Here is a 140,173-nt window from a genome sequence, read left to right as displayed (position 1 = left end):
TACGGCCGCACAATGCTCACTACGTATGAGCCTACGGCCGGATCGTATACGGCGCCGTGAAAAATGAACAAGACCATTGTTTGAGGCCGGAACTGTTCCAACTCACGGCGTGGATTTACATTTGGTCCCGTACGGAGTACTTATTTCAGCCAAATTGAACATAATTTTTAGATCCAAAAGGTTCTGTGTGTTTTATTGGGCTGGGCGAAGATTTCCAAGTAAATTACCTGTTTCAGATCGCTTCGAAACAAGCTAGGGAAGCATAACTGTACTACGGGCGTATGTTCGCGGTTCGCCCGCATGTTTGCAATCCGGCCACATGTCTATTTTTCCCACGGCCGTAGTTTCTGCCGCACATGTCCGGCTGCGTACGAACTACGGCTGGTCATATACGTAGTGTGAACATAGCCTTTAAGCGTATCTGTCATTAGGGAAATGTTTAGATTGGTTGGGGTCTCACTGCTGAGTCACCATCTGTCAGGAGAACAAGAAGAGGAATGCACACCGTAGCGCGCTTCATTTCCCCACTGTCAGTGATCTCTTTCCAGTGGTCCCATAGACTAATAATGGAGCCACCAGAGATCGCTGTGAGCTGGAGAGTGAAATGCTACCGCACACTTCTACGGGCTTCTTCAACAACAGAAGTCTTTTTTAGATCTAATAACCATAATTTTGATCCTCTTTTTGGGTTTGTAATCATCTCACACAGGGGCGTAGCTAAAGTCTCTTGGGCCCTGGTGCAAGAGGTCAACTTGGGGCCCCCCCCCCTTCCTTCCGACCAATTGATGCTATTGGTGTGTGTGTATAATATATATATATATATATATATATACTGTATATATAATATTAAGGTCCATATTACCAATAATACCAGTATTTAGGAAATATTATCACCATAATAATTACCGCCATACTGTTACTAACCAAATCCTGTATACTGAGACCAATATTTCCAATAATACCAGTATACAAGGGGCAAATATTACCACCACAACCACTACCATTACCACCATATTGTTACTGACTAAATCCGGTATACTAAATCCATTAAAACACAGTACCAGATAACAAGTAACAAATGTTACCACCACATACTGACTACCACCACCACATAATGACTAATACCATTACATACTGACTAATACCACTGCATACTGCCTAACACTGCCACATACTGACTAACACCACTGTTGCTACTGACTAGCACCACCACATAATGACTAACACCACCGCTGCTAGTGAATAATCCACTGTACACAAATCACTATCCCCTCATCCAGTCATATAGAGGGAAACCCAGCTCTACACAGGTTCTGTACACCATATCAATTACAGTGCAGATATATTTAGTGACTCACAGGAGATGTCTTCTCTGATCAGAGTTCTTCCCTTTTCATTTTCTTCTCCATCTGCCCTGGGCCGTTATGAGAACTTCTCCGAGCCACAAATCCACAGAATCTGCCAGACGTATTAGGCTCCTCACTCTGGCAAAACACTGCTTGCGGTCACAAGAGGGAGTGGAAGGGGGGCAGAGCAGTGGCAAGGGGGGGCCACGTGGGTCCCCCTTGGTAGCGGCCCAGTCACGGCGGTGGCCGCTGCGACCACGGTTGCTACGCCACTGTTTATATAGTATTGTAATGTATGAGATACAGCTTTAAAAATCTTGGCTTTACTATTTGCAGCTTTCATTCAGCAAGGTCTTGCTGTACTGGTGAGGATTTTCGGCATCACGTTGCCTAGTGACAGCTATCACAGGAGCCATGTTGTACGTGGCAATGCCTTGTGTACATACAAATGTCAATGTTACTCTGAGCCTTGCGCATGAATCCCATAGTAATGAGAAGTAGGGGACAATTATTCCAAGGCTAATCAGAATCTCAAAAGCATCGCAATGAAATATCAGATTATGTCTGATGGTGACCCCTGTAACCTCTGACCCCGCTGGTTGCTGATTATAACAGCATCTCATCTCCTGATCTGCATTCTGCTCACATATTACAAGGCTATCATATACCAAGAGTATCACGCAGAAGTAGATTACATTTAATGGTGTAAGGGAAGGTTTCATTGCATAGCTAGTTACATCCATCAGTCAATATGACCATAAATTAATATTAAATGGATTTACCATAATATGACATTAATATTTTATGGATCATGTATACACAGTGAATGATGCTCAGTAAGGAAGGTGTGCAATAATCTTCAGCTTTATACTTGTATACTTGGCTTTATGATTTACATTTTACTGTGTGGCATGTAACAGGGAGAAAGGGGTTTCTGTGGGCACATTAAAGGGAACCTGTCAGCATGAAAATGCTATCTGTCAGCATCATGCTGATCATGCAGATTAAGGCTGCATTCACACTACGTATATTTCAGTCAGTATATTTCAGTCAGTATTGCAACCAAAACCAGGAGCGGATTAAAAACACAGAAATGATCTGTTCACACAATGTTGAAATTGAGTGGATGGCCGCCATATAACAGTAAATAACAGCCATTATTTCAATATAACAGCCGTTGTTTTAAAATAACAGCAAATATTTGCCATCAAATGGCGGCCATCCACTCAATTTCAACATTGTGTGAACAGATCATTTCTGTGTTTTTAATCCACTCCTGGTTTTGGTTGCAATACTGACTGAAATATACATATACTGACTGAAATATACGTAGTGTGAACGCAGCCTTAATATATAACTTTCTGGAAAAGGGTTTGATATAATTGTAATTTCTTGATAAAAATCATTGCTCTTTCTATTCTTAAAGGGGTTGTCCAGCAAAACAAAAATTATTTCAAACTGGTGTCAGAAATATATATCGATTAGTAATTTACTTTTATTAAAAATATCAAGTCTTCCAGTACTTAGCAGCTGCTGTATATCCTTCAGGAAGTGTTGTTTTATTTACAGGACGTTCAGACACAGCGCTCTTTGCTGACATCTCTGAGCCGAGACAGGAACTGTCCTGAGCAGGAGAAGTTTTCTATGAGAATTTGCTACTGCTCTGGACAGTTCCTGTCTTGGACAGAGGTGGCAGGAGAGAGCACTGTGTCTGAATGTAAATGAAACAGCACTTCCTGCAGGACATTCAGTAGCTTATAAGTATGGGAAGACTTGAGATTTTTAAATAGAAGTAAATTACAAATCTATATAACTTTCTGACACCAGTTGATTTGAAAGAATTTTTTTTTTTTCCGCTGGACAACCCCTTTAAGAGTCCAGTGGACTGTTTCACTTAGTGATAGGACCAGGGGCGTAACTACCACTGTAGCAGCTATGGGGCCCACCGCATTAAGGGACCTGTAGTCAGCTTCTGTAATACACTGGGGCCCCTGAGCTGTCATCATTTTCAGCATGCGGTCTTCTGGGTTCTGCAAATGCACCTTTAGAGCACTTGCAGTTATAAAGTTATGACTAGACTTGACGGCTTAGTGGTTAGTTGGGGGGGGGGGGGCAATCAAAAGTTTGCTATGGGCCCAGCCAATTTTAGTTACGCCCCTGGACATGACCGCCCACTGGACCCCTGAGCATGGAAACATCATGGAAAAACCAGATATCTGCTGTTCTCATTCTGTTGTACCATTAAACCAAAAGATTACATGGTATTTGTATGGTGACAGGTAGACAGACAGTAGATATGCTTAGTCTTCTTTAAGAATAATAATAATTCACCCTGGGCAATGAATACTGTATTAATTGCCCAGGGTGAATTGTTGTTATACTTATATTTATTAGTGCCATTTTTTGCATAATAAAATTAGATTTACCTATTTGTATACAGTTTGATCATGTGGAGCGACATTACTGCTTGATATCCGGGTGAAGTGAGGCAGTACTATATCCCTTCACTTGAGTTGTAGTTTTGCATCCAGTGGCTCTCCTGTGTGTTTATTATGATGACAACCCCTTCAAGTTTAAAGTGTCACAGCCATCATAGAAAACTTTTGACATGTCATAGAGACATGTCAAACGGTTTGATCGGTCCGGGTCTGAGTGTTCACACCTGTACTGATCGGGAGAATGAGCTGGTAGACAACGCTAAGCACAGTCCACTCCCGATTCTGTGTCACGTGATCAGTCAATCTCATAATGTAATTTTAGGGAGCCCCACTGATTATACTGACACAGAGCGTGGAGCGGACGCACTTTGTGCAGTCTTCTCCCGGCTCGTTCGACAATCGGTAGGTGTGAACACTTAAACACTCGACCTGAACCGATCAAAGCTTTGGACATGTCTCTATGAAATGTCAAAAGTTTTCTGATGACCACATTAAAATAACTGCTCCCCTCCCCCAAACAAAAGGTAAGAAAGATATTTTAAATTAAAATGATTTATTTAGTGCTTGATATTGTATATATATATATATATATATATATATATATATATATATATATATATTAGGAAGTATAATAAGTACATTATGGACTTTTTAATATATTATATAGGAATAAATAAAGATGCTTATATATGACATACAGTCCATGGAATAAATATATAATATACAATCATAAAATACTCTATTATTTACATATACACAGTTTAAAGCAAGAGTCCATACACAGAACACAGAAAGTGTCGATATTGTTAGCAGAACTGCTGTAGCTGGAGAGGTTCTTCTGGCTGGAAAGTTGACCAAAGTTTTTTATTTTCAAGCTCGTCCCACATGTCATCAATCATATCCTAGAAAGAGAACCAAAGAAAGAAAACCATTAATAATCATAGTAACCTCAAAATCACCAAACACCACCAAAGACTACTGGTGCCCAACCAGTATAGTGACCAGTAAGAAATGATTAAATAGTCTGGTAGCTAATATATATTGTATATATTGTATAGTATATATATTGTATAGTATATATTGTAAAGGAATCTGGAGCAAGAGTGGTTATTGGTACTCCAGATTGTAGAACAATACATTATACTGGCCACAGGTATGTCTCATATTTATAGAAAGCGTTGAAGATAAGCTACAATGAACTCAACCTACTCATTCAAAGAAAAAAAGCATTCCGACCATATATCTATGTCTATCCCAGTTTTGCATAAAGACAGCTATGCATGCAGTCTGATATAAACTATACTGTATATATGGTAGCATTTAAACAAAAGGAAGACTAGCTGGCCTTTTTTTGGTTGTGGGTATGTACACACTATCAGCATAAAATACATAACAATATAAAATAAAAAGTAAGATAGACTTTGACATACCTGACAAAATCCCAGATCTGGAGAAACTGGTGGCTGTGATGGGAATGCTTTCATGTCTGGTACCGGAGATAAAGGCACTGGTGAAATGCCCATGGCACAAGGTGAGAAGGTCTCTTCAGGGAGGCCTTGATCTGTGACCTGAGGTGAGTACATCTCTGTTGAGGAAGTGTCCATTCCAATAGGGCTGGCTGCCTCTGGGAACACGCTTGGAGAATTGGGGTACTGAGGAAAGGTCTCTGGCATCTGTGTTCTTGCAGCTGAACAGATTTCATGCATATTGCCTTGACAGCAGCTAAGGCCGACTGGACACATAGAACTTCTGAGGCTTTCTTCTCTTCTCTTCATCAGGGTCTCATCATCCAGGCCAAGAACATCAGAGAGATGTGCAATATAGCGGATTGTGAGGCGCAGTGTCTCAATTTTTGTCAGATTTTTACCGACTGGTGCCACTGCTGGTGGAAGGTATCTTCTTAGGTTCTGGAGGGCGGTGGAGAGATTTCTCATCCTCATCTTTTCCCTCTCACTTGCACTATGTCGTTGATGGGAAATGGCTCTGTTTCTTCGGTGGCACTTCTTCGCTGGTAGTGCCATCTGTTTGGTTTGCAGACCTTCATCTTCGGGTAAAGATGTCTGGAAGCTGGTCTGGTTATCTTCAGCAAAGCTGCAGGGCTGGTATGGAGGTGAAAAGCTGAAGGAGTCAATGGAGGATGTTGGAGAAAGGGTGCTGTAGCCTTCTGAATCAGGGTACCCCCATTGCTGAAGAGTGCTGTACCCTGGAAGTAACATTTTCTCCTTCAGTTGCAGAGAGAGATCCATGTGTGTGCTTCTCCTGAGAGGGTCTGGTGAAATGCTGACTGGGGCAGGGCAGGCCAGGTTTTATCCTGAATGCAGAGGTGTGAATTGTCACCTTGGCTGGCTCCATTGACACATCAAAGCCTAATAGGGCTGAGCAGGGGGTTCTTGGGAAGAAGGTTCCCAGAGAACCAAGTGTGTATTTTCACCCCAACAAAATGAACTAAAAATGGACTGTATAGGTCAACTACTTGTTTGACCTATATGTTAATGACATTTCAGAAAGATCATTATAGCAGGTAATGATGCAAATATTAAACAATGGTCAGAAATGTTTACTGATGGCAAATTTAGGCCGTCTTTGACTATGCAACAGATAGATAGATAGTTCATAGATACGTGAGAGATAGATAGATTTTCAACATAGATAGACAGAGAACAAACAAAACCTTTCTAAGAGAAAAAATGGGAGTCAAATAGTCCAGCAGTAAACTGATCAATTTGTTATAATGTAGAGTGTCCTATGGTAGACTACATAGATAGACGGATACGTAAAATAGAAAAAGATAGATTGATAGACCTTTATAGGTTTCCAATGATTGGCATCGGTCCATGAAAAAAAGCCTTAGTCAGAGCCCCTAAGATATTCACATCTTGTAATATATACAACCATGGATATTTGGGGTGTGGCAAATAAAGATGAGTTATATACATAATAGCATATTGTCCTTACAAGAAATATAGATGGATGAAACAGTTCAGCCAGCCTGTCATGTCCATCATTCTGCAGTCATGGCTGTCATCAGCTGTCTCTGTTTGTTTGCCCAAAGCACGAGTGAGTCCCCAAGGCTCATAACATTTGCATGCGAAGTGTGCCAAAAGGTGACAAACTTTCCCACCTACTGAGAAGCTCCCTGTGGAGACTGGGACATTGCTCCATAAAACCATGATTACCTTTACGTTTTGGATGCTAAACTATAACTACTTAGTTTTTCACACTGCAGAATATTCCACTAAAATAACCAAATAGCCTTGAGAATAGCCTTAAGTTAAATGGTGCTACAAGGTAGTGAACTGTCTATCCTCGGCCTGGGAGACAACCTGCACCAAACATGTAAGATTGCGAATCCTATCAAGCTTAAATATTTGATCAACTTACTAAAATGTCATGTCTTAACTGGAGTGCTGAGTTTGATAGACAATGAGGAGGAGTTTACAAGTTGATCATGAGGAGTTGCACCACCACAAGGCCCTATGTGTTATCTAATCCAGTACATAAGACACTGTGACACTCTGGAATAAGAACCGTGGTTTGGGATTTTTGGCTAGTGCTGTAGTAGTGGAATCCTGAGACAGGTATAATGCATGCATTAAGGGTATAAGTAAAAGAGGGGGAAAAAAAAAATAATATATATATATATATATATATATATATATATATATATATATATAAATAACACAATTGTTGTAACACATCATAACACAAGTAATGGGAAAAGCACATGTCGAGTTTAATCTGTTTCCCTGAAATTCCTTGTGATTCCCAGTTCACTGACTCATAGAAGAAGTGTGGCCACTTCACACCTTACCATGTTTATGCAAGTGGCAGAACCAACTCCTGGCATTTGCACCTTCTCTGCACAAGACTAAGGTGTCAACCTGGGAAACTGAAGTTACCCTCTATTTGACTTAACCCATAACCTCTAAGAGTGAAGGTTTCCCAGAATGACAGGGCTCCTGTCTGAACTCCTGTGGTACATGAGACGATGACTACTTGCTCACTCAGACGTCAGCATGTCCACTGAGGCCTGATATTTCACTGTATTTTCTCTGTAGCAAGCATATGTATTATAGGTTATTCATGCTCTTTTGATGTATATATTGTTTTTAGAATAACTGCTTAGCTTATAATGGAGACAATTTATGTAATGACCTACAAATATGCAGAAAGGTGAACACTTTTATTTTGCAAATAAAATTAAAGAAGGTGTTTAAGAGTTAAAAGAACAAATAAATAAAAAAAAAAAAACACAACAACAAATATCCTAAAAGTGTTGGTGTGCCAATGTGCCATACCAGCTTGTGAGCACTCAGGCAATCACTGGCCTCAGCAGTTACGCTCCATACATGTAGTATTCTGGTCAGTATTTTTAACCAAAACCAGGATTAGTCAAAAACACAGAAAAGATTCAACTCTTTCCATTGCAGTTTTTTTTTCTGTTGGTTCTGCAGATTTTGGCTAAAAGTGAGGAGTAAATACTAACCAAACTACTCTGTTTCATCCTAGCCTTAGTATGAATATTGTAATTGCTGCCATCCTATAAACCAGGGATGGGAAACCTTCGGTCTTCCAGCTGTTGCAAAACTACAATTCCCATCATGCCTGGATAGCCAAAGGCTTTCCGGGCATGATGGATATTGTAGTTTTGCAACACCTGGAGGGCCAAAGGTTCCTCATCCCTGCTATAAACAAAGATTAATAGAGATCTATTTCAGCATCTGCACTGCTCCATATGCAAATTTGGTTGCAAAGAGACTGTTGTGCTGCTGATGCGGTACACTGCATATTTTCTGCATACAAGGCTACACTGTGTGAGCATACACTTTTGGGCCAGGGCAACTCTGAATATTTGTGTCAAATAACTGAAAGGTCAACAGTTTTTGTGAACCCGAGGGAGAGTGTTGCCTTCTGAGCAATACTTGGTCTAGAAGTAAAGATCTTGGGTTATTTACAGTTTTCCCCTCTCCACAGTATAGGGCAGTGATGGGGAACCTTTGGCTCTCCAGCAAGTCCCAAGATATCTGGTCAGCCAAAGCCATATCATTAGCTGTCCAGGTATGATAGGAATTGTAGTTTTGCAACAGTTGGAGGGCCAAAGTTTCCTCATTACTGGTATAGGGAATAACTATCAGATGTTTGAACTATTGGGGCACCCATCAATTCAGAGAAAGGATAACAAGTGTCTCCTGATCAAATACCACAGCAGTGCCCATGGCCAGTGCCCTATTCACTGTTCATGAAGCTTCTGAACAATGCTGAGCATTACCATAAACCAGGGATGGGGAACCTTCAGCCCTCCAGTTGTTGCAGAACTACAATTCCCATTATGCCTGGAGAACCAAAGCTTTAGCTTTAGCTGTCCAGGCATGATGGGAATTGTAGTTTTGCAACAGCTGGGGCGCAGAACGTTCCCCATCCCTGCCATAAACAATGAATGGAGTAGTGCTGGCCGCACAATGGAGACAATTGTCCTCATGACTTCTATCTTTATCTCTGTATAGTTTGTGCTCATTAACCAGCTAGATATATTGTGACAGATATACGTTTGCTTTATAAAGTGATGCTGGACTGTGGAGTAGATTTAGTCGCTGACTGAACGTTTTCCCTGCCACACTTCTTAATCAGTGTGGGTAAAAGATGTGTGAAATCTCCACCTGTTTTTTTCTCCAATGAACTGGTAAAAACTGACACTTCTCCTGGGTTAACCCTATCCAGTTACAGCAAGTATCCAGCGTTCATTAAGGATCACTGGCCCAACATATGAGACATTAGCAATAAATAGATGGTTTAAGAAAAAAAAAATCTGCTATACCATGACCACCTATTATCACTATACAGTTACTACATAATAGGTCTATACACAGACCAATACTGCCCCCATACAGTGGTAGATACCAGCGCTACATTTTTGTTTAATTCCATAAAGCTGGGGTGTGGTGTGTGCTATGGAGGAAGGCGGAGGTTAAGAAATAATTTACATTTCTTGAGCGCTCTGAATTTGTTCTTTTGGATAAGTATGACTGTAACATTATGCTATGAGATGCCAGCATCCAATGTGCACATAGCTGGACTATTGTAACATTCAATTTACACTGTGTATTTTTAACCTTTGATTAAATAGTCATCAGGTTGCACTTTGTTATATAGACTGCTTTGATTTGCATCATTGAATTGAATTCTGGCATGAGACAATTTTCATTTTGATGGTCAAAAAAAGAAAGAAAATAAAATCTAATATGAGTAAAAAGTTATATTTTGTAATGCTTATCTCCTAAGAAAAACTGGGATATTTGAGGGGATAGTTGTGACTGCCTCCAGATCTGACTCTTTTAGCATTTCATCTGGCTCCCTCTGCTGGTCATCTTTCAGTTAACAGATAACTTCTCCAATGCAGAGCTGGAGCTACAGCCGTCACTTAGTGCCCTATTACACTAAACGATCACTGGCCCCATTTGGCCAATATCGGCCGTTATGGTCGATAATCGTCTAGTGAAATAGAAGACAATGATCAGCTGACATGAATGATGTTGGCTGATCGTTGCTGTTGTTTGTTTTTCAACATGTTGAAAGACAACCGACCAGGATAGCAGCGAAATGCTGCCATCGCTCCGTTAAATAGGAGTAGCGGCAGCAGACCACCGCTATCCTCTATGGGCTGCCCAGACGATGTAGCTATCACCTGGGCAGCCGTCCCCCCCGTGCAGCTCCCCGCTGCCCCACTGCTCTCACACACTCGCTGCCGACAAGTGTAATAGCGGTGGCAGCAGCAAGTGGGAAACGAGGAGCAAACGAGCACTGTCAGCTCTCATATTCTCCTCAATATCACCCCATGTAAGGAGCTTTACTCACAAGTCATTACCTATCTTTATCCAGAATTCAGTTTATTCTTAATGCGACCTATGAAGTCTTTGTTACATAAAGCAATTGTAATCCTAGAACATTAAATACACCCCATACACAGTTACAGGCATCAAAGTTGAAAAGGAGTGTTTAATAATAGCTTCTGGTTTCTTGTATTGTTTGGTTGTGCTTCTTGCAATACTTCACCATCCATCTACAGTATGTGTATGGCGTCCTTTTGACTCTTGCCCTGATGGCAAACCAAAGTGGACAGCATTGGGAATGTTGAAATCTTTTGTTCTCACAGGTCATAAGCCACTGTCAGACCTCAGAGAAGCCTATTCCCTTCTCCCCTATTGAAAACACATGCATGATCAGAATATTCCCTTTTTGCTCTTCTAATCCGAACCCAGTAATATACCTGTTCAGTAGAAGGTACAATAGTAAGCTGTAGTAACCAGAATTGTCCCTGACTACTGCTAGCCCTGGTGGCATGTGACTAGTAATGGCTACCATGTTAGGTGTTACACATTTTATATAAGGTATACATTCCATGTATGAACTTCTCTGTGAGGAACACAGAAAGTTTATAGGGTTGTTGTCTGGTGTCTTCCATGTAACCTTCATGGCACAGGTCACTGGCCTCCTTGAAGTGTGACCATTTCACACCTCATCGTGAACAATGTTTGCACATGTGCCTGGCTCAGCCCCCCACTGTGCTCCTCCTGACAAAGTCCCACTTTCTAGATAACTGCCCTGAACTCCTAGCCCGTGTATGGATAACCCCCAGTGCCCTTTGTATGTGACACGATTCACTATACCTGACACTGGCATGTGCCAGCAGGGATCACACTGCTGTCATTTTTTGACGGCTATTACTGGACAGTGTCTGGAACTGCAAGTGCTCACCTTCCAGTAATACATATCAGCAGCAATAAACTATACGTATACAGACTATATACTTAGACTTTTTGACATCCTTGTTTCTCATTCCTTATGTTCCTCTTACCCCAGAAATTTGACTTTCAGGCCTCTTACCCAAACTATGCAGGCCAGCCATATTAGTATAGTTCTTAGAGAGTCACTTTTCCTAGCACTTTTTTTTGCCTCAGGTCCCTATTATACGGGTCGATGAAGGCCTGATCAATATTGTAAATGAGCTGCGATCTGATAGATCGGTGCTGGTTTACTAGACCTGTCTTTCTATAGATTCTGGTTTTATCCTGCCACCCAAACCTCAACTTTATTGGGCAGGGGAGGCCACCCATTCCTGCCACCAGTAGCGGATTAAAATAGGACCATTTCGGGCGGTAGCCCGGGGCCCAGAGCTACCATGGCTACCCATAAGGACTAAGAATTTCAGTGATATATTGTCTCTTGGCTACAGCTCTGCCATGATTTGTAAAATTTGTTTCTTTTTTACCTCAATTTTGAGCAACATGACATTATCTGCCCTGTACTATGAACGCCAGCCTAGTGCTACCATAGTTACAGTGGGGTAGAGGGGCCCAGGCTTGGTGAACAGCCCGGGGCCTATGGTAAAGTTAATCCGCCCCTGCCTGCCACCACTCCATTCATTTTCTATAGAGCCCCCAAAGAAAGCGCAAAGCTGCATTCATCTATGGGGCTTCCACAGAGAATGAATACATTGAAAGGAGTACTTCAGTAATTCAGTTATTGCTTTATATTTTGCTGGGACTTCACAAAAAAAAAAATTAAAAAACCCAAACCCGCCTAACACACTCCATTGGGGTTCCCCTGTAAAACTATTGAATTCCTCTGCTAAACGCTCCAGCCGCCACCTCCGAGATGGACTTGTTTTGGCGGTGACAGCCTGCTCAGTCAATCACTGGCAGCGCCGATCCCCCACTTCAGTCAGTGATGAGTGGGCTGTCACTTTTAGGATGTGTCGATCCCAGAAGTAGTGGATGAAACATTCAGTGGGGACCTAAAGATGTCACAGGGGGACCCCTGAGGAAGCGTGTTAAGCAAGTATGGGTTGTTATTTCCTGTGAATCCCCAGAAAATATAAAGAAAAAGCTGCATGCCTAGAGTACTGGTTTAAACACATGCTTGCTCAGCCAATCTGAGAGTGCATGTGTATGAGGGACCAGGAGAGTCTTTCAGCCAAAGGCTATCTTATGTGTATATCCAAACCTCTGCATACCTGCAGAACCCAGTGGCCATTTACTATCACACAGTGTTCGGTATCTTTTATGTTTAGATTCCAATAATTGAAAACTTATTGCTGTTTTACAACAAGCCACAAATGCAGTTTTACCAGGGCTGTAGCTGTACAGATGGCAGGGGTAGCAGCTAAACCAGAGACCTGCCCCCCCTACTACATAAGAAGACACCAGTATTTTGCCATATGATAGATGGAGAACCCCTGTTCCAGATTATGTACCGCAACATAAATCCGCAATTTACGTCTGTTTGTTTTGACATTTTTTTCAGCCACAAAATAACGGTCGTCTAAAAAAAGACATTGTGTGGTCGTGGCCTTTCTGTGTTTTCAACCCACTCCTGGTTTTTTTTGAAAAAATAATGACCAAAAAACTGAAATACTAAGTGTGAACACATCCTATCAGTGCAGAGACCCTTTATTTCTAATAATAAATATTAACCTTCATGTTTGTCTACCTATACTCCCCAGTGATGTGACCATAGCAATATCAATAGTAATTTACAGAACTTTATAGAACATGTTGTACAGCTCATAATAATCCAGTCACTATTTGTAGCTATTAGTAAATGACAGTACCAGTTCTTTACACAAATGACACTGTTATAGGATTTGTATTACGAGTATAACATTATACTATCTCCTTATATTATATGTTACATGTTCTTGTTCTAAACATTGTGAATGGTTGAAATCAATAGTATGTGTCATGTTGTTAACTCCCATACACATCTATATACTGTGTCTAGGGATGAGCGAACTTTTGAAAAGTTCGGTTCGGTTCGATCCGGCGAACTTTCGTGAAGTTCGGATTGGTCCGAACCGAAAACGAACCTTACTCTAACGGCTGAATAATTGCAGCTACAACAGTGGAAGTGTGATAGGGTATAGTTTCGTTTTGTTGCAGTTGATATTACAATGAGAAAAGTGGGGGGAAAAAAGTGCAAAAATAATAATAATAAAAAAAAAATTAATTATAGAAATAATAATATATTATAGTAAATAAAAGTGCCAAAATAGTGACAAAAAATATTGAAAAAAAAAGTTTACAAGGAGGATGCGGCAGCACTTGATTGCACCCAGGCCAGTATTGTTGAGAAGAGACAAGTTGATCAGCAGGAGGAGGCAGCAGTTGATTGATTCCAGTCCAGTATTATTGAGGAGAGGCTACTTGAGGAGGAGGCAGCAGTTGATCGATTCCAGGCCAGTATTATGGAGGAGAGGCTACTTGAGGAGGAGGAGGCAGCAGTTGATCAATTCCAGGCCAGTATTATCGAGGAGAGGCTACTTGAGGAGGAGGAGGCAGCAGTTGATTGATTCCAGGCCAGTATAATTAAAAACAGACTACTTGAACAGCAGTAGGAGGAGGCAGCAGTTGATTGATTCAAGGCCAGTATAATTAAAAACAGACTACTTGAACAGCAGGAGGAGGCAGCAGTTGATCGATTCCAGGCCAGTATTATCGAGGAGAGGCTACTTGAGGAGGAGGAGGAAGCAGTTGATCGATTCCAGGCCAGTATTATTAAAAACAGACTACTTCAGGAGCAGGAGGCAGCAGTTGATCGATTCCAGGCCAGTATTATTGAGGAGAGGCTACTTGAGGAGGAGGAGGCCGCAGTTGATCGATTCCAGGCCAGTATTATGGAGGAGAGGCTAATTGAGGAGGATGAGGCAGCAGTTGATTGATTCAAGGCCAGTATTATCGAAGAGAAGCTAATTGAGGAGGATGAGGCAGCAGTTGATTGATTCAAGGCCAGTATTATCGAGGAGAGGCTAATTGAGGAGTATGAGGCAGCAGTTGATTGATTCAAGGCCAGTATTATGGAGGAGAGGCTAATTGAGGAGGATGAGGCGGCAGTTGATTGATTCAAGGCCAGTATTATGGAGGAGAGGCTAATTGAGGAGGATGAGGCAGCAGTTGATTGATTCAAGGCCAGTATTATCGAGGAGAGGCTAATTGAGGAGGATGAGGCAGCAGTTGATTGGTTCAAGGCCAGTATTATCGAGGAGAGGCTAATTGAGGAGGATGAGGCAGCAGTTGATTGATTCAAGGCCAGTATTATCAAGGAGAAGCTACTTGAGTAGGAGGAGGAAGCAGCAGTTTGATTCCAGGCCAGTATTATCGAGGAGAGGCTAATTGAGGAGGATGAGGCAGCAGTCATGGGCGTAGCTACCATAGAGGCAGGGTAGGCAGTTGCTTTGGGGCCCGTGCAGGAGGGGGGCCCAGAGGAGAAGGTAAGAGCGTGTGTTCTTCTGCTTAACCACTTATGTATTGCAGTGTGTAAGTGACCCAATGTTTACTTACATGCTGCAACACAAAAAAAAGGGTTAACAAGCAGAAGACAGAGATCTGTTTCACTGCTCAGATAACCCCTGACCTCTGTTCTCCAGCTGGTAATCAAGTAGGAAAGGAAAATGTGCAGAGCACCTTGCAGAGGTCAGGGGTTATCAGTACACCAGAAGTAAAGCAGATATAAATATATATGTGAATATAATATATATATATATATATATATATATATATATATATATATATATACACAGTGCTTTGTGTTGTGCTTAGGGGAGGGGGGCCCCTTAAATTTTTTTTGCTATGGGGCCCCATAAATCCTAGCTACACCCCTGGCAGCAGTTGATTGATTCAAGGCCAGTATTATCGAGGAGAGGCTAATTGAGGAGGAGGAGGCAGCAGTTGATTGATTCCATGTCAGTATTATTAAAAACAGACCAGTTGAAGAGCAGGAGAAGGCAGCAGTTGATGGCTCTTAGGCCCGTATTGTTAAAAACAGACAAGTTGAGATGGCAGCTTCCGCAGCTCTTGATTCCACCCAGTATGTTTCCAAATAGACAATTGACTGTGGGGGCATTAGTAGGAGTAGTATTCTTTTGGACCCAGAAGGACCTAGTACAGACAACTGAAGTTTGAAGCTAAGTATATGCACATTTGTAAAAATCATTCTTTAAACATGACAACATGTTGATGAAGAGTTCAGCACAGGACAGTCAACATTAGAAAAAAACCCTCTAACATTACACCTAGTCTAGCAGGATACGGTAAAATAGACAGAGAACCTCACCCACAGAATCTATGAGGTGAAGACAGGACATTTAAAAAGGCACAGATTCAAGAAGGCTTTACCCCAGTTCCATTATCCAAAAATACATGTCCAATTTTCATTAAATTGACACCTCACTGGCACTTGCTTTACAAATTGACGCAACTACTCTGGTGTCAAACCTGTTGAATTTGGGCCTATGGCTGTTGGCGATACATATATATATATATATATATATATATATATATTTTTTTTTTTTTTTATTTTTTTTTTTTATCTCTATTTTTTATCCTTATTTCTTTTTTATATCTCCCTAGATATCACGATTTTTGAGTTAGATGCCTATCTCTTCCTCTCTCTACCTAACTCTTAATATCTCAGCCTCTTTAACTATGTATGGGATTATCAAGCTTTCCCTGGATCTTGTGTTTTTTTTTTTATCTTCCTCTCTTCTGCTTCTCTCGCAAACAATATATACTCCTTCTCTATCTCTCCCTGTACTTATCCAGTTGTTTGGATATGTAATCTATGTGTTTTCCCTCTCTGCCTAACGTACACCTCCTCTCTCTCTGCAGTCTAGACACACAATGAGAAAGAGCATGGACGCTCAGGCACTTCCTCTTCCTGGAGTGACATCACACACCTTGATATTCACATAATAACAGGATACAAAGGATTATAGGAGTAATAATTCCTTATATCCTCTTCCATTCTGTGAAAACAATACAGTTTTGCGACACCGTTGCGATTTTGACGAACTCCGTAACAAACTTTTTGAAAGTTCGGTTCGGTACCGAACCGAACTTTTTGCAAAGTTTGTAACAAATCTGGTTTGTAACGGTTCGGTTCGCTCATCCCTAACTGTGTCCTTAAAAAGATTTATATATATGTGATTTTTCTGAGGTTGCAAAGAAAATCCTGGGCAGACTATTCATTACTGCTGTTAAAACAGCTCATGATTGTGGCTGAAAGGGGAGTTTTTTTGTTGTTGTCTTGTTTAGCCTGTTTGCTCACTAGATGGCGCTGTTTTATCAATGTGTCTTTCCTGTCAGCTTCAAACATTATTTGACAATTCTCTTGTGCGGGGTTTTTAATTTGTTCTTTCTAAAAATTTTAAGAAATGCAGTACAGAATGCTCATTTAGGACTTTATGAAGTTTATGAAGTTATGGGTTTACGACTTTAAGGGTGATTTTTACACACTATTTTTTAGCATAATGCCACTACCATTTTATGCAGTTTTGTTAAAGGGAATGTGTAATCAGAAAATGACATTGTTTAAATAATGTTGTTATGTTAAACATATTTTTTGTGTGGCATTCTTTCATTTTTCTATCAATATTGTAAAATAATCCTGCAGCAACATGTGACACAGTATATAGATAACATCAGTACAGGACAATATCAGCTTCCTGTAAAAAAGTCTGTCTATTATCATCTACTGTATGTCCATGAGTTTTGCTGTAAAGCACCTTACTAAATGCTGTTAAGAACAGCCCAGGCAAGATGGCAGCCCCTATAACAATGTACTAAAAGTAAAATAAAAATAAAAAATTGTCAGAAAATAGTAACAGATTAGGTGACACATTCCCTCTAAGTAATAAAACTACACATGGATCCAGTAGGAAAAAGAAATATAAACCCTTGCTTTATTGTTCTCCATTCCTTTTGTATCCACCTCTAGCATTGGCTCAAAAACTGATGCATGGCATTTTTTCTAGTGCTTTTTACTTTATGGCTATGTTCGCACAACGTCAAAAATAGAGAAAAGGCGTCCGATTTTGATATTTTAAAAACGGTTGTTATTGCAGCAATTTAACTGACTGCAATAGCAATGCATTGAAGTCAATAGAAAGACAGACGTCCAATGCACACAATGTATTGAATAACGGACGTTTTTACCGTGGACGTCAAAATAATGAACATGATCATTATTTTCGGACGTCTTTTGAAAAACACTACACCAAAAAAACACCATGGTAGATCGTAAACTTCCATTGACATCCAGCGGCAAAAACGGCCGTTGTTTTAAATATGAAAATCGTCCGCCTTTTCTCTATTTTTGACATTGTGTGAACATAGCCTCAAAAGAGAAAATTCAATGAAGAAATCCAAGAGTTTATCCTTATTTTTGTTACCGATCTGTGGCAGATTTCACCAGTAGAAATAAATTCATCATCAGCACATAACCTTGTTATTCTATGGAGTTTGCTTGTGTTTGATTGTGTCTCTGGGTAGAGTGTGTGAAGGTAGCGGTACATGTGAGATACCTTCATGTTGATTAGGGGGAAGTCAGTGGAGAGTCAGGAGGGGTTTATATACATTAGAATATTAGCCAGTCTGATTGATATACAGTATGTATAATGTCTATGGGGCCTTTAGCGATCAGCTATCAAAATGTAGAGCAGGCTGCTAAACTGTTTATTCTATGGGGCCTGGAAAGGGACAGAAAACTAATGAATATTAATGAGGACCATTTAAATGTAAAACACAAAGGTAAATAGTCATAATATTTACTTATCAAAGAGAATCCCTCTCACAGTACAACATCTATTTATTATATCATCCTAAAATAAATTGTGCAAACACCAATTAATAGGTACCTCCCAAAGCCAACCCCTGGGGATCAGCTGTCACCCATGAGGGAAGCCATGTCCAGCTATACATTGTGGGAGATAAATGCCTGTCAATGTACAGCTCATCAGTTTACAGTTGTCATCACATGATATTCTCTATAAAGAGAATTTCTGGTCAAAATGTAAGATGCAGCATGTAAATAATACATGAAATAGCCATATAAGATTTTAGTTATAGATATATTGGCATTATTCTATTATGTCGCAGCCAATAGTCAAGTTGCGGTTATTTCAACAAAGGCACAATAAAAAAAAATCTATTTTGTCTCCTGTCTGGCTATTACTCCTTTGAGGACCAGGCCCAAAATGACCCAGTGGACCGCGCAAATTTTGATCTTAGTTTTTTTAGTTTTTTCCTCCTCCCCTTCTAAGAGCTCTAGCACTTTCAGTTTTCTATCTACAGGGCCATGTAAGTGCTTGTTTTTTTCAGGAACAATGAATAAAGGATAAAAGGTGGCACTCACCAGCAGTGTATTCAGACCATCCGGCTTTTATTGCTGTGCGCAGGGGGAGTGGGGGAGACAAGGTGGGTGACCGCAGTTTCGCGGCTTAGTGCCGCTTTGACGAACCCTCATGTCACTGGTACGTCACTTCCTTTTATGTGTGCAACTTTATCAAACTATGTGAGTGACAAACAAACAAACATCAATTAAAATAAAGTACAAATTACACTGGCTAGCATATTCGGATATAGGGATTCATGCAATATTCACATCACTACGAGTATTAAGACCCAGGGCGCCAAGCGCATCATATTTAATAATAAGTTCAGTTTCTTTTTGAAGGAGCAACCGCTTTCTATCACCCCCACCTTTTGGGGGAGGGACAATACATAAACCAGCAAAATGTAACTGTGAGGAATCCCCATCATGTTCCTGCTGAATATGTCTGATCATGCGGGGGCTACCTTTCCCTGTCTGCACTGTCCACACTTAAAATTACCCTTGGCTGACCTGGATGTAAGCCAGGGTCATGGCTTACATCCAGGTCAGCCAAGGGTAATTTTAAGTGTCATTGCCATTGCCACTACTGTAGATCATTAAATAATGGTAGATACATTAAATTAGGTGGCCATGAACATGTGGTTAATGACTTTATGACATGCAAAAGCCAGTGTGTGGTATATGCTTTGATTTGTAACTGTGGCAAATATTATATAGGGAAGACTATCCGCCCCATGTGGAGGAGATTCTCAGAGCATGTCAGATCAGTGCAGACAGGGAAAGGTAGCCCCCGCATGATCAGACATATTCAGCAGGAACATGATGGGGATTCCTCACAGTTACATTTTGCTGGGTTATGTATTGTCCCTCCCCCAAAAGGTGGGGGTGATAGAAAGCGGTTGCTCCTTCAAAAAGAAACTGAACTTATTATTAAATATGATGCGCTTGGCGCCCTGGGTCTTAATACTCGTAGTGATGTGAATATTGCATGAATCCCTATATCCGAATATGCTAGCCAGTGTAATTTGTACTTTATTTTAATTGATGTTTGTTTGTTTCTCACTCACATTGATAAAGTTGCACACATAAAAGGCAGTGACGTACCAGTCACATGAGGGTTCGTCAAAGCGGCACTAAGCCGCGAAACTGCGGTCACCCACCTTGTCTCCCCCGCTCCCCCTGCGCACAGCAATAAAAGCCAGATGGTCTGAATACACTGCTGGTGAGTGCCTCCTTTTATCCTTTATTCATTGTTCATACAGCATACCGGGCCCAGCCTGAGATAGTGCCATCTAGTGGAGAGCCAGGCAGTGCCATCACTTTTTTCTTTCTTGTTGGTTTGTTTTTTTTCAGGAATAGTTGTACTTTGTAATGGCATCTTTCATTTTACCATAACATGAATGACAGAATCCCAAATATATTATTTATGAAGATATAAATAGGTGAAATCATAAAAAAGAATGCAATATGGTAACGTTTGGGGGGTTCCTGTGTCTACGTAATGCACTATATGGTAACAGTGACATGATACCATTACTCTATAGGTCAGTACGAACACAACCATATGCAGGTTACACAGATTCTCTAATGTTATATATATTTTTTAATGAAATCCTTTTTTTTGGCAATTAGTTAATAATAAAATGGGCCTATTGTGACGCTTATAACGGTTTTATTTTTCACCTACGGGGCTGTATGAGATGTCTTTTTTTCCGCCATGATCTCTAGTTTTTATTAATACCATATTTGTGAAGATCGGACATTTTGATCACTTTTTATGAATTTTTTTATATATATAATGTAACATCAAATCGGTAATCTGCGCACTTTTTTCCCTCTTTTCGTGTACGCCGTTCACCGTTCACAATGACGCTTGTTATATTTTAATAGATTGGACAATTACGCACGCTATGGTGTATTATATGTTTATTTATTTATTTTTATATGATTAAAATTTATGGGAAAGGGGGGTTATTAAACTTTTATTAGGGGAGGGGCTTTGGGGTAGTGTATTAGTGTTTTTAACTTTTTTTTTTACACATTTGAAGTCCTTTTAGGGGACTTTTACATACATTAGTGTGATTATTCACACTGATCATTGCTATGCCATAGCGGTGAGGTGTAGGCTGCTCACTGCAGCCAGCCCCCACCTCCTATGAAGCGCGCTCCGCTCCGGAGCGCGCTTCATAGCAGGAGAAACACCCAGGACGTACAGTTACGCCCAGGGTCGTCTGGTGACAGACTTCCATGGCGTAACTGTACGTCCAGGGTCCTCTAGGGGTTAAAGGGGTACTCTAGTTAAAATATTTTTTTTCCACCCAAAATCAACTGGTTTCATAAAGTTGTATAGATTTGTAATTTACTCCCATTTAAAATCTCTTGTCTTCCAGTACTTAGCAGCTGCTGTATGTCCTACAGGAAGTGGTGTTTTCTTTTCAGTCTGACACAGTGCTCCCTGCTGCCACCTCTTTCTGAGACAGGAACTGTCCAAAACAGGAAAGGTTTCCTATGGGAATTTGCTGCTGCTCTGGACAGTTCCTGTCTTAGACAGAGGTGGCAGCAGAGTGCACTGTGTCAGGCTGAAAAGAAAACACCTCTTCCTTTAGAACATACAGCAGCTGTTAAGTATAAAAGACTTGAGATTTTTAAATAGAAGTAAATTACAAATCAATATAAATTTTTGAAAATAATTGATTTGAAAGAAAAAGATTTTTGCCGGAGTAACCCTTTAAGGTCCAGATACACTTTACACTAATGTTGACTGGTTGGCTTGCGTTGGTATAAAGTGCACGGGGCTCTCCCAAGACTTCACCAATGGATGATGTCTGTGGAGATAGGGGTCAGGCGTGATGGATTATCTTGGAAAGATAAGTTGCTGCCAGAGCTGTCTGCTGCGGCTTATGTCGAATGTTAATGTGTATGGGAAGGACGGGATACATAAATATCTGCAAAAAACATTAATCAGATGACTGTTTTTAAAGGTGTACGGCCGCCTAAAAGGCTGTATTATATAATTTTAGTCAGGTGATAAAAATGGATGCGGCTGTAAACGCACTAAAATATATGAATAGTGAAACAGACAGAAAAATGCAGCATGAACCTAGCCTTATTTCCACTAAGGGATCATAGCGGAAAAGGCTGCTGTCTGTTAATATTGACAGCCACAACTAATAATCCTGATTAATATTAACAGACAGCCACCGTTTCCAGCTATGATCCCATAGTGGGAACATAGCCTTAGAGTGATTCCACTCGCAATGGAATTTTTTCATGCAGATCTGCCACAAATAGACTACTAAAGTAGCATGCATTATTTGTGAATTTTGTTCCAGATTCACTGTGGATCTAACCTTAATTTACAACTGCACCTGCAAATTTGTAGGTAAATTTCAAAGCAGTTCTGACCCATGTGGATTTAAAGGGGAGCTCCAGAAAAAAAAAAACCTTTCAAATGAACTGGTGTCAGAAAGTTATATAGATTTGTAATTTACTTCTATTTAAAATAGGGATGGTCCGAACCCTCCGAGGTTCGGGTTCGTATGAACCCGAACGCTCGGCATCAGATTCCCGCTGTCTGCCCGCTCCTTTTACTGTATCTGCTTTTAAGCAGTCATAAAATATCTGATAAAAGACTATTAAAAGCATAAAAACATATTTACTGAGGCTGACAGGGATATGTATTCATTGAGTAGTTAAAGGGAAACTTAAAGCACGGACATGCTTATATCCATTTCCCAGTTGCCACTTTCCCATTGCCGATCACAAGAGCAGTACATACTTGCGCTGCCCTGTGATCCGCCATCTTCATGAAAATTGATCTTTAGGGTGCGTTCACACCTACAGGATCCGTAGCAGATCTGCAGCAGATTTGATGGTGCAGATTTGATGCTGTGTTTAGTTATTTAAATGAAATCTTCTGCGGATCCGCAGCAGAAAATCAGCTGCGGATCCGGTAAGTGTGAACGTACCCTTAAAGGAGAAGTCCAGCAAAAATTTTTATTAAAGTTAGGGATGGTCCGAAACTGCCGAGGTTCGGGTTCGCATGAACCCGAACGCTCAGCATCAGATTCCCGCTGTCTGCCCGCTACGTGGAGCGGGTGGATACAGCGGGAGGACCGCCTGGAAAACTGGGATACAGCCTATGGCTATGGCTGTATCCCAGTTTTCCAGGTGGTCCTCCCGCTGTATCCGCCCGCTGCACGGAGCGGGCAGACAGCGGGAATCATTACCGAGAGTTCGGGTTCATACGAACCCGAACTGAACTCGGTTCGGACCATCCCTAATTTAAAAATCTCCAGTATTTATCAGCTGCTGTACGTCCTTCAGGAAAAGTTGTATACTTTCCAGTCTGACACAGTGCTCTCTGCTGCCTCCTTTGTCCGTGGCAGGAACTTTCCAAAGCAGGAGAGGTTTTCTATGGGGATTTGCTGCTGCTCTGGACAGTTCCTGTCATGGACTGAGGTGGCAGCAGAGAGCACTGTTAGGCTGGAAAGAATACACCACTTCATCTGATAAGTACTGAAAGATCGAGATTTTTGTTTAAAGGGGTAGTGCGGCGGTAAAGAATTATTCACAGAATAACACACATTACAAAGTTATACAACTTTGTAATGTATGTTATGTCTGTGAATGGCCCTCTTCCCCGTGTCCCACCACCCCCTCTCATGTACCCAGAAGTGTGGTGCATTATACATACCTGTCACGTGCCGACTCGTCTCCGATCTTCAGTCAGTGATGTCGTCTTCAGACGGCCGGGCCGAATCCCTCCGAGCGTCCTGTGTGCCGGCCGCCCTCTGCCGCGTCATTGGCTGCTCAGCCGCGATTGGCTGAGCATAACTGTGCTCAGCCAATCGCGGCTGAGCATCTGATGACGCTGAAGAGGGCGGCCAGGACTCGGGACAGTCGGAGGGATTCGGCCCGGCCGTCTGAAGACGACATCACTGACTGAAGATCGGAGACGAGTCGGCACGTGACAGGTATGTATAATGCACCACACTTCTGGGTACATGAGAGGGGGTGGTGGGACACGGGGAAGGGGGCCATTCACAGACATAACATACATTACAAAGTTGTAAAACTTTGTAATGTGTGTTATTCTGTGAATAATTATTTACCGCCGCACTATCCCTTTAATAGAAGTAAATTACAAACCTATACAACATACTGACACCAGCTCATTTGAAAGAAAATAAAGTTTCACTGGAGCTCTACTTTGAGCCGCTACAGGAAGGCACAGGGCCAGCACTACACAGGGAATGAGGCAGGAAGCAGTTGTCTCACTGTGTAATGTTAGCGACCTGTAATTGCAGCTCAGCTCCTGTTCAAGTGAACAGTAACCTGGTCCAGCCACTACATGGTAAACTGAGACAACTGCTTCTGGCCCTGTTCGCTGTGTATGGGCACCAAACAACTGATTGGTGGTGGGGCTGGGTGTCTGCACCTCGCTGATCAGTAACTGAGCTCTGTTGTGGAAAACCCCATTAAAACCTGAGCCAAGAAACACCATTGAAGAGTGAAAACTCCCTTAGTAGACATGAGCAAATCTCGAGCCGGCTTGGGTTCTTCCAAACCTGAGTGTGTAATATTTGATTACCGTGGCTGCGAAAGTAGTATGCAGCCCTAGGGAGTCCTGGAAAACCTATGGCTGTATCCATGTTTTCCAGGACTCCCTTGAGCTGTATACAACTTTTGCAGCCACGGAAATCAAATCAAATGGGTACTCCTTAGGATTGAATACAACCCTAGTTAGTGCTATGTAAAGGAAGATTATTATAATTTTATTATACTGTATTATCGTTAGGAGTAATAGTCTTTTTCCATGGCCAGATTTATACTGCCACTTAAACCCTATTACACGGGCCGATCAACTCAAACCCTATTACACGGGCTGTTCCCTGCTCGCTGCTGGCGCTATTACACGCACTGACAGCAAGCTGGTAAGAGCAGGGGGGCTGCAGGGAGCTGCACAAGGGGCTCCATGGACAATCTTTAGATGGTCCGGGGAGCCCATAGACGATAGCAGCGGTCTTGTTATTGTTAGCAGACCGTCGTATGTTGGTTGATCGTTGCCTTTTAACAGTAGCTAATACATCAAGCGATTATGGGACGTTATGGCCGATACACGGCCGATAATCGCTTGGTATAATAGGGCCTTTACTCACAGAAATGATCCAGCGATCTTTGTGCAGCTGTTCATTTCCATTATTGTATAGGGCAGTGCTTCTCAAGTCCAGTCCTCATGGCCACCAACAGGTACAATCAGGTGTTATCACAAGTGATCTTTTTATGGGAACTCCTCAAAACATGACCTGTTGGTGGGCCATGAGGACTGGAATTCAGAAGCACTGGTATAGGGGATTTTTATATTCACATAGAAAAATGGAGACACTGGTAAATAAGCTGATTGCTGGGCCTCTTACATAAACCAATAGTCGGGAATTCCTATGAATGTTTATTCGGTCAATAATCGCCCCATGTTAAGGGTCCTAACTAGAGATGAGCGAATCGGGTTGGAGTCGATCCAAACCCGAACATTCGGCATTTGATTAGCTGTGGCTGCTGAACTTGGATAAAGCTCTAAGGTTGTCTGGAAAACATGGATACAGCCAATGACTATATCCATGATTTCCACATAGCCTAATGCCCCTATTCCACCGGTCGTTAAGAGGAGCAAACGAGCGCTCTCAGCGCTCGTTTGCTCCTCATTCCCCGCTCGCTGCCGCCGCTATTCAGCACGGCCTCAGCAAGCGGGTGAGTGCAGGAGGGGCGGTGGGGAGCTGCGGGAGGGGCTGCTCGGAGGATCGCTGATCGTCCGGGCAGCCCATAGGATACAGCAGCGTCTGCTGCCGATGCTCCTATTCAACGGAGCAACAGCAGTAGATCGTTGCTGTATCAGTCGCTTGTTTTTCAACATGTTGAAAAACAAGCGACTGCAACGATCAGCCGACATGAACGATGTCGGCTGATTGTTGCACTCTATTCCATGGGACGATTATCGTTCGTAGCGGCCAATATCGTCCGAATACGAACGACATTCGTTCCGTGGAATAGGGCCTTTAGGGCTTTGTCCAAGTTCAGCAGCCATCGCTAATCAAATGCCGAAAGTTCAGGTTCGGATCGACTCGAGCATGCTCCAGGTTCGCTCATTTCTAGTCCTAACATTTCCAGCATAATGAGAGGTTGCCTGCAGATAATTAGCATAATTGTTTTGGTTCTTTTTCTTGGAATTAGTGTCATTATGAATGGCCGCCTACCTGATCACAGAAGAGATAGTTGCAAATTATCTGCTCCTATGGAAATGAGTGTGTAAATAAAGCCACTACCTGCAGTGCTATTCTGCAGTGCTGCTGCTGGGATGTTTATAGGGGAAGAGACTGGATGTCTGGCCTAAGAGATAGGGAGACACTAATACACACACAGCGTTCTAAATGATCCGTCAGAGGGTTTAAGATTCGCCTGCTAATATCTCATGATGACATGCTAATTCAGCCTTTAAAATGCTAATCCAGGAGTTCAAAGGGGGCTATCTAACTAGCAGTGCACCTCAAAGCCGGCGTGTTTACTCTGTGTACTTAGGCCGCGTGGGGCTGTGATATTGCTATTTTTGTAGAAATTCATGTTGAAGGTCTCATTTGCAGCGTGGGATGTTCTTCCTTGAGACAAGTGAAGACTCAAAGAGTGAAATGAAGCAGACTCTCACCTTGAACCTTGTTTGAAGAATATACTAGAAAAGGAAATGCAGAAATATCATAACAATACAGAAGCTCCTGGGTCCCAATGCTAAACCTGTAATGCTATTATTTGCTATTTATAATACCGGTATCGTCTCAGGAGTCAAAAAGATATTGGTCCTCTTTTCCAGATTTTTGGTCATTGCAGGGAGGTTCATGTAGACACCAAGTGATATGTGTGAGCTCAGCACATGTGGCACCTTTAGTGTGTTTTTTTTAGGAAATTTTACTTTGACAAAAAAAATTGCATGAAGGCTCCTGTGAGCTGAGCTGCCAGGTGTCTAGTTTTGGAAAACAAATGTTTATGAGGGCTAAGGCTATGTTCACATATTGTACTTCTGTCAGTCTTTTGGTCAGTGTGTTTTTCAACCAAAATCAGGAGTTGGTTGAAAATACAGAAACTGTCCAAATCTTTCCATTATAACTTTGCCCTGTTAGTCCCACTTCTGATTTTTTGAACAAAAGACTGATGGAAATACTATACGTAAACATAGCCTTATAGTAGCTTCACACGTACTGTATCGCAGCGGATTTGACAGTGCGGATTTAATGCTGTGTTCATTCATTTAGTTAAATCTGATGCAGATCTGCTGCGGATTCACAGCAGAAAATCTGCAGCGATACGATACGTGTAAAGCTACCCTAAAGCTATCCATACAGGATCTACAGCAGATCTGCAGCAAATTTAATGGCGCAGATTTGAAGCTGCAGATTCAAAGCAAATCATTTCTGGGCCATCAGATCTGCTGCAGATCCTGTATGTGTGAACGCACCCTTAGCGTGTTTTTTTATTTTGTAATTTAGGTTTTATTTATAAGTCAGGACAGATTGTGCCATTTACTGAGGTATCACAATAGGGCCACATTTCTGTAACTGTATTACTGTATGGTTGCAAAAACCCATCTGACGGTGTGTTTAACAAACCAAACTGACAGCATGATTGTCATTAGGCCTGGACTGGTGGCTATAATATAGACACAGAAATACAATCAATTTCACTCATCTGACCATATACAGAAAGTACCTCCAAAATGGAAAATAATATTAAAGGGGTTATCCAGGATTAGAAAAAGCACAGCACCATCCCTGTCCTTTAGACCATTGATTTTCAACCTTTTTTGAGCTGCGGCACACTTTTTATACTTAAAAAATCCCGGGGCACACCACCAACCAAAATGGCACAAAATGACACTAAAACAGTACATATTATACATATAGTTAATAATATAGATTCTAAATGTATTTATACTCACTCAGTGTGAAACCTGGGCCTGTTTTCTTCTCCCCCCTGTGCTTCTCTCCTGTGCTTCTCTCCACCATACTTCTCCCCCCTGCTTCTCTCCTGTGCTTCTCTCCACCATACTTCTCCCCCCTGCTTCTCTCCCCCATGCTTCTCTCCTGTGCTTCTCTCCACCATACTTCTCCCCCCTGCTTCTCTCCTGTGCTTCTCTCCCCCATGCTTCTCTCCCCCATGCTTCTCTCCTGTGCTTCTCTCCACCATACTTCTCCCCCCTGCTTCTCTCCCCCATGCTTCTCTCCCCCATGCTTCTCTCCTGTGCTTCTCTCCACCATACTTCTCTCCGCCCTGCTTCTCTCCACCAAACTTCTCTCCCCCCTGCTTCTCTCCGCTGTTTCTCTCCCCCATCCCCAGGTTTCTCCCCCCCCCTTCCTCCTCACCTCCTCCGAAATGGTCTCTGCTGCTATCCGCCTCACCTACTGGCCGCCCGTAGGGTCCGGACGTGCTCCTCCAATCAGCGGAGACTAGGAGCGTGGTGCGCTGCTCCGCCACTGATCGCTGCGCATTGCCAGGGAACAAAACACAGGGGCACCATAGTTTAGGGAACTTTCCCCGCGGCACACCCGACCACACTGGTTGAATATCACTGCTTTAGACCATGTTCACAAATTGTATAAACATTGGCTGTTGTTTGACTTGGCCAGGTCAAACAACGGACAATGTCAGAGATGTTCACTCGGCCGATACTACATCACTTTATTTGAATTAGAATGCGAACACATTCGGGGACCTTTACACGGGCTATCTTGTACGGCCACTGTTTACTGAATAGCGGCCACACCTAATAGACCTGTCAGTTATTTTGTGCGGCCGCAGAGAACACTGGCCATAGTGCATACAGTGCGTATACACTACAGCCTTTCTATACACTCTAATGTAATTGCACACTGTCAATAAACAGCGTCCGTTGTTGAAACCTGCAATGACGGCCATTGTTTATTGTAAAAATACAGTGTGTGTGAACATGGCCTTAGGGTATGTGTGGTATTAAAATTCAGCGCCATTTACTGAGCTGCAAAACCCACACCTAAACTGAGGACAGGAGTTGTGTTGTTTCTAGAAGAAAGCGGCCATGTTTTCCCAAACCTGGATAACTCCTTTAATAGGCAAATAAGTATCTAATGAACAAAGCGAATAATGAGATATATGGGAAATGGGTATCTTAATCATAAATATATAAGGACACCCCAATGTTTTTTTCAAATGTGTTTATTTTCAAAAATTCTTATTATACAAATAAATATCCCAATATATATAACACACACAAATATAAATATATAGAAACAAATACATATGTATTTGTGACACAAGGCAACTTCTCACATCACTTACTCACCACAAGAAACAATAAGTATTGTCAGCAATGATACAGCATATGCAAATGTATATACAGGTCTGTCTTTTCATCTGCAGGGCGGCAATGGGGATATCATTTTCCTGCAGCACTGCTGGAAGTTATATTCACCACAGTAGATTTATGGCAGAAATAAATCCCAAATAAAAGCCCAATTCAGATTTCTGCCACAAATCTGTCAGTTGTAAACAATACACTAAAGATGGTGACTATAGACTTTCACTGATCACTAGATAGAGCTGGGAGAAGTCTATGGAGCCTGTACCCTGCAATGAGATAGGTAGAGCAGCAAGCCAGGGAATAAAGCCACATGCTTTCCCAGTTCTATCTAGCAATTGTTGGGGGTCTGAACTTCAAAACCAGGACTGAACAAAACATTTGACAAGTTTCCATGACATATTAAAAGTTTTTTTTTAAGACATTAATGCTTTAAAGGGGTTGTTCATCATTTTTTTTTCTTTCAAATCAACTGGTGCCACAAAGTGACAGAGATTTTTAATTTACTTCTATTTAAAAAATATTGTATTCCAGTACTTATCAGCAGCTGTATGTCCTGCATGCAGTGGTGTATTCTTTCCAGTCTGACACAATGCTCTCTGCTGACACCTCTGTCCATGTCAGGAACCCCCAAAAGCAGTAGCAAATTCCTATAGGAAACCTCTACTGTTTTCCATACTGGAAAGAATACCACTTTATGTAGGGCTGAAAAAAAATTCTAATCTCTGGCACTTTCTGGCACCAGTTGATTTGAAAGAATTTTAGCCAATCAGGAGATACAGCTGGGGAGTGGGTTAGATCCCCTGTGATCAATACATTTTGACATGCCTAATGAGTTGTCAAAATATATTTTTAATGACTGGTACACTTTAAGAAAATATTAATGAAAAACCTAACCAATGAATGAAAAAACATGAGCAAGTATCTGTTATAGTCTGGAGATACATATATTTAGTTATGTCCACTACTGTACTAAGCCCTATCAAACTGTACAGATAATACAAGAAAATGATTGCTGAACAGCTTTTCCAAATCCCATAATAGTCAATTTCAAGAACTGGTCTTGTCTTTGTAATGTTCTTTTATAATAGTCATTTCAAGGTAGGATTTAGGAATATACTTTTATCAAGATGCCTGCAAACCATTGATGAAGGTGAAATGTGGGTCAGTACTCCTCAGACAGCTGTCATTTTCTCTTAGGTAGGGGAGATGTGATGGGTGTAGGTTCGCTGCTGGATCATCTGTAACCTACATTAGGAAAGTAATCAAGTAAGTTATTTCAAGATATTCAAGAGTGTCATTGTAAAAAAATTTAATTTAGTAGATGAAATACAAGAAGTATGGTCTCTGCTCACACTGGCGCTGCGTTCTGTCCCAATGGAGTTCTGGTGTTTTTAATTATAAGAATAATATAGGCTGCAGTGCCTCTCTTTCCACCAACCACAACAGAACTATGAGAGGAACCCGATGGACCCCATTTAAATCATGAAATGTTATCAGAATTTACTGGGATCCATTTAAGAATACATCTCTTATACCTGTCAGGTCCCCATTATGAACAGAAGCCAAGACTGCATTGTGCGCAGAGCCTTAAAGGGGTAGTGCACAAAAAAAAAATTCTTTCAAATCAACTGCTGCCATGAAGTGCCAGAGATTTGAAATTTACTTCTATTAAAAAATCTCAAGCCTTTCAGTACTTATCAGCTGCTGTATGCCCAGTAGGAAGTGGGGTATTATTTCCAGTCTGGAGAGCAGGAGAGGTTTTCTATGGGGATTTGCTCCTTCTCTGGACAGTTCCTGACATGGACAGAGGAGGCAACAGAGAGCAACATCTGCTGTTACAGATGATAATCGTCTTGTGTAAAAGAAGACAACGATCAGCCGACATGAACAATTTCAGCTGATTGTTGTCTGTTGTTGTCTTTCAACACATTCTCCCTGCGGCCCCCCGCTTGCTGCTGACACATGTAATAGCACCGGCAACGAGTGGGGAACAAGAAGCAAGCAGCCATTAGACAGCGCTCGTATGCTCCTCCCCATCGCCCTGTGTAATAGGGGCTTTACACTATTCACTGTTAATTTTACACTATCAGGGAGATTTATCAAACTGGTGTAAAGTAGAATTGTCTTAGTTGCCCCTAGTAACCAATCAGATTCCACCTTTCATTCTTCAAAGAATTTGTGAGGAAAGAAAAGTGGAATCTGATTGGTTGCTAGGGGCAACTGAGACACTTCTACTTTACACCAGTTTGATCAATCTCCCCCTATATTCATACAATTTTATAACCTACTTAACCAATAAAACACCTAAAGCATACATTTATATTAATTCAAATATATTATCATAGTAATTATATTAATTCATATTCACATTAATTATAATCCAGTGTGAATAACAGTATTCACTATAGATATAATGAACAGAAAGCTTTTTACCTGGTATAATGTGTGCGTGAACCTTGAAGTATATGGAGATGTCAGGCTGTAGTCGGTGGCAGGATTATTTCTCCTATGATGGACCGATGATGAGATCCATTGTTCTTCTTGTTGCCTGGTGTTATATTGTGTAGAAGAAATTCGGAAGTTGTTGCATTGGTAAGAGAGTTCATTACAGATAGGACTTTGGGACGGCTGTTGGTTCTGTTGATGGTGCCGACATGTCACTTCTTGGTATCCTTCAGGAATTTTTGGACATACAACATTCACTTCAGGCTGAGTTTCTTTTTTCTGGCCCATGGTCTCTTCATTCAAACCAAGTAACTGTGACAAATGGGAAATATAGCTTATTGTCAGTCTCAAGGTCTCGATTTTAGTTAGGTTCCGGCCTGCTGGTACCACTGAGGGTGGTAGGTATCTTCTCAGGTTATTGAGAGCCTTGGAGAGATTCCTCATTCTCATCTTCTCCCTTTCACTGGCATTTTGTCTTTGAGGGCCCATCATCTTGCATCTTGTTCTCTTCGATGTCACAGGAGACTTCTCAGCCTGATGACAAGCCATGTTCATCCCTGGATCCTGAAGATAGTTTCTAATAGTCTCGGTATTCAAGGATGGTTGTGGATAGCCGGGTGACAAAATGTAGGACTCAGAGGAAGATGTTGGAGATTGTGAGCCTGAAGAAGGATAGACCCAGTCAGGGAGAAAGGAGCAGTCTTGAGGCATCATATAGTCAAGGATTGTCCTACAGTTCCTTTCTCCAAAGCTGTGTGCTTCTTGACAGTCAGTCCAAATACTGAAGACACTGAGCTTCCCTGGTTTATATACTGAGCCCAGAGGTGTGAAGAGTCTTCTTCCCAGGACTAGGGATGTGTCAGAATCATCAGCCTTTTGAATGAGTCAGATGCAGGGGGTCTCTGGGAAAGTGAGCCCCATTTGCAAAAGTGTGAATTTTGTCTCCTTATGTCACTAATTGATGCTACAGCGAACTCCTTATGTGTGGCGAGAACAATTATTACGTATATGACAACTGCTAACTTTCTTACTTCAAGTGTCTTTATCGGTCAACTATGAGATGTGTTCCCAGCGAAAAAGTCAGAAAGAAAAATATATTGTGGCTTAGGTACTTTGACAGAATACAACTAGTAATGTTCACTTAAAAGGAGACCTCCAGGAATAAGAGCAATGAAAAAGGTCTTCAAAATATGAATGAAACTTAAAGTTATGCTTCCTTGATTTAGAAGTTCTGGTAAGGCAATAGGCTTGTATTGAAAAAAGTCTATATATAGGGAGTATAAATCCACTTAACACAAAATGTATGACTAAAAGCAAATATGTCATCTGCAAGTTTTATGATAAAACTAGTTTTCGGGCTAACTACTTCCTCCAGTCTATTACATTTCCAATAGCTGGTAAGGCTAGGTTCACACTGCATTTTTGTATTTCAGTTCTTTCATTTTAACATACAGAAACAACATGTTCAACCACATTTATGTGTATGTATGACCTATTTCAATCTTATAATGTAATGGCATGCAGCAGTATATCTTTTTACCATCTGGATTTGCATCAGTTTTTATCCTTTTAACGGAAACAAAAAAAGCAGTGTCCATGTAGCCTTAGCTTAGGGCCCTATTACATGGGATGATTATCGTGTGGAAAATTGTTTTTTTCTTCGAATTTAAATGATAATTGTCTTGTGTAATTGCAGGCAAAAATCGTTTGTGTGTCGTTGATCATTGATTTAAGGCCCTATTACACGAAGTGATTATCGTCCGTATTAAGCCAACATTACGGCTAATAATCGCTTTGTGTAATAGAAGACAATGATCATCGTTGGCTTTCAACAGACTGAAACATAAACAATCAGCCTGGCAAAGATCCGCTGCCATTGCTCCACGTAATAAGAGCAGCAGCAGACCACTGCTATCTTCTATGGGCTGCTCAGACAATTTAACCTGTCGGCGCATGTAATAGCGCTGGCAGCGAGCAGGAAATGAGGAGCAAGTGAGCGCTGACCTGACAGATCGGCAGTCGATTGTCCTTCTGAATCGCCCGTGTAATAGGGGCTTTAGATCTGACCCTAAAATCATCGTAACTTATTCGCTGTAATTCCACATTCACTCACTAATGGTCAAGTATAATTGTACATCGTTCCTTCTTTTGCTGGGGTCAGAGAGAGTAGACAATCGTAGTAATGATCTTTGTTCCTTCTTTTGCTGGGGTCAGAGAGAGTAGACAATCGTAGTAATGATCTTTGTTAAATCGTAACTAACGACTATCATTCTGTGTAATATGGTGAACAATTTCAGGTTAACGATAAACAATCTTGCTTGCGATCGTTTATCATTAGTCGTTAATTGTTAAAAGTTGTTTCGTCTAATAGGACCATAACAGTACTGGTAAAGGTCAATTATCATCGTGATTTGCTTGTTTCCAAAGGATCATTTATCGTTTATTTGCACTGATTTTCCATGAATAAGAAAATATTTGAAGATCATCTTAATTAGTATTGGTAGATACTGCTCATAGTGACATATACAGTGTCTAATGCATGACTAGAGGTATGGGTGGAAAAGAGGCGCCCAAAAGGTAACAGGGGTCCCTAAGTGGATAGATAATGCTGCATATTTGGTGCTTCGCCTTAGAAATGTCTAGTAGCTCCTTAGCAGTTTCCTCTCCGTGTTCCTGTAGAGATCTTGAGGTATATACCATACTAATTTTAAACATTTTCAAAATGTTAACTACTACTGTTAACCGACTCATTATCTGGGCAGCTAAAATTCTGATTTCCAAAATTTGGTAAACAGAACATGTCATCAGGTAGGCTGCAGCACCTGCTGCATATATGTAGCATCATCCAGCATGGATGTGGCCTGCGGGTCTGTTATAGAGCATAATAAATCAAACAGTTTATTCTTTTCCCATAAAATCTCCCCACAAAAATATTCTTTCACCACATATGGAACATTGTTCCCAAACATCTACCATCCCTTCCGCCCTATATTTTCCAAAATCTAGTAGGTATCAGATAGATGCCACTGTATGTAAAACATATGTACAAAGTCTCAATTATTCCTGCTGTCTGCTTATTTTACTTATTTTGCTGAACATTTCCTTCTGGTTTTTCCACAACTTTCTCTGTATTTCGATATTCTCATTAATTAAAATTTTTTTTTCAGCAATTCATTTAATTGTACCAAAAAGCACAGGTGGTTAATTTCCCTAGTCTACTACATTACATCTTTCAAAAAATAAATGAAAGGGGTATTCCAGTACTAGTGATGTGGCAGGGGGAAAATAGAAAAAAAAACATCATACTTTCCTGACCCTGGCCTCCTGGCCTATTCTGGCCAGAGCCAGAATAACACAAAAAATTCTAAACATATGTACCTATTCTCATAACCTATACTGAATTGATCCAATGCAGAATGCTGATGCAAAGATAAATCCTAATAAGTAAGGGGTCTGTGGGAAATATCAGGGATCACAAGGTAAGTACACGGTACATGCAGATGAAGTATTCTATTCGTACTAGTATCCAGTGGTACGATTCTGCAGCACTATATAATGGGACAGCAGAGAGGAGTAGGTGCTATCCTATGACTGACCAGAAAAGTAAGGAAAATTAGTCCAGGTGTAAGGGCCCTATTACACGGGACGATTACCGTGCGAAAAATCGTTACATCGTTCGAATTTAAACGATAATCGTTCTGTGTAATTGCAGGCATTGATCGAAAAATCGTTCTATGTCGTTGATCGTTTATTTAGATCTGAACCTAAAATTAAAATTATCGTTAATCATTCGCTAACCGTTCGCTGTAATTTCACGTTTGTTTGCTCAAGTTCCGCGTTTTTTCACTAAGTGTTCAGTGTAATAGCTCATTGTTCATTGTTTTGCTGGGATCAGAAGGAATAAACGATCATAGTAACGATTGCAATAACGATCGTAGTAATGATCGTAACTAACGATTATCGTTCTGTGTAATATGGTGAACGATTTCAGGTTAACGATAAACAATCTCGTTTGCGATCATTTATCGTTAGTCGTTTATCGTAAAAAATCGCTCAGTGTAATAGGACCTATTGCTTGCAAACAGCAGAGCTCTTGTCTTTCCCCTTGAAATAAAGAGAAGGAGAACTAGCCAAGCACTATGGAGTGGGCTCTCAGCAACTCAATAACAGCAGTAACTCTCCAAAAATCTGAAAGGTAAATTTAACAAACCAAGCAAGTTTTTAAATTTCCTTTGAAAGTACAGGTACACTTTAAAGGGGTTATCAAGCGAAAATCTTTTTCTTTCAAATCAACTGGTGTCAGAAAATTATATAGATTTGTAATTTAAGGGCCCTATTCCACCGGACGATTATCGTTAAGATTATTGTTAAATCATTCGAATCTAAACGATAATCGTTTGGTTGAAATGCAGTTAACGATTAACGACCGAACGAGAAATCGTTGATTGCTTTATAAGACCTGGACCTATCGTTGCTCGTTTGCAAATCGTTTGCTTTGAATAAACGTTGTTTGAAGTAGATACGAACGCAATAGCGAAGAAATAGCAAAGAAAAAACTATCGCAAATACGATCATAAGTAAAGATTATCACTCCATGGAAATGAGTGAACGTTTTCAGGTCTTTCGCAATAGCGGTCGTTTGAGATTGTCAATCGTTAACGATTATGCAAACGATAATCGTCCGGTGGAATAGGGCCCTAACAGTTATGGTTAGGTTAGGCTAGGTTACAAGCGCTTGATTCTTTATAACTGTTAGATTTCACTACTACTTTTGAGAGTTACAGGTCTCTCATAATAGCATCTATAGCAGCCTACCTTTTACTGCTGTGCGAACGCCGCACAGCATATTGTCCAGATATAAGTGTTGACCTTAAGGTTTGTAATTTACTTCTATTTAAAATTTCAAGTCTTCCCGGAGGAACTCTCCAGAGGAGAAAAAGGTTTTCTATGGGAATTTGCTATTGTACTGGACAGTTCCTGTCTCGAACAGAGGTGGCAGCAGAGAGCACTTTATCAGACTGAAAAGAAAACAACATTTCCTGCAGGACATACAGCAGCTGATAAGTATGGGAAGACTTACGATTTTTAAATAGACGTAAATTACAAATCTATATATAACTTTCTGAAACCAGTTGATTTAAAAAAAAAAAGATTTTCCCCTTTAAACATGCACTTTTAACTTGACAAGACAAGGTGCAAGAAGACCAATGTGCTCGGTGTCACAAACTAAAGGCCTTATTCCATAGCCATATTTCCTCCATATTATTGTTGCAAGCCCAGGCCTGACTACTGGTCTACTGATCTGAGCCTTAAATCTTGCACTTTCCTTTATCACCACTAGGCCTAAAACTTAGGCAAGGCTTCGCATTGTGTCTGTGATGATAAGAAGGAGGCTGCTGTAAAGTAATCTGTACAACTTTACTGTGAAAAATTACACCAGAAGATAAAGATTTTAATAAATGAATCTCACAGCTCAGCCTCCACCTACCTGTAGAATGACCTCCTAAAAGGCCATAGATTATGCTCAATAATGTTTTCCATTCATGTCAATGAGAGATGTCCTGTTCATTGTAGCTTATGTCCTTGGGGCTTGCTGTAAGTCATATCACTAGGTGCTGTTAAAAACAGCTTAGGCTGTTGGGAGCTATGCAAAGTTTTATATCATCACTTGTTCTACTGTTTTATGGAAAATAGTTTTTAATTGGAGGTTACCAGTTTGCGAGTGACGATCTGCTAGATTGGCGCTCGCTTACAGGGCCTATTACACATTTCAACTATTGTGCGGAAAGTGTTGCATGGACATCATTAGCGATGTCCGTGCAGCCTTTGCATCAAGCGTAAAATAATTAACTTTCCCGGTGTCCACGCTCCCTGGTGTTCTACTTCTGCCCTCTGCCGCCGATGGAAATTCTAAGCCGGTCTCTGAAGTGACAGGCCGCTCAGCCAATGACTGGCAGAGATGGTGATCTACTGAATCGGCCTGATTGGGCAGATTATCACTCCGTGTAATCTTTACAAATACTAGACTTAATTAAAAAATCAATAAGCGATTGTCCATGTGCTGATATTTCCATGTGATCTGTCTGGAGGCTTATTGGATCTCATGATCTCTTTGAGGATTTCCATATGTCCCAATGTTGGTGTGACATCTACCTGTTTATGGCCAGGCTAAATAGAAAAGGCTCTAATTGTCCATCAGTATGTAGAAGCACTTTTACTTTATACTTCCTAAGGGCATTTTTTTCAAGTCAGTCAGGATGCTTATTAGTTGTGTGGGAAGTGAAAGCCGTGAATTTTATTTGCATATAAGCTTAGGGGAGCACTAACACTGGGACTCTTCTATTTATTTACTAATGAGAACTTTAACAGGTACAAGGAATTGTATATTCTGAAAAAACACGTATCCTTTCATGTGGAGACAGGAGTTCAGACATGTTTTAAATAAATATACATATCAGCAGTATACACAGACAAATATACAAACGGTCACTGCAATACCTTAAAGTGACTGTACCACCAGGCCCAGGCTGAAGCACTGGAGGCGGCCCGACCCACCCTTAGTGGGAAGAAACTTCAGCCCCTCCATGACGTGACTCCATTAGAATCAATGGAACCCCATCATAGAGGGGCTAGGGTTTCCTCCCACTAAGGGTGGGTCGGCCCGCCTCCAGTGCTTCAGCCTGGGCCTGTTGGTACAGTCACCTAAAGGGGTACTTCGTCAAAAATCTCTTTAAAATAAACTGGTTTCGGAAAGTTTTATAGATTTGTAATTTACTACTATATAAAATGTCCAGTTTTCCATTACTTATAAGCTTCTGTATGCCCTGGAGGAAGTGGTGTATTCTTTTTAGTCTGACACAGTGCTCTCTGCTGACACCTCTGTCCGAGACAGGAACTATCCAGAGCAGTAGATAATCCCCACAGAAAACCTCTCCTGCTCTGGACAGTTCCTGAAATGTCAGCAGTGGGCACTGTGTCACACAAAAAAAACACCACTTCCTGCAGGACATACAGAAGATGATAAGTATGGGAAGACTTGAGATTTTTCTTCGGCCACTAGGGATCCTGGTCAGAGTGTATACTATTGTGTTCACACAATGCATATACTGTATCTGTTGCCTTTTTAACATGTATTTTCATTGGTGAACTTATTGGAGGGATCCCCTCCTTGTCTATTCATTTCAACAGCTTTATTGATAATACTCTTTGGCCGCCCTTTCCACATACAATTAGATCAGATTCTCAGCAGTCTCCTTCATGTTAACAAATCTGCCATATATAACCATTTAGCAAAGGATGCTAAACTGAGTGACTGGAAATGCTGAGAATTGTGGTGTATAGAAATGTCTGTGAACCATAAGTGTCCCTCCAAAAAGTTAGGAGCTGTAAAGGAAGGACTGACTGCAAAGCATTATGGGAAAGCTTGTGTTTTCAGTCATCATCATCATAGGCTTTACAGCAATAGAGCAGCTTTATCAACCTGCCAGAGACAAAACACAGTCTGATCAACAAATCACAGTTCACCTTTCATATCTTAACAAGCTCTTATAAAATTAAAGCTGAGCTTTCATTGGTTGCTATGGGCAAGTTAGACTCTCTAAGTTGCGCATAGCAACCAATCACAGTTAAGCTTTTATTTTAGTAGAGTAATTTGAGAAACAAAAGCTGAGCTGTGATTGGTTGCTATGGGCCAAATAAAACCATATTATTTAGTGCTTTTAGTGCGGCCTAACCATAAGCTGTTTGCTTGGTCACGAGTTTGTTTGCTGACCTCTGCAGTAAAGCGCATCACCAATCATTAATGGGTTAATGCTTCAGATGTGTTTACCTGCAGTAACCATGGCAACCATGCACTGTGATGACAAGCGCTTATGTCATAGAGAAAGTTCCATAAAGCAATGCACCACGCCCTGATCAGTGCCATCTTGGATGCGCCAGAGGACCTTGAGCTTGACTACTTTACTGCCCCCTACCCTTGATGTAATTTGGAGGTTCTAGCAGAGGAAAAGGGGTGATCTGCTTTATATTACCCCTTCATCGAGTCTCCACCTTCTTGAAAAGTGGACCTGGATCTGTGAAGGAGAAGAGATACATCCGCCTAGCCATCAATAAGGTGATAGATATTGCAGCAAGACCTCCCTCACATCCAGTTTATTATATTTACAGTATGGTATTACCCTCTAAGCCCAGGGGAGGGGCAACTCTCCAGCCATGGCTCCCTCAAGGTTTCCCCCACAGGGGGTTTTTCCTCGCCTAAGTGCTGGAGGGTGACTCTTTGTGAGTCGGGGGGCTGTCATTTTCAGTGTCATGTAATTTTAAATAAAATTGGGCCCCTTTGACACCTGATTACAATGTTTTGTGTCTTTATTTTGCGTTCTTTGGTTTAATTTATTATGCTTGGGAGTTGGGGGACCTTTACATATTGCAGAGTCATAAAGCCGGACATCTGCCGGCTACACAGATCCATCACCTGCACAATGAGCGCAAGTAGGATGGAGCAGTGGATGGTAGAACTCCTGCATGTATGTGAGTATCCCTGGATTAAAGGGACACTTAAATCTTGAAGAAAAACATGCATAGCAAGGTTTATACCTATCTACAGGTTTGTAAAAAGATTTTTTCAAGTGACAGGGTCACAGCAATCATAGAATATCACAGCAACATGGACACCACCATACATATACATCATATATACTGTATGTTGCAGGGAAATGATAAAATCTGGGATATCATCAAATCCTTAAGGATTTGATGTACGTACCGTGCATGTGTGCTATGCAGGGCCGGGACAAGGGGTTGGCAGGGGTAGGGGATGGCCTAGGACGCCAAATGACAGGGGGCGCAATCTGGATGGGTAAGTAATGAATATACTTACCGATTCATGCTGCCCCCATTAGGGCCGGTATGTAGGGTGGGCTCCTATAATCAAATTCACTGGAGGGCCCAAGGTACCCCAGTCCGACTTTGGGTGTATTTTTCATAGCATAGGGGATAACAATTTGACTGCTAAAGATCCATCAGGATCCCCAACGATCTCAGGAGCTAAGAAGCAAGTGAATGGAGCGCTCCCGGCGCCTTTGTGACCACTGCGGCTTGTGCTCTATTTATTCTCTACAGGACCACCTTCACCTTCATTGAACCTCCAGGATTCAGCTTATGCAGTCTGAGATGGGATTACTGCTTTAACTGTGTTAAGAATAATATTAAAATTTTCTTTATAATAGAAAAAGACCCTTTCCATCTGCCAGACAAATATAGTGAACTAATTATATTTAAAAGACTTCAATGTTGTGTTAATCGAATGGAATCCTCTGATTGTTACTCATATTAATACCTATCATCTACAGCCTTGGTTCTCGACCTGTGGTAGGTATACCCTAAGGGTCCTTTTCCACGGGCCGATGGGGGCCCGATCAATAATGTAAATGAGCGTCGATCTGCTAGATCGCACTTGTTTACTGGGCCTATTACACGGCCCGATAATCGTTTAGCAAGGGCTGCAGGGACATCATTACTGATGTCCTTGCAGCCCTTGTTTAAACACCATATTTACCTAAACACGTTGCAGGGCTTCTCCTGAGCTCCTTCTTCCTCCCGGTCCCGCGCACAGCAGCAGCTTCGGTGCTGCCTGTCTGAACTGACAGAACGCTCAGCCATTCACTGGTCGCAGCGGTCCTGGCTGCTGCGCACAGGACTGGGAGGAAGAAGGAGGGCAGGAGAAGCCCTATAACATGTTTAGGTAAAGCATGGTGCTTGTGAAATCGTTGGTCGCCCGCCGCACATCGCTATTCCACGCAGTGATGCATGGTTGGTGCCCGATGATTTTAGGTTGGAACCTGAATAAACGATCAGCCAATGATACGATCATCGGCTAATCGTTGTCTCTATTCCACGGAGCAATAATCGCTCGGTGAAATAGGACCCTAAGGAGTTTTTTTGATGAGAATCTATGTTGATAATAAATCAATGGATAAGTAACAGTACGGAATGTCGTCATTGTGTTACAGAAGGGGCGCTTGGCTATAAATTCTGGTCTGTGCTAGTTTTCGTCAGGCACGAGTAATAAGGGTACGTTCTGGGGTGGTCGTGGTAATGTACCTGTAGGTTTTATGGGTAACAGATAAATTAAGATTTGGGTCACTGCAAATGTTGTTTCAAGTTATCTATCTTGGACGCCCTAAGGGGTACACACTATGGGCAGCAGGTGTAGATTTAGTACGCTGGGTGCCCGGTCGGCCGAATTCACTAAGAGACGTGCGTCTCTTAGTGGATCCTGCCGGGAAAATAGGGACGGGGCCTGATATAAGACCGGCATACTTGTACGCCAGTGTCCAAAAATCCCCCCCCCCTTTGTCTGTAGGGAGTACCAGTGTGCTCAGACAGTGCTTTTAAGGTGGCATACATGTTTGCTACATTTATGTCATATTTTTTAGTAGGGAAAACTTAGCTTAACCTTTAGAAATACAGGAACAATTATTTTGATCTAAAACCCAAGCTTATACCTGAAAAGATTCATTTGTATAGAGCTTGTCACATCTAGTAATATATTTTATTTATTTTAATATTTTTTATAGTGCTGACCTATTCTGCATAGGTGTACAGAGATCATGGAGACGTGTCAGATTCATCTGTGGGTCCTATTTGGATTAGTGGTTCCCATCATTACACTGATGGAGGCTGAAAGCAGCGCCAGGGAGTTTCCAAAGGTGTCAGAATTCTGGCACTTGTCTAAATACAAGTAGAACAAAAGTGAGAAATGTTCACACTAGGAAAGGGACCTGGAAAGGTCAGGGAGTAGCAAAAAGCCATGATATTTGGGAAAGTAATGTTGAAGGTTATGACACTGAGAGGTCACGACAGCCAGCCGCAGGTAACATACACTTATAAACTAAAAGGCTGTCATTTAGTGGCACATGCCATCTACTCCATATGAAACCTGTGTGACCTATTTAAAGGAAACACATATACACCAGGCAGCTACATCTGAATCAGTTCACATATCAGTGGACTAGTCCAGTTATATAACACAGCAGGCATTTTTATTGGACTGTTATTAACTATATATATTCTGGTGGTGGCTTCTCTATTGAAGAACAAAAGAATCTGGCAGCAGATCCAACATGCCTGATCCTTTTCTTTCCCAACATCATCTGTTGGAGGATAGTTGGGAGGTCACCATACACATTAGATGGTTGGCTGGTCCCGCCAAAATTGTCAGGTTCATTTGACGCATATCAAAAATTAAATATTAAATATCAATCAAATAGTTCAACTGAGGCTTGCGGCTGCACTGTTCTCAGGCTTTGTTCACATTATTATTATCATCACGTTGTTAGTTTACTTTCAGTGTTTGGCTATGTTCCCACTATGTGATGGCGTCATTTTAGCATGAAAAGACGTCAATGTACCGTTGTGTGAATGTAGCCTATAGAAGTGCTGAATTTATCCAAAGGAACCCATTGACCCGATACACCTGCTTACCCCTTTTTTCTGCTGTACTGAAAAGCTTAGGCTTCTTTAATGTGAGCGCACTTGTGTGCTGCTATCACCTATTTTGTTACTATAATAGGCGTACTGAATTTTATGGAGGAGGACTAAATATCCAGATGTACCCTTTATTGTATTGCTTTTAAATATAAGTATATGTATTTTCAATTTTATACATAGAAGATAGCCCATCAGTATTTACAGGACAAAATACTGATGAAATACTGATGGTATTTTGGATCCATATGACAGATTTATTTTCAGTCACTCTTGGGAGCTAGCCTTAGATGTCAGGGGGAGAAGTCCCTCGCACATATGAAGTGTGTATTATGTAAACATAATGGAACATTCTAGACTCTGGAAAAGTAGTTAGGACTGGATGATATTCTGCCTAATGTAGCGGTTCCCAAGTTAACACTTCAAGCTTGTGAGAAGACAGGTTCATGAGGCTAGGCACTTGTGTCAACATGAGGCAGAGGTGTGAAGTGGTCACACTTCCAAACGTTCAGAGGCACCCGAGTGACCGTAGATGAGTTTGGGAAAAGTGAGCACGCTTGGAGAAAGGTTACAAAGGAACCTCACTGACCTGACCTTGGACTAAGAACTTAATAATAAGAAATGACAACAAAATGTGGCTGTTGTTTCAGAAACTTATTTACACAATATGGCTATGTTCACACAACGTATATTTTCATTAAAGTACGGCCATTGTTGCAATCGGCAACAATGGCTGTACTTTTTACGAAAATATACGTTGCGTTGCCTTCTATGGAATCCCGGCCGGAGCTTATACACATAGTATACGCTCCAGCCGGGATCTCTCGTGGCGCAGTAGAAAATTGACATGTCAGTTTTCTGCGGCCACTATTCAGTGAATAGCGGCTGCAGAAAACCCTGTCAGTGCACACTATGGAGCGAGCGGCTACAGCCGCATGCTCCATAGTGTGCAGTTGGGAGTTCTGGTGCTGGCGTGCACGGATGCGCCTGCATCAGAACTCTGCGGCCCTAAAGATCATCTGGACGGTACTGTAGTACCGGCCGGGATGATCTTTTCAGAGACCGGCCGTTCCGTGACCTGGCCGGGTCATGGAACGGCTGGTCTTTTACACTGTGTGACCATTGTCTATATTTGTATACATGTATATTTAAAAAGCAATTGTTGATCAAGTATCCAGCATTAAAGGCATACTCCAGCATTTTTTTTTCTTTCACATCATGTGCCAGAGATTTGTAATTTACTTCTATTAAAAAATCTTCCAGTACTCATTAGTATACTGTGATATGGAACACAGTATACTGGGCCTCAGCAAGGGACTGCAGAAGGGAAAGGTTATGCTCAAGATGTCTGACATCTCTTTCAGTAGCGGATTATAATAGGTCCGTTTCGGGTGGTGGCCTGGGGCCCTGAGCTCCTGGGGAGCCCAATCGCCACCAAAATAGGCTTATACTCTCAGTAAAGTGTTGTCTCCTGGCTACAGTTCTACCATGATTTGCAAATATTGCTGCTTTTTTACAATACACAATTTTGCACAAATCAGGGCATCATGACATTATCTATCCTGTACTACCATAGTGCTGCCATAGTTACAGTGGGGTTAGGGGCCCAGGCTTGGTGAACAGCCTGGGGCCCACGGTAAAGTTAATCCGCCCCTGATCTCTGTGATCACTAGGCCTTCTTCCAGACCAGGGCAGGCTATAATACCAAATGATTTCCTTCCTGATAAGCTCCCCTTTTGTGATTTTGCCAGGACTTTCAGGAACATCAATGTCACTTGCCAATGGTTCTATGGTGTACCAGATAGGAGGAAAGTTGTGAAGGAAGTTATTTAGAACGTCTGCGAGTAAGGGAGGAGCCAGTCAGAGAATGGGGGAACCATAATGGCAATTTGTAAGGATGAGAGGAAGCTATGAGATCAGTTTGTGGGGAAAAGAGTAAGGTCAATGATAGCAGTCTATGAGAAAGAGAGGGTTCATAGAAGTTTGGGGTCTGTTAACTGTATGTAAGAGTTTGAAGTTTAAATTAATTATGTCTTTTGGTTTGGGGGTCATCCTGCTTATACCCACTGCACCTATAGCCAATGTGTACTGAGGAAGTATTGAGAGGCCACAGGAGCAGAGCCCAATGCATACAAGAGGGAGGATAAGCAGCTGACATTAGAAACATAGAAGATTGTGGGCAGAAAAAGACCACTTGGTCTATCTAGCGTGCCCTTTTAGTATTCCCTTACTTATTATCTTAGGATAGATATGTGTATATCCCAGGCATGTTTAAATTCTGTTATGGTAGATTTACCATCCACATCTGCTGGAAGTTTGTTCCAAGCATCTACTACTCTTTTAGTAAAGTAATATTTCCTCACATTGCTTCTGATCTTTCCCCAATTAACCTCTCACTGTGTCCTCTTGTTCTTGAGTTCATTTTTTTTTTTTTACTATAACCCTTCTCTCTTGAGCCTTGTTTAGTCATTTAACATATCCTTTCCTCCAGGCTATACAGATTCAAGTCATAAAGTATTTCCTGATTTTATGCCTGACACCCTTCACCATTTCTTATTAGACATGAAGGACCGGCATCACTGTTGGTTTTGATCCAGAACACACTGTGGGCCAGGTAATAAAAGTAATAGAAAAGTTATCGGGACTAATGATCGATTAGGGAAAATCCATCCTGGTGCCATTGTCAGGAAGGAATGAGTACACTGGAACTATACAATGGTAAAATTAGGGTAAAGAAGAAAGGGAAAATTAGGAATTAAAATTACTGCTCATATATATGACTTCCATGAAAAGAACACCTTTCCAGTAATAAAAAAAATCTTAAAAGTAAAATAGCTCAATCTGGTTAAAACCAAAGCTGACAGAATTATGCTAGCAAAATCTATATTACTGCCAAAGTTCATATACATTTTTGATGCTGCGCCTATTTGGATAGACAAGACGTTTAAAAGAATAGATGTAGTGATGAATAGTTTTATCTGGGTAGGAGAAGAGTTTGCATACACCTACAGTATTTTTGTTTACCCAAAGCTCATGGGGGGGTTGCTTTCCCTGATTTTAGGTCATATTTTTTGGCGGCTCAGTTAAAGCTACTGCTAAATAGAGACTGGGATGAGCTATATAAATATGTAAAGGAGGTAGAAGAACCAAATAATGAAATGATAGATATTTTAGAGACAGGATTACTAGTGGAGAAAATGTATGATATCTTATCCTTCAATTGAAATGATGGTAAAAACATGGACAAGGCTGAAATTCTTGTTAAATTTAGACACATCATTAGAAATGACACCGCTTTGGAAAAACAATAGATTAATGGAAATAAACAAGATAAAATCAAATAGGAAATTGAATTTATAGATTGTAAGCCCTCGCGGGCAGGGTCCTCTTCCCCATGTATCAGTCTGCCATCTGCCTTCATGTAATGTGTTTTGATCTTGTAATGTTCTTGTTTGTTACCCCTGTTACCTGTATAGCGCTCTGGAATTAAGTGCGCTCTATAAATAAATAATAATAATAAGGCGGTAGGTACAAGTAAGGTTAACAATGTATTCCTAGAGGGAGTTATTAAAACTTGGAATAGGCTAAAGATAGAGTGGGGATAATAAGTATTTCGAATACAGACAAATGAGTAATGCCTACTCCAAAACTGAGAGTAAAAATATGTATAAAATCAGACCAACACCATAAGTGATTCAATTCTCTCAACTGAGAGAAGAAGATCAAATACATATAGCAATGAAGAGCCGGGCAAATGGAAAAGAAACCTAGGTAAAATAACAGATAACCAATGGGATACATATTGAGTAATGTAAAGGGTGTATATAAAATCACCAAATATTACAATTTAACATCATACCTAGGCTGTATTACACCCCTTGTTTTCTAAGGAAGATCGGGAAAAAGAAACAGCAAAATGTGGAAAGGAAGATGCAGACTGGGTGCATACCCGATGGGCATGGCCAGCACTACAGAAATATTGGAAAGGGGTTCTGGAAAAAATTAATAAAGAAAATTAATAAAGTTGAAGTTGGTGGAAAGCCCATGGTTGAGTATATTGGGGGAGGACTCGCAGATAATGGGGTTATAAAACAAGAAAAGGAAAATATTAAATTGGAGGCTATTTCAGACGAGAGATAATTAAGAAATGGTTGGCACCGGAGGCACCAGGTGTCAGGAACTGGAAAGAAGGAATACATTTGTATGATAAATATAAAAGTTAGTGTTGTGGGGTTTTTTTCCCCTGCGGAGGGGAAGGGGGGAGAGGAAGGGGTAGGTAAGATTGATGTGTAATGCACAATGATGCACTTAAATGTAATATGTGAAAATATGTTATATATATATATAAATATATATATATATATATATATATATATATATATATTGTATTTATGAAATTTTGTATGTGAATACAGTAAAAAAAGTAATATATATATATATTCTCATGTTACTTCAGATTTTTCCCCCAACTCTCACTGTGTTCTCTTGTCCCTCTTTATTTAGTCCTTTAACATATTTAAAGGTCTCGATCATGTTCCGCCTCTCTCCTCTTTCCTCCAGACTTTACAGATTCAAGTACTTACAGTACGTCTTTCCTGATATGTTTTATGCCTGACACCCTCCACCATTTTTGTAGCCCCTCTGTGGACCTGTTCTTATTAGCCATTAGCCATGAAAAATTGGCATCACTGTTGGTTTTGATCAGGGTCATTTGGCCTCTTGATGCCATGTTTTCCTGGTCCCTTTCAGCCCAATTTCTCCCCTCACAATGTAATTGTGGGGTGTCAACTGGTGTTATGGCAGCCAGTGGCCTTCTGAAGCCTCCATGGGTGCCATGTTAGGGCTGTTATTACAGCCTGCAATAGCCAGGATGTAATAGAAGGACATCAAAATGACAGAATACTGCAATACGTTAATATACATAAGGTAGTATTACAGTATACTGTACAAGAGACTACATGTAGAGATTGGTAGGTGGTGCAGTGGTCATTCTTGGTCACTCTTCAGCTCCCATTGAAGTTCACTGTGTATGTGGGCACTGTGGGTCTGGCAAATGACTAGGTAGCCATGCAGTATCTTAGAATCCATGAAGTAGGCCATCAATTAAAAAGTCTGGCAAACTCCTTTAAGGTAAGGAAGAAAATTTGATTTCCCCAAGTCTGCTCAGCTAAATCATTCAAGAAGGTGAACCACAAGGGAACAGCAGGACCATGAAGACCCAATAGGTAGGAGAGCGCAGGTAGGCATTCCAGGGAAAGGTGCCGTATTGTACAAGAAATTAGTACATGAGCGTGACTCCATCAAGTATTTATTGGAAAAAGCAACGCGTTTTGTGTCACAAGCCTATTTGCTTGAAAAAGGCCTGGGACACACTAGACGGACCGAAACGCGTTGCTTTTTCCAGTAAATACTTGACAGAGTCACGCTCATGTACTAATTTCTTGTACAATACAGCACCTTTCCCTGGAACGCCTACCTGCACTCTCCTACTTATTGGGTCTTCATGGTCCTGCTGTTTCCTTGTGGTTCACCTTCTTGCGTGTTTTCTACCCACCCCCGTTGGCGACGACCCGAGGAGAAGCTGCGGTATGCCATCTGGGTTATACCCTCTGCCTACAATACAGTTGTGCCTAATCTTTGCACAACTCCACCAGGTGAGTGCATCCATTGTGCACTTGCACTACACTATCCCCACCTTACCTTATTGCACCAGGAGGCGCCCCTCTCTTTGCTTTATTTCAGCTAAATCATTGATGCATAAATCATAAAATTAAGTATTTATTAGGCATTTCTACTTACGCCCACAGAACTAAAACCACTGGGTTATGGGTCAGACGAAGTGATTGCAAGACTGTATTATTTATTTAGCTAACAAATGAGGATATACTGTATATGTCCAAAAGACCAACAAATGATTTAAAAAAAGACGCATTCCCATTACATTTGGGTGGAGTGAAAAGAGTTGTGCAATAGCAATGTTTAGTCTTCTGATAACGTACATAGACCCCAGTTTACACAGTTACTTGTGACTGCCATTGACTCACACTGTGTATTGCAAACTAGTCTGCTGGCTGGGGAGCATCTTGAGCCTGGGCATAAAAGCCTAGGTGTTACAGGGAATTTGCACTAGGATGCCAATACACAATTATATAGGCACGGTGTGCTTCAAGTGCTGGGGAGGATCTGGAAATGAACTAAAGCGCAGTAATGAACAGCAGTTATCTGTGAAATGAGCTGCTAATAACTTTCATTCCTGTCACTCTGGGACTTGCAATGTTTGAAATGCAAGCATCTCACTGTGATCTCTTGTAATCTTGTATTTGATGTCCCAACCTCTCTCTAATCTGACTGGACTCCACGCACTTTGACAGACAGAGATAAGTAGTTCCTGTCTGGGAGAAATCCTGTTATTGGGTGGACTGTATGTTAACAGATAAACATTAAAGGGGTTGCCTGTCCCATTTTATATACCTGTTAGGACATAAATGGGGTTTCATACACAGTGCCCAATGGTAAGTAACTGAAGAAAAGAAAAATTATCCTCTTATGGAATTTTGGTCTATTTCCCCCTAAAGTGTCCTATTATTTTTTTTATTATTTTTTAAACCGCTCTTGATTCCAGAGCACAAATATTAAGGGTTAACATACAGAATGTGCATATAAAAAAGGTGACATAAATAAAGTAAATAACAGAAGGATACACACAAGATTATATATTGTGTAATTTGATTGAAAACAGTATCATTACACAGTAAGGGCCCTATTCCACGGGACGATTATCGTTCAAAAAATCGTTAGATCGTTTGTAATTGAATGATAATCGTTTCGTGTTATAGCAGATAACGATTAAGCGACCAACAAGAAATCGTCGGTCGTTTGATAGAATTTGGACCTATTCTTTTCATTGATGGTTTGCAAATCATTCTCGCATCGTTTGGTGTAATAAGACATTGTTCAGACGTTCCTAGTATCAATAAACGCGGTAGTGACGACAGGACAACAACAAGAAAGAACATAAGTAATGATCATGGTTCTGTGTAATTAGGTGAACGATTTCACTTCATTCACCATAGCGGTCATTTGAGATTATCGTTAATCATCGAAAAATTGCTTTGTGAAATAGGACCGTAACTCTAAGGGTACTATTACACCAAGCAATTTTCCGACGACTAACGATTAACGATAAACGATCTTAAACGACCGCTAAGGCAAACGACCCGAAATCGTTCGCCAAAGTACACGAACGATTCGTGCGGTCGTTTAGTCGTCGCTATTGCGTACATTTCAGCTGTGAATTCTTATTCCACCGAACAATGTGCGAACGATGAGTGAACGATCAAACGATAAAAATAGGTCCGGATCCTATTAAACGATCAACGATTTCTCGTTGGTCGTTTAATCGTTGCCTGCTATTACACGAAATGATTATCGTTCAAATCCGAACGATTTAACGATTTTTCGAACGATAATCGTTCCATGTAATACCACCCTAAATAGAAGATAACAGATGACACATGTATCAGGGCTGCCACTTTCTGAAAAGGATTGTCACTATAATATCTTTACAGAGTGTATAATATGTATATTGTTGAATCTATTGTCACCAGTGGGACTGTTTACTACTTTATTAGGAAGCGGATGCAGAAGTCATGGGATGTTTGGCAACTATTTGTGGACAATGTAGACGTCTGCTACTGAATTATTCGTTTACAGGGAATGGCTGAAGTGATATTAGCATCAATGTGTATAAATCATACATTATATAGTTGTCTTTCAGTATCTTTAGAAAAAGGCATTTAAAGGTTAATGTACTCCACATGGGAGAAGACAAAAACATCCAAGGTAAGTAATGGCTAAAGATGGCTATTAAGATGATGAGAATGATATTTTTAAGCCTTCACATTTTACCCCTAGTTAAAGAATTTGTCACCAAAGGAGGCAAATTGGCCGCCTTTTGGTCTCTTCAGTGTGGGAATGTCCTGGTTCACTGTGAACCTTCATAGAGCAGCTGTAAATGCTAAGGGGGCCCTCTGTTCACTTTCCCAGGACCCTGTGATGGACACTGACATAACAATTTATATACTACGTTATGAATTATTATCAGACTTCAATATGATGAAAATGTCTTTCTTATTATTAATATTATCTTTGTTTATAACAAAACTTAAAAACTTGTGATTTTTTTTTTACATCCAAATATCAACACATAGTTGGTCAAATAGTTAATCTAAACTCAGACTAGACAGTCTACAGATGTAACTGATTTATTTAATCGGACAATGCAAACTAGACAGTAGTCTTCAAGTGCGCTAGGTTCACACTGTTTTTGCAATCCATTTTTTTCATCAATTTTTACAAAAAACAGAAGGAAAAACCTATGCATTTGTGTGCATCCATTTTGATCAGTTTTTCCATTGACTTCCCAAAAAACGGATCAAAACACATCCATTTTTTCACGTACACAAAAATTTGCTGCAACACGTTTTTGTGCATGTTAAAAAAACGAATGCGATTTGATCCCTTTTTTTCATATGAAAAATACAGATTGCAAAAATGTAGTGTGAACCCAGCCTTAGTTTTAGTAACAATTAGTTATGAGTTATGAGTTATTAGAGATGAGTGAATCTTGAGCATGCTTGGGTTGGTCTATATTGAGCGTACGGCATTTGATTAAGCTGTTTCCATGTTTTCCAAGACTCCCTAGGGCTGCATCCAACTTCTGTAGCCGCAGGTAATCAAATGCCACATGCTCGGGTTTGTCATCCCACATTGACTGACGTTAATCTAGCAAGTTTAACAGACTCTATATCAAGACATAAGAGCAGGAGTGTCAAACTCAAATACACAGTGGGCCAAAATTAAAAAATTGGACAAAGTCACAGGCCAACCATGATATTTAATGAAAAGTGCATGTGGCATTCCTGGCACTGCCTATCCTAAAGTAATTGTCCCCAAATGGTAGTTACCCATTATATCCCTCAAGCAGTAGGTAATCACATAATTGTAATCCCATGTAGTAGCCCCCCCTAATAGTGCCCCACATACTAGCCTGGCCTACTATTAGAGGCCTACATAGTAGCCAGCCCTCCCAATAGTGACCCATATAGTAGCCAGCACACCTAATAGTGCCCAATATTGTAGCCAGCCCCCCTGATAGTGTCCCATATAGTAGCCAGCCCCCAATAGCGTCTTATATAGTAACCCCACCTCCTAATAGTGTCATACATAGTAGTCAGACCCTTAATAGTCTCTTATATAGTAGCCAGCCCTCCCAATAGTCTCTTATATAGTAGCCAGCGCTCCCAATAGTCTCTTATGTAGAAGCCAGTCCCTAAAATACTCTCTTATATAGTAGCCAGCCCTCCCCAATAGTTTTATATAGTGGCCAGACTCTCCAATAGTCTTATTTAGTAGCCAGTCCTCCCCAATAGTGACTTATATAGAAGCCAGTCCCTAAAATAGTCTTTTATATAGTAGCCTGTGGCCTACAAGATTATAATATGGGCGGTCTGAGCGGCCATCCGGACCACCCAAAATATATTCTGCTGCAATGGTAGGCGGGCCAGATTTAACACAGCAATGGAAAAGCGTGGTGGGCCAGAAATAATGACACCATGGGTCAGATTTGGCCTTTGGGCCAGAGTTTGACATGACTGCATTAGAGTGTCCTTTATGTTTTATATAGATATATTTTAGCTATTCCCATGGATAACTGCAAGATGCTTTGATAAAAGATTGACAGCTTTCTGTGTGTGATCATGCATAGAACTATGACTGTCAATCACTGAAATAGATCACACTTCAGGTATATTTCCAATCAATGCAATTCAATGCACTGCTGAAAGAAATCCGGGATATCCTGCCACCCACGAAACATTATAGCTACCCTTTAACTACATTGTGTGATTTGTTCTCAGCTATGAGTACAATAGATCTGCAGGAAACCAGTGGTAAGAATTCAGAATGTCCACTGGCATCAAGGATCACATTATGTATAAACTGCCAATCAGATATATCTCATTGCCATAAAAAAGACAGTAAAGGCCGTATTACACAGCCTAACCCATACTGTAAGCTAGTGCTAGATCGGTGCTTGCTTACTGGGCCTATTACACAGCTTGATAATCGAGCAGCCAGGGCTGCATGAACATCAGTAGTGATGTTCATGCAGCCCTTTACGTTAATCAGCCATCGGACGTGCATCTCTTATTACACAGAGAGATGTGCGGACAGCAGCAGATTATCCTATAACATGGTGAAAGACACAGATCAGCCAATGAGCAAGCATATTAAAAAGAATTATTCCAAAGATTACCTGCACTGGACTTTCTTCCTTATTTGCTCCATTAACAATGTATTTACTAATCAGAACATAACACATATGCAAATAGAGGGCTTATAAGGGCTTATTTACACTGCCCAACATTGAGCCCCACAAGGCACGATCAGTGGTGAGGCCAGGCCTCTGTAATAATCACCAGATCATTCGTTCAGCCATTTAAACGCATTGTCATTGGACACTCATCCACTGTTTAGATATTTGCTTATTTGTTGGCTGATCGCTTTTACACAGGACAATTATTGGTAGTAAGAACACATTGGAACACTCATTACTGATTATCGGCCCATGTAAAAGGGCCCTTACAGAATGAATATCAAATGATCTAATCCTATTATTTTACATGAGATAAGCGGCACCATATGTATCTGCCAGTTGCTTATCTCCCTTATCCTCATAGGATCTGAATGTCCATAAAGATACCTGTTTGGATAACTTTTGGGTGAAAAATTGTTTAGCAAAGTATATAGTCAACTTGAAAGGTGTATTTCCATCTGAACACCAGTTATAGTATAGGAATAGCTCACCAGAAAGTCCTATCTCAAAGATAATAATCCCCTTTTACGTGCCCACTTTTAATCATCCCACCTTTTGCATCCAAATAATCCTTCCTTGTGCCTCCTATAAGGTGATTGCTTTTTTATGACCTTTAAAGTAATAATACTTCATTTTTGCCCCCACAAAATATAATTCCCTTTGTGCCCTCCAAAGTAATAACCCTTTTTTTCCACAGTAATAGTGCCCCCCCCACCCTCCGGAAAAATTCCTTGTGTCCCGAACACAATATTAGTGACACCCAGGTAACTTGCAGCAAGCCAACAACGCAATAACATCAAGGCATTATGTCATCTGCCATAGCCTTTACATAGTCGTAGCATTATGTAGGCTCATGAACTATGAGACTGAATGGTGGGTCAGAGAGCTGATGTCATCCTTCGGAAGCAGACATAGTTAAATATGGCGGTTATTCAGGAAACCAGGACTCAACCAGGACACATTAAAGGGTACCTATCATTTGGAGCGGGGGGCAGGATACACCACAAACATCCTGCTGGAGAGCTGTCTGTTTGGCTGCACGCAAGAGATTGATTTCTTCTGGCCTGGCATTGGCCTGCATTGCAAGTGTATGCAGCCAAAGGCCGAGGCGGAAGAACTCCGTCTCCTGCGCAACCCCAAACTGACAGCCCACCAGGGCAGAATTTTTGTGGCATGTCCTGGCCCCCGTTCCAAATGATAGGTACCCTTTAATGTGATAGTGAGTCCTGGTTTCCTGAATAACCGCCATATTTAACTATGTCTGCTTCCGAAGGATGACATCAGCTCTCTGACCCACCATTTAGTCTCATAGATCATGCAGCAAACTTAATATAAAGTTTACTGTTTACTATTCTTTTCTGGTTTGGTTTTTGAAGTTTTATATAAAAAGTTTTATTTATAAAAGAGAATGATGATAATGCACACAGGGAAAATAAAGAACACCTAATATGAGCTATTTCTTCTGGCAGTTCGATTGCAGTAAATTCAGTATACCAGGTAGATAGTTAGTACAATTTAACTATACTTTACTTGTCAAATAAAATGTATTCTGCAGCAAAAACTACACTTTAGGGGCTACTTCTAGCAAACGTATAATGAGGATAGCTGTAGCCAAAAACAAAAGTGCACTTCTCACCACGTTGCGAGATGGCACATGAGAGGGACTTTTCTAACCTTTCTCAGAGAAATTCTTCAAGCTATATAGATATATTTCAAAATATTCAGACAGGTTGAAATACATTTCAGTTCTAGAGGAGTGAAATTGCTCACTTTGGTCCTCTAGAGAGCCTTCTTCCCAGGGACCCCCTGCCGAGTTTGGCTTGGCCCCATGAGGCTTTGATGTGTTGATGATGGTGGCGAAGGTGACAATTCACACCTCTGCAAGCTGGATAAAGACAAGACAGCTCACTCCTGCTCACAATGGCACAAGCACTAAGAAAGGGAGACATGGAAAGCTCTTCTGTGCCTCTCTGCCAGCAGAACAACATGTACCAGACACGTGCCACTTCATGTCAGTACAATTACCCAAGCTCTGAGGGATACAGCAGTCTTTCTCCTGCATCTTCCATAGACTCCAGTGGCCTATCTCCTCCATATGTTGGTTATGTACCATCACAGGAAGCATTGGGTAACATTTTTATACCTTGTTCTCAGCCAATGGAGTTGAAAATGCAACCTAAAATACCTTCAGAAAAGAAAATCAAGAAGACGAAAGGAACGCTACCTTACAGTCAACGACAAAGTGCAAGTGAGAGAGAAAAGATGAGGATGAGGAACCTCTCCAAAGCTCTACAGAACCTCAGAAGATATCTCCCTTCTTCAGTAGCTCCAATAGACAAGACTCTAACTAAAATTGAAACGCTTAACTTGACAATGCGCTATATCTCGCAGCTATCTCAACAGCTGGGTCTCAGTGAAGAAGTCTTAGAGCAAAGAAGACAAGCTTCCATTCAAAGAACAAGATGTGCTCAAAGTCCTAGTTGCTCCATGGATAGGAGTCATTCACTTTGTTCTGAGCCTGTAAGAGAAAGAATGTCTAGCACAGCATCTAAAGAGCTTATATCTCCAACAAAAACTTCAGCTATTGATTCTAGATGGCAAGATATGCAAACAAGTTGCCCAATACCATATGAGCTGCCTCAGTATTACACAAGCCCAGTGAGCCCAGTACAGAACAATTATTCAGCAACCAATACAGCATTGTCTCCAATGGCTACCATTGACTACTATGCCCACAGCCACCAACAAATGGTAAGCATTTTTTTTTACCATATATTATGCTCAATGTTTGTGTATAAGCATACTAGATTCTAAGTAACAGTCTGTAAGTATACGCAATTGCCTTTACACCATTTTCCCAAGAGTTTTCCAGCTGTTGCAGAACTACAACTTTCAGTATGCCCTGACTGTAAAAGGCATGATGGGAGCTATAGTTTTACAACAGTAGAAGAGCCTTATATTGGGGAACACTGCTTTAGACTCTGTAAGCAATATCTTTGGTAAGTTTAGCGATACATGGAACCATACATTTAAACATAACTGTAACCAGTCATATAAAATGTATGGCCCATTGTTCCTGTGCAAGGAATTGTAGTAAAATATGGCTTCACTGTTAACATTGAATAACTGAATGTTCTATGTATTTATTAGGTGACCGGTGAAGACTACTCACACTTAGCCGAGATGTGGAGGACGGAGCAATCTCATGTCTGAACGTGAAGAGAAGATACAACTGCTGAGGCGACACAACTAAATTATTGTGTTTACATTATGTATATACATATAGTCTATGAATTCATTGAATGGAATCTAATTCGTTTTGAAATTGCATTTACAATATTTATATCATATAACTATTTATTAAAAATATTTGTATTTTTCTAAGTCACTTTTATGTTTTATTTGAACAAAATAGGCTTAAAGGGATCATCGCCTCCGGACAGGAGGCCTTATTTCACTATGGCCGGGCAGGGGATGGATTAATGCAACAACGTCCACTTACCGCCCCAGTTTCAGGACTGGGACCCGCATTATGCTGCTCTGGTCTACTGATCCCCAGTCGCTTAGCCATTCAGCGGCTTTAGCACGGCCCCGTGTTTGCTGCTGAATGGCTCAGCAAGCTTGAAACATCAGGAAACCGCCGGGCACCAAGAAACCAGAGCAGTGTTTAGATCGGGAGATAGAGCTGCAGCGCATCCACTCTCCACTCTGAATGAAAAAAAAGAGTCGGACTTATGGAGCCCAATTCTTTTTTTTAACTCAGAGCGGGAAGAGGATGCGCTGCAGCTGCAAAACTTTTGATATGTTTCTATGACATGTCAAAAGTTTTTTATAACTACAGGCACACTTTAACCCCTATACAACCTAGTCATGTCCTGGAAGTCTGTCACCAGACGACCCTGGACGTAACTGTACGTCCTGGGTCTCTAGGGAGCTCTGAAGTGCGCCCTGGAGCGGAGCGCATTTCATAGCAGGTGGGTGCCAGCTTTAGTGAGCAGCGTGGCTCTCACCGTTATTGACAGAATGCAGCGATCACGCTGCAGCCTGTCATTAACCCCTTACATGAAAAATTTAAGTGCTAGAGCTATTAAAAGGGCATGAGGAAAAAACAAAAACGCAAAAAAGAAAGTTGGCGCGGTCCACTGGGTCATTTTGGGCTTGGTCCTCAAAGGGTTAAATATTTCGCTTCTTTCATACATACTCTTCTAATCTATAGGTCTTTTTCACATTGGAAAATGATTGTAACTGCTGCAGTACATACGCTTGTTGGCAGTCAGAATACATAGAAATCATTTACTTATTTCCTGTTGCTTACATGGTGCCAACATATTCTGCAGCGCTTCAAGGAGCTTATCGACACTTATTATTCCACAACCCCAGTGTAATATCTATGGATACTACATGAAATAACCCCTCCTAAGGTTTCTGTTGTTACTGCCATAATAATGTATTGGTCTCCTACTGAGTGAGTGGGTGCGGACGGCCTACTTATTTCTACATAATTATAGTGAAGAGTAATTAGTTAATATTCTACATTAGTGGAATGAATCATTCCTTCTTATATGATTTAGATACATATTCTGATATATATTATATTCTGTATAGGAAAATAAACACAACCAGTAGGGTAAGGTATCAGTATTGTATGTATATTGGGAAGTTTTTTACTTTCATATCAAGGCTATGTTTCCACAACCTACTTAAGATCGATAAAGATCATGTACATTATTATTGGCCGTTGTTTAACAACAACAGCTGTTCTTTTCAATCTTTTGTATATTGTGGGAACATAGCCTTAGGCTCCAAAAAAAGCCTAATGTTAAATCCCTGTAAGAACAACTTGTGCCAGACGCATATTATATTACAACAAGGCGCACATTGTATGACACTAACACTGTGGCTAGAACCAACACATTTTTACCTTAAGTCTCGCAAGATACTGTGATTACACCGGAGCTGTCGAAATGGTAGGTATGAATGGATTAAGTGATGGAGAAATAATAGAATGATAGGACTGCGGAGGCCAGCTGTCAGGACCCCTGCTGCAGCTCAGTATACCTTTATCCTAAGCTGCGCTCTGCACAGTGACTGTGAGCGCCCGTAACAAGTGCTCATAGTTACCATTGCCATTGGCTCCCTCCCTGTCAATCACCCCTCGCTGGCCACAGCGGTCACAAGAGGCCGCACTCTGCCTCTGGTGCAGGCGCTCGAGTGACGTCACTGGAATGCCGACGCCAGGACAAGGGGAGAGCGGCCTCTTGTGACCGCTGCAGTGCGGCCACGAGGGGGAAGAGAAGAGAAGACGCCGGACCCAGGTGAGTATAAGTGTTTTTTTTATTTTATCTTATATGCTAGATGGGAGGGGGGAGCACAGGGAATCTATATAATTAAGGGAGCACACAGCGGGGGTCTATATACTACTGGGGGGCGCACAGGGGGGGGGGCTATATATTACTGGGGAGTGCACAGGGGGAAATATACTACTGGGGGAGCGCACAGGGCGGCTATATACTACTGGAGAGTGCACAGGGGGGTATATACTACTGGGGAAGCGCACAGGGGGGCTATATACTACTAGGGGAGAGCACAGGGGGGCTATATACTACAGGGGGAGAGCAAATTGTTTCTATATACTACTGGGGGAGAGCAGAGGTGGCCTAAATACTACTAGGGAAGCACATAGGGGGGCTATATACTACTAGGGAGTGCACAGGGGGCTATATACTACTGGGGAGAGCACAGGGCGCTATATACTACTGGGGGAGTGCACAGGGGGGCTATATACTACTGGGGGAGAGCAAAGGGTTTCTATAGACTACTGGGGAATCGCACAGGGGGGCTATACACTACTGGGGGAGAGCACAGGTGGCCTATATACTACTGGGGGAGCGCACAGGGGGGCTATATACTACTAAAGGAAGGGCACAGGGGGGCTATATACTACTGGGGGAGAACACAGGGGGGCTTTATACTACTGGGGGAGCGCACAGGGGGCTATATACTACTGGGGGAGAGCACAGGGTGGCTTTTTACTACTTGGGAGTGCACAGGGGGGCTATATACTACTGGGGGAGCGCACAGGGGGGCTATACACTATTTGGGGAGCACACAGGGGTCTATATACTACAGGGGGAGCAACAGGGGGGCTATATACTACTGGGGGAGCGCACAGGGGTCTATATACTACTGGGGGAGCAACAGGGGGGCTATATACTAGTGGGGGAGCGCACATGGGGCTATATACTACTGGGGGAGAGCACAGGGGGGCTTTATACTATTTGGGAGCGCACAGGGGGGGCTATATACTACTGGGGGAGCACACAGGGGGGCTATACACTACTAGTCTTTCACCTCCCAGGCATAGGCGCCATCACGCAGCATGAAGATCACTCGGTTTGGTCCCACAAGAAACCTGCAATGATACAAAGAAATACAAAGATGCTGGAATCAGAAACGATCTCTGTGGCTAGTTTATTTGCCATCAGGAGCCCTGGATACAGAAAATGTAACCTTACCTCTGAATGTCATAGTTGGCGTTGAACAGGCTGCCCTGCCACAAGCTTGTGATCTCCTCCGTTTCCTTCTCTGCTGGGTTCCCAGACACAGAAGCAAAGATCATTATAGTCTTGCCCTTCTTGGTCATCTGCAAGATACTCTCTGGGTTTTTAGGATCCAGCCTTGAGAAGTCCACTGGGGCCGGCTTTCTTTTGTGTTCAGGTAAGTCCCCTTCTTCAATATCGTCATCTTTCTGGGGAAGAAGAGAATGAGGAGACATTTAGAACATATTACCCCATTTTCCACCAAAGCCAGAAGCAGGGGACGTGATCCCTTCATTAAAGGAGAAGTCCGGTGAAAATTTTTATTAAAGTATGGTATTGCCCCCCCTACAAATCCCCAATATACACTTATTACAGGAAATGCTTATAAAGTGCTGTTTTTCCCTGCATTTACTACTACATTAAGGCTTAACTTCCTGGATAAAATGGTGATGTCACGACCCGACTCCCAGAGCTGTGTGGGCTGTGGCTGCTGGAGAGGATAATGGCAGAGGGATGCTCAGTGTCCCTCCAGTACCCTGTGTCCCTCAGTGTCCCCCTGCCACCATCCTCTCCCTGTCCCCCAGCCACAGCCCGCACAGCTCTGGGAGTCGGGTCGTGACATCACCATGTTATCCTGGAAGTGAAGCCTTGATGCAGTAGTAAGTGCAGGGAAAAATGCACTTTATGTGCATTCCCTTTAATAAGTGTATATTGAGGATTTGTATAACTTTTGGGGTGCAATACAAAAATTTTTGCCTTTCTTCTCCGTCGTCTTCACGTCCCGCTCAGCCAATCAGTGCGCTGCCCCGCCGGGGTTAAGGGGGCGGGCTGCGGACATACTGACAGCAGGATGTGCATCCCGCTGCGAGTATGTTTGCCCATAAGTGTACCGGGCAGGGATCCGCTGCGGATCCGCCACATGTGAACGCACCCTAAATCACAATTGTGTCCACAGGAGGACCACAAAGTAAGCGGTGGTCCCAGCGGCAAAGCCCACCTGTAGTGATGCATTGGGCTCACAGCACAGAGCCACCTGTGCACAGTGGGTCAGTCACGAGGCTAAAAGAAACCAACTTCAGCCTGGTGGGTCAGTCCCAGTGGTTGTCACCAGTGGCGTAGCTATAGGGGTCGCATCGGTCGCCATGGCGACCGGGCCCCTACGCTAGGGGGGCCCGCATGGCCCCCCTTGCCACTTGTCTCTGAGCATCCCGAGAAGCTGCGGCCGCGCAGCTTCTCGGGATGCACTGATCGCTTTGATGTTCCGCCCGCACAGTGAGCGGGCGGAACATTAAAGCGATCAGAATACAGGAGCAGGAAGTGTCAGCGTCCTACTCCTGTATTCCCTCCCATAGGTTGCCGGCACTTCATACCAGCAGCCTATGGGAGGCCGGGACGTGACCTCTCCGGCAGGCGTGATGATGTGACGTCATCACGCCTGCCGGAAGTCCCGTCCCTGCGGCTCGCAAGATGGAGCCCGAAGAGGAGGAAGAGCTGCTGCCTGCAGCTACACAGCGCGGATTAGGTGAGTAGGATGTTTGTTTTTTTAGGGGCACCTCTGGGGGCATTATTAGTTCATGGGGGGCACCTCTGGGGGCATTATTAGTTCATGGGGGCACCTCTGGGGGCATTATTAGTGTATGGGGGCACCTCTGGGGGCATTATTAGTTCATGCGGGCACCTCTGGGGGCATTATTAGTATATGGGGGCACCTCTGGGGGCATTATTAGTATATGGGGGCACCTCTGGGGGCATTATTAGTTCATAGGGGCACCTCTGGGGGCATTATTAGTATATGGGGGCACCTATGGGGGCATTATTGGTATATGGGGGCACCTCTGGGGGCATTATTAGTATATGGGGGCACCTCTGGGGGCATTATTAGTATATGGGGGCACCTATGGGGGCATTATTAGTATATGGGGGCACCTCTGGGGGCATTATTAGTATATGGGGGCACCTCTGGGGGCATTATTAGTATATGGGGGCACCTCTGGGGGCATTATTAGCTCATGGGGGGCACCTCTGGGGGCATTATTAGCATATGGGGAACCTCTGGGGGCATTATTAGTATATGGGGGCCCCGCTGGGGGCATTATTAGTTCATGGGGGCACCTCTGGGGGCATTATTAGCTCATGGGGGCACCTCTGGGGGCATTATTATCATATGGGGGAACCTCTGGGGGCATTATTAGCTCATGGGGGCACCTCTGGGGGCATTATTAGTATATGGGGGCACCTCTGGGGGCATTATTAGTATATGGGGGAGCCTCTCGGGGCATTATTAGTTCATGGGGGGCATCTCTGGGGGCATTATTAGTATAAGGGGGCACCTCTGGGGGCATTACTAGCTCATGGGGGCACCTCTGGGGGCATTATTAGTATATGGGGGCACCTCTGGGGGCATTATTAGCTTATGGGGCACCTCTGGGGGCATTATTAGTATATGGGGGCACCTCTGGGGGCATTATTAGTATATGGGGGCACCTCTGGGGGCATTATTAGTATATGGGGGCACCTCTGGGGGCATTATTAGCTTATGGGGGCACCTTTGGGGGCATTATTAGTATATGTGGGCACCTCTGGGGGCATTATTAGTATATGGGGGCACCTCTGGGGGCATTATTAGTTCATGGGGGCACAGCAGGGGGCATTATTAGTTCATGGGGGCACAGTAGAGGGCATTATTAGTATATGGGGGCACCTCTGGGGGCATTATTAGTTCATGGGGGCACCTCTGTGGGCATTATTAGTATATGGGGGCACAGCGGGGGATCCTACATACAGGGGGCTCAGCAGGGAATCCTACATACAGGGGGCACAGCAGGGGATCCTACATACAGGGGGCATCCCACACAGCGCAGTTACTTTGGGAGCCTATAGGAGGGAGAAAGGAAAGGAAGTTGCTAGAAATGTGCGGAGCCTAAATTGTTTGTCTAGCAGGTTCTGAAAAGATGAAACATATCTGGAAGGAATCATTATGGAGGACTGGGCCGGATGGAGAGGAAAAGGGAAAGTGACGCCTCAGATCAAAGAAGACGTCACCTGTGAGTCACTGTTTGACACTTTTCTTATTTTGTAGAACATCATTTAGTAGGGGTGCCCCGAGGTGACAGCTACTACATTATCTGTACTCAGAGATATCACTGTGTTATCTGTGCTGTTACATAGGACTGCAGGTGACTACTAAATTATCTGTACTCAGAGGGATATCACTGTGTTATCTGTGGTGTTACATAGGACTGCAGGGGACATCTACTACTTGATCTGTACTGAGAGATATCAGTGTTATCTGTGCTGTTACATAGGACTGCAGATGACTACTGCATTATCTGTACTCAGAGGGATATCACTGTGTTATCTGTGGTGTTACATAGGACTGCAGGTGAAATCTACTACATGATCTGTACTCAGAGATATCACTGTGTTATCTGTGCTGTTACATAGGACTGCAGGTGAAATCTACTACATGATCTATACTCAGAGATATCACTGTGTTATGTGGTGTTACATAGGACTGCAGGTGACTACTACATTATCTGTACTCAGAGATATCACTGTGTTATCTGTGCTGTTACATAGGACTGCAGGTGACTACTACATTATCTGTACTCAGAGGCATATCACTCTTATCTGTGGTGTTACATAGGACTGCAGGTGATATCAGGTGACTTCTCCAGGTTGCAGAAGTTCAAACTTCATCGTGCCCTGCTGACAGTTTATTATGGGAGTTGTAGTTTTGCAGCATGTGGCTCTTCAGGTTGCAGCACTACAACCCCCATCGTTTCCAACTGGCAGTTTATGATGAGAGTTGTAGTTTTTCAGCTGGAGAGTCAAAGATTGGAATACAATGATTAGACAATGACACAGTACAGTCCATTAATTATAGGGGGCAGTAGTGCAGTACATGAGGTGGAGGCAGTGACAGGGCATTAGAACATGGTGGCACATTAGAGTAATTGGATATAACATTAGATAGGACTTTGCCTGATCGGGGGGAGATGGGGGGGCCCCAAGCTAACATTTTGCACCAGGGCCCATCAGCCTTTAGCTAGGCCCCTGGTTGTCACTATTGCCCTGTCCTGTGCAGCGGCTGGATGTACATGTGCAGAGGGACAGGCGGCCCACAGGACACTTGTCTGGTCAGACCGGGCCCGCTTAGGACCTTTTCTTTCTGCAGCATCTCTAATAACGGGTTTACTAAGCCCTGCAGTTGTGTTGAGCACCACTAGATGTCAGCAGCACAACAGGCCGCTATTGTCAGCGCGCGCTGCTGGAATAATAGGAACGTGATCCCGCCGTGAGCCGCTCTGCCTGTAAGTCAATGACACAGTGCACGTAAAGTACCTCACTCCCTCCTTCCCTCGGGGTTGCTATAGAAACGCCCCCTACATGGCCACGAACTCACTTGTTGCTATGGCAACACCGCAATTTCGCCCCCCTTCTGATTGCCCCTGTACGGAGATTCGCAGCTCTCGCGGTATCTCCCCTGTCAGCTCCGGACACCGGCCGCACAAAGGAACCGGACAGTAGGGAGGGGGAGGCGGCACCGTGAGTATACCGCACCGGCTGTGTTATCTGTGGTAGCCGGGGTCTGTCTATGTGAGCGGGCATCCTCCTGAGCCCGGGGCAATGCTGCCTCCTGCTGCCTGGCGGCTCATAGAGACAAAGCGCGCTGCTCCGGAGCTCTATTCCCCAGCACAGCTCTGCTACTCCTGCACAGCTCTGCTACTCCTGCACCAGCTCACCTCTGGATCAGCGGCTCCTAGGCAAAGCACCAGCTGCAGTTAGGAAAGTCTATTAGCTACATGTGTGGGACAATGGGACGTGTAGGGATCCGTGTACATATAGAGACGACTCTTATTAGGGACCCAGGTATCTACAGGATGAGAAACATTAGGGACCCATTTACTTATACGGACCCAGGTATCTACAGTATAAGAAACAGTAGGGATCCATTTACTTATAGGGACCCAGGTATCTACAGGATGAGAAACATTAGGGACCCATTTACTTATAGGGACCCAGGTATCTACAGTATAAGAAACAGTAGGGATCCATTTACTTATAGGGACCCAGGTATCTACAGTATAAGAAACAGTAGGGATCCATTTACTTATAGGGACCCAGGTATCTACAGTATAAGAAACAGTAGGGATCCATTTACTTATAGGGACCCAGGTATCTACAGTATGATAAACATTAGGGACCCATTTACTTATACGGACCCAGGTATCTACAGTGTAAGAAACAGTAGGGATCCATTTACTTATAGGCACCCAGGTATCTACAGTATGATAAACATTAGGGACCCATTTACTTATAGGGACCCAGGTATCTACAGTATGAGAAACAGCTCTGGGAGTCGGGTCGTGACTAGAGATGAGTGAACCGTCCAAGGTTCGGGTTCGTATGAACCTGAACTCTCGGCATCAGATTCCCGCTGTCTGGCCGCTCCGTGCAGCGGATGGATACAGCCTGAGGACCGCATGGAAAACTGGGATAAAGCATATGGCTATGGCTGTATCCCAGTTTTCCAGGCGGTCCTCAGGCTGTATCCACTCTCTCCACGGAACGGGCAGACAGCGGGAATCATTACCGAGAGTTCAGGTTCATACGAACCCGAACCTCGGCCGGTTCGCTCATCTCTAGTCGGGACATCACCATGTTATCCAGGAAGTGAAGCCTTGATGCAGTAGAAAGTGCAGGGAAAAAAAGCACTTTTTAAGCATTTCCCATAATAAGTGTATATTGGGGATTTGTATAACTTTTGGGGGACAATACAATACTTTAATAAAAATCTTTGCTGGACTTCTTCTTTAAGACTGGTGTACAGTGACATTAGTCTTGATAAATTCCTCCCCATGTATCTAGAGAGAACAGTAGGGATTGATGTATCTATAGGGACATCAGTGTTGCCAATCTGAATTTTTCTTTTCTTTAGACAATTTACTCAGACAATATTTTTACTGGAAAACTGGAAAAACATTCAGAATCATTAAGATTATAAAATATACAACTGCAGGGTGCTCCAAAAGTATAGAGACACCTGGAAACATGGAGAACGACATCCTGTGTGTGACATGTGGCTAAGGGGAAGGCGGGAAATCAGTAGAGGGCAGTGTCCAACACCACAGCCATTATAAATGCCGCTATCTTTGAACCAAGTTGATATCTTCAGTTGGGTAGGAGTACATGTGATGTACCTGTAGTCCTGCTAAAGTTATTCACTCTTTCCCTGTTGTTCTGCATTTTAATAACATTTGCAGGAATAAACATCACATTTCTCAGCAGATTCTCTATCCGATACTCGTGTCACATGCACCCTTTCCCATTTTATTAAGGAGTCTTCATACTTGTGGACCACCCTGTATATCTACAGCTCTATATACTGATATAAATTTTTATCAGCATTTCTAGCCAAGCAGTGATGAGAATTTCAGTCACAACGACCCGTACTAACAGCCTCAAGAAAATGATGGACGTGTTTTTTTCCTGTATAGAAATTTACTAGAGATGAGCGAACCTGGAGCATGCTCGAGTCGATCCGAACCTGAACTTTCGGCATTTGATTAGCGGTGGCTGCTGAAGTTGGATAAAGCCCTAAGGCTATGTGGAAAACATGGATATAGTCATTGGCTGCCAGACAGCCTTAGAGCTTTATCCAAGTTCATCAAATGCCGATCATTCAGGTTCGGATCGACTCGAACCCGAACCCGGTTCGCTCATCTCTAAAATTTACAGATATTGAGTGACGTGTGGGGATCTATGTATCAGTAGGGTCCCTATGGATTTCTAGGGTTCTATGTATCAATAAGGACATAAATGGATCATTGTATTAGTAAGAACATGTGGGGATCCATGTATCACTAATAACAGTGGGGATCCATGTATCAGTAGGGACATCTGTATCATACATTGTGATCATTGAATAAATGGGTCTTGGATCTTTGGTTAGACTGATATATAAATGGCGCAGTACCTTGCCAACCTTTGCTGACACTTCTGACGTGTTTGCACCATTTTTATGGTTTTGATACTTGAGCTCTGCATTCTCCAGTTTGTAGGATGTACTATAGGATGTATACTGTATATAATCCTCTTACACTATGACTTGATAAATGTTAGGCTGGTCCTAGACATGCAATAGGAGAATTGTTACTATCCCAGAGGAGGAGATGCCAGACATCTCAAGATTGTGCAGTACCTAACAGAGGTGTGCACTTCATAGCTCTTAGATTGGATGCAATTCCCTCTACTTTTTTTATACTGTTTTCTGTTAAACTATATATATATATATATATATATTTATATATATATATATATATATATATATATGATCATGTAGCACTTGTATGCGTATGTGGTGTGACTTTGTCAGTGCACACAGTGGCTGACCCCGCTTCAGTCACCCAGAACGCCCCGCTCCAGCGCCCTCTTTTCTTACCTTTGTTAATTATTTGCAGGTATAATCTCAGCCGCCCTCACTCACAACAATGGCGACGCCAGCAGCAGTGAACCCCAGCGGTGAGTACTCCTCTGCTCTTTGCATCCTGTGACTTTCCTTTCTAATGGTCTTAACAGTTTTGGTGACCATATTGTCTGCAATTCTCCTCATCGGGTTTCTTGTCATTAGATCCCTACACTCTTATTAATCTCATTGAAGCTTATTTTCCCTGTGATGTTTTCTGTTTTCTCACTGGTGATTTAGGTGCTTGGAGTATATAATTATGATATCCTTTTATTTACTGATTTTCTTTTGCGCTTGCTGCACAATAATTGAGCCGTGTAATAGGCTCAGCAGATTGGCGTTTACTATAGTAATTGGGCTGTGTAATACAGCCCTAACTCGTGCTTATACCTGGCAGCCAATCGCAGCATGCAGACCTGCAGTGTTAAGTATGGGGGATAAAAAAAAATCCCACTAGAAAATGCAGCTTAAGGGTACAAACCCACTTGACGTATTTGCTGCGTGAATCAGTCTTAAAAATAAGCAGGCAAAACGCAGGTTGGCTTTATACAATTGTTCTGCGTTAAAATACGCAATTGCGTATTTTTGAAGCGTGAAGCTACATGCGTTTTTCGGACAGGTTGTTAACAACTGATGCTTTGCTAACAACAAGCTTCACGCTTCAAAAATACGCAATTGCGTATTTTAACGCAGAACAATTGTATAAAGCCAACCTGCGTTTTGCCTGCTTATTTTTAAGACTGATTCACGCAGCAAATACGTCAAGTGGGTTTGTACCCTAACTGTGCTGTGTGATGTGACTGGGTCTAATGTAAGTAACACAGCAGCACAGAGAGAGATTACAGTGCCAGAAATGTGGTAGAACAATTACATATACTACTCTCATTGTGCTGCTATTGTACTGGTGTTAATACGAAAGCACAGTGAGAATATACGATAACAATATTTATGTGTCTTTTCTCCTTGTACTTTATAAAACCAGATCAAAAAGCTATGATGCTGGCTTTTTATGGGGAATCTTATGGAGGAGGGGGTGTAGGTCTCTTCAAGAAATGAAATCCCTTACCTGTCCCTGTAGTATACTGTTGCTTCCACATTTGGGTATCCTCCCTGATCCAGACCATTGGCCACCATGTCTAGTGGTTGTAGTTTTGGGGGTTAAAATGACAATGTTTGAGTAAGTCAGAGGAAAGTTCCAAGTGCCTCTTCATCTAAAATGTTGGTACAGTATATCCAGCTGGGACTAGCTTCAAGGCATCACTGTCCTCCACTATTCTCCACTAGAAGACTGGGTTACTGTGGAACATCTGTTGAATCCTCTTTCTACATTGTACTTCTGCGTGTCTCTTCAGATATGCTAACCTAGGCTGTAGAGCTGTGGTCTGATACCCTCCCTCAGCTCAGAGGACAGCGAGGAGATCCGGTGGAATCTCTTGCTGGTCCATTAGTATTAGCTCGGGACTGTTTGAGCCATGTGAAGTTTTACAGTACTCCTTAATGAACAGGATTGGTTCCTCTATTGTCCCCTCTGTCTCCATGCTGAGAGTAGTTTTCTGGTTATTCCAAACATATGGTTATGTTATGAAGCTACTCTTGTACTTTGTCAAAAACCTTATCTCCCGATTTGGAAGCACTTTGTGGGATCTACCTTGCAAGTCTGGATTGTCTTAGTTAATTCATCCTTTTCGTAACTTAGCATATTGTTGCACAGATGAATTTGATAAGATTTGGGGGGGCGCTAACTCCTTGCTCTATAGGCTATACCCTTGCTCTGCTACTTTTCTTCTAATTAGCTTCCCTTTATCGGGTCCCTTTTCCATTGTAGGATTGGTCTCGCTCTTTATTGCTAGAACCATTGAGATGACTGGCTAAGGATAAATCATTAAAGGGGATGTCAGACAAATCAGAGTGGAGCTTTTTCAGACTCCTGTTTTTCAACCTCAGACAACCCCATTAAAGAATTTTAGAGCATTTCAGGCGCCCAGTCATTGACCTGAAGTAGTGTACAGCAGTCATTTAGAGCATCGTCTATATGCAGCCTCCAGATGAGACGTGACAGCTTGCATCTGCAGGGCATTGACAGGATACATGCTGACAGGACATCAGCACCTGAATTTTGCTGATGGTTCATACAAGACATACACGTACAGTATGATATCCCCCGGCTTTTACTTTGCATATTGTTATTCTGTGTGACATCCAAATATCTGCTGCAAAAAAACAGGAGCGCATTCCTTTAGAGACCAGTATAAACGTATGAATGCATGCACATGCCTTGTGAAATATGGGCTCCAATCTGATATTATATGTTTGTGTTTAATTTTGTATATCTGTCCCTGACACTTTTAATATAACAGGGTTCTCAACCTTTTATGCACCATGCACTTATCTTGCTGTTTAGCATAGCCTACTTAAGATGTGTGAGATCATTAGTGACACTTTGGGATTCCTTAACTCAAACCTGTCTACATTTATTTAGGGGCATCTATCACCCAAAAGTATACTGGATGCCTCTGTATAAAATAGTATCGATAGTCCAAATAAAGATGCTGCTATATAGAAGGGCTACAGCCCAAAAAAGAAAAACAAATGCCGATTTTTCATAGCAAAAAACTTTTATATCTTTATTAAATATATTTATATAGAAGGGCTGCACAGCGGGATAATACAAAAATACTTCTCTTTATTACGGAGAGCATGTTTTGAGACTACTCCGAACTCTTCTTAAAGGGGAACTATTAGCAGGTTAGAGGAATCTAGCCCCGCCCCAGTGCTCCTAACAGCTTACCGGGCAGAGGATTTCAGCACGGAATAACCAGCACGGAAATGGCGCCAAGGATGAAAGTAACAGAAATACCTTCAGCCTCGACGCCCCGTACCCACTAGGGAACTATCAGCAGCTTAGATTCCTCCCCCCCCCTTTAAGTTGAAGTAACAAATATAATAATATATTATTGTATATCAAAAATACAAAACCTCTTAAAACAATGTGAATAACATACAAATACGTAGTAGTAGTAACTGTGCGCACAATTCTTAAAGGGGTTTTCTGATTTATTATTACTTATTCCCAGTCCACAGGACATGGGTTGGCACATGACCCACAGCTTCAAATATTCTCTATGGAGCCGCCAAAGAGCAGAGTACAGCAGTCAGTGACCTATGGCTCTATTCAAAACAAAGTGGTCGGGGCATCGCTCTAGACATCCCACAATCTCATACTAATAATATTAAAATACAATAAACACTAAAGAATAAAAGACATCAGTGTTAAAATGATAACGATTAAATAGATGGGGGTAGGTATAGGTTAAGTAAATATATATATATATATATATATATATATATATATATATATATACTATTTTTTTTTTATTCAAAAATAATAATATAAGGATTTCTAGTATTGTACTTATCTTATAAGCTCTGATCAGCTTGATACACTATTCCATATGGCAAAAAAATGGCAGTCCTCATGTTCATCAGTTAAGCAGGAGGCAACAAGAGAAAGAACTCTTGTGTGAATAGAGACTGTGGGGCCTTTTCTGGCCCAGGTAGCAAAGTGGTCACTAAAACGAGAAAAACTTTAGTCAGAAAACAAGATTTTACCATCCAAGTTTATAGACCCCTGAAAAATTCTACTAAAAGGTCTGGTTTTAAAGTGCTTTCTCCATTTATGCATATGCATGTCGTTCTGTAGAAGGGGTTCCCTGTTCAGGGTCCCCATTAATGAGCCATCATTGTGTCTGGCCTCATTCGCGCGTCCATTTCTTGGTGACATTGGGTATTTCAGCAATTGGACTTCAACTTTTTGGCATTTCTACTCAATATGATTTAAAAGAAAAAGTCTTTACTTGAATGGGGGAAAACTCCACTTTTAGTGAAGGTCTGCCCTGCTTACAGACACGGTGTATCAATGTAGTATATGCCACTTGTATTCTTGTGCATTACACAGGAGGATTCCCAATATCCAACCTGTTTGATTTGAGGATTCTATAGAAGGTGCATGGCGTGGGCCGGCTATAAAGAGTGTTTCGTGCAGGCAGCTGAATCACGATCACTGTGAACACAGGCAGCTAGGGATGTTGTCTTGTTCTGAGCTGAATACAAATTCTCATCCCCTCCTCCATCCCAGCCATTGCTGCCAGGTTTCTTGCATACTGATGATGCTGTGTTCTCAGTACAGGATTCTCTGCTAGGAGGGAAGCTTTCAGCTCTCACTTATTCATTCTCTTGGAGGTAAAAGTTTATTGTTTGTGGTTTGTCACCAGTCTTGCCTTGAGAAGTCGGGAGTTCCCCCTCCATGCTTTGTGTTATTTTGGCCTAGCTTACCAGGGTCTTTGTCTGTGGTGGTCGTCATGGGAAGTAGATCAATCTCTGCTCTGTTTAACAGATGGATTGTGGATGCCGCATTATTGCTAATTCATTTGTGGAGCAGAGCAGCTTCTTCATTGACAGTGTTACAGTATACAGGATACTAGTCACACTATAGTTCAGATTCACCTCTCCAATGTCTTGTTTGATTCTTTTTAGCCCAGGTAGGTACATTTTAACAGAGCTGTCACTTGCAGAGTACAAATATAATATATCTGATAATCTAATCTGAGCATCCTAAGTAAGATTGATGGGTATTTAGCCAGTATCTTGGCTATTATATGTATGAACAGCATTAGGTCATTCATTCAGTATGATTTAGGTTGTCCCCTTGGGCTTTTTGTGACAACCTTCAGTATATACACTTGTCTTAAGATCCATAAGAAATTAAATCTGCACAGAGAAATGTCATCGGTATGTTGTGTAGGTCACATAAAGCACATACTGTGTTGTTTACTGTAGAATCTGCAGTTCCCTAATTCATATTTTTGGTTCTGGTTCACAGAAATGACTACAGACATACCAGGTTCAGTGACTTTACCTGGAGCTGCCATGACAACTGGGCAGGTGCGAATGGCTGGCCCTTTGCCATCACGGGGTGGAAAACGACGGTCTGGGTGAGTAAATTAATATCCTTTTGCCATGTGCAACATTTACCATTCAGCTGATATGGAGATTTACTATTATGTTTAGTCCATCATAATGTTAGCAAAGCACTCCAAAGTTCCCCATGCATTTCATACTTTTGTCGGCCATAACTGCCATTTAAAACAGTCAAAAGGGGTCGAGCATGATGGAAAAAAAATCCCTGCATGAGCCCCTTGTTCTCGGTGAGATAAGCCGCAGCCAGACAGTTTAACCCGCTCTGCTTCCCATAGAGATTATAGGAATGCTTGGCCATGCTGAATCTTCCTTTGTTTGAAGAGAACTGGAGACATACTGTAACTGTCGGTCGAAGGTGTATGGCCACCTTTACATCAACCTACCTGTATTTATTTCACAGTCCATAATATAGTGGCTACAGCTCTAGCAAGGCATATATACTATGTTCAGTCACAGCAATGACCATATAGTAGTACTGCCTCAGTAGTATTAATACAGTGCATTTACAGTAGCCACAGCAGTGTTCATATACTTGTGACAACTAGAGATAAGTGCAACTCAAACATACTTGAGACTAATCATTCGGCATTTGAATACCAGTGGCTGAAGAAGTTGAATGTCCAGGAAAACAGCCTGTGGCTGTATCTATGTTTTTCAAACTCCCTAGGGCTGCATTGAACTTGTTCAGCCACTGGTAATCAAATGCCGAACGATCAGACTTGAGTTGCACTCATCTCTAGTGACAACTCAATACACTGCATGTACTGTAGCCGCAGCAGTATTCATATAGTAGTGACAACGCCAGTAGAATTGTGCATATAGTGGAAGTACAGTAATCACTGTAGTGTTTATGTAATGGTCAGAGCCCCAGTGGTGTAATAGTAGTATATAGTAATCACAGTAGTGTTCATACAGTACACATATAGTGGTCACAGCAGTGTCCACATAGTAGTCACAGCTACTAATAGTAGTTTCCATACAGTACACATATGGTACAGTATAGAATATACAGTAGCTGCAGTAGTCTTCATATAGTATAGTCACAGCTCCAGTACACTGAACATATAATAGCCACAGCACAGCTTATATAATAGTGACAGACAATACATGTATTAACTTAAGCAAATGCTGTGTTCACATAGGAGTCACAGATCCATTAAACTTAAACAAAAACCTAAAGTGCCCAAAAGAAGGTAATCTGGTAGGTCATAAACTGAGACAAACTAGCAAGGGCCAAAAGCCCAAATCTCATCCAGTAGTACCTTCCACTAAAGTAAAACGTAGCTTTTATTGGCTCTCTTATTAAAATATAACCAAAATACTTGTTGTAACACTTAAAAGCCCACTGCTACTAGTAGTCATCAAAGTGTTCCATTCATAATAACATAGTGTATGTAGCTGCAGACTACTCACTATTTCAAGGTTATAACTGTCTAACTAAACTAATAGTGCAGTAAAAGTTAAAATACAGCCGCAAGCCCCTAAACTAGTTTCACCCATACATGGGCTTCATCAGGAGGAGGGCTCTATCTTAATAAGCCCTCCTCCTGATGAAGCCCACGTATGGGTAAAACTAGTTGAGGGGCTTGCGGCTGTATTTTAACTTTTACTGCACTATTAGTTTTGTTAGACAGTTATAACCTTGAAATAGTGAGTAGTCTGCAGCTACATACACTATGTTATTATGAATGGAACACTTTGATGACTACTAGTAGCAGTGGGTTTTTAACCCCTTAACGACATTGGGCGTATATTTACGCCCTGATGCCGGTAAGGACGTTCAGAGCGGGGCCGCGTGGCGACCCCGCTCTGAACCGCGGCGGTCCCAGGTGCCGCTTGTAGCCCGGGACCGTAGGTATTAGCGGGCACGGTCCGATCGCCGTGCCCGCTAATACAGTAATCAGATACAGCTGTCAAACATGACAGCTGCATCCGATTACCGGATTCAGCTGTTCCCTGGTGTCTAGTGGCGGAGATTGCTCCCCCGGGATGTTATCCCGGAGGAGCGATCTCCGTTTCTGAAGCCGGCCGGGGACCGCTCCAAGATGGCAGCAGCCGGAAGATGCAGCAGCCGGAAGTAAACGAGTGCCTATCTCATGGATCTCTGCAGCATATCTATGCTGCAGAGATCTCTATGAGAGATCAGTGCACTTATACTAGAAGTCCCCCAGGGGGGCTTCTAGTATAAGTGTTAAAGTAAAAAAAAAAGTGTTGTTAATAGTAAAAAGCCCCCTCCCCTAATAAAAGTCTGAATCACCCCCCTTTTCCCAGGTTATAAATAAAAGTAAATAAATAAATAAATAAACAAACATGTTTGCTATCGCCGCGTGCGTAATCGCCCGAACTATTAATTAATCACGTTCCTGATCTCGTACGGTAAATGGCGTCAGCGCAAAAAAATCCCAAAGGGCAAAATTGCGCATTTTTGGTCGCATCAAATCCAGAAAAATTGTAATAAAAAGCGATCAAAAAGTCATATATGCGCAATCAAGGTACCGATAGAAAGAACACATCATGGCGCAAAAAATGACACCTGACACAGCCCCATAGACCAAAGGATAAAAGCGCTATAAGCCTGGGAATGGAGCGATTTTAAGTGACGTATATTTGTTGACAATGGTTTAAATTTTTTACAGGCCATCAGATACAATATAAGTTATACATGTTACATATCGTTTTAATCGTAACGGCTTGAGGAACATATATAACAAGTCACTTTTACCCCAGGGCGAATGGGGTAAAAACACATTTCCCCCAAATAAACAAATTTTTCAATTTCACCACACTTTGAATTTTTTTCTGGTTTCGCAGTATACTTTATGCAAAAATTCAGCCTGTCATTGCAAAGTACAATTAGTGACGCAAAAAATAAGGGTTCATGTGGGTTTCTAGGTGGAAAAATGCAAGTACTATGGCCTTTTAAGCACAAGGAGGAAAAAACTAAACTGCAAAAATCGAAATTGGCTCTGTCCTTAAGGGGTTATATTTTGGTTATATTTTAATAAGAGAGCCAATAAAAGCTACGTTTTACTTTAGTGGAAGGTACTACTGGATGAGATTTGGGCTTTTGGCCCTTGCTGGTTTGTCACAGATCCATTAATTCTCTGTTCTTTATCCGAGAGCAAAGGATCAGGCAGTTGAAATTCATCATCACCTCTGACATCATTTGTCTGGGGAGGATGGGGAAAGCCCCATACACATTAAGGCCACGTTCATACAACGTAAGTTTTCATTTAACAACGGCTGTTGTTGCAGGTTTGCAACAACAACCATTATTTAGTAACAGTGGCCGATTACATTGAACTCTACGGAATCCAGGATGTAGTGTAAACACATTGCATAACTCAGGTGTAAACGTAAAGTGCGTCTCTGGCCACAGTTTACATTGTGTGCAATGGTTAATTTGAACACGGGCGCACCCGAATGTGCCCACATTCAAATTCAAAAGAAATGAAGTTCATCTGGCTGGGCTGAACTTCACACACAGTGGCCGTTCTATGACACAAAGCGGCCGTTGTCTTACATAGTGTGAACCCAGCCTAAATCAGTGTCCTGTAAGTCATGTTTTGAGGATATCCCCTGCAAAGGACACCTGTGATAATACCTGATGCACTGAATATAATTATGTCACCTGTGAAATACTAAGGAAATCCTCAAAACACGACCTGTTGGTTGGCCTTGAGCATTGGAGTCTATAAACACTGCATTAGATGGTCAGCTGGTCCCGCCAAAATTGTTGGGTTTGGTCTTCACATGCCTTATGTGTATGGCCATCTTGTATCTCTTGCACATTCCTCATACTTTTCCCTATGATAAGTTATTCTTCTTATCCTGCTTGTATCCCTGGGTAATGTAGGCAGAAGATACTGTGCTATGTGTGACTGCCTCAGCTGGGGTAGACCCTTGTCTGAGCTAGCAGCTTGCATTTACTAACAGCGTTGGCCCAGATTGAGCCATGCTGTCTACTACTGACACACTAGACATTGTAAGGATGTGCCAAGTTTATCACGGTGGCTCAGGCTGTTTGATAGGTCTGGTGCATCTTCACACTTGTCCAACATTTTAAGCCAATTTTGATTTGGCTTAAATATGCGCCTCCTTTTATGACCAAAATAAAGGCAGACGCTACATAAATGTGTTGAGAAATCACAAGGAACGCCCACTGGTGAGGGGGAAACATGGAAAGAACAAATGAGGCACTTGTCTTACACAGTAATAAGACACAGTTATAAGACAGATAAATCTGCTCTGGTGAGTATACAACATTGCTTTTCAGCGAGTAACCTTCTACCTTTATGGCACTGCTTTAAGCTAGGGAAATGCATGGTTTTTGATAATGCCAATATCAATGTCAGTATATCTATCTGAGATCAGGATGTGTCAGTACCTTTTGTTGTAATACAGATAGCAGTCACGTAATAATAATAATAATAATTTTTATTTATATAGTACCAACAGATTCTGCAGCACTTTACAATTCTGGAGGTACATACATAGACATAAATCAGACATTACAGAGATATACATATAATTATCCATACATAAGGAGTGAGTACCCTGCTCGCAAGAGCTTACACAGGGCACTGGAGGGACACTGAGCATTCCTCTGCCATCATCCTCTCCAACAGCCACAGCCCGCACAGCTCTGGGAGTCGGGTCGTGACATCACCATGTTATCCAGTAAGTGAAGCCTTGATGCAGTAGTAAGTGCAGGGAAAAAAGCACTTTGTGTGCATTTCCCGTAATAAGCGTATATTGGTGATTCGTATAACTTTTGGGGGGAAATGCAATACTTTAATAAAAAATTTCACCGGACTTCTCCTTTAAGATAACAGTTTAATAAATGTGAAAAGGCTATGATGGAGTATTATCCAAAACCTGATCTAAACTATTATTCATTTTTTTATACAATATGTACACCTGTCGTGCTGTGGGTCCCCTGATGTCTGCAGTTCTGGAGGAAAAGCACTGACAGACATTAGAAGAAGGGGGCAGCATGTAATGCAGCCAGTCCATTTTGAGTGAAATAGCAATCCAGGTGCTCTATACACTAAGACATTTACAGGTTACTTATAACAAGGTAAACTATTTGGTGGCCACTATGCAATTGTGCATTGTGACTGTATCTGTCAGCAGGGGACTTGGTGTTAACTAATCCATGTTTATCACTGGTTCTTGGTAAATCACCATCACATGGGGAAGCCAGTGCTAATATATTAAAACTGGTTTATTTTTATTGTTACCAGACAGATTTTCCATTTAAAGTCAATGGTGGGATCTCATTTGTTGCTATTGGTAACTACTTTATGTTTCCCTTGCCTTATTATTCATATATCTTCCTCGTTGAGTTTCCTATTCTTGTTCCACTTGTTTGACAGATTAACCCAAAAAGTAAATCCAGTGGCTTAAAATATTGTACTGTTTGGTTAAAGCAAATCTCCAAAATCCACCCAATACTAAGGCTAAGTAACTTCCATATGTACATTACATGACAAGTCATCTACTGGAAGTGCTTCAGTGTAAAGTATAGAGAAAGAGCAGCAGAGTGAGCCTCTGATGAGGTACCACGGACTTCCAGTAGATTGCACAGGTTGTGCAGGATAAAACAAAAATGGTTTAGAAGACCTTTTTAGGATCCTTTCTGAAGGTCTCCATACACCTTTTACTTTTGTCAGCTGTTTGCCTGTTGGTATAAGGTGTATAGAGCTCTCCCGACTGACAACCGACAGATGATGTCAGTGGAGATGGGTGTCAGGTGTGATGGAAAATCACCACCCGGCCACTTTGTTTTTGAGAGGATAAGCCATAGTCAGAGCTTTCTGGCTGTGGCTTAACCCTCTCTATAGAGAATACAGCCATGCCAAACGTTTCTAAGTATGGGGAGGATGGGGGCCAGGCAGCAGAGAGAACTGTTGTTCAGCCTTCCGGTAGTGAAGGTGTATGGCCACCTTTAGACATTTAGGACATTTCATAATCCAGCTCTCTATACATTTCGTTTCAAGCAGCCACTTCTTTTGTAGAACAGGTGTTGGGTGACCATTGTTCTAGAGCTCGGTGTGACTGCCAGAATGAGGACCAGTATCCATCAGACATTGATCGCATATACACAGTTTGACAAGACCAGAAACAATAGACTTAACTAAGAAAACCAAAGAGATTTTATTTTGGACTGTAGTAAGTCCTGGGGTTACCTGTGTTTCCATCATATTTGCAGTCAGCCATTCATGAGATCCTCACACCTTAGGGGACATTTATTTAATCATGATTTATACATATATACAGTACTTTATGACTTTTAAAATGGTTATTGTCATTTATCATTCTGCTATTATGCACTCTGCTCCTCATTCATTCAGAGAGGGAGACAGGGATCAGTTCCTTTCTGCTCCTAGAGGTCTGTGTAGAAGAGAGAGTCAAGGGGAACGACTGTAGAGAGTCAGAAGCAAGCTGAGAGACCGCAGAGACTACAAGAGCTTACCCCAGAGTTTACTCCAGCTTACATGGTTCAACACTTTTACAACTTTTACAACTTTGTAATGTATGTTATGTTAGTGAATGGCCCCCTTCCCCGTGTCCCCACCACCACCACCCCCGGAAGTGTAGTGCACTATACATACCTGATTCCAATCGACCCCGGCCACCATCTTGGGGACAATGACGTCGTCGTCGAGAGGCTGGCCGGACCGCACCAGCCCTCCTTCATGCCGTCCCCCCTCTGCCGCTTCATCAGCTGCTCAGCTGCGATTGACTGAGCTTAGTTTTGCTCAGCCAATCGCGGCTGAGCAGCTGATGACGCAGCAGAGGGCGGCCGGCATGAGGGACGGCTGCAGCGGTTCGGCCGGCCTCCCAAAGATTACATCATTGTCACAAGATGGTGGCCGGGGTCGACACGAATCAGGTGAGTATAATGCACTACACTTCCGGGTTTAGCGTGGGTGGGGGGGAACACGGGGAAGGGGGCCATTCACTAACATAACATACATTACAAAGTTGTATAACTTTGTAATGTGTGTTATTTTGTGAATAATTGTTTACCGCCACACTACCCCTTTAATATGTACTTTGGAGAGAGTAGGGTGCTAATTAAAAATGCCGTATACATGTAATATAATGGCTAGAAATAGCATTACACCTGTATATATTTATCCTGAAAAGTTACTTAAAATGACAGCTACACTTTAATATTTATTTCCAGCAGGTTAGATCCAGGTTTACAGATTTTGGAGATGCCTGTGTTCTTCTTGGAGGAATGCATTGCCTAACTGATTCTTTAATTAGAATAAAGCCTAATAATTGTGTGGCATGTGGGAGCAAGATTTTATTTTATGCTCATGTAATTTATAGATCCTGACACCAGAGGGCAGCAACATGCAACGAATGGCCTATATACAGGAAGATAAAGTGATGTTGCCACAACCCTGTCCCTAGAATATAATAATGTTATCATTTTTTTTTGTGCACTGACCTGTCAATTATTTTGTATTCTTTAACACACATTTTGGCAAATGGTAAGACTTTAATTTGAGTTTGTCCTATGTTTCATATTATTTATAAAGGAAACCTCAGAATAACATTTGGGAATCTGTGAGCCTTGTTTTCTGGAGCATGTCAGAGCAGGATAACATACCATATTCACATACCAGTGAAATGCTAGCAGATTCTGTCATTAAGGCATAGTCTGCAACCAATTTTAATATGGCTTTAAATGGATTGTCTGATAATTAAAAAAATATACTCATATGGGGCAGGGGGTTCCGTAAAAGCAAAAAAGGAGTAATACTCAGCTACCTTGATCCCCTGTCCCGGTAACACGCTATTCCTACAAGAAGTGCCAGCTCAGCCAATCACTGCCTTAGACACATCTGCAACCAGTGATTTGCCGTGTGGGGCAGGTCCCTCAGCATAGCAGCTTCAGGGGCTCAGTGTAGGTAAGTATTTATTCTTTTTTATTTTTACGATAGCCCTAGCCATATATATATATATCACACACACACACACACAGAACACTGTGATATTGCTTGTGATATATTTTACTCCCAGTAACATGACTGCAATTATGCAGTTTGAGAATACCACCAGTAGATGGCAGTATCATGCCATAGAGCAATAGCCCCTAACTGCATTTTACTACATTTTATAAAGTTTAATATAAAAAAAAGTTGCGGAATAGAAGATTGGAGCAGTTGCCCGTTGCGACCAATTAGATTTCGGCTCTTGTTTTTCCCAAACAGGAAAGAAACTTGAAGAATTTATTTCTTATTGGTTGTGTTGGGCAATTTCATTAGACTTTACACAACTCCCTTGTTATGCTTTATTTCCTTACCGTCATCAAGCACTTGCTGCTAGTAAATGGACCCAACTTGTTTACAATCTGCCTTGACCTACTTCTACCGATGCAACTGGAAGTTTGTTACAGTTAATAGGTATATAATACCTATATATATATATATATATGAGAGAGAGAGAGAAAAATCAATATAAAAATATATGTAGGCTGTTTTATATTTCTAGGAAAGGAGTCCTTGCCCGTTGTTTGGGTCACTTAGTTGCAGTTTCTTAAACCAAGTTAAAAAGCTGATATCTGAGTTATATTTGATCTCAGCTATTACTGGAAGGCCATTTATTCTCTTCTAGCTGTGGCAGATGATGAGCACTTGTGGACAGGTCTGATCTAACTGTGATTGGTGGGGATCAAACTGGTTATTTCCCAATGATCACATTGCTTATGCGTATAAGCTATAGAGCAGGGGTACTCAACAACTTTTAGTGAAGGTCCACTTACCGGGGTCTATTGTCAGGTGAAGGTCCGAGCTGAACATCAGTAGGAAACGTGTTTTGTTACTTTGTCACAAACGTTCAACTATTTATATACAGAATTGCTGCTTATTAGCGGGAAAATTGCCATTTTTTTCTCTCTCACCAGGCCTTTGATATTAGGTACAAAGGGGGTGACTGCCCTGGTAGTATATAGCCCCCCTGTTGCTCCCCCAGTAGTATATAGCCCCCCTGTGCGCTCTCCCCCTGTAGTATATAGCCCCCTGTGAGCTCCCCCCAGTAGTATATAGCCTCCCCGTGCGCTCTCCCCCTGTAGAATATAGCCCCCTGTGAGCTCCCCCCAGTAGTATATAGCCCCCCTGTGCGCTCTCCCCCTGTAGTATATAGCCCCCTGTGCGCTGTCCCCCAGTAGTATATAGCCCCCTGTGAGCTCCCCCCAGTTGTATATAGCCCCCCTGTGCTCTCCCCCTGTAGTATATAGCCCCCTGTGAGCTCCCCCCAGTAGTATATAGCCCCGTGAGCTCCCCCCAAGTAGTATATAGCCCCCCTGTGAGCTCCCCCCTGTAGTATATAGCCCCCTGTGAGCTCCCCTGTAGTATATAGCCCCCCGTGCGCTGTCCCCCTGTAGTATATAGCCCCCCCCGTGCGCTGTCCCCCTGTAGTATATAGCCCCCTGTGAGCTCCCCCCAGTAGTATATAGCGCCCCTGTGCTCTCCCCCCAGTAGTATATAGCCCCCTGTGAGGTCCCCCCCAGTAGTATATAGCCCCCCTTGTGCTTTCCCCCTGTAGTATATAGCCCCTGTGAGGTCCCCCCTGTAGTATATAACCCCCTGTGCGCTCCCCCCAGTAGTATATAGCCCCCTCAGTAGTATATAGCCCCCTGTGAGGTCCCCCCTGTAGTATATAGCCCCCTGTGCGCTCCCCCCAGTAGTATATAGCCCCCTCAGTAGTATATAGCCCCCTGTGAGGTCCCCCCTGTAGTATATAGCCCCCTGTGCGCTCCCCCCAGTAGTATATAGCCCCCTCAGTAGTATATAGCCCCCTGTGAGGTCCCCCCTGTAGTATATAGTCCACCTGTGCGCTCTCCCCTTGTAGATGCCCCCCAAACAGAAAAAAAAATAACAAAAACAACTCACCTAGCACCTCGTTCCCCGCTGCGGCTGTCTTCTTCTCTTCCCGTTGGTCCGGCCCCCGGCTGATACGCGCTCTGTAGGGATGTCCCGGGGATTCCCCAGCAGAGCGCGCATCAGTGACCTCAGCGTACGCCGCCGGCCTGCACTTCCGGGAAGGACAGGCCGGCAGCGTACACTGAGGTCTGTGGTGCGCGCTCTGCTGGGGAATCCCCGGGACATCCCCAGAGAGCGCGTATCAGCCGGGGCCGGACCGACACTGCCCCCAGCCCCACAGGCGTACTGACATCTAAGGACAGTACGCCTATGGGGCGGGAGGCAGTGTGGGGCGCGGGACGGACCGGATCCGGGGCGGTTAGGAGGTCTGACCAGGGGTCCGGACAGCTGGCCTCCGCGGTCCGGGTTCGGACCGCGGTCCGCCAGTTGAGGACCCCTGCTATAGAGGCTAACAGGACACAACTCCTTTAAAGCGACCCTGTATCCCACAATCTGAACCCCCCAAACCACTTGTACCTTCGGATAGCTGCTTTTGATCCAAGATCTGTCCTGCAGTCTGTTTGGCAGGTGATGCAGTTATTGTGCTAAAAATGTACTTTTAAACTGGCAGCCCCGTGCCCTACGGGAGTGGCCTGGATTGTGTATGCATTAGGCTGGCACAACCTCTGTCCCTCCTCCCCGCCCTCCTCATCATTAGGAATGCTCCAGGCAGATTGCCTACTATTCCTCACCTGTTTAGCCCAGCACATGGGCATGATCGTTAAAGTGACTGTACCACCAGGCCCAGGCTGAAGCACTGGAGGCGGGCCGACCCACCCTTAGTTGGTGGAAACCCCCACCCCTCTATGATAGGGTTCCATTGATTCTAATGGAGTCACGTCATGGAGGGACTGGGGTTTCTTCCCACTGGGGGTGGGTCGTCTCGCCTCCAGTGCTTCAGCCTGGGCCTGGTGGTACAGTTACTTAAAGGACCTGTGCAATGTTCACACAGATACTCCCATAGGGCACGGGGTTGTAAGTTTAAAAGTTGTTTTTTTGGACAATAACTGCATCACCTGCCAAACAGACCGCAGGACAGATCTTGGATTAAAAGCAGCTATCCGAAGGTACAAGTGATTTTGGGGGGGTCAGATTGTGGGGTACAGAGTTGCTTTAAAGGAGTTGTGTCCTTTTAGCCTCTATAGCTTATACACATAAGCAATGTGATCAGTGGGAAATAACCAGTTTGATCCCCACCAATCAAGTGCTCATCATCTGCCACAGCTAGAAGAGAATAAATGGCCTTCCAGTAATAGCTGAGATCAAATATGACACACAACCTGAGGACAGTGGTGGTGCTGTTTCTAAAAGAAAGTAGCTGTGCTTTTTAAAAAAAAATCTTGGATAACACCTTTAATTTCTAGAGTATAAAAAGCTATGGTAGACTACTGAGCATAGTACAAAATTAGCTTATCGGGAAGCGAGAACATATTGGCATCTTACAATGAGGTAGGATCATCCTGTGGATTTCACAGGGGAACAGAGCATTGCCTTGCTGGTGGTTGCTGAGTAGGATGTGAGCTGTCAAACACGTTTCTACCTCTGAAAGATTCATTTGGGAATGAAGATTTCCCCTCCCTTCCGTTTGAGTGAAGAATTATCTGGTTATCAGTGGGAAGAGAGGCGTATGTTTGTTTAAGGCAAGCCTATGTCTCACATCTCTTCTTTGTTTCCTGCTTCCTGGACCAGGATGGTGGGAAAAGTTATACCTTGTGATGCATACACATCATGAAGTGAGACTATAGAAGTGCTCTCCTCTGCAGCTAAATGTCCTCAAACCAGTCTTGTGTCTGTGTCTGCTATGCTACTCTGAGCATATTCAAATAGTACTTATATTTATACATACACTAAAATTTAGGGTACATGGGGCGTCTAGTGGATGAAAACAAGAATGCAGCAGCATTTGGGTCCATTTACAGGATCTGCAGAAGATTTTATGCTGCAGATATCAATATAACTAAATTATGGAATATAGCATCACATCTGCTGCAGATCCTTTGTGTGAATGGACCCTTAGGGCCCTATTACACGGAACGATAATCAGCCGAATTTGCCCGATTCGGCCGATTATCGCTCCGTGTAATAAATGCAACGATCAGCCGATGACAACGATCATCGGCTGATCGTTGATATAGGTTAGAACCTATTTTTGTCGGGCGCCGACCGCGCACCGCTGCGTGTAATAGCGGTGCACGGGCGGCGACTAACGATATACATTACCCATCCACGTTCCAGGGCTGCTCCTGCCGTCCGCTTCTCCCGGTGTCCCGCGCGCGCTCTAACTTCACATCGGACTGTCAGCTGATAGGCCGCTCAGCCAATCACAGGCCGCAGCGGTAACTATGTCCTTGCAGCTCTTGCTAAACGATTATCGGGCTGTGTAATAGGTTCAGTAAACGAGCAACGATCTAGCAGATCGGCGCTCGTTTACAGGTATTATCGGGCCCTCCTCGGCCTGTGTAATACCACCCTTAGAGTTTTCTGGCCAAATAGACTATAGGCCCTATTCCACCAACAGATCTGACAACAGATTATCTGCCAAAGATTTGAAGCCAAACCCAGGAATGGATTTGAAAAGAGGAGAAATCCAGTCTTTCCTTTATGACCTGTTCTCTGATTATAGTCTGTTCCTGGGTTTGGGAGATAATCTGTCGTCAGATCTGTTGGTGGAATAGGGACTTAAAGAGTCACTGTCGTATTTTTTTTTTTTGCAGAAATCAATAGTCCAGGCGATTTTAAGAAACTTTGTAATTGGGTTTATTAGCCAAATCTGCCATTATCTGCATGTAAAAAGCCTTTTCCCAGGTCCCCCCCTCCTTCCTCTTTTTCATCCACTCTGAAAAATCTGAAAACTGTGACTTGTTGCAGGAGACGTACCCTGTCTGCTCTAGGGAGAGGGGAGGGGGGAGGAGGAAGGAGGGAGTTAGCCGGCAGCAGAAAGCAGATAACAGAGGATTACAAGCATGGAGCTGGGTGACAGCTGTAATCCGAGCTCAGACAGGTCACTGGTGATGGTCCCAAGAGATATCAGGTGAGGGATTTGTAGATTAACTCTTTGTTGTCCTGTTTTGGTCTTTTCTTTAGCTCTCTCCATAGGAGAACAATGAAGACAGGGGGGAGAGCTTCAAACTGCTTTTTCATGATAAAAATGCATTTTTCGGATAATAAACCCAATTACAAAGTTTCTTAAAATCGCCTGGACTATTGATTTCTGCAAAAAAAAAATTCACGACAGTGACACTTTAATAAGCTATCCACAGAATAGCTGATCAGTCACTGATCTTTAGAGTGCTGGCACCCAGCATCCGCTCTGATCAGCTGTTCGTTGCCTCCACTACACATTGAACAGGGCTGGAAAAAGTTTGTGACCACTCAACATGTAGTAGTGGAGACCTGTAACTGCAGCTCAACTCCTCTTCAAGTGAATAGGAGCTGATCTGCAGTTACGGGTCTGTATTACTATACAATGAATGGATACAAATTACTTTCACAGTCTAGTGCAGGCACTCAACAGCTTATTGGCGTGGATGCTGGGTGTCGGTTCCTCGCTGATCAGTCCATTCTGCCCAGAAAACCCATTTACGCTAGTTTCACACACAGCAGTTTTTGAGCCAAGGCCAGAAGTGGATCCAGTAGAAAGCAGAAATATAACCTTTTTAGTTCCCATTCCTCTTTAATCCACATATGGCTTTGACACAAAAACTGCTGTGTGTAAAACTAGCCTGTAGGATTAAAGGGGTATTCTGCTCAAACATAACTTTTCATGTGTTGCTGCCCATGGTGAGAATAACACGTCCTTCCACACTTATTATCTATTCAGTCTCCTTCCCCTCACTCACAATTTTTTATGTTTTCAGCAGAAAGCAGCAGCTCAGAACTAGGAGAGGGAGACAATCGATAACAACAAGTATGGAATGAATTGTTAGTCTCACTATGGGCAGCAACATATGAAAAGTGATCAGTGCCAGGCAGCAGCTGCCAGAGCTAATAAAATAATGGGATGCATCAAAAGAGGCATACATGCTAAGACTGGGTTCACACTACGTATATTTCAGTCAGTATTGTGGTCCTCATATTGCAACCAAAACCAGGAGTGGATTGAAAACACAGAAAGGCTCTGTTCACACAATGTTGAAATTGAGTGGATGGCCGCCATATAACAGTAAATAACGGCCATTATTTCAGTACAACAGCCGTTTTTTTAAAATACCAGCAAATATTTGCCATTAAATGACGGCCATCCACTCAATTTCAACATTGTGTGAACAGAGCCTTTCTGTGTATTCAATCCACTCCTGGTTTTGGTAATATACGTAGTGTGAACCCAGCCTAAAGATGAGAACATAGTTTTACCTCTTTATAAATCACTGGTCAGACCCCATAGGGAATACTGTGAACAGTTTTGGGCACCGGTATATAAGAAGGACACAGCTGAACTGGAGCGGGTGCAGAGGAGGGCGACTAAGGTCATTATGGGAATGGGTGGGTTACAGTACCAGGACAGGTTATCAAGCTTGAAGTTATTTAGTCTAGAAAAAAAGACGTCTTAGGGGCGATCTGATCACAATGTACAAATATATGAACAGACAGTACAGAGATCTTTGTAGTGGTCTTTTTACTCCTCGGTCTGTAACCATGACAAGGGGGCATCCTCTACGTCTAGAGGAAAGAAGGTTTCACCACCAGCACAGACGTGGATTCTTTCTTTTTTTTTATATATATTTAGTACCATGACAAAATAGGCTATAGACCATTTGAGCGTCACAACGCTCATTTTACATTATTACCATCGGTATACCATACATAACAATATGCGTGGCAGGTATCACAAACAATTCCAGTAACGATTGGGTTCCTTATTTTCTGTAGGATGGACTTTGATGATGAAGATGGAGAAGGACCCAGTAAATTTTCAAGGTTGGTGACTACTACATTCTTGTTGCCTTATTTTCTCTGTGTATAAGTTCATTTATTACTTTATTTAATCTTTCTCCTTTCCCTTTTGTAGGTATGAATGCAAGATATAGACACTGAGCAATAAGGTAGGAGATTGTTGCTAATGTGCATGGACTGGTAGGTTGCCAATCATTTGTGAGAGATGTTATACTTGAGTGAGGACTGCTAGGAGCTTGTAATAACTCCTGTTATGGTGCGTTCACACGTACAGAATCAGCAGCAGATTTGATGGCAGCTTTTATGCTGTATTCAATCATTAAGTCTTAATGATATCTACAGCTTCAAATCTGCGCCATCAAATCTGCTGCAGATGTTCTTACATAGTGCAACTTATTGCAGGGCCAGGTAGGGGTTAACAGGGAATTATACTTGCGAATCTGAGCAATGTGCAGACTAATAGTGAGCAGAGCAATGTGCATTTTTTCATATATGCAGGTGAGCAGTAAGTTCCTATAGGGCGAGACCAAGGGCTTCAGGTGTCCAGCAATTCCATCCTATATAGCACACAGCACAGAGGCTGGCAGTCAAATGCAGGAGGAGGAGAAGCATCAAAAGGATGCCACTCATTTGGCACTTACCGCTCATTTACATATATGAAAAAATACTAATTGCTAATCTCATAGGCTGAGGTTGTTACATCTAAAGTTATGCCTGTGAAGGGACCTGTAACCTACTAAATAGTTACACTATGAGAACCCATCTCAAAGATTTTCTTTAAGAAGGCTCTTCTATATAGATTCTATTCTAGTCCTATTTGGAGTCTATGGAGCCCACAAAACAGTGGAGCCATCAGTTTGGGTTTAAATACCCAGACCGGTACGCTTTACAAACATTGCACACTATTTAACCATTAACAATGACTTTCCCATACTTGCATTTCCATTTCATTTTCGACCAGTAGTCTACAGCTCTTTTCAGAATAGCCATCTTTACACCAGTTACAGCTGTCCAGAGAATCAGCATAAGAGGCTCAGATCGTGTAAAAGTATATGTCCAGTTACTCATTTCTGCTGTAGCACTACTATAGCAACGTTCAGAAGCATCTGCTCAACCTGTCTCACAATTGTCTATTATGGGGTTCTCTTTTATCGAGTAGAAACCTTTTAGTGCATAGAGAATTTACTACAGTTTTTGGTTCTCATTGCTGAACTTTGTCATTTGCTCAAGTTGGTTACAAATAGAATAGTAAGATCCAACAAAAGTTTTGTGCTTACTGATCTGGCTTGTCTTGTAGGAGTCAGATTCCAGACCTGTCATCATTCATTGCTGTACATCCCTCCCTGCTTCCATGTCCTGTCCTACATTCCACTGTCAGGAAAGCATCCAACATACTGATGTTCTGCAGGTCTTTCCACAGTGGGAACTCTCCAGTAGGAGGATTCTGCACACACGAGGACTCCCTAACTGAGCACCTCACTCGTATTTTTCACTATGCACAGTGGTTAGTGCTGTATCTGTATTCCATAGAAATGTAAGGTCACTTTTGGGGTCCAGCATATATTTTGGCCCTTGTGATCTATTTTTGGTTTACCTGAACCAAAGTATTCCTTGCAGTCAAAATACAAACTGAAATACAGCCACTTTAACGTGACCTTAATCAGTTTTCACTTTACAGGTCAAAATAATCTTACGTACGCACCTTTAACAATCTCCTATATACATGTCTACTTCTTATATAATGCAGTTAAACTTCATCTGTGATAGAATTCTTCTTCTATCACAGTTTTCTTTTATATATTACCAAACATGCAACCCCATGCAGTGACCCAAACAATTCAATGGAAAACATGTTGTTTATTATACAACTAAAATGAAGTTGACAAGTATTTGTCACAATAATGGCTCGGCAAAGACACGCAAGATAAGCCAACAGTGAACAATTAAGATCCTCATCTTCAGAGAGAAATGTTTGTATAATAGTCTCTAGAGTGTATGATATAATTGAGTTGCAAATGCAAATGTGTATCCTTAAACTTGTTCTGTACTTCATCACGACTACAGGTGTATACGCATAGTAAAAATGTTTTAAACATGGCCCAAGAATAATTTAGTCCGATATCATCAATTGCTGGCTTAGAATTTTTTTTTTTTTGTAGAATAATATTACTTAAAGAGTCATTGTCATTTAAAATTTTTTTGCAGAAATCAATAAAACAGGTGATTTTAAGAAACTTTGTAATTGGGTTTATCAGGCAAATATGCCATTGTCTGCATTCAAAAAGACTTTCCCCAGGTCCCCCCCCTCCTCTCTCTCATTCACCGCTCATTATCAGGAAATCTCGACTCTTTTACATCAGTCAGACCCTGTCTGTTCTATGAAGAGGGGAGGGAGGAGGGAGATTAGTCGCCATCACAGAGCAGAGAACAAAGGATTACACAGCAGGACCTGTGTGAAAGCCCTTATTCAGAGGTCAGAGGAGAGAGCCCAGTGATGTAGCTGTAAAATAACTCTTAGTTGTCCTGTTTTGGTGCCTCATCTCCCTCTACCCCTTCCCTCTCCATAAGAGAACAATGAAGACAGGGGGGCGAGCTTCAAACTGCTTTTTCATGATAAAAATGCATTTTTCAGCTAATAAACCCAATTACAAAGTTTCTTAAAATCGCCTGGACTATTGATTTCTGCAAACAAAATTTAAACGACAGTGACACTTTAAAATTAAATCTGTTGACTCTACTGACACATTTGATTTAAAAAAAAAAAGAAAAAACAAAAAAAAACTGAAACTTGATTTCTGAAGCCCCTTTTCTTAGAACTCTGTATTATGATGTGGCATTGTTATCCCCCCTAGAAATGTAAGTATCAGTTGACCCTGGTCCTCATCATTACCCGGCCTGATACAGTTATTATTGTCTAAAAGGGTGTTCTCCTCACCTGAACGTTTATTAGGTGCAAAGAGAAACTTTGAATCTTGAAAATGCTTTTCATAAGCAAAGCATTCCAAGGACCTTGGGGAGTGGTAAGTATACATTTTTCCCGGCTTCTGTGCTTGTGGATTTTACCTGTAGGTAAGTGGAAGCCCAGTGGGAGACACAGTGATGGAGAGTTGATTCAGCTCAGCACTGCTGTGTCTCATGATTGCTACCCCCCCCCCCTCCAACCAGGAAGGGGGTGGGGCTATAAGCCTGCCTTCAGCAAATATGTTGCCTTCTAACATTGTACAGCTACCAGGGGGCGTCCTTCCACAGCATTCAGATTGCAGTCCGAGCACATATGTGGAAACACAACCTGTGGGTTCCCTGGTCATTGAGCTAGGTTGTATTGCTAAAAGTTTAATTTTTATTAAATAAAAAAATGTTATTTCATGTATCATCACTGTCTTCTGTTTGTCTGGTGAGTAATACTATTTTGTGTAGAACTAATTTATTGTGGAGTCATATATAAAAAATACTAGAGGATATGTATAAAGGCCGGTGCAAATAAGCAAAGGGGTGTTGCCTAAAGCAACCAGTGAAAATTTCTTGTCATTTTGTAAAATAAAGTTTACAGAATGTACGCAACTGGTTGCTATGGGCAACACCTCTTTTCCTATTATACACCGGTATTTATACATGCTACCACTGGGCAGTGCTGCCAAGGTACAGAGCACAGAAATAACATGGTACACATTAAGAAAAGTCGCCAGTGTTTTTTCAGCTTTATAGGCCAAAACCTATTTATTCAGTCATTTCAAATAAAAATTAAAGTTATTCTTTTATGTGGTCTTGGTGGCTCCTTGATCTAGGAAACCTTCCATTATTCTAATAAACAGCTCATAAATGTAGTGGTGATCACACAGATGCTGCTCTCTGCCAAACAGGCCCATAGTTCCTTCCTTAGCATTGTGTCAAAACAGAAGGCCATGAATTTAGAAAATCTATTCTCAGCATAAAGACTTTGCTATGACCTTTAACTTGCCAGTGACGTTAAAGGGGTTGTCTTGTTCTATATAAGTTATAATAAGAGTATAAAAAATTAAAGTAATGTTTTCCTGTCAAATCTAGCCTGACAATTTAAAAGAGTAGTCCCATGAAAGTAAAAACAGACAGGCAGAGGGGTGCAGGAATTTAATAAACAATGTATACTTAACAGTCCTCGTGCCTGCGTAGCTCCTCTCCCGGGTCTCGCTGGCAGCTGTCATTTTCGGCTGAAATCTCCTCCAGCTGAGCGTGTAATCTATGAGCCTCCCTGCCTTCCTGCTTTTTTTTTTCATGGGACTTTAATGGTGACTTTTATATTTGCTGCCATGTTACGCATACATACATACATACATACATAGATGCTGTTGAAATGAGATGCGGCCATGGACAGGCATGGACCCTATAGACTTTCATGTTCTCAATATATTTAACCAGTGATTGCGTGCAGGTAATTTTGACTTGGACCCTAGAGCATGGAATTAAAGCCCTTTACAGTCTTTGGTGCCTGTGCCTGCCTGTGCTCATATATGTCTGCATCTCATTTTGCCAGGATGTCCACCTGTACACCCAATGGTTCAGCATATCATAATATGAAGCTACCCTAAGTTTACTTGTCCTGCAGCAGTGATCTCACATACATGTGACCTCTGCAGCCAATCACTGGCCTCAGCAGCATGCAGTACATCACCACTAAGATCAGTGATTGGAAGCATCAGTCACATGGACATTCAGCATCAGTCATATGGACGTTATTGCTCCAGGAAAAGTAGCTGTGCTGTGTGGTGCTGGATTTGTCAACCGTTGGTTGGTCTGAGATTTTAGGACATTTAGTTCAGATACCTTTATTTATTATACTCTTGGACAACCCCTATGAGCTTATTCCTAGTATAACATAAAATATGCCATTAGTGTAAGAATTCCTCTCAGTTTTCAAGATCTTTGCTTGCTGTCAGTGATTTTGATAGGAATAATTTCGCTTATATGCAGAGGCTTAAAAATGTCTGGAAACTTTTTGCCCATGCAGGTACCTAGTTTGTTACAAGTAAGGGCTTTGATGTGTTTAATGAGCTATGGTGATAAGAACATGTAGCACTTTCAGACAACTATTTAAGAGAATCTGTCGTGTGTACCAAGTAGAGAGCCACAGGCAGATAGGTGATTGGGAGATAAAACAAATTATGCCTTTGTCTTTGCTGATGGCTGATTACTGACCGTTTAGGTCGATAATCGTTTAATAGGACATCTTGAAAGGCTACGATCAGCCAACATGAACATGTTGAAAGATCTTGATTTGTGCTGCAACGGCCTGCAGTGCACCGCACCGTGTGATAGCAGCAGTGGCAGGAGACCACTACTGACTTCAATGGGCCACCCAAATGATCTAAGGATCATTCTGTTAGCCCCTCCTGCTGATCCCTGCTCAGTGTCTGTGCGTGTAATAGCACAAACAGCAAGCAGTTAAGCAAGCGCTGAGCTTAAGTGCCACAGAAGTAATACTAAGCCACAGTTTGCACGCATCTTCCTTCCCACACCCTCTCTGTCTTGACTGATTGACATACAGGGCCTAGCATCTAACCCTGTGCATCAGTTAGCCAAGGCAGGGGAAGGTGGGGGAGGAGGCGTGCATGCTGTGGTTCAGCATTACTTCTGTGGCTCTTCAGCTTCCAAGGAAAAATGCAATTTATAACTCTGCAAATGGCCATCAGGAAACACAAAGACATCATATGTTTTATCACCTATTTGCCTGTGTCTGCAGGTCTGTGCAGATTCCTTTTAAGAATACCTTTCATGTTTCTAAAAGGGAAGTTGAAAATGCATATTCATTGACAGCAAGCAGTATTGAAAATTGTGAAGACTTAACATGCAGACTATATGAGATATTTGCATAGATTTTTCTTATATAATGAATAAGCTTTATTGACCTTAAACCAGATAACAAAAAACTCACACATTGGCCGAGATTTATGAATCTGCCTGATGCCTACACTGTCTGTTTCTTCCCCCCAACACAACCAATCACAGCTCAGCTTTCATATCTTAATAAACTCTGGTAAAATGAAAGCTCAGCTGTAATTGGTTGCTGGAGGAAAAACCAGAGGGTGTGGGTTCAGACAGACTGATAAATCTGGGCCAATGGGCATAATAACTGGAGCACATCTTGCAATTTAATACAGTTGAAACCTAGCAGCGAATAAGCAAGTATATCTTTCATTTACAACAAAGCCTGAAATGAAAAAATATTCAGATGTTGCGGCATAATGTAACCAACCAAAGGAGATCCAAATCACTACCAAGACCTGATGCCAATGAGAAAGTGTGGAAGCTGAACAGACACTGACAGACTTGTGTACACATATCCTCTACAGCCCCTCACACGTGTGTGTTTGTTGGGTTGCGGGGACCGTGTCCCTGGACGGCTCTGCTTGGTGCTGATTCTTATACTCTTCCGTTTTTTTCTCCTGCTCTGATTCTGCTTCCAGAGAGAATCACAGTGAAATTGAAAGACGTCGGAGGAATAAGATGACACAGTACATCACAGAGCTGTCCGACATGGTTCCCACCTGCAGTGCCCTCGCACGCAAACCTGACAAGCTCACCATCCTGCGCATGGCTGTATCCCACATGAAATCCATGAGAGGGACAGGAAATAAATCTACGGACGGAGCGTATAAACCCTCCTTCTTAACAGAACAGGTGCTGCTGCTCTGCCAGCCATCAGACATATATACTATTGTCACTAGTCTTTCATTCTAATGTGTAGCATAAATACTTAGTGAAAACCATAGATGATTGTATGAAATATGTCAGTGTATAACAATGGAGAAGACAATGTGATGTTACATAATGCATTGCTACTGAATAGGTTTTAACTGCTCCTCTATATGTTCCCTTAATGGACTGTTTTCCTGTATCCCAGTAAGTAAAAAACAATTGTTGTCCTTCATCTATTCATCTATTCTAAGATTGATACCATTTTTATATTTAGCTACACTGTTTGGGTAATGACCATCACCTATAGGCAGCTACATACATTAACCGTTGCTCTAGTTATACGGTCTTTGTTGTTATATATTTTCCTACTCCAGTAGAAGTTATTGGGGTTAAAAGTTGTTAAATTGTCAGTGAACAATAGGACACATACTCAGATGAGGGACTGTATATCAGAATTGCTCCTTTTCTAAGCAGGAGTGGATAAGCACTGCAACATCATAGCACTCAGTTGCATTACTACTACTAATACTCGGTGAAGGGCTGCAGCAGAGTGCCAACATATGCTGCACCACAGTATGTGCCCGGATGTGCCATCTTTTATATACATTTAAAGGGCAACTAGTAGTACAAGTATATGAGGAAAATAGTTTTATATGCAAATAATTTATATAAACACATAGTTATAAATGATGCCATATTCTAAATTATCAATAAGGTTATTGTGAACACTGTCCTATATAACGTAAACATAAAATAGTCTACCCATTGTAGAGAAAGGGTAATCCATTTTCCTGAAATGTGTTTGCTGAACTGTATTGACTCAGTATTAATGGTTGGTTGGATATTTATTTACATACAGCCACTGCGGCCTTTTACCTTTGCTTATTTCTCTTCTGGCCAGGAGTTGAAGCATCTTATACTTGAAGCTGCAGATGGATTTCTGTTTGTTGTGGCAGCAGAAACTGGACGCGTGATCTACGTTTCCGACTCTGTCACTCCAGTACTGAACCAGCCCCAGTCAGAATGGTTTGGAAGTACTCTGTATGAACAGACACACCCTGATGACATCGAGAAGCTCCGAGAGCAGTTGTGCACTTCAGAAAACTCCATGACAGGTTGGTTCTGTTGGAAGAAAAAACATATAATGGTTGATCTTGGACCACTAACTCTCCTACAAACTCATAAAGTATCTATATTTCTGTTTCTTTCCCTTTGGCTGCGTTCTCATATTGTGGTTGAATTGTGTTATATTTATGCATTTTTTTGATTTCCTCAAATATGAACAACTTTACAACACTGGAACAATAATTTTTTTTATTTATTTTATTTAACATTGTACAGAGAAAAATTAACACACATAGATAAACACAGATAAACTGGGTTAGCATCATGTACCATTTTAACCCTTGCAGTGGTATAACATATACATACTTCAACAAAAGCTATTGCATCAAGGGCTCCATTACATGGAGCAATAACCAATTCAGCCGATTATCGCTCTGTGTAATAGAGACAACGATCAGTCGATGAAACGATCATCGGATGATCGTTTCTTTAGGCCCAGACCTAACATCATTGGCCGCCGACCACTCATAACTACGTGTAATAGCGATGCATGGCCAACGGCTGACAATTCAACAATCAGTTTACATTAACTTTCCTCGTTTTCGGTGTTCTCCTGCGCTCTGCTTCCTTTCTGTGCACTGCAGTTTCAGAGCTGCTTGTCTGAGCTGACAGGCCGCTTAGCCAATCACAGCCAATCACTGGTCCCAGCCCGTGATTGGCTGAGTGGCCTGTCGGCTCAGACCGGGAGGAAGCAGAGTGCAGGGAACATAGACAAGTAATGTAAACTGTTTGGGCAAAGGCTGCACCGATATCACTAACTCACTAATTTACCAATGTCAAACATGATTTCGCATTCAACATCATTGTATTATAAGGCCTCATTCACACATTCAGAAATTTTTTCAGATTTGTATGTCAATAATCCACAAAAATTAATCTGTAAGGCATCCGTATTCCCTTTTTTTGCGCATCTGCAAAAAATGTGAGGGTGATGGTTAAATTAAGGTGATCTGTATTTGTTATGGACATTACATCTGTAACATCCACAAAAAATGCGGATCCCATAGACTTCTATTGGCAAATCAGTTACCCGATTATGGCCAGTACTAGTACATGTCCTATATTTTTGCGGCATGGATAATGGATCTGATAGTATGAATATCCCAATATAAATAAATGGGTCCTAAATTTTTCCTAAATTTCAGATATGCAAATATATACAAATTTACAAGATGTGTGAATAAGGCCTAAGTAGTCACCATGTAGCTCTATACTAAGGATTGTGTGTATACAGCTGCAAATTGTATCAGTCATTACACACCAATATATATAATATATATATATATATACTGATGGGGTTTTGTGCCAATGAAAGAATTTTAATGAAGGACTGAGTAAGTAAATTGCCGTAGACGCTGAAGGTGCAAATGAGTCAACGCATCTGTTCTCAGAACCATTTCCTTCTCGGGGTTCTTCAGGACCACATGTCAAATACACCTCTGGTGAAACAAGACGCTCACCACAGTAGAGAGAATGTACTGCCTCAGTGGTTTTTAGCCTTTTAAGTACTCTTTAAACTTATGTTTGTGGCTGTAGATCATCTTTGATAATTCTGACTTAGGTGCCTCCAAGCCTAGATTTTGCCTTCAATGAAAATATTTGCTGTGGTAGTATATCTCCTGTAATCCATCAGCTCTGTGAATAACGTGGCAGATTTGTTGCCATAACACCAGGCTTAAATGTTGCATAGACATAAATTTGGAGGATTCCAGTAACATTCATTTATTGTCTTTACACCCTCAGTAATAATTGAGCCTAAGGGCCCTATTCCACCAAACGATTATCGTTTGCATATCATTAACGATTAACGATCTCAAACGACCACTATTGCGAAAGACCTGAAAACGTTCACTCATTTCCATTGAACGATAATCGTTACTTATGATCGTAATTGCGATCGTTTTTTTTTCGCTATTTATTCGCTATTGCATTCGTATCTATTGCGAACGACCGAACGATGTCTTATTCAACGCGAACGATTTGCGAACGAGCAACGATAAAAATAGGTCCAGGTCTTTTAAAGCGATCAACGATTTCTCGTTCGGTCGTTAATCGTTAACTGCATTTCAACCGAACGATTATCGTTTAGATTCGAACGATTTAACGATAATCTGAACGATAATCGTCCAGTGGAATAGGGCCCTAACTGTATAAGAAGACATTGTTCATTGGTGGTGACAGGGTCCCTTTAAGTTATTATTCTGTCCATAAAAGAAATCATCATTTGGAAACAGTCCAGCTTCTGTTTTATTATGTTTTGTATGTTCAAGACTCCTTAAGACAAAGCACCTAGTGGTAAATCACACTGGGGCCTATAGGCAAGTACATTAACCTATGGGTATGACAGAGTACATTGTATGGACCAATACAACCTCCACACAGCTGGCTCTGCAGAGCCCCACCGTGCTCTGCAGGGCCCTGGCAGCCGAGAGTTCCTGACAGTTCACAACAGTCTCGGTTTCCAGTTTCACGGTCTCTTCCTGCAGTTTGTTATGGCAGATGTTTTGCTGGATCTTGTTCTGCTTCTCTTTGGAGTAAAATATTTATTCGCCCTGCCTTGTTTTGCTTCTCTATTTGATGGTACTTGAAAAATGTTTAAAGTTCAGCAACTTTTTTCCCCTGGCTTTGTTTTATTTTAGTTGTAATATTTCCGAGAGCTCAAATACAAAAAGGTCCATTGAAAGTTTATTTTTCTTTTTTAATTTGTTTCAGAAAAAAAATTCTCCGTTTTCCTGAAAGGGCTAGGCGAAATTCCTTATCAGCTGGATGTTCTGCCCGTGCAGTAGTATTCCTCCTTGTGTGCCTGGCGTCGCTTTCTTCTATAAACTATCCGTATCAGTATCTGATTCTCTCATGTAACCCTTGACTAAAACTCTGAGCTATTGCTTGGAAAGGTTGCAGAATATGGTCTGAATTTATCCATAGGCCTCTATTATCCCACTGTATGCAATATGTTGGCTTTTCTTTACTTGTTTGCAGTGTGTTTTAGTGTAAACTACAATATTTCTTTAAGTATATGCAGTAAAAAAAAACAAACAAACATAGTTTGCCTGTTATAACTATGTGGTGGGATATTTTCCAGCCTTATATCACAGTATCACACTTGGGGGGAGATTTATGAAAGGGTGTAAATATACACCTGGTGTAAACTGCCCACAGCAACCAATCACAGCTCCTCTTTTATTCTACCAGAGCTGAAAGCTGAGCTGTGATTGGTTGCTGTGGGCAGTTTACACCAGGTGTATATTTACACCCTTTCATAAATCTCCCCATGATGATTAGAAAATGTCCATTATTGATCGGTATAAAAGCCAAAAGCCAGGGCATGTGAGGCCAACAAAGATGCAAATGAAGGGCATGACTGAAGCAGCGATCGTTCGTGCAACCCTGGCCATACAATTGTTAAGCCATTTAAGAGGCCCATTAAATTACTGAGAGTCTACTAGATTGGAGCTCATGTCAGGCTAGGGTCTGCCAGTATAGAAGGACCTTTACATAGTGTTACATTGTACCCATGGAGTCCAAAGAGAGCAGCGGATAAATAAACATAGTTTCTAGTTGGATATTTAAGCCAGTGACGTCCTATTTGTTATGGTACCGCTGCTTGTGATGTTCCAGTAGAAGTCTAGTTGAAGTTGAATATCAAAAGTTACTATGTTAAAGTTACATCTTTCTAAAATTGAGTCTTAAATGCTGCTTTTACAGCTTTGTGATGATGCGGATCATGGAAACTTTCTGTTCTTGGATCTTGGAATTTAAAAAAAAGCACTTGGGACAATCCCTCTCTAGGACCATTGGTATTGCCCAAGAAAGCGCTTCTGCAGTAGCAGATAAAAACACCTGAAATCACAACCATCTCCAATGCTGAATTACCCAGGTGGTTCTGTTTGACATGGACAATACTTTTTAAGAGCACTGCATCTTCTATCAATATTCTTGTGTTCTTATTATATATGGGGCTTTGATGATTTGTCTTGTTCTTTGACCTTTTTACATATGCTCCCCAGCCCTGCTAGCTCTATAGCTTGAACTGCATGGTACTGACTTTTTCTGGTCTTTGTTTTTCTGTCCATGAATGTTTTTTGAGCTTATTTCAGTCCTGCTTTATGCATTATGTCTTGGTTCCTTTTTATGGTTTAGGGTACAAACACACACACCGTACACACAGCATATTTACTGCTGCGATACGCAGCAAATACGCAACAAATACGCAGCAGATTAGATCTAAATAACTGAACACAGCATCAAATCTGCACCATCAAATCTGCTGCAGATCTGCTGCGTATCTGCTGCGTATAGGGTGTGTGTGTTTGTACCATAAGGGTACAAACACACGCAGCAGATACGCAGCAGATTTGATACTGTGTTCAGTTATTAAGATCTAATCTGCTGCGTATCGCAGTAAATACGCAGCTTATATGCCGTGTGTGTTTGTACCCTAAGTCTGTTTGTTCCCTTTGTGCTCTTTGGGTTCTTTCTCTTCTGCTGTTTTCTCTACTCTCTTTTCTTGTCAGGTGCTTTGGATTTTTTTTTCTGGCAATCCTTGGAATCTCTTATTACATAATACAGGCCCCTCTTTGCTTTTAGAAGTTTCTTTCTGTTGTTCACATGGGGTTTTCGTGTTCCTCTACAGCAGTCTCCATTTTTCCTCTCTGATTCCCTAGCTTTCTACATGTTTTCCCCTGTTTTTAACTTTGTTTTTGCTTTCCTGGTTCTCCTTTCTAATCTATGGAGTTTGTACTTGGTCCCTCTTGTGGTTCTTTTGTATTGGTAGGGCTTCATGCATGTCACCATACTGGAGTAACATATACAGACACCATCTTATTCTGTCTCTTGCTTCTTTATTCCTTTCAAGATGTATTTCACTCTTGATATTCCCCTAGTAATACTTGCAATAATAAAAAAAAATCTCTATAGTAGCCAGGGCTGTATTAACAGCTGCTGCTGCCCTAGGCACTAAACCTGAAGACGTCCCATCTTCTCACACCTATTGGCGATACCAGACCTGACAAATACCATCATACCCCCCACCCCCCTGGAAAAGACACCAGATTTACTGGCAAGTCTGAACGGGAGGAGGGAACTACTAAAAAAATAAAAACAAAAAAATTAGTTTTTTCTGTACCCCTGCTCCCTGGTGCTGCCCCCCTAAAAGGTGCTGCCCTAGGCACCGGACCACGGGTGCCTAGTGGTAAATATGGCCCTGATAGTAGCAGTATACTCGGTGTCCCTTTATGCTGTATGACACATCAGTTTGCAGATCTCAGGCTTTTGAGATTAGTTTTAGGCAAATCCTCCAATATAGCATACGCTACTACTATGCCTACACCTTGTCCATTATGTTCCATAGTGTAATGTCGCTGCTGTGAACCCCACCCTAAACCTGGAAGCTCGGAGACCTAGGAAGGTCATATATGACTTTTCAGGGCCATTGAGGCACTTTTGTTTCAACTAAATCTATTTGTAACATATTGAACTCTAATGAATCATACTCAAAGCAAATTTCAGGCAATCTGTTCATTTCTATGTGTGACCATAGACGAATGTTGCTTTACCATATGAGCTGTTTTGCTTTATGTTATCTTACTCTATCCCAATGCTGTAGCTCATTTCCACCATTCAGTCATATTAGATCGTGCCCTTTTCTCTCATCATTCTGGAATAATGACATGGGTTTTGGCTCTATCTGAAAAATGTGTTTTGTGGTGACACTCTTCCTCACAAATCCTCCATACTTTTGGCAGTGTATCAAACACCTGCGCTGCCCCACTGGCCGCTCATTTCCTTGTTGTTTTCCTGTGCCCTCGTCTGGCTTTTTCCTTTTTAGGGATTTTTTTTTTCTCTTGGACTCAAAGCTTGACATTTTTTCTCTTTCTTTTGACTCTGCTCCAGTACTTCAGAATCTATCTTTATCTAAGGGACTCGTAAAGTCTAATACTTTTTACTAATCACAGCTGTTGACCCATATTTCTATTTGTCTTAATGGTAGAGTCATCACCCTTGTTAACAAGAACTGGGCTGTGATTTACGGTAAATTATATAGCAGAACAGTGGTGCTGACCTCTGGACAGCCACTGCTTGCCTTTACAGCTCTCGCCTGCTCTTCTTTCACAGAGTTGTCTCACTTTGCTGTGTGCGCACTCCTCTGGGCTGCGCTGCCAATTTTAAAACTAAGACAAGTCATTTTCTGGCTAAGAATACCTTCTAAGGGATCCACTGGGCCATCTTTGTTATTGCTTAAGTATGTTAAACAATCCAGCGCTAGCTACGTGTTCTTAGGGTCATAGTTTCATATTTAGGCTGGGTTCACACTACGTATATTTCAGTCAGTATTGTGGTCCTCATATTGCAGCCAAAACCAGTGGATTAAAAACACAGAAAGGATCTGTTCACACAATGGTGTAATTGAGAGGATGGCCGCCATATAACAGTAAATAACTGCCATTATTTCAATATAACAGCCGTTGTTTTAAAATAACAGCAAATATTTGCCATTATATGGCGGCCATCCATTCAATTTCAACATTGTGTGAACAGATCCTTTCTGTGTTTTTAATCCACTCCTGGTTTTGGTTGCAATATGAGGACCACAATACTGACTGAAATATACGTAGTGTGAACCCAGCCCTAAAGTGTATATTTTTAACATTTACAGTTAACATAAAGACATTTTTTTTTTTAATTTAGAAATGTTATATTACTTTCTTTATCTGTACATGAATTTATAATTCTACTGGTTTCATACCAGAAATCTGATCCAACTAACTCAAATACTACAAGATAACCCAGTGTCATTGTTTCGCTGCACCACTGGGGCAGTTATAGGCTGCATGGGGTATGTTGACAAACTTTTTGACTGTTTCCAACAGCAACTCGTACAACAGTGCATGCATGCCTTTAATAAACATATCTATCCTAAGATAATAAAAGAAATACTAAAAGAGTAGACTAGATGGACCCAGTGGTCTTTTTCTGCCGAAAATCTTCTAGATTTCAGATCTGATCTATATGACCTCATATATAACAGTTTTGTGATGGCTTGTTGCAGTAAGCAAATTGTATGTAATGGGGATTTAGAAAAAATTCTTTGCACACTGGGCAAAACCTCAAAAATTATATGGTATTCTCGTTGGTCGTTTAATCAATGTCTGCTATTACACTAAATGATTATTGTTCAAATCTGAATGATTTAACGATTTTTCGAACAATAATTGTTTTGTTTAATACCACCCTTAGACAGGAGCCATTAGGGCACAGCTAAGATGAGTGACTACTGTTCAGGTACCTTGCTTACAGGAAGTATAAGGTAGTCTTATAGACACCTCCTGTCTCAGCATTGGTTCAGGCTGGTTATCTGTCCCTCCCCCTGCAGCGCTGCCTCCCTAGATTGGCTACTGTGTATATACACAAGCCCCTCACACATCACTAAGGGCCGGTTATTGTGCGACAAATCATTATATTCGTTGAATTTAATGATAAACTCTCTCTGTGTATGCAGGCACCGATCAAAAGAACAGTTCATATGTTAATGATTGCATCTTTTAAGCTGACTATAAAATAACTGTTAATCGTTTGCTAAATGTACACATTGTTTGTTCTTTTGCTGGGATCAGAAGGAGTGAACGATTGTACGGTCATAGTGACGATTGTGATAATCGACTATTGTTCTGTGTGTTATGGTGAACAATTTGAGGTCTTTCCCAAAAGCTCTCATTTGGAATCGGTAATTGTTAAACATCGGTTTGTCTAATAGGACCCTAAGAACACCTTGCATGGAGATATGATAGCAAGGGAAAAATGTTTATAAAGTGCTATAGATGTAGTCAGTACTAATGATGCTTGTGTCAATGACCCTTCTAAGGACATGTTCTAGAAGAGTTCTGAGATCTGAGACATGTATATACCGTCTTCACATTTACTTAATTTCTGCATGTCAGTATCAGAGCCAACACTTTTGTCCTGGATATATGGAGTTTTGTTTGTATGGATGGATGTTTGAATTTTTTACATTGCAGTAATGTGCAGATGACAGGTACATCTTCACTACAGGAAATATGGCTGAAAAATCACTGTATTAAGAAAATTCTAACAAATTCAGTTCAGCTGAGAATATTACCCACATGCAAAGGCTAATTTATGTGGAACTTTTTGAGTTAACCTACCTTTAAATCACTTTATAGAGAAGAATTATCATAGGGTCGCACATACTGTGTTTGCTTTGGATTTTGCATAATTTATGGTAGCAGGAAAGTGGAAGAAATGTAAAAGGTGTCTCTCACTTCACCAAGGCGGCCGTATCCAAGTGCACAACCAAGTGTATTGCATTGTAAGTCTATGGGACTTCCTGCAGTTCTGTATACAGCTCACTTTAGTGGCAGAGAACAGTGTTGACAGGGTTGCGTACTTGGATTCTGCCACCTGTGTGAGGGAAGTCTCTTCATCTCCACACCGTGGAAAAAATCAGCAAAAAAAAAAATCTGAGCAGACATTGATCTGCAGTGCATGATTTTACCATGTCATAACCAGTTGATTTGAATGGGTGCGGCCAGTATGTAATGACAGTAAGCCATAAATTTGTAAGTTTTCTATACCAAGCCATAGGCATAGAAACTTAATACCCCCAATTGATTTTTAAAAATTTAGTATGCATAATTACATCAAATTCTCAGCAGAAAATTTGCACAGTTCAACGAATATTTTGTGCATTGAAGTTTATCCACAGCATATAGGCCATACCATTCAAATTTATCCTCCTCCCAGCTGTGTCCTGTTTCTTCAAGGCTTGCAGTGTGGGTTTCTTTGACTTTTACCCCCTTTCTTTGACTTTTACACCCCCACACCCCTTCGCACTTGTTCCTCCTGTCCCCAGAATATGCTCCCTGCCTGTATGTTCTGTGATTTTCTACCAACGGCGCTCATCTGTGCAGTATTTTAGTATTCAAGAATCAAATGACTAAGAGCATTAGGGGACATTGCCCTGGAAATAGGAGTCGTTATTGACTGTCCTATGAACTCCTATAATATGTGGCAGGTGGTTGTGGTGCACAGACACGAGCTGTTCTTACCAAAGCAGCCCAGAACCGGAAAAGCCTGGCACATGTTCACAGGAGCCACACAAGCCACATGTCTTAGGGTCTTGGTTTTATAACCACTTTCTAATTTATGAACACAACATGGAACTGAGATGTCATATGTTCTTCAGCTACTAGAATCCAAGTGAAATCAGATGTGTCCTATGTCCGCTGCCAAGAAGATGAGCGAGAGGACTGGAGGGGGACATGGAAAGCGACATTGTGCATGATAGTGTATCTATCCATGCTAGTTCGCAACTTGCCAGAAGTAATATTAATACTGTTCATATGGAGATCCTTGCAACGTTCATGTTTACTTATTACTGTAAAAGCAACGTCAAAGGTTTAAATCCAAAACCAGTGAGGGAGCATGGGTTTATAGTGACCACAGGCATCCCACACCTTAGTCGCATAGAACCCTGGGGATTGATTTACGCTTAAATACTTTCAATGACATCTTGGTAGGAAAGCACTATATTCCTTATGTCTGCATGAAGCCTGTAATAATCATTGAAGTGTATTCTATAGGTTCTCCTATGGGATACTAAGGGCTATTCTGTTTAGTGGTTCAGCTCTACAGTGCTTTACTTCATTGCTTCATTACCCCTTTACTCTTTAATAACCTTTTACTGATTTTTTTCTCTGTGCTTACTTAATAAACAGATGTTTTCTCGTTCTCTCCGGACAGGACCCCGTGTTTTTTGGCCACTGATTCATTCAGAAAATATGTAAAAAAACAACTACATAATATGTATGTTCTTAAACTTACAAAACCACAGACTTGTATCCAATAAAGTAAGCCGGTCACATGTTTGAGGATAGCTATTTTTGTCCTGATTGATGGTGTAAATCCTATTTTTAGAAGCCTGCCAGGTCTACACTTTTCATGGCCAAAGACTTGTGCCCACCACCAGAGGGCACACTATCTGCATGTGATGGAGAGAAGGTTACCTCCTTGCTGTGAGACTGCTGGCTTGCAAGCATATGAGGACAATAAAAAGGGTGTTTTATATTAGTGAATAATGCATAAAATATTGGCAGTGATCATTCAATTTGGAACTTTATTGCTTAATCCTCATCTATGACCATGGCTGCAAATGAGACTGCTCTGGTCCGAATGCGAACACACTTACAGTTTATCAATAGGGTTTAATGTAAACCGAAATGTTAAATAGACCATACACACACAATAGCAGTCAGCCTAATGCTTATTCGGCAGACACCTATTTCACCCAACTCTATAATAAACATGTACAGATTATGTTTTATTTCACTTGGGAGAAGGGAAGGAAGAACCACTAAATCTTATTTAACTCTTGTTGCTGGGTTTGTTTACAAGTATAGTGCTTCTATTAAGAATACAACACTTACAATTTTGTCCGTGACCTGCATTGTGATTTCATATTAGTCATAGAAGCAAAAGATGGCAAGATCCCTTTCACACTGTACATCATTCACTGTACAATCATTGGACACCTTATAATGGATTCTGTCATGATGTTTTCTGTTTTGACATGAAGAATAGTGATTTAGAGACAGATAATTGATCTAGCCTCTTCTGTCATGTCTTCAGGGCTAGGTCAATACTGTGTCACTATTGCATTCATCGTTGTTGTTTTTTTGTTTTTTTTTCTTGTTTCTTCCCCAGAGGAAGCATCTTAACGTGAAACGCACGTTGGAGTATGTGCCATCCCACCAGTATAGTATGGGTCAGACCTTGAATGCTATTGCACCTATGTTTCAGTACTAACATTAGTGAAGTTGGGTGTGCGGGGCTGGACGGAGAGGGGCTTATGACTGCAATTCATGTCAGAGTGCTTATTTTGTATGTTTACATATATTAAGGGGCATTGTGCAAATACTATGGCCCAGATTTTTTAAAGGGTGTCAAATTTAGACTTGTGCAAACTGCCCACAGCAACCAATCACAGATCAACTTTCAGCTTTGGTAAAATGAAAGCTTAGCTGTGATTGGTTGCTGTAGTCAGTTTGCATCAGACTAAATTTTACACTAAATCATCCCCTATATGTCTATTTATCCCATACATCTGGTTGTGGTGGCGTTATCTCTGTATAGGGTCATTGTTGCCTTGTGCTGGTTTTACATCTCAGGATTGTTACATTTTAAATTATAAGCAATAAAAAGATAATTTTTCACTGTGGAAATATGTGCCCATGTGTCTGTTTCTGTATAATCAATCATACAGGGTAGGAAGGAGGCGTGATGCTTCAGCTTGGTACCGCCTATATGACACTCTAACTGCTAATAAAGCCATTTTAGAACTTTTTATGTGGATATCGGCAAACACAAAGGTATGATTAGTTTTATAGTCCTAGTACCTGCCTCTGTGTCTGCAGCCCTGTACCTGATATGGAGCTGACAGATGCCCTTTAATATACAGTCTGTGGCTATCTACAGGAGTTGTATTTGCCGGTCTTTTCTGTACTTTTAAGTCTTTTCATCCTCGTGAAGAGGTCCATTTCAAGTAACAACTTACTAGCAGAAACATGAGTATCCGTGTAAAGTCAGCACAATGAAAATCTTAATTCAATAAGGAACTGAGAAGGGAAAAAAAATAATTCAATTGTTTTGTTTTTCTGTATTTAGGACGGATTTTGGATTTGAAAACGGGCACAGTAAAGAAAGAGGGCCAGCAGTCATCTATGAGAATGTGCATGGGATCACGGCGTTCATTCATTTGCCGCATGAGGTAATGCCAACACATATATTTTATTGAGGATAATTTTGGATGAGTTGCTTTGTTAGGGCAATAAACTACATTATATCCAGATCCTGTAGTTAGAGGCAAAATTTTAACCACAGATATGTAAGAGAATCTGACATTTAAATCCGGTTAAAACTTTTAAGTTCATGTTTTTTGTATTTTTTTCTTTATATATATTTTTTAAAAAGATCCTAAAGATTGCAGTATTTACTCAGGTCACTGAACTTTACATTCGCCTGACACAGTTCTATAGAGAACATTTCTCAGCAGCCATCTCGTCATCACAAGATACCAATGAAAGTTATCACTTCTTTTATAAAGCTGTAAGCAGATAACACATTGGCAATAGTGATGGACACTGCTTTATTTTACAGTACATCTCCCTTCCTGTACAGTGATCTCTGCACAGGTCAGGGCAGGCCCACAACAATCTCCTATATAAGTTAATAGGTGGTTTCCTGACACAGGTTTCCTATGTCCATACGGCTGTGAAGCAAATCTCTGAACTGCTGTTCCCGTGCCAGGGCAACAGTTCAGGCAAGTTGGCTGCCTCCGGAATCATGTATAGAAAATAGAGTTGTACAAAAAAGGTTATACTCTGCCTTTAAATTGTTATTTTAAAAAGCTTTTGACATACCATAGAGACATGTCAAAAGTTTTGCTCAGTGGAAGTGTGGATACTAAACCCCCTCTGAATACTATAACCAGCCAGGAGAACTTCTCAGCTAAGTGCTTTCTCCCCATGCCATCTTCTGGCTAAAGTCAGATTTTATAGAAAGTCTATGAAGCCAAGGAGAACAAGACTGAGAACAAGATCCGTTTCTTATTCGTTCCAGTAATTGGAGGTGGTCTCGGCACTTCCACAGATCAAAACTTTTGACATGTTTCTGTAACATTTGAAAGGTTTCTTTTAAAATTACATGAACACTTTATTAGGAAAATGTGGAAAGCGTCTAGGTATTGTATTAAAATAAAGGGGTAACTGAATATGCACAAATAATGTCTGCCCATGTATATGAATTCACATTATTACTGTTAAGTTACCATCAGGTCTCTTTCACTATGCCTTCAATTTATTCCTATGTAAGAAAAGTATGGTGCCTTAGTGTTGAATACAGGGACCTTAACCCCTTAAAGGGGTAGTGCACCAAAAAAAAAATTCTTTCAAATCAACTGCTGCCATGAAGTGCCAGAGATTTGTAATTTACTTCTATTAAAAAATCTCAAGCCTTCCAGTACTTATCAGCTGCTGTATGCCCAACAGGAAGTTGTATTATTTCCAGTCTGGACAGCAGGAGAGGTTTTCTATGAGGATTTGCTCCTGTTTTGGACAGTTCCTGACATGGACAGAGGAGGCAACAGAGAGCACTGTGTCAGACAGGAAAGAAAACACCACTTCCTGCTGGACACACAGCAGCTGATAAGTACTGGAAGACTTGAGATTTTTTAATAGAAGTGAATTACAAATCTCTGGCACTTTATGGCACCAGTTGATTTGAAAGAAAATTTTTTTTGGTGGACTACCCCTTTAAGGACAGAGCCTGAAATGGCCTTAAGGACAGAGACAAATTTTATGAATATGACCAGTGTCACTCGATTCATTAATAACTTCGGGATGCTTTTACCTATCCGGCTGATTCTGAGATTGTTTTCTCGTGACATATTGTACTTTACATTTCTGGTAAAATGGAGTTGATACTCATAATAAATCTTTATGAAAAACACCAAAATAATGTGAAAAATTGTGAAAAAATGCATTTTCCCAACTTTGAAACCTTTCTGCTTATACAGAAAATGGTTATGCCACATAAATTATATATTAAATAGCATTAGCAACATGTCTACTTTATGTTGGCAGCATTTATTAAACTATATTTCATTTTTTTAGACAATAGGAAGCTTAAAACATTAGCAGCAATTTTCCAAATTTTCAGTAAAATTTCAAAATCAGATATTTTTAGGGACCTGTTCAGGTTCAAAGTGTATTTGAGGGGCCTTTATGTTAGAAAGCCCCACAAAGCACCCCATTTCAGAAACTGCACCCCCCAAACTCTGCAAAAGCACATCCAGAAAGTTTTTTAACCCTTTAGGGGAGTCACAGAAATAAAAGCGAAGTGTGTAAGAAATTTGAAATTTTTTATTTTCTGTGCAGAGTTTTTATTGTAATCCAATATCTTTCATAATGATAAACCTATTACCAGAGAAATGCACCCCAATAATTATTGTCCCGTTTCTGCAGTTTATAGAAATACCCCAGATGTGGCCCTATTGCGCTATTTGACGCAACCACAAGCCTCAGATACAAAGGAGCGCCTAGTGAATTTCAACTCCTCCGTTATATTTGGTCATTTCTGACTGTACCACTTCAGGTTGGCAGAGGCTCTGGGGTGCCAAAACCTAAAAAACACCCCTAAAGTGACACCATTTAGAAAACTGCACCCCTCAAGGAATGTAACAAGGGGTGCGGTGAGCATTTGGACCCCACAGGTGCTTCGCAGATTTTCAGAACAATGTGGTGTAAAAAAGGAAAAATTCTATTTTTTTACACTAAAATGTTGTTCTAGCCTTCATTTTTAATTTTTACAAGGGGATAAAAAAAAAAAAAAAACACCAAACATGTAGCGCAGTTTCTCCTGAGTACAGAAATACCCCACATGTGGACATAAAGTGCCAAGTGGGCGCAGGACGAGCCTCCAAAGGGAAGGAGCGCCAATTGGCCTTTGCAAGCTGGATTTTACTGGAATGGATTTCAAGGGTCATGTCGCATTTACAGAGCCCTTGTGCTGCCAAAACACTGGAAACCCCCCACAAGTGACCCCATTCTGGAAACTACACCCCTCAAGGAATCTAACAAGGAGTTCAGTAAGCATATGGACCCCACTGGTGACGGGCACAAATGTGGAACAATGTGACGTGAAAGGGAAAAATTTAATTTTTTCACTTTCACGGCACAAATGTGGCCGTCATCAAGGGGACCATATCCTCACTGCACCCCTTGTTAGATTCCTTGAGGGGTGTAGTTTCCAGAATGGGGTCACTTGTGGGGGGTTTCCAGTGTTTTGGCAGCACGAGGGCTCTGTAAATGCGACATGGCGTTCATCATCCATTCTGGCCACATCCAGCCTGCAAAATCCAAATGGCGCTCTTTCCCTTCAGAGGCTTGCCCTGCGCCCACATGGCGCTTTATGTCCACATGTGGGGTATTTACGGACTCAGGGGGAATTGCTCTACACATTTTGTGTGTTTTTTTCTCTTTTAACCCCTTGCCATATTGTTCCACATTTGTGCCCGTCACCAGTGGGGTCCATATGCTCACTACACCCCTTGTTACATTCCCTGAGGGGTGTAGTTTCCATAATAGGGTCACTTGTGGGGGGTTCAACTGTCTTGGCAACACAGGGGCCTTTTAAATGCAACATGGCCCCTCAAAATCCATTCCAGCCAAATCCAGCCTCAAAAAGCCAAATGGCGCTCCTTCCCTTTGGAGGCTTACCCTGCAACCGCATGGCGCTTTATGTCCACATGTGGGGTATTTCCGTACTCAGGGGAAATTGCTCTACACATTTAGTGTTTTTTTTTATCTTTTAACCCCTTGTGAAAATGAAAAAATCAAGACAAGATTAATGATTTAGTGTAAAAATTAAACATTTTTGTACACTAAATGTTGGTCTAGCCTTGATTTTTTCCTTTTCCACAAGGGGTTAAAAAAGAAAGTGAACACAAAACGTGTAGGGTAATTTCCCCTGAGTACGAAAATACCCCACATGTGGATATAATGTGCCATATGCCCAGAGGGCAAGCCACCAAGGGGAGGAGGATGGAGGCCATGTCGCAATTAAAAAGCTCCTGTGCTGCCGGGACAGTAGAAACCCCCCACAAGTGACCCCATTATGGAAACTACACCCCATAAAGAATCCAACAAGGGGTACAGTGAGAATATGGACCCCACTGGTGACGGGCACATAAGTGGAACATGTGCCATGAAAATAAAAAATAAATTTTTTTAATTTTAACGGCCCAAATGTGGCCGTCACCAGGGGGCCATATCCCCACTGCCCCCCTCGTTAGATTCCTTATGGGGTGTAGTTTCCAGAATGGGGTCACTTGTGGGGAGTTTCTACTGTCCTGGCCGCACAGAGGCTTTGTAATTGCATCATGGTATCCTCTAATGGGAATGGCGGCCATACCTATTTAGCTGGGGAAAAGGGCCAATTATTAATTTATTTGGGGGTATTAGGCCAATTATTAGTTTATAAGGTTGAAAATGACAGGTGTCCATCAAATTCAACCTGTGTTGATCCAGAGGAAGGCAAAAAACCCGACAGTAGCCAGTAGCCTCATCACAGTAGCCTCATCACAAGGGAAAAATTCCTTCCCGACTCCATAATAGCGATCAGAATAATCCCCGGATCAACGTGACCCCTGAAATAGGAATAAGGGACAGAATTTAGATAATGTAGAACTCCGATGACGTGTGGTACGCCTTGAAGCGATCCAGTATGCAGAGGCCGGGGGGATCAGGACAGGTGTCACACTGGAAAATGGTGTCCTTCCTGATCCCCCTGTTACCCCACACTCTGCACTTCTTCTGGGGTCTCCTGTTTTCCAGTGTGGGGGACGTCACCTGGAAAATGTTGTCCTGGTGCGATACGGGGTCCTTCATATCCAGAAGCGCTGGGTCCGCTCCATGGCTGCTAAATATTAGGGCTTTATTACGGCTTCTGATATTTTCGGATTGTGCCGCAAGCTACAGTAGCTTGGGCAGAGAGGGACCGGAAGAGGGGGTGCTGGTATAAAAGTTATCCCCGTACGGGTGGTGACCTTTATCCAGCAGTGGGAAGATTAGTTCCCGAAAGATCTTCCCACTAACTCGGAGGATGGGGGGGGGGGGAGCATCTGGGGGCTGGATTCGGGTGTCCCTTCCTTCATACACTCTAAGGGTACGTGCACACTACGGAATGGCGAAGGATAACCCTTTGTGCATTCCGCAGCTGGCACCCGCCGGCGGACTGATGGAGGCGCGCGTCTCCGCTCGTGTCACACTCCATTATATGCACGGGCGGATTCCGCCCTCTGTCCAAAGAATGAACGTGTTCATTCTTTGGACGGACGACGGAATCTGCCCGTGCATAGAATGGAGTCTATGACACGGGTGGAGACGCGCCTCCATCAGTTCACCGGCGGGTGCCAGCTGCGGAATGCACAAAGGGTTATCCTTCGCCATTCCGCAGTGTGCACGTACCCTGGATCTGTAAGTGTACCCTGAGGTACGCTCACAGAGTTTGTAGAATTTCACGCCATACCGTGATCTCTAATTGGGACGGTACTGGCGGAAAAGACGTGTCTGGGGGGCAGCCCCTACGCCAAAAAGGAGGAGTTGCTGATCAGCGGCACACTTACGTACGATGCTGATCAGCACTCAGCGGCGTTAGGGCGCAAAAAAAGAAAAAAAAAATTGGGAAAAAAAAAAAATCTCTTTTTAACCCAAAGCAACTGATCAGTGAATGATATTCACTGATCAGCCGCTAGGGGGCAGTAGAGCGACGCTGCCGGAGATTGCCGAGACCTGCCGAACCCGAGGACCCGAACGTTTCCGAAGATTTCCGACTCTGGACGACCGAACCCGGAAGTGAGGCGAAGAAGGCGCGAGGACGGCGCGGACCGCAGATCTTCACTCCGGACGCCCAGATCAGGTGAGTATGGTACACCTGCACCACACACACCTGTTCTGCACCCCTCAGATACCTAGCTGAGGGGTGCAGAATCCGACAAAACTGTTTTTTTACAGTTTGATCGCCATGATGGGTCGGACGGTACTGGCCGGCTTATCACGGCGATCGTGGGGGTGGCATCGGCGCCATCTTTCCCCAGTACACTAATGGCGATTGGTGCTATCTCGGACAGCACCAATCGCCATTGCTTTCCAGGTCACTGATGACCCGGAAAGCTGTTTTTAGCTGCTATATGCTGATCTGTATTGATCAGCATATAGCAGCGATCGTCGGCACGGGAGGGGTTAATCACCCCCCCGTGCCGACGAACAGAGATGGCCTGCTATACATTATAGCAGGCTATCTTCCCCGACCGCTGTGTGTGAACACACAGCGACGGGGGAAACATCGGGCGTAAGTATACGCCCGTTTGCGTTAAAGCCCACCCTGCGGGGGTGTATACTTACGCCCGATGTCGTTAAGGGGTTAAATGACTGTGCTTGGCAGTCACAGTGGGCTGTTTGGAAGGTTTTTCTGCATTTTTCTTACACCAGTTTCTAATGTGTAAGTCCCGTCTTAGCGTACTGGAATCCCATATAGCTACAGTCACCTGGGTGTAAGTTATTGATATAAAGCATATGCATAGCGCAAAAACTTTCATGATGTTTTGAGATTTAGTGTAACCAATGGCAACCAAGTTTCAAACATCATCTTTATCTGTCTGTATAGTAACAGAGCCATTGTCTGTACTGTAGGTGTGGTAATGCACCGCTGGATCATCTGCCTCTGAACAGAATCAGCACAATGCGAAAGAGATATAGGTAAGAAGTGCATGACTCTATTAATAGTAATATTATCCTTTTTGTTGCCTCTGAAAGTAATCCTTTCATTTAACAAAACTTTTTGACATGTCAAAAGTTTTGATCGCATGGGATCTGACCCTCATAGATCATTAGAATGAACAAGGAAAAGTCACTGTGCACAATGGAGTGAGTCACACAGTGGTGTGCTTCTCTCCACTAATTCTAATGATTGGTGTGGGTCTGAACACTCAAATCATGTCCGAACAAAATGTGTGACATGTCACAGAGATGTGTTAAAAGTTTTATTACATGCTAGGGACACCTAAATCTTATGTGCACACTATAGGGGAGATCTATCAAATTGGTGTAAAGTAGAATTGTCTTAGTTGCCCCTATCAACCAATCAGATTCCACCTTTCCTTTTTCAAAGAATGTGTGAGGAATGAAAGGTAGAATATTATTTGTTGCTAGGGGCAACTAAGACAATTCTACTTTACACCAGTTAGATAAATCTCCCTCTATATTTTTTCTAAATGGTTTCATCCCCTACAACAGAGCAATTTGTTTCTTGCAGGAACGGTCTTGGACCAGTGAAAGAAGGAGAGGCTCAGTACTCTGTTGTTCACTGTACTGGATACATAAAGGCCTGGCCTCCAGCTGGTAAGGAATTTGTGATAGCATTAGGGGATATTTCAGGAACTGGCAAAAACAAGACTCTGACTTTAGGACAGAGATCTGTAAATAATCCTTACCTAAGTTAAAACATCCAGCTATATGTGGTGGGGTTTTGTCTTAATTCAATGATTATTTATAGTTTATAATAATATTAATTGTTTATTTGTATAGCGCACACAGATTCCGCAGCGCTTCACCTATCTGTATGTTTCTTTGGGTGTAGGAGAAAACCCACGCAAACATGGAGAGAACATACAAACTTTTTGCAGATGTGGCCCTTGGTGAGATTTAAACCCAGGACTCCAGCGCTGCAGGGCTATAGTGCTAACCACTGAGCCACCGTGCTGCCCCCCTATGTTTTAAGAAAAGACTTATTACTTTTATTGAATGATGGCATTGCTGGGAGGACTTACTCCCCCTGCTCATGTCCTCATACTACAGGCTGTAGTGTGGCTTTGGTATGATCATCATATAATATTACATAGCAGTCATACAGAGAGTCCTACATGGAGAGAGTGGCCCTTCATGCTGTCCCAGGTTAAGGGGCTCTTCTCTACAATGTCTCTAATAGGGCATACACATGGAAGAGTAATGCAGTGCTGATCATCCGAGATTCCCCTCCCAGCAACCATGATGATCATCATATAATATTACATAGCAGTCATACATGGAGAGAGTGGCCCTTTATGCTGTCCCAGGTTAAGGGGATCTTCTCTACAATGTCTCTAATAGGGCATATGCAAAGAAATTTTTCCGGCACTCACCTGATCTTCTCCAAACGGATTTATTTATGTACAAATACACACGGTGAATACAGCACGCTATACAGGACGCGTTTCGGCTCTCTTGCCTTTCTCAACTAGTCTAGTTGAGAAAGGCAAGAGAGCCGAAACGCGTCCTGTATAGTGTGCTGTATTCACCGTGTGTATTTGTACATAAATAAATCCGTTTGCGGAAGATGGGGTGAGTGCCGGAAAAATTTCTTTGCATAGGCATAGACTGTACCCTGTGGGGCACCCCCAGCCCTGAGTGCCGTCCAAACCTGCTTTTACTTCTAATAGGGCATATGGACTTGTCATGAATAAGCAATACCGCATCTGTAACTGCAATCTGTGGAATGAGAAACTACGCTTTATCACTGTCTCCAGGGTGAGAAGTTCAGACCCATGTGTTCTGAGCTACACCGTATGAACCAGACCAGAGAAAACATTATTTTAGGGTTGTTAGTATTAACTAGAGCAGAGAAAACAATGGAAGTTCATAATATTTCTGGAAGCTGGGACACATACGGGAAGTGCCGAGCTTTATGATGCATTTTTCTTATAAAAGGGTAATGTTTAACATTACAAGTGTTGGTGCATTTGGTGGATCAGAATGGCTTGTTCCAAATAGAAATGGGACTTTCTGTTTCTGAAAAAAGATCCAGCAGTTGAGATTCTCATAGGAAAATCAAAGATGCTGATGTGTCTGCCAAACCCTGTCAGACCGGGACCTCAGCTTTCCATTATAACCAGGGTCATGTGTTAGGAACCCAGGAAGTGTGAAAGTGAAAAAGGACTTGACTTGTCAATGGGCATCCATTTTAATGCTTGCAGGACCACAGGGACTTGCAACACTTTGTAAGGAATGTGTTTTACGCCTGGATTGTGTATCATCCATTACCGTGCTGTGATATTGGAATTAGGGCTGTATTCAACACACTGATTATTTTCTGCAGGTTGTTCCAAGACGATTGATTGTTCATTTGTAGTAGAACCACATGTTCCTGTATCTTTAGAATAGGAAATCTGAACCCTGGCTTATCAACCAGTCAGATCATTACAGGTCATTTACCCTAAAATCACATTAAAAACCTCTATTCAACATTAAAAATATTAAACACTTTACAGCTCTTACAGATCACTTACATGGTCATTCTGCCTTGTTATGCAGTGACGTATCCCCTATGTTGCTGGGCAGGAGTACCATTTACGACTCTCATACTGTAATCACCTAGTATGTTTGTAGCTGTATTCTGAGAAGTAAACCACTTGTGTCATGCTTCAACTATTTTATGTCCATATTCATTTCCCATTGAGTTATATTGAATTCCATGGGAAATTAGTGCCCAATTCAGGAAACCTGTTACTTTTATGTGCACTCTGTACGTATTGTACAGAGTGGCAGATAATCAACCAAATAAGGCCTATAATCAGTTGGTGTAATACCACCTTTAAAGGACAACTCCTGTGCTAAGAAAAAAAAACAAAAAAAAAACAAAAAACAATCAGAAACATAGTTTATATACTTATCATCCCTCCTGAGCTGTTACTGTTTGAATTTCCCACCGCCTGCATACCGCCTGATCTCTAGTCTTGGTGTTCATTTCTTCCTTACTTCCTGGTCCCATGATGCACTTTGGCTGCTGTGACATTGCAAGTGCCTGCCCCTCCATTCACTTCAACTCCCATCATACACTAAACATGACCCCCTCTCTCTCTCTTCCATCAGGCTGCTGTATAATCACACAGGTTGTCAGCCCCTGCACTGAAGCTGCACACACATACTTTCACTTTGCAATGTAGTGTACATAGCAAAGTGACATCTGCACAATGGCCGTCCCTAATTAGGTCAGGGCAGCAGGAGAGATAAGACGGGGGTCTGTCAAGGAGGGAAGATAAACAAGTGACAGGACTCTTTCACTCACTGAGTCCACTCGGCAGCAGGAGAGAGTATGAGGGGAGGGGGGGGCTGCCTATGTGCTGGGAGTCTGTAACGAGAGAAGATAAGCAAGTGACATGACTTGCAGTTGCTCAGCCAATCGGAGCTGAGCAAGCAGAGTCACCTGACAAGGCAGGGGAGGGGGAGGCTGGTGTAACAGGAGCTAAAGCAGCCCTCCTGCTGATGACTCATCGTCACAAGAGGGAGGTAAGAGAAGAAACTGGTGACAACAGTAATTAGGTCTGTGTAAGTTTAGTACACTTCCTGGTGGGGGGTGGAGGGGGGAAAAGACAGGGAAGGGAGGCAGATAGGTGATTGAACCATATTACACAGTTATATAACTTTGTAATGTGCTTCAATTACTGGGAAAAAGTTTTTCATTGGAGTTATCCTTTAAAGCACTATTACACTAAGCGATCATTGGCTAAATTCGACCAATTTTTGTCCGTTAAGGCCAATAATCGCTAGGTGTAATAGCTACTGTTGAAAGGCAATGATCAGTCGACATGCCCCTACTGCAGCACCACGAAGAACCCCCCCCCCCCCCCCCCCCCCCCCGCACTTACCTGCATGTAACAGCGCCGGCAGCGAGCATGTAACAAGGAGCAAGTGAGCACTGATCTAACAGGTTGGCGCTAACTTGTTTCTGCTGATCGGTCTGTTTAATAGGTGCTTTATGGTGTAATTTTGCACCAGGCAAAATCGAAATCGACATGTCTAACATGCTGATTTTGCCACGGATTGCTCTATATTTCATCCTTTGCATTGCTAAGCGTAAAATCTGGAGCACGTCTCTAGCAAATCCACATCAGGATCTGCATCAGGATTTTGCAGGCAATTTGTTTATGACATTAAACTACACCACATGTCAGTCTACCTAGTAAGATAACACGTCTTTAATCTCCAGTCCTGATGCTGATGCTGTAAAAAGCGTGCATTGAGAAGCAGTGTACACACAGAGAGTTTGGCTTAAATGTAAAAATATAAATGTTGCATGCAAATTGTGAAGCAGATAATGTGGCACACTTGAAAATCTGCAGTATGCAATCGACATACAGTATTGTGTATAAAGTTTTGTAAAACCCCATGTACATGCAGTGTACAGTACCTTAGTGGTGGATTGTGGTGACCATTTTGCTTGGTAAATTTGCAGCTAATCTGTTGCATGTGCATCGCGTATGCATGTGGCCTATTGATCTGAGCATAGGACATCATAGCAGGCAGGACAACTGGGGAATAGAAGTATGTGGAGCTTTATACAAACTGACAGTAGGTTTACAGTACATTCATTCTAGTGAAAAAGCTCAGAGAATACATCCTGGTATCAATGGCAAATAATATTACCTCTATAAATATATATATGTGTGTGTATTTATAGAAACATAGTAAAAATGCAGGTTTTTCTATGTATGTAAACAGGTTTTTGGGTTCTTTCTTCCTGCTAGTGATCAAGTTAGCATTGCCCCTCAATAACCTGTAGAAATTCCTGAGGTATGGCGTACGCTGTTTTGTCCTGTGGGAAAAGAGATTTTGCTCAGAAACCCTATATATAGCATTGTTTAGCCTGCAGCCAGCAGCCCCTTCTCTAATGCATGGCAGGTGGGAATTCGGCGTTCCAGCACACGCAAAGGATCACTTATTTTACATTGTTTGTGTGTTCAGATCGGAACAATCCCACTGATGTGAGGTCATACGGAGTAAGACCCCCTAATGGCGCAGGCTCGGCTTTATCATGAAGAAATGTAAAAACTGTAGGATGGAAACAATTCAGGCAAATGTAAGCAAATTAAATTCCTCAATGTCAAGGACAGAGGTCACTAACTAACACTAACTGATCTCTTATTCTGAAAATTAGCTTAGTAATTTTTCCATTCAGGCTCTTTACCAATATCCCAGATTACACACAAGGGCAGTAGTTATCAATTCTGTACATAACCACACATAGTATGGACATTTATTCTTTGCAACAAGAAATAGGCTAAGTTTTAGGGACTTTTTGAAATCATAAGAGGTTCACATTTATTATTCCAATGGATATAAAAATAAAGCAACAGATTCATGTAATTTAATTCCAATAATATGCAGAATTCAGGAGACACATATTTAAGATAAATAATAATAATAAAATATTTTGGCATGGGCTACCACCAGTAGTGAGGCCTAGACATCACCATGGTATGGCCGATGAGGCCTAAGAGGATTGAAAAGCCATATTTTAGAGCTTTATATACAGTAGAGCCATGTTTGTATATTGTATTTTACCTTGAAATTTCAAAGTGGAAAATGTTGTGTTTAAAATAACTTGTAAATGAGCCCACCAGTACAAATGCCTTACAGGCGGCAGAGCCATGTGCATGGAGAAGTGCACAGCTGCAGGGCAAAGCAGGCTTCTTTGGTCTCCGTATGTACAGAGAGAATCTCTTATAGCTAATGCTTATAGGGAGGGGGACCTCTGTACATACAAAATCTGATGGACCATGCTGCAATATTTTTTCTGGTAGGTTTGTAAGGAATCCCACAGAATACATAAATGGTCTGTGGCTTATATTAGCAATAAATGGACTATCACTTTTAAAACTACAGTTTTGGGGAAACATACTGTGTAAAGTTTCCCTCGCTGCACTTGGTGGACTGTGACTAGGTATTTGGGCCACATAGATCCAGAAAGGTGAGACAATTGTTGTCTGTGACTGAAAAATTTTAATGTTTCCAACCGACTTTTAGCTGGAGAACACTTTAAATACCAGTTTTTGGTTTCCTATAACTTCTAAATATGTCCCTTTATATTGTGTTCATCTCTGTCCTCCAATAAACATTCATATCTGGCTCCCTGGCCAAGCAGCATGCGCCAGGCGGAGAGCTGCAGATTTTCCGTTGTGTTAGATCCCAGATTCCGAGCAGCGGCTGTCCTGCCAAGACTTTCTCTTCTAGACTGCTCTCTGAGTGTCCTGGATTTATTCGGCAGTAGCATGAAGAAAGTCCCATAAAAGGAGAGTGTAACTGGAATCACAGCTGGCATGCACAACAAAGCCATGGCGGACTAACATGACTTCTGTTAACTCTTTATAGGTCTGAGTATATGTCCCATTGTATGCCTGTGACAAAAGGAACATTGTCAATGGCTTAATCACATACCACTTATATCTCTGTTCTTTATCACAGAGGTTTCAAATGATCAAGCTAAAAGAGCTCCTAAACCTAAAATGTACAGCTTATAAAAGTGCACTTTATATACAGAGCTGCAAATATTCTTCATGGCCATGTATGTTTCTGTGGGTTGTCAGCTTTTAACATGTGTGAGGGTTCTGGATCTGACCACTACAACATCTGCATGGAGTTGGTACGTTCTCCCCGTCAGGGGCGGTCTTGGCATTTCTGGGGCCCCAAGCAAAGTTATGTCTGCCCCCCCCCCCCCCTCGACATGCGTTCCAAAACAATAGACCGCTGTGTGTTGCCCCCAGTAGTATATACCCCTTGTGCGCTACCGCCAGTAATATATACCCCTTGTGTCCTGCCCCCAGTAGTATATACCCCTTGTTTGCTTCCCCCAGTAGTATATAGACCCCTGTGTGTTCCCCCAGTTATATATAGCCCCCCGTGTGCTCCCCCAGAAGTATATAGACTTCCTGTGTGCTGCCCCAGTTGTATATAGACCCCCTGTGTGCTGCCCCCAGTTGTATATACCCCCTGCGTGCTCCCCACTAGTATAAAGGCCCCCTGTGTGCTCCCCCGCTAGTATATAGGCCTCCTGTGTGCTCCCTCAGGTGTATTTAGCCCCCCTGTGTGCTCCCCCACTTGGATATAGACCTCCTGTGTGCTCCCCCACTTGGATATAGACCCATGTGTGCTCCTCCAGTAGTATATAAACCCCCTGTGTGGTTCCTTCAGTAGTATATAGACCCCCTGTATGCCCCACCAGTATTATATAGACCCCTTGTGTGCTGCCCCAGTAGTATACAGACCTCTGTGTGCTCCCCCAGTTATATATAGACCACCTGTGTGCCTCACAAGTAGTATATAGACCCCCTGTACATTCCCCCAGTAGTATATAGACCCCCTGTGTGCCCCACCAGTAGTATATAGACCCTTGTGTGCTCCCCCACTTGGATATAGACCTCCTGTGTGCTCTCCAAGTTGTATATAGACCCCATTCTGCTGCCCCAAGTAGTATATAGACCCCCTGTGTGCTGCCCCCAGTAGTATATAGACCCCTCTGTGAAGCCCCAGCAGTCTATAGCCCCCCTGTGTGCTCCCCCTGTTATATAGCCCCCCTGTGTGCTCCCCCCATTTATATAGACCCCTGATGTGCGCTCCCCCAGTTAAACAGACCCCTGTGTGCTCCCCCTCCCATATAGTATATAACACAATAAAACAAACACTTATACTCACCTGGGTCCGGTCGTCTCCTCTTCTCTTCACTCTTGTGGCCACAAGAAGGGTTTTACCTGCGATCACAAGAGGCCGCGCTCCCCTTGTTCTGGCGCCGATGCTCCAGTGATGTCACTGGAGCGCCGACACCACAAGGACAAAGCTGCCACTTGTGACCGCAGGGAAAACCCTTCCTGCGGCCACAAGAGTGACTGACAGGAAGGGGGCCAATGTCTCCCACCCTGTCAGTGCTGCTGCATGTAACTATGAGCGCTCATTATGAGTGCTCATAGTTACAGTTCAGATGGCAGCAGCGAGCGGGGCACCGGCCCTGTCCAGCGGTCTTGAGCACAAGAGCGGGGCGTGGGGGCCCCCCTGGATGTTGGGGGCCCCAAGCGATCGCTTGGGGTGCTTGGTGCCAAAGACCGCCACTGCTCCCCGTGTGTTACCTCCAAGTACACTGGTTTCTGTGCATACTGCATGATGTAAGCAAGGTGGCTCTCCTCCAGGAAAAACATTAGCTCTACATTGTCACCTATAGGAGGTAGCTTCCCTAATGTGTGAGAACCCAAATGTTATAGGGGATTATTTGATGAGCCAGAATCTTTCCCAGAAGGGAAAGTCAGACACCTGTTGCTTGTCAAAGCTGGGTGCTGACTGGCTGGTGATAAAGTTTTCCGAGTGGGTAAGTTTCCCTTCTGGGAGAGATTCTGGCTTACTATCTAATACCATACTGCTTAATCCAGAGGTAAGTGTACTTTTACGAAAATTGCACCATAGTTTTTGCTCTATTGTAATTCTATTTTGAATTCTCCCTAAACCCTGACAAATATAGCTATACCTTATAAATGTGAGAGCCAGCGACATCGACTTGCATCATGCTGCATGGAGGCGGGAGCTTTGCAGATGCAGCAAGAAGCTGTGCCTTTTACGCTATAGTTAGATTCGGCAGGAATTCGCTCCATTACTAGTCCGGCTCCAAATTTAAAGTAGATTTACATTAGAGAAATGACTATTATGCAAAGTGCTGAACAAACATGTTTTAAAATAACACTGGAGGTACCCTTTAAGGGTTGAACATTGATTTGTAGAGAAGCTGCCTCCAGTAGTTGGCGTTGTGGAACAAGCTCTTTTCTTCATGGAGCTGCTTCACATATGGAGTATTGCATGGCTTGTAAGACTCCATATGCCAATTTGTATGTCTCCTTAAGGTGGCCATACACCTTCAGTAACTGAAATCTAAGGTGTATGGGGACCTTTAGGGACATGCACTGCCAGAACGAACAGATGTTTGACTGTACAGCACAGTGGAATATGTTGGCGCCATTATTCTTTGGTAGCCTTTGTGATTGCTAGGTGCACTTTATCATGTTTAGAAGAACAGCTTAGTATTATCTACAGAAGAACGCAGACCCTGTTGCGATTATCAGGAGTATCAGTCCATTCCTGCTTCACATATCTTCTATAGTCTCGCCTGCCTGTTTCATGCATCAGTACCAGAGAACCTGAGGTGAATTATTATAAAACCTAATTTATAGTTCACTAGGTGAAGCATTTTCCATTTCTAAACCCCTGTAGCCTCTACGGCTTCAAACATTTGGTTACAATAAGAAGAGGGGGAAAAAAAGATTTGTTATAGATTGGGTCGACGTGCTCCTGGCGTACACTGCGCCTCCTGCTCTCATCTTATCGAGGAAGACTATAACTGTTCCCTATTAAGTACACAAAATAGTTGTTTGTGGATACATGGGTGCCTCTATGTGGAAAATATGTCATTCTGAAAGGATTAAATGATCAAATCCTTGTCCTTATGCTTTGAATAAATACTGCATCTAGCGACATGTCAGAAATGAGTATCGGTGGGGTCCGCGTGCTGAGCCCCCCAATGATTGTTAGGACTAAGGGGCACATGCGCTCAGCAGCACACACTTTGCCCCTTCGTCTTCGCTTCAAACTGCTAAACTAGCAGTCAACAGAATTTTAATGGAAGCCTATGGAACGTCCGGTAGACAGAATTGCTGGAAGTTCTTGAAGTGACTTGAAGGGCAGAACATGTGCTGCTGAGCACGTCTGCCCCTCTGTTCTAGCGATTGCCAGGGGTCTCAGCTCCTGCATCCCCATTGATGTCTGTTCTGTTTAGATTGTACCAAAACATAATATGGCCATATGCATGAGAAGATTGACTGTTCAAGAGACAATGGAAAGTAAGTCACAACCCATGGAAGAGCTATAACAGCAGCAACTGGTTGAAGAAGAAAGCTATACAGATAAATATAAACATTAACAACTTGATAGAACAATGCACTTTTTCTCTACTAGTGATTTTGTTTTTCAGTAACAAGCTTATTGCAATTCATATAGTACTCATAAAGAATACAGATGTCCCAGATAGCAGTCCACCTCAAGATCGGAATAGATTGCTATGGACAGTATTTCTGCTCCTACATGCCCTATGAATGAGGCGTTCAAATATTTCTCTTTAAATCACTTGTAAACTATGTATATGACATAAAGGATCCGGCCACAGCTTACAACCATGTATCCCATATGGTTCAGTTAGAGTATGTATACAAAGAAGAGTTCCTTTGAAGCTATGTTTAACCATATGCCAGCTTTGTGCAATCTGGGAGATCCCAGTAAGTTCCCTGTAGGTAGAAGAAGTAGTGACGCTGTAACTTGTAGTCCCGTTGTTTCGTATTGGTTAATCCTCAAGCCTAATAACCAAAGTGGGCTCTGGATGACTGACTTTTGTGCCGTCACCACTTAACTTGTGAAATGAACTTGGAAAAATGCTGAACCCAGCTCTGCAGAAGAAAAGCCGCATTTTTTCCAAATACATAACAGGAAGTTTGGATGGCTCCAAGCAGTACAGAATTGCATGTGATAAAAATACCTCTAATGAGACACAAATGTGCTCCATCGCCTCGGATTTGCTACCAGTAAACAACATTCTTGAGCTGTGTGTCTGCTGAACAGTGGAACTAGGGACAGCAGCTTCTCATGTGTCCGAACCAGAGCGTGCATTAACTCCTACTAGGTTCTACCATGACGCATTACTATTGTGACACGTTAATCCTGCATTGTTTTCTATTAAGGTTGATCAAGACGTTATGTGCTATACCCGGGACTGATGCTATAAATGTGATTGTGGGTGTATGAGTGTGTAATACACCTACTCCACATGCAAGCACATTCCTTTTTAAGCTAATTTTAGCGACAAAGCATTTTAACGGAGACTAACTCAAAACAGTTTTTATACGCACATATATCACGTCATATGCAGGCCAGCCGGGCACAATGGCGTGTTAATAGGAACACCGTTATTGTGAATACTATTTGTGTTTTTTGGGGGAATTTCAGCCGCTTTTGGACTATATTGTTAATTTAGACAGTTCATTTGTTACAGGTATGACTATCCCTGAAGAAGATGCCGAGGTTGGACAAGGAAGCAAATATTGCCTTGTTGCTATAGGACGACTGCAGGTCAGAATGCTGATATTACTAGCACAAGTGGACATGTAAAGGGGTCATCCATGCTTAGATTTATGGCAACTTCCAGAAACAGCAGCTGTCTTGTCCTCAGTTTGGGTGGGGTTTTGCAGCTGAGTTCTATTTAAGTGAATGGAGCTGAATTGTAATACTTAACACAGCTGGAGGACCTGAGGAGTGTTTGTCTCACTTATAATTATAAAAATAATTGATGGCCTATTTACAGGACAAAGCTATCAATTGCTGATAAGCTGTTTGCCAAAGCCGCGGTACACAGTGCATAGAACCCTGGGCCCCATACATTGCCTATTGAAGAAAGTGAGGCGCCCCCTATTTGTAGGTGAGCCCCAGCTGAGGAGCCAATTTTCACAAAAGTTACTATGATCTGCCCAGTCTTTTTGCTGTTTGCAAAAATCTCCATTTTAACAACATTATTAATTTATTTTGTACTTGCTTTCTTAGTATATAGAGCTTGGGAAAGGGGTAAATGGTAGCTCTAGCATTATTTTCAGCTTTTAAATGGACTTTTACCACACATAGTGAGGCCCAGGCACCCTTTTGGTCAGTCTGGTGAGGCCCAGGCATTGCCTTGGTCTGTTGGGTGAGGCTCCAGTAGAAAAAGTTTGAGAAGCTTTGCTGTAGACCATGCTATGCAGACTCCTCCTCCCCCACTTGCGCTCCCACCAAGTACAGGGAGCTCTTAAACCAAAGCAATGCTCTTAAACCAAATCACAATTTTGAAAAACTGTGAGCTCTTAAACCAAAACACTCTTAAACCAAGTTACTCTTAAACCAAGGTACCACTGTACTTCCTTTTTCAGGTTACAAGTTCTCCCGGGAGTCTGGATATGAATGGAATGTCCCTTCCCACCGAGTTCTTATCACGACACAGCACGGATGGAATCATCACGTTTGTGGACCCTCGGTGTATCAGTGTGATTGGGTACCAACCACAGGTTAGCAGTGAGTCTGGTTACCAGCTGTGATGTCCCTAAATTGAGATATATTGTATTGTGGGTCAGGTTTTTTACTGTAATGGATTATCTCACACTTGGGCTATGCTCACACAACTTTTGTTCTGTGACATCTAAAGACTGCCATCTTTTGATAGTTAATAGACACAAATAATTATCGATGTGTGAACATACCCTTAAAGCAAATCTGTACCACCTATCGACTTTATCAAGGCATGTCCAGTCCTGGGGTCTGCCTATCTCCTGAGACTGGTATTCGGGGTAAAAACAACTTTTATTATGGCAACGTGGTGTGGTGTCAATGAGGCTGGGCCCAGAGCATCTGCACCCTAGGCCTGCAGCGCCTCTCTCCCAGACTATCTTTGACTAGATCTTCAGCTTCGACCTGCTGAAGATCCAGCCCAAGGGTGTGCCGATAATGAAGATCCAGTCCAAGGGTGTGCTGACAAAGAGAGAGGCGCTGCAGGTCCAGGGCACAGATGCAGAATAAAAGTTGTTTTTAACGCGAATACTGACCCCAAGAGCCGGAAATCCCTTAAAGGGGAAGAATGTCCCTACTGCACAGGAGATGCTGAAGGTATGTCTCTTACCTTCCTCCTTAGCACTGTTCCGATGCAGTTAGTAGTTTGCTTCTTGGTCCAGTGAGACCATTAGGAGCACTGCCCACCCCCAGAGCCCCAATACGTCCTCTCTAATTATAAACAATGGGGTAGGCCAGATCAGCACTATGGGGACGGGCAATGCTCCTAACGGTTGCTCCAGTGCTCTTAACAGTCTCATTAGACCTTGTAGCACACTACTAACTGCACCAGAATGGCTCTGAGGAGACAGGTAAGAGAAATACCTTCTTTCTCTGCATCTCCTGTGCACTAGGGATATATCAGCAGGTTGGAAGATGAAAAAATGGTACTGGCGGCTTGGGGGGACTGTCTGGCGGTACAGATTTGCTTCAATCTAAGTTTTTTGCTTTTTTTTTTTGTTGTTTCTTTTTGTGTTAAAACCTATTATTGAGAAGTTGCAAATGGTAAACAAGAAGTCCTGAATAGGACGCAGCTCATAAGGAATGTCGAAGAAAAGGCATTACAGATGACTGAAGTAACAGGCAAATTATATAGTATATAGGCATATCTTCTTCATCTAACGGTGATCAAAATTTGTACATTTTTTGATGCCTCAGCAGAATTGTTATAGCATTGAATCAGTATTTAGCAGAAATTGTAGAGCTATATATTTACTTAGATGTAGTAAAATACAACTGTTTCCTGTCTGTCTAGGATCTCCTGGGAAAGGACATTATTGAGTTCTGCCATCCTGAAGACCAGAGTCATCTCAGAGAGAGTTTTCAGCAGGTACATGATGTTGATGGACTGTTAAAGTAATGCAATTGTAATAAAAAGCTTTCAAACAGATATCAATGAACCTTTTCTTAGTGACATGTGCCCAAACTGATAGGAAAATAAGCCAGTTTTCATGTACTATGATTCTCACTACTCTCAATAATTTTGGCCAGGAGTACCCACTTTACAGTATATTCAACCAAACCCACAGGTACAAAGGCCTGGGGTGTAAAGACCATCTTTATTGTAAATCTCACCCTAAAATATAACCTTTATTTAATAACTTTAGTGACACATTTTAAATAGTAGTTATATGTGCGACTGTTTAGACCAGGAGTTGCAGCCTTGGCAAATATACCAATAGTTGGATATTTGGGATTTGGACATGATCCCATTACTGAGATTTATTATGAGTCACATATAACTATGTTTTTAACATTCTTCTGTACCGCCTTTTAAGTTATTAAATAAAAGTGATACTTTAGGGTGAGGTTTACAATAAAGGGTGTCTTTACACCCCAGGCCTTTGTGCCTGTGGTTTGGTTGAATATATTCATGTACTATGCAAGTACTGATATAGTTGATTTACATTTGGTTCACTAACCATGCCACTTTTCCTTAAATGGGTATTTCACCAATTTTTTTTCTTTCAAATCAACTAATACCAGAAAGGGCCAGAGATTTGTAATTTACTTCTAGTAAAAAAAAAAAGTGATAAGTTTGGCTCTGCTGTGTCTGCAACTGACATTACACAGGCCTCCAGGGACAATCCAAGCCCTGGAGACATGTGGGATGTCAGAGAGAGACATAGAATAAGTAAAAAGATACTTACCAGCTCCCAAACACCAGAGCCCCATAGCTGAGAATGGTGGTCAGGATCCTAGGCTACCGCTGTCAACAGTACAATGAGAGAAAGGGACCAAACTTCAAAAGAAAGCAACTTTGCTAATGCAAAGCATTTGGTTTAGGTGATGGGAATAACTCTTGAGGCTATGTTTATACACCGTTAAAAGTCAGCTGTCATTTAACAGCCATTGTTTGCTGTTAAATGATGAATGTCCTATAAAAACATCTGTCATTTTGACAGTTTGAACATAGCCTTGAGGTGGCCATAGACCTTGACCAGCCGTCTGCCACACCTGACAGCTATCTATCCCGATATCTCCAGACACATGTTTAGCACAGCTTAGCAATTCATGTTTTCTCAAAGAACAGCGCAGTAGTTAGCTGCTGCCAGACATCTGTGGTGGCAGCTTATATCTCTAAGAACAAAGCAGTGGTCAGTTGAATTCAGAGTATAGATTATTTGAACTCCCCTGCTTATGTGATCAAGCCTATAACCCAGACTGGCAGTTATGGAGTAAGCTTCCCATGCCATGTATAATTACGAAGTTCCCTTTCCTTTCCATACTTGTGTTGAGTTCATCTTGACATTGCATTGTTTAAAGGGGTTGTCCAGCAAAAATCTTTTTATTTCAAATCAACTGGTGTCAAAAAGTTATATAGATTTGTAACTTCTATTAAAAAATCTCAAGTCTTCCCATACTTATCAGCTGCTGTATGTCAGACACAATGCTCTCTGCTGGCATCTCTGGCCGAGACAGGAACTGTCCAGAGCAGGAGAGGTTTTCTATGGTGATTCATAGAAAACTGAGACAGAGTTCCTGTCTCGGCCAGAGATGTCAGCAGAGAGCACTGTGTCAGACTGAAAATAAAACAACTTTTTCTGCATGACATACAGCAGCTAAAAAGTATGGGAAGACTGAAAGTTATATAGATTTGTAATTTACTTCTATTAAAAAATCTCCAGTCTTCCCATACTTATTAGCTGCTGTATGTCATGCAGGAAAGGTTGTTTTATTTTCAGTCTGACACAGTGCTCTCTGCTGACATCTCTGGCCGAGACAGGAACTCTGTCTCAGTTTTCTATGAATCACCATAGAAAACCTCTCCTGCTCTGGACAGTTCCTGTCTCGGCCAGAGATGCCAGCAGAGAGCACTGTGTCAGACTGAAAATAAAACAACCTTTCCTGCATGACATACAGCAGCTAATAAGTATGGGAAGACTGGAGATTTTTTAATAGAAGTAAATTACAAATCTATTTAACTTTCAGATATCAGTTGATTTGAAATAAAAAAAAAAATCACTGCATAATCCCTTTAAGATAACATAGCTAGATAATGTCTACATTTTGACTCTGCTTTGTACAATGCCTTTCCTTTTACATTGGCTATGTATATTCAAAACATCATTTACAAGACCCTACACAACTATCTTTTGCTTTTCTAATCTTCTTTCTCTGATAAATGTACACCAGCTTACTCCTGGAGTACCAGCTTGCTCCTGAAGCTATAGACACCATTGGGTTATTTTTTTAATACTGCATTTGTCATAATGTAACATGTCTTCCATTAGGTGGTGAAGCTGAAGGGACAGGTATTATCAGTGATGTATCGTTTCCACACTAAGACTCGAGACTGGATGCTTCTTCGCACCAGTAGCTTCACTTTCCAGAACCCGTACTCTGATGAGATTGAGTACATTATCTGTACAAATACCAATGTGAAGTAAGTAGTCTGCTCTTCATCCCTTACTAAGATGAAGTACATTCCTTAAATGTAGGTTATAGTTTGGATTAATACTTCCAGATGTATGTAAGAAATTTTAACCCTAATGTTCACATTGTACAGGGTTCTAGCTTTGTACGTTTTGATATCATTCAGACAGAATGGGGTCTGCATCACTACTATATTGGAACAAAATGTCTGTGCTGGAAATACAGCCTTGTGGGGAACTTTAGACTACAGCTTTAGCGCTCCAATCTATTTAATATTTTACTAGTCCCAATAATGCACATATTCACATACAGTCAAGGCCAGGTATGGAACGTGATCCCCACACGTGTTATCTATAGTCTGTAAGCAATTATAGAGTGTCCATGTGTGTATAAAAGGTATATAAAGAGACCAATAAATGCCATAATGTCCACATACTTTCATACAAAGCACTGAAATTTAAGATGACTTTTCAAGAGGCTTGAATTTTTGCAATAAAGAAGTTTGGGATTTTAATACACGTATGTCAGGCTGGAATCAGACTTAATATTTTTTTGTTGAGATCTCCACACTTTGCTGACTCAAGCTTTATGACTCTGTTTCATCTACATATTGTTTAGTTTGTTTTTACTCATTCTCATTGTCCTGTATGTTCAACCTATAGTTGACTCTTCATGTGTACATTTTAACAAATGGTTTGCCTTCTAGTAAGCTCAGATAATACCAAGATGTGGTCTCTTTTAGGGTAGCTTCACACACACACACACACACACACACATACACACACCGTATCGCAGCAGATTTTTTACTGCAGATCCGCAGCAGATTTGATCTAAATAACTGAACACAAATCTGCTGTGGATCCTGTATGTGTGAATGCACCCTTAGGCTAGGTTCACACTACGTAAGTTTCCGGCCGTAGCGCGCTCTGTGAATGAGCGGCCGGAGATTTACGTAGTTTGCGTACAATGGAAAGTATACGATCTACGGCTGCACAGTTCACACTACGTACGAACTTACGCCCCAATCGTATGCGGCGCCGTAAAAAATGAACCATACCATTGTTTCGGGACGGAAATGCTGTAACTTACGCCCGTAGCGTAACATGCGGTCCCGTACGGAGTGGTGATTTCTTCTTTTTTCCACTTTGATTTGCCGATCCAAAAGGTTCTGTGGGGTGTCCGGAGCTAGCTGAAGATATCCAAGTAAAATACCGCTGTCAGATCGCTACATACGCCGCTCGGGAAGCGTACATAGCTTACGGGTGTAAGTTTGCGGACCGTACGTAGCCGGCCACAACTTGTGTAAATCCCGGCCGGGTTTTACACGTATATGTCTGGCCGCGAAAAATATGCGGCCGGACATATACGTAGTGTGAACATAGCCTTAAGGTTCTTTTTTTTTATTTTTATAAATGTTTTGTAGTTTATTCTAAAAACCTGCCCTGACTGTGTCCACATAGACATAGATGACAGGTGGTGGCAATCAGGGCAAACTATCATCCTCAGGAAATAAAATGAATTGGAAATTTATATAATTCAATATATAATTTTTGCCTACATAAAATTGAAAAATCCCTTTAAGATCTGTGCTTTGGACACTCCACTGTATGACAGAGGGCACAGCTAAGGCAGCAATGCCGTTTATTTGTTTCAGTCTTGTAAACTTCTTTACTGTTATAGCCGACAGTATTTCCGCAGCTGTTTCTGTGTTCCCAGGCAGGTCCAGCAGCAGCAGGCCGAGCTGGAGGTTCATCCAAGGGACAGTCTGTCCTCCTATGACCTGTCACAGGTGGGTATCTCCCACAAATGCCTCCCAACCTATCTTCTCCCTGTGTACTCAGCCTGTGTTCACTGACATGCCCTGTCTAATTTCAGGTGCCTGTCCCAAATCTAGCGGGAAACGTCCACGAAGGGGGGAAATCTGTTGTTGATAAACCAGAATCCATATTTTCCCAAGATCGGGACCCAAGGTTTGCCGAGATGTTTGCTGGAATTACAGCCTGTAAGTTGTCCAATTTATCGCTTGGGACCAATCACAAGATATTAGAAGCAATTGCTTTTGCAGCATCATTTTTGGGCATGCAGCCTGTCTGTGGACCGTGAAGATATTTCCTTGCACTTGCCCCTGACGTCTCAGTACCGAGAGGACTATCAGTGTTCATCTTTTTTATCTTGACCCTAATAGAGTCCGTCTGCCTACTTTCAACAATGCATTACATCTTAAATGGAGATTACGTGATCTTAGATACCTATCGAGTTCATATCAGGACAGCTCGGAGCATGCAATATAATTCAGGGGCCCTAGGGATCTTGGTTATGTGTGTTTTCAATAAGCATTTATGTATGTTTGTAAATGCAGTGAAAGGGTCAAATGCTGAGTCTTCATGGAGAAGGAATGTAATGTAAGATATCCAAGGTACCTCCTGCTAGCCTGCTTGTCGCCATCAATGCATAGTTCCAGAGGTAACAGGGGCCTGTGTCTCTGATAGAATTTTTTTGGGGGGGGATGTCTGCAAGAGGTCTGAGGCTTGTAAATAATTTTTATACTATTTGCGGAGTTTAATGTATTGAGCGCTGCTTTGATAAAGTAACCATTGAGGCAGATTTATTTTACTGGCATAATGATGACCTTACTTGAAAGGTGTAATGTACTCAGAATGTCCTGGAAATGTTCTGTGGAATTCTAGGGTTTCTGCATAATATAGCAAACTTTACTGTAAAATCTGGGAAAACCAAGGAAAGTTGTTTATCTGTATGGCTCCATCTTGGCTGGCTACAAGTTTTCCCGGTAGGGGCAGGTGAAAATAGTTGTCTCTGATAAGGTTCTTGTCGGGGAATTATTCCTTTAGAAGCCCAGTGTTAAAACACATTAGGATCAAGGTGAAGAGTGGAGATTTGTACTGATTTGTAATGGACATGTTACCACTTTCCCACTCCTCAGCCGAGAAGAAAATGTTGTCAGCATCAAGTAGTGGGACTCAGCAGTTGTACTCAACAGGAAGCCCCTTTCAACCTGGTCATAGTGGCAAGACCTTCAGGTACGTCTATACCTATCCTTATGGCCTGTTGTGCTGAGAACAGCATTCCCATAAATACAGGATTGGGCCCAGACTACACTGATTAAGTCAACAAAAAAATAATGCACAGTGGTCACACAATGTACATAACCAAATATGGTCCCCTCTCAATGCCAGTCACTTCAGTGACATCAACTTTTATATGTAGTGACACTACAGTGTAACCTTTGACCTCCCATTATAATCAATTTATACTTTGTGTAGCAATTATGAGAAGAAATGAGAGTCATAATAAGAACTTTCCTTTATGTAATGCTGTATGTAACATTGGTGTATGTTACCCTTTAGAATACATATGCCTTTAATAAATATGTGGTATTGTTTTTATTTGCACATATATTTAAAAGCTATCAGTTAAGGCAGATTAAGCCGAAAGATTCAATGGATCTTCCAGATTTTCATTTTAAAGTGACTTGGAGTGTGGGTGCTGCAGTAAAAGGAGGAAACAGTTTGCTTACCTTCATATATAAGGACAAGCCCTCCATCTGTATTTTCAGTTGTTTATCGCATATGAACTTTAAAGTGTCCCTGACATTATGAAAAACTTTTAACATGTTAAAAGTTTTCATTGAATGGGGTTTAGGTGTTAAGAACCCGCCCACAAATATGAGAGCCAAGCGTAAAATCTTTGCTGAGTGCCTGGCTTGCTGCAATCTGTCTCGCTGCAGTAGTACATAGCATGGTATACACTAATGTATATATTTTATGTGTGTGTAACCAGTGCTGCAGCACATTCATCCACCTGTTCAGTGAAGGTACCACCAATAAAATCAATATACCATCACTTTATAAGATGGGGATAGGCCTTTGAATTGATTAAGTGGTCACCATACAGATTAACCTGATATGCCATCATCTAGGATTCACTATAATGGTTCACAGTGTAGAATGAAATCTCCATGTTTTGAACCCCACTTTACTATTTCAGCTCTTCAGTGGTCCATGTGACTGGTGTGAATGAAATTCAGTCTCCAACAGGCACAGGACAGAACTTAACCCAGATATCACGCCAGATTAATGCTGGGCAAGTTTGGACAGGAAGCCGACCGCCTTTCCAAGGACAGGTATTTTTACCACCAGATATCTGTATGAATAGTCACAAGGGGGCTCAGGTATCAGTTTTGTTGATTCTGAATTTTTACTGCTAGAAATTGAAAAATCTGTGACATGATTCCAATACAAGGGCCAGGAGAGTCTGTATGACAAGTCTAGTCTATGCTAATGTGATACAGGTGAAGTCATAAGTTTCCATACACTTCTCCTTTAAAGTGTTACTGTCATTTTTAAAAACTTTTCACTCAGTGCTCGCTTAGTCTTAGTTTCTCAAGATGTAGGCCTTGAAAGTAAGCCTTAGGGCTAGTTCACACAGAGTAAAACTGTCGGGATTCGGCGGCAGACTCCGCGTCATACTGGCAGTCTATGGGAGGGCTCGCGTCTCCTCTCTACGCGTAGAAGAATTGACATGTCAGCCCTCCCATAGACTGCCAGTATGACACAGAGTCTGGCGGGATTCCGTGGTGGAGAGTTCCGCCCTGGAATTCCGCGAGTTTTACTCTGTGTGAACTGGCCCTTAAGGTGGCCATTCACTTGCAAATACTTACGCCTGGACACTTGGCTGCCAGTTATGTCTCCCGCCCGCCACCTGTTCTCCCCATAGACAGGACAGTTTTGCACGGCTGAGCATTCCTGTGTTTTTTTGTTTTTTTTTAATTTACCAGGATTTAAAGGCTCAGTTAACTTGTATATAAACTTCTGACCCTCTGGAATTTTGATACAGTGAATTATAAATGTGAATATTTGTTTGAAAATTTGCTTGTGTTATGTGCAGGGGTACAGATCCCAGACAACTTGATAAAACTAGAGTATGTTGACATGGAATCTATAGAAGGGTATAAATATGAGTGTTGATGATTTTAGCCTAAATGTAAGGAAACATATGACATCAGTAGGTATTTGGAAGCGGTCTGCTTTGACACACACTCATCAGCCATAACATTACACTTGCTTAATATTGTATAGAATCCCCTACATTACTCTGACTCATTCAGGTATGCGCTCTACGAGACCTCTGAAGGTGTCTTCTGATATGCCAGGTTGTTAGCAGTAGATTCCTGGTAGTTGTGAAGGAGGGTCTCTCTAGGACAGGATTTTTTTCTACCACATCCCACAGAGTTTTGAGGGTACACAAAGCAATATCCAAATTATAATGATACCCTGAGGTTTCCAGCATTGCATTTTCCCTTAGTGTATCCTGGTGTCATTACCTGCTATAGAAATCAATGCAGTGAAGGACAACACTGTGCTGGATGATGGTGTACATGGCAGAGAAAACTCCAGGAGGGTTGTAGAAAGAAATCCCACCACTTATCAATATCCGTCTTGCTGTTCTATTCACAAATTGTAGCAGGTGAACAATCAAAACCAATGGTACAATAGGGCATGTTTAGGCAAGGAATGCCTTTGGTGTCCCCTTTAGGATCATTATGTTTTTATTTTACAGCAAATTACCACACAGTCTGGAAAAGCTCAAACTTCTCCCTTTGGTATTGGAACAAGTCACACATATACATCAGACCCATCCACGTATAGTCCTCTGTCGAGTCCTGCCACATCATCCCCCAGTGGAAATGCTTACTCTGGCCTGGGAGGAAGGAACGCTGCATTCAGTAAGTCTACATTTTTTATTTTATACAGTCCAGAAAGTGATTTGTCCTTATGTTACTTAAAAAGGTCTTCCACTTAAAACTATTCTGTCCCCTATCCACAAGGCAAGTAAAAGATTGCGGGGGGTCCAACCTTCCTACTCACGCTGATCTCCAGATTGGCTCCTTTATTTTGGATACAGCTGTGGGTCAGCACATTCTCTATGGAGTTGTGGGAAAGAGCCAAATGCTGTACTTGGCTCTTTCCAACCGCTCAATAGTGAATAAGTTAAGCCACCAAAGAGCCGGGTGCATTCAGCACTTGGCTCTTTCCGATGGATGCACAGAGAATGAATAGAGCCACGGGTCACATGACGACTCACAGCTTTATTTATTTTTTAAAAAGGGGGCGGGGGGATTACAGAGGTCCAACACCCCTGCAATCTCTTACTTGTCTCCTATAAACCATGACTGCCCTACACATGTAATAGCACCCCTTCCTGTTTACTGTCACTAGAGTTCTGCTGGCCATCTTTGGCTTATACTTCGTAGACCAGTGCTCATTCAGCTATAAGTTTCCATAAAGTAATTTCCTATGGGTACAATATAAGGTAATGTATAATAGGTAACTACAGTGCAGTGGTTTGTTTAAAGTGTAACTGTCCTTTCAGAAAACTTTTGACATGTCATGCCGACTCTTAAGTGCTTTGCTTTGGTCTGGGTCTTGGTGCTGAGGCTCCCTCCTTCCTTCTAGATATAGAAGTGAAGTGCGTGGCAGGGCACTTCACTTCCTCACTCAGCATTCAATCCATCTCATTGCAGGACTCCATAGACTTACAAAATTCACATGGCTATATACAGTATGTACAGTGGAAGGGGTCTCAGCACTGAGACCCTGACTAATCAGAACTTTTGACCTGTCTACATGATGTCAAAAGTTTTTTTTAGAAATGACAGTAACACAATCTCTACTGAACTGGCTTGAATTTCCCATATTCATGTAGTTTAATTTAATTGGGCTTTTGCAATGAGCATGTAGTTTACAGGTGGATTTTGCTGCAGCTGACTTGTGGATCGTCAGCAAAATCTGCATATTCCAAAGCTACTAAATTCTATGCAGATTTTAATTTAGGATTTTCCTGCAAATGTTCTTACCCTTAAAAAGTTACAATGATAAAAAAAAATGGATGAAAACCTTACTGTAATAACAGGTAGTGACTGGTATTTCTCCACAGAGGAATAGAATAGTGATAACATTTTTATTATCAGTTATGCACAAAAACAAACACAAGTGTAAAAATCGCCATGCTATATATATTCTGCCATTTATTTGTATAGCTAATTCCTTGTATTCATGTTGTTATTCTGTGCAGCTGAAACAGGGCAGAGCGGTAGCCAGTTCCAGGGGCGAGCATCAGAAGTCTGGTCTCAGTGGCAGAGCCAACATCATAATCAACAAAGCAATGACCAACACTCCCATCAGCAGCCAGGTCAAGCAGAGGTGTTTCAGGTACGGTGGAATTGCTCAGTATACAATATGAGACTCGTCTACTATATTGGTGATCTCAACCCTTGCTTCCTCTCTATCTGTCTACCATTAGGCTATAGAATAATTTATAATATGCACATTCCATAAGCTGCAGTCTGTTTTCTGCTGACAGATACTGAGGCTTAGCAGGAGGATTGTTACGTGAAATGTAAGGAGGGTTATATGATAAGTTAGGGTGAAAATGTTAAGATTTGATTTTTCTAAACTGAGATAGAAATCCCTTGTATCCCCAGGACATGCTACCTATGTCTGGAGACCCCACCCAAGGAACCGGTAACTACAACATTGAAGACTTTGCGGACCTGGGCATGTTTCCACCTTTTTCTGAATAATCCAGTGGGAGTGATCTCCTTTTTGTGTTACCTGTATCAACTTTGTATTGTAAGACAGTGAAGAACAGAGACAATATTATCTCTGCACTTGCTTCCATTAAATGGCAACATCTGCAGTGTGTGTAAAACCACAAGCTGGAAGGCTCCATACAAGCCTGTTGCTGCCTCAAGCTTCAACTCTGTGATGCTTTTGTGTTACAGACTGCCTCTCTGACAGCGAAATGTAGATGCAAGACAGAAAACACATTGAAAACCTCACTGGCTGCTACAGTGGTTGCATCTTGTAACTGGAAAATCATCTTCACATTAACAAGCCTAGAATGTAACGGCAGTAATTTATATCTGACCTAGGAATCATTTGTCTGTCTCCGCTATAGTGTGCATACTTCCATCATTTGGGTCTGTCTACCATGCGGTACTCATCCCTCGTCTTAGACTCCTCCATATTCCACTGTGATCTGGGAAGTACTAATATGGCTTTTACAATGACCAGCCACATGGTTACCTAACTGTCAAGCTGTTATGTTATGTGAAGCGTATACATTGTGTATTTTGTACTACTGAATGTCCTGTACTAATTCTCATATCGCATAGTCTGACTATGCTGTATTTTGCTAACGTCATTTCATTAAAGAGTGACACTGGCCTTGTTGGTGGTTACAAGAATTTGTCAATTGTTGCTCTTGTGTGGTTGACTGATTTATATTCTAGATAGATACTTTCCCTGTGTTGTGCTTAACTAGTGCAGACAAAAATAGGTTGCCCTTGCTTTCATCTAACTTGCACTAGAAATATTTCATCTAGGACAGACTCCTTCAACACACAGCATATATTTGGGCAGTATTAGAGGCAGACCCTTTTCCAATGTAAACACTGATCAAGTAGGATAAACAAAAAATATTCCAGCAATCCAATAAAATCTGGTATTTATTGTGTAGAATCCATAAAAATCGTTGCATTAAAAACGAAAGTTCCTGAAAATGTTGACGCGTTTCGGCTTACATATGCTGTGATTAAGGCTCAGAGTGAGCCGTAACGCGTCAAGCATTTTCAGGGAACTTGCGTTTTTGTCTGTAACGATTTTTATGAATTTTACACAATAAATACTGGATTTTATTGGATTGCTGGAATATTTTTTGTTTATCCATGGTGCAACGCCTGACTACAAGTGAGATCCCCTGCATTCCTATTCCGGTGAGAAGAATAGTTGCAACCATCAAATCAAGCAAGGATTGCCAGAGTAGTAGCAGTAAAAACTTTTTCTTTGTACCTTGTAGCTGATCAAGTAGATTGTTGGTCATTTAAGGAGCCCATAATATGGCTTAAACATGTATGGGTAGGACTGGACAAGAGATCAATTGCAGCTGACCAAATATGGTTTTTAACCACTTCCTGCCCCCACCTCAACATTTAAAATTTTCCTCCTCACCTTTTAAGATCCATAACATTTTTGTTGGATGGGTGGCTTATATTTTGTAGGACAAGTTGTACTTTTTACTGGCACCCTTCATTTTACCCTATAATTTTATTATAAAGCCAGAAAAAATTATTTGTGGGGGGGGAAACAAAAATCAACCTTTCAGACAGTAATTACTTTTTCATTTTTCCACCTGCGGAGCTGTGGGTGGCCCGCTCTTTACTCCCTCACCCAACACATGCCATAACTGTATGGTATGGGTCAGAAAGAGGTGAAAAGATGTGTTCTGTAACTCTTAGGGCCCTATTCCACTGGACGATTATCGTTCACTTAATCGTTAACAATCTCAAACGACCGCTATTGTGAAAGACCTGAAAACGTTCACTCATTTCCATGGAACGATAATCGTTACTTATCGTATTTGCGATCGTTTTTTCTTCGCTATTTCATCGCTATAGCGTTTGTATCTACTGGGAACGACCGAACGACGTCTTATTCAATGTGAACGATTTGCGAACAAGCAACGATAAAAATAGGTCCAGGTCTTATAAAGCGATCAACGATTTCTCGTTCGGTCGGTAATCTTTAACTGCATTTCAACCAAACAATTATCGTTTTGATTCGAACGATTTAACGATAAACGGTGGAATAGGGCACCATGACCATGTGATGTTATGGCAGGTATTATCCTCTCTCCTGTCACAGTTGCTGATGATGAAGGCACAGATTCCTGTCACACTCCTATAGTTAAGCTCACAGTCCAGCCTCCCTAACTCTATACCTATATACTCTAAGCTTAAAGGAGAAAGGAAGCGATGGATAATGAAACTGTCCTCCTCAGGCATCATGATACCTGCTCGTCTTGCTCATGTAAAGCTGTACTGAGGCATCATGTGATTTGTAATGAACCGCAGACGCTAAGAAACCATGAAAACCAGAAAAATGGAGATGATATATGATCTGAGGGGAATGCGTTGCTTAATTAGAGGAAAAGTAGATCTGAAGTAATGTTTATTTGGTAATTTGTCTACTTGGAAAGACTGCTAAGGGAATCTTCTAGTCCAGACAGCGTTCCCTGGGGGAATAAAAGTATGCAAAGTAGCTTTTCTCCAAAAGGAACAGTGCCACTTAAATAGAAGTTAGGGATGCAATGGCAGAAAGTTGTGTTTTCACTGGTAGTTTCTTTTATATTGTCTGTCCAGCCACTAAAAAAAATTCCACAAGAAGTTCCAAAATCTTCCAGTTATAAAAAGTTACACACCTAAAGTTTCCCTGTCACTTTGGAAAACTTGACACGGCACATATCAGGATTTCGGTATTCAGACTCAGGTAATTCAGGTAATGGCTACACACTTCACTCCCTGGCTCTCTGTAGTCTGTCGGCTAGGAGATGCAGTTCTTCTCTCAGCTTTATCTAATGGTCATTAGAGATCTGAACATCCAGAGCCTGAACAAAGAATGGAAACATTTGCCATGTCATGAGACCAGGACACTGTAA

The 140,173-nt window shown here is 41.9% G+C and overlaps 4 protein-coding genes across 4 annotated transcripts; 1 reads left to right on the top strand and 3 right to left on the bottom strand.

Moving 5' to 3' along the window:
- Positions 1-4,590: 4,590 nt before the first annotated feature.
- Positions 4,591-6,030, bottom strand: LOC138783707 (mesoderm posterior protein 1-like). The gene is made up of 2 exons (XM_069958751.1): positions 5,215-6,030; positions 4,591-4,686 (listed from the first exon to the last, which is right to left on the bottom strand). The coding sequence occupies exons 1-2, from the start codon at positions 6,028-6,030 to the stop codon at positions 4,591-4,593; spliced, it is 912 nt and encodes a 303-aa protein (XP_069814852.1).
- Positions 6,031-30,449: 24,419 nt separating this feature from the next.
- LOC138783702 (mesoderm posterior protein 2-like) lies at positions 30,450-32,632 on the bottom strand. Its single transcript, XM_069958737.1, has 2 exons — positions 31,761-32,632; positions 30,450-30,572 (listed from the first exon to the last, which is right to left on the bottom strand). Exons 1-2 carry the CDS (start codon positions 32,484-32,486, stop codon positions 30,450-30,452), a joined length of 849 nt encoding a protein of 282 aa, XP_069814838.1. The 5' UTR covers positions 32,487-32,632.
- Positions 32,633-59,825: 27,193 nt separating this feature from the next.
- LOC138783696 (LRP chaperone MESD-like) lies at positions 59,826-61,314 on the bottom strand. Its single transcript, XM_069958723.1, has 3 exons — positions 61,279-61,314; positions 60,147-60,379; positions 59,826-60,043 (listed from the first exon to the last, which is right to left on the bottom strand). Exons 1-3 carry the CDS (start codon positions 61,312-61,314, stop codon positions 59,971-59,973), a joined length of 342 nt encoding a protein of 113 aa, XP_069814824.1. The 3' UTR covers positions 59,826-59,970.
- Positions 61,315-64,547: 3,233 nt separating this feature from the next.
- Positions 64,548-137,937, top strand: ARNT2 (aryl hydrocarbon receptor nuclear translocator 2). The gene is made up of 20 exons (XM_069984520.1): positions 64,548-64,718; positions 67,634-67,694; positions 72,518-72,629; positions 87,426-87,473; positions 93,890-94,103; positions 95,023-95,236; positions 106,926-107,028; positions 113,510-113,575; positions 114,132-114,217; positions 124,707-124,783; positions 125,611-125,745; positions 127,038-127,112; positions 129,517-129,668; positions 131,375-131,447; positions 131,534-131,660; positions 132,600-132,696; positions 133,664-133,799; positions 135,236-135,401; positions 136,751-136,887; positions 137,160-137,937. The coding sequence occupies exons 2-20, from the start codon at positions 67,664-67,666 to the stop codon at positions 137,256-137,258; spliced, it is 2,148 nt and encodes a 715-aa protein (XP_069840621.1). The 5' UTR covers positions 64,548-64,718; positions 67,634-67,663; the 3' UTR covers positions 137,259-137,937.
- The last annotated feature ends 2,236 nt before the right edge of the window (positions 137,938-140,173 follow it).

This window comes from Dendropsophus ebraccatus, chromosome 1 (assembly GCF_027789765.1).
Source record: "Dendropsophus ebraccatus isolate aDenEbr1 chromosome 1, aDenEbr1.pat, whole genome shotgun sequence".
In the NCBI taxonomy this organism is placed as follows: domain Eukaryota; kingdom Metazoa; phylum Chordata; class Amphibia; order Anura; family Hylidae; genus Dendropsophus; species Dendropsophus ebraccatus.
The sequence above is the reverse complement of the archived record's forward strand: the minus strand, read 5'-3'. Positions and strand labels throughout refer to the sequence as shown.

Coding starts and splice junctions, on each gene's coding strand:
- LOC138783702 (XM_069958737.1), bottom strand. CDS start 32,486: ATGATGCCTCAAGACTGCTCCTTTCTCCCTGACTGGGTCTATCCTTCT. Junction 30,573..31,760: donor TCACGCACACATTATACCAG/GTAAAAAGCTTT, acceptor TTCCTAATGTAG/GTTACAGATGATCCAGCAGC.
- LOC138783696 (XM_069958723.1), bottom strand. CDS start 61,314: ATGGCGACCGATGCGACCCCTATAGCTACGCCACTG. Junction 60,380..61,278: donor CCCCTATAGCTACGCCACTG/GTGACAACCACT, acceptor CTTCTTCCCCAG/AAAGATGACGATATTGAAGA. Junction 60,044..60,146: donor GCCAACTATGACATTCAGAG/GTAAGGTTACAT, acceptor GTATCATTGCAG/GTTTCTTGTGGGACCAAACC.
- ARNT2 (XM_069984520.1), top strand. CDS start 67,664: ATGGCGACGCCAGCAGCAGTGAACCCCAGCG. Junction 114,218..124,706: donor AAAGGCCTGGCCTCCAGCTG/GTAAGGAATTTG, acceptor CATTTGTTACAG/GTATGACTATCCCTGAAGAA. Junction 136,888..137,159: donor GTCAAGCAGAGGTGTTTCAG/GTACGGTGGAAT, acceptor TTGTATCCCCAG/GACATGCTACCTATGTCTGG.
- LOC138783707 (XM_069958751.1), bottom strand. CDS start 6,030: ATGGATCTCTCTCTGCAACTGAAGGAGAAAATGTTACTTCCAGGGTAC. Junction 4,687..5,214: donor CAGATCTGGGATTTTGTCAG/GTATGTCAAAGT, acceptor TTCTCTTTCTAG/GATATGATTGATGACATGTG.